Genomic DNA, 144179 nt, shown 5'->3' with positions numbered 1-144179 from the left:
CAATGCGGAAAGTTGAATTGTGCATTTATCCACAAGAGGGTAGCAAACAACAGATTTTCAAAGCACCTCTGTGCCTGCTACTGTTCTTTTTGTGTTTAGAAGAAAGGTCATGCAGGGTGTTGTCAGTTTTGTCAGCTATGGAAATGTTTGTGTCTAGTTTAGATACAGATTGTACAGCAGAGGTGTATGGAGCTTTTGTGTTGTGCTTGATGGAGGAGCATGTATTATTCTCTGGACTTTCCGGCTAGCCTAGTATATTTATCACGTACAGCCCTCAGTCTCATGTGCTAATATTTGTACAGGTGCTTGGGAGCCTAGCTATAGCTACGCATTTTTGAAAATCTTAGCCGGAATCATTTGTCTTCAGACACCCAATACCACCCCTACGGCTAATGATAGGATGAGCAATGTGGCAGTGGCAAAAATCTTATTCCTCAAAAGGGAAGAAAAGAAGGAGTGTGTAAGTTGGGCCCCCTCGCTCTCAGTCTATCTAACAGCAAATAAAATGATCAAGACTGGTCCCTTCATCACCCTGACATTCAGGTTTCCAAAACAATCTCTCACATCAATATGTCCTTATTTTGAAAACTTCACTATATAATTATTGTTAAGAAGCCAAATAAACCTTCACTTTGAAATCCACAGGGTTCTAAAATAATATGAAGGATGTAGCTTTAACACCTTAAAAGCAACAAAGTTAAGATTTGAGGTAAACTTCATCCTTAAAACACTTGTTTATGCCTAGGCCACTTTCAGAGTTATTTTATTCAAATAATACTTTACAGGTAAGATTTTGGAGGCAGAGGAAAAATGCATGGAATCTAAATGGGAATGGCAAGTTGTTAGCATTTGACTTGGCACTTTGCTTCTCGGATCGAAGTGAAATACCGTTACTTTACTATCAGTTGCTATGATCCCATGAAATTAAAACTAAGACTGCCACTTCCAAGATGTTTGCTCTCTCCACTCATGTCCACTCGCTTCTTGATAGCAAACCCTGACAGAGATGAATCTCCTCCAATAGGGAGCGGTGCAATATGTTTTGGCTTTGCATTTGAATGTAGGCCTGGCTGGTAGTGCAGGAAATCTAGCCATCATGTTCTCAGCCGACTATAAACAAAGTAGCATTGTATTACTATTGCCTTACTTTTAAAATAACTTAAGGCAGTATTTTTTTTAAAGAACCATGAAGCCTATGCTGTGATTTGTCGGAAGCATCTAACTGCAGCTGGGGCTCTTCTGGATGTTTTTATGACAAATTATTCTCAGATTACCCTTTAATGAAGTAAGGTTTGCCTGTTGTCTAAGCTTTCTGTGTCATATGGAAAGTCTTCAAACTTGATGTAAAACATCTGGTTAACAAGTCAGCTGCACAAAGTTGCGCTGTGAGGTAGATCAGCCGGAGAAACCTTTTTGTAGCTGGTGGAAATGCAAACATTAACTTCAGTGTTTTTCTCTTTCTTAGTTCAATTTTCTCATATGAATTGAGCTAAAGCCAGCTCTGCCTCATCCAGCCAAAAATGTCTGCCAGGCAGAGTATATTTGCCATACTGGTTACTCAGCACATACTGCCTCAATCATAACACAACTTCATATACCCACTGAGTAAGAAAAAGTAAAAATACTGAGAAAGGCCCCAGTCCTGCCAAGACTTACAAACTTGCTTAACTTTACGCACTGTGAATAGTCGTCTTGTTGTAAGTGTTGATGTCAATGGGACTGCTCACCTTGCGTGATGTTAAGCACACACAGGATCCAGGTCTAATTCTTTATAACTGGTGCCAACTTGACAACCCCAAATGCTAATCCTGTATTTGTTATACACAGATCAGGTAGAGCAGATAGTGGCAGTACAAGCTTCCACACACTGCTGCACCAATCCTTACCTGGTGGGGACTGCATCTGGGGGTATGTCTTCACTGACAATTAACCTGGGCTTTTCCCCAGCTTTTAGCCCAATTCTCTCTTGCTCACGCCCACCTGCCCTTCTGTCCTTACAGAAAAACCTCTGACCTGGGTTTGGAGGTGCTTTAACTCTGGGCTAGCTTACCCAGCTGGGGATGTGGGCTAGAGCCCAGGCTCCATTTAAAATTAGACTGGAACCCAACTGCTTTGCAATAAGGATACAGACTAAATCACTCAAGTGCTGATAGTCCTCCAATGCCTTCCCACAGTTCCCCCCAAGGATAGACAAGTTCTCCTGCAACTGACTGGGAAATAACCCTAGGGTGTCTCAGCCTAAGGAACCATTGGCTATGCCCCCAACACACACGGGCCAAGACAGAAATGGTGAGGACACAGTAACACCAGTTGAGCTTTGTAGTGGAGATGTTCACACCCCCTCTAGGCTAACCTCAGTGCTCAGACCTGAGAGCCAGTCACCAGGGTTAACTGTGAAGTGAAAGCATAGCCTAGGAGTGAGGGGGGAATTCAGGCTTTCATGCCACTTTAATAATCATCATAATAATAAATCATACTTTGCCTTTATATCTTAAAGCATTTTTCAAAGGTGCACAGATAGCGGATAGGTTTTAAAATGGTTTTGTTAATGGGGAGTCACCATCAAGTGAGGATGTTTAAAGTGGGTCCCACAGGCATTGGTTATTGGTGACCTCGTAGAAAATACACATGCATTGGTGATGAACTTTGCAGCCCTGCAGGTCACAAAGATTGAATACAATGGTAAATAATGATGAGAACAGGCCTGTTTTGTGCCTATGATGCAAAGTTAGGGTGACCAGATGTCCTGATTTTATAGGGACAGTCCCGATTTTGGGGGCTTTTTCTTATATAGGCACCTATTACCCCTCAGCCCCATCCTGATTTTTTACACTTGCTGTCTGGTCACCATATGCAAAGTTCATTGGAAAAATTGTGCAATTTTATATGCTACAATATTTGGGCAAAATGGCATGTTAAAGTCAGCCCATCTTTGAGGTGTAACTTCTTGTTTTGAGCACTAGTGTTTTATGAGCAACTGTGCTTGTCTTGTTTGTTTCCAAGGAGAATCCAAGGTGATGTTTCGAATCCCTGACGGCTTGATCCAAAGCCTAATCATATCAATGGAAAAACTCTCATTGACTTCAGTTGGCTTTGGATCAGGCCCTAAAAGGACTGGGTCTAGGTCAGTTGAGAGATTGACCCACATCTCATTCCTTACTCCTAGGTTTAAAGTGAGCAGAGAAGCCCAAGCTTGAGCTCTGGTGAGTTGTGCAGGCAGGGCCTTATCCATGAGGCCCTGACCATGGGATGGGCCAGAGCCTGGAGAGGTTAACCTTCCACACACATCGAGAGGCTAACACTTTCCTCAGGCATGGGTGCAGGGATGGGAGATAGTTGGATGGGACAGTTCTTAATGGCTATATAATGGAGTGAAAGGGTAGAAGAAAATTCTAATTGGTGGTCAGCAGTGAATTGTAGCAGTTTAGAGTAACTGTGCATTATTGTGGCCTATTATTCACTGTGGAGGCAGGAGGCAATTTTAGCATCTATGTTTTAAAACTCTGGCCCAGTGTGTGGATTATGTATTTGCTAATTATCTGGTTTGCCTCGAGTGGAGTTAAATTTAACTAATTGGTTTTGTGTATTTGGCTGTAACATAATGTTGCGGGGGGGAGGGTGTGTGTTTGTGTGTGTGTGTGTGTGATGACTGCACTGAAGGGCCCAATCAGGGGTCAGGGCCCTGTTGTGCTAAGCCCCGTACAAATACAGAACACAAAGACAGCCCCTGCCCCAGATACAGTCTAGGTATGAAGGAGGGACAACAGGTGGGTTGGGGGAGCGCACAGTAATAGTCAGGTGATTGTGAACAGTTAAGTGGTAAGCAGAGGTCATGTGAGTTTGTTGTTCTTTAAAAACAATAAATATGGTTCTTGGGGAAGCAAGAGTGACTTGTGGGTAAAATCAAATGCATATTGCATGTCCCAGTATGTGTGGGGCTAGATAGAATTGCTACTTTTTGGGAACAGAACAACAGAGAGACCATTCTTTTTGTCTCGTATTTATTTCTTTTTGTAAAATCATTTCAAAATAAATTGGCAGAGAATAAAATTTCCATCTCTCTATGTGAGCTGAATCCACATTGGTGAAGATATCTAGGTATCCCCAGAGTCGCCCTTTAGAGATAACTTATCTTGGGGCCTCCACCACCTACACAGTGAGGAGAGATTTCCTGGTGCGTAGGTGTCTCTTTTTTCACAAAGCCAAAGTTTACACATTTTTTAGTAGTTTGCTGTAACACTGTGTCTGTATAGTGGTATACTGTGATAAGTAAGGTATAGTTGTACTCATTTGTATTATCATGTATAACTCATTTGTAGCTTTGCCACTTGTGAAAAATTTACACACCCCAAAGTCTTTGCTTGCCAATCAGCTCTTTCTTCCACACCCTAATGGATTCCATATGTATTAATTATTTAGAGATAAGCAATAATACAAAATGCCCATTCTAAAAGCTGTATGCACCCTAACAATTTATTAGACTCACAACAACATAGCAATGAGCACTTATCAGCACTGAATTCTTCTATACAGGTAACACATTAACATAGACAACAGCAACGTTAAATAATCATATAGAGATAACAAATAAATTCACCCAGCCTGCAGCCTGAAACAGTCAGAAACCAGTGACAAATTAATTGAACCCCTCAATAAATCAAAGCAACAGAAAAGCTCCTATCACCCTCCTCCCTATGTGGAACATATAGTCCCTTCCCCTAAAACCATATCAAATAGATAGTGCCATGCCTGGAAATTCATCAAATTCAGGCTATTGCAGACCAAAGGTGGCAGCAAGCCCCAGAGTCCTGGAGCCCTCACAGAGACCATCTATCCTTTCTCTTTGATAAGAAAGGGGATCTAGCCCACATCCCTCTGCTGACCATAGCTGTGGCCCAGAGAAACAGGTGATCCTGCAGGTACGCCCATCCCAGGCCATTTAGGGCTTTCTAGGTCATAACCAACACCGTAAACGCCACCTGGAGACCAATAAGCCAGCGCAGATCCTAGAGTCTAACAGTGGCTCTGTGTGTGTGTGTGTGTGTGTGTGTGTGTGTGTGTTTTAAAATCACCCCTAAGTTGTGGCACGCTGATACCAAAGGCAGACATCCACCTCAATCAGAGAGGCTGGGGGCATGGATCAGCGTTCATATCACACTCCCCATCAGTACCGGCCTGGGCGGGGAAGCAAATGATCCAACCAGCGGACTAAATTCAGTGAAGAATCCTGGTGCTGTGCCACCTGAGGCACATTGTGTATATGCTAAAAAGAATCAGAAAGGCAGATACTACCTCCATCTTTACCTCTGCTGTATACCTATGGGTCTGGTTCCCATTTACACAGTTCTGGCAATGTAAAGGGGGCCTCAGAATGGGTGTAAATGGAATTTATTTCCAGAGCAGTGGGTAAGACTCAGGCCCACCTGTGTACATACATGTACATATAAATTTGCACACACATTTTACATAGAAATAAACCGCAGAGGGCTCAGTAAGGAGATTTTCTAAATTTTTTGCTAATCTAATAGTGACAGTTAAAATTCTGTCAAGGAGACAGTGGCCTGCAGAATCAATATCAACTGTATAATTCATTTTATTAAGGAGAGGTAGCATACGCTTTCTAAGAGTTTTGGGGTTTGTGACACCTGTTCCAGCATGTTAATCAACCTCTGGTGTCAGCTAGATAATGGGTGATGTCATCTGCAGGTGTCTGTGCTTTGTGGTGGAGGCCTGCAGCTGAACATTTATTTCACAAGGTACTGTTAGCCACATCTGTACTCAACTGTGAAGAGGATATTAACCAGAAAGCTTAGGTGGAGGGTGTTTTTAACAAGAACATCCAAAAGCAGCAAGTAGACGTTTTAAACATGTGTGCTTTTCCTATGATTTCAGCTGACTTCATTTGGTTATGGAGTATAGTAAAAGCACTGTTGCATCAGACTGCTGCTGTGGGAAGTGTGTACACACACACACACACACACACACACACACCGTGTTTAGTTTTCTCAGTTTCTAGAGCACTCCCATCTTTAAACTTGTCAGAAAAATGCCCTCCTTTCAGATAACAATCTCCTTTATTTTTTGTACACTCGTATTTGCTCCTGCGATATCCTTAAGGCATTTCAGATGATTCATGAAGATTTGTATATTTCTTTATACCCTTGCATGTTAAAAGGTACAGTATTTGTCTTAAGCTGTGTTGCTCTGCTGCACTACAATAAAGGTCAAGTTTCAAAAGTGAATCAGTTAAAACCTCCTGTTTAAGGCGTGTGGCTTAAACTGATTTTTATCTGCGTAGTTAGATTCAAGTGAAATGTTGGTGTTGTCACAATGGGTTTGAGAAGCAGAACCCTTTTTCCAGACCTTAATTTAGGTAGCTAAGAATGAGATCTACATAAAAGTGATTTTAAGGGGGGTGTTTTTCAAGTGTTGTGAGTTTATAAAACTTTGTGTCTGGGGCTGGATCTGTGCCAGCACTCTGACAGGCAGGATGAGGACCAGTCACCATCCAGGATTTTCCCACTTTGCAGTGCTTCTCTAGTTCAATACTGCCTGGTCAGAGTAACACACAAGGTCCCTGGCCACAACAGGCTAATGGGGGGCAATTGCTCAGCAGTGCTTCTCTAAGGGGCTGTAAGTGTTGCTGATTCCCCAAGAGACGGCTTCACGGCTTCAGTGGAGCAAGACAGTGGCTGAGGCGATTTCTAGAGCCATGGCCAACAAAGCCAGCCGGTCTCTTCAGCTCCCCTGCTGGGGAGAGCAGCTCACCCTCAGTGGCAGAGGCTCTTCCCAAAGCAGCAGCAGTAGAGCAAGGCAGGATCTGTAGCGGCCTCTGGGGTTGAGAGGCAAAACCAGCCAGCCCAGCTGGTGTGAAGGGGAGAGAAGCACATGTATGGGGATCAGGTTCTTTCCAAGTCTGGCTGTGAGGAATAGGTCCCTCCATGCTCCCAGGAGGCAAGGCATTGAATGAGCCCCTCCGTGGCTTAAGAAGGGGATCACTGGGTCTGTCCCAACTGCTAAAGCTAAGCAGGAGTCGCCTCCCAGAAGTCATCTAAACAGCCTTGCAGGGGCTTCTGTGCTTTTTCTGCTGGTTGGGGTGAATGCAAATGCTTTTCTTCACACAGAGCATTGTTCTTCTGTGCAGTCCCACTGTGAGTCTGGAACGTTCTGTTGGGATGGTCATGCCCAGCTGGGCTCACAGACGTGAAGAGTTTTGGGAGACCCTACCTCTCCCTAGCTAAGTCCAGTGACAGCATCCTCTGCCTGTGTGCCTAGCTTGCGTTGTACTGTCAGAGCCTCTGGGAGGAATCTGGCGGGCAGATGGTTTTTATGTCTTGTTTCTCTAGCTGCAGCCCCACTGCATGCCAGTCTCCTTTGACAGTTAAGGACTGTGGTCAGCAGTGCCAGAGAGGGTGCCGTATACTAGCAAGTGGACTGGGTGGGCCAGCTCCTCTGCAGAGGCTGTGCCTTGGCTGAGCGGAGGAGAGGTATCCATGGTCACCAAAGAAAAACAGGACAGCACTGGAGCCATGGATCAAGCTAAGGAATGCTCCTTGCACCCGCAAGCTGGCCGATGCAGTTAAGCATCCCTGACTGTTCTGCTAGTCTGCCAGATGGGGGGTGAAGGGGGATGTGTACATCTCAAACACCTATTTGTCCACAACCCTAGGATTCTAGAGGGAAGCACTGTGCCTTCAGCTCCATCCACTTTCTTGGCAGCACTGTGATGAGGCTTGCTGGAGAGAGCATCCCTTGGCATCACATTGAAAGTCTATGACTGCTGTGTGCTCTCCATCAAGGGAATCCAATGGCCACTCTGTGATGAGCTAGAACTTGCGAGAGGGATAAGATGCCCACAGACACTCATCATGTTCTGCACCTTTCCCAGTTCCTAGTCTTCTCCCAAGGGCTCCGGCCCATCAGCATTGTTTGGAGTGGACAGAACTGTAACCTTGGTGAATGCCTCAGGATATTGACCCCGCCTCCAACCTCAGGAAAGGTCCTACGCAACAGTAAGTGGATGTGTCTATGCCAGTTTCTCTGCAGAGGCTGGCTGTGTGCTATCTGAGACAAGACCACAGGGATTCAGTGTGGAATAAATCCTGGCCCCTGAGGACACTGCTTCCTTGAAATCAGTGAACCTTTGGACATTTAGTTTTCCTCCCCAGGTTCCTCTGTAAGGAAGGTAGAATTTCCAGCAGAACAGAAACAGAACCCTCTGCCCCAAATTCTGAGAGCGGTGTGGACTGGTGAATAAGAGTCAGGCAAAATCAGGGGCATTTGTGGAGGTTGCAGAGCACCACCTTGCCCCAGGAAAGGTGGCACGGGATGAAAAAGACACTAACGTTCAATGAGCCTAAGCCATTGTAGCAGAGAAGGGACTTACTGTGACAGGGAATCCATTCCTTCCATACTCAAGGGGAAGGAACCCAGGGAAGGGGCTCAGAACTTGGAAGATCGTTAAATGGTCTGTGTCTTCTTCTCTTTCTGCAAAGAAACCCCCCGTTGCTACACTAAGAGGTTCTTTCTGGTGTGGAATAGTTTCTCCAGCTTTACTCCTGTCCTGTAGGACTCTGCAGACCTAGCAATGACCTGTGAAAGAGACTTGGACAAAGCAGTAGCCTCCTTCTACTGGTCACTGAGCTCCTTGGCCATAAACGCCTATTTGTCCACAACCCTAGGATTCTAGAGGGCAGCACTGTGCCTTCAGCTCCATCCGCTTTCTTGGCAGCACTGTGATGAGGCTTGCTGGAGAGAGCATCCCTTGGCATTACACTGAAAGTCTATGACTGCTGTGTGCTCTCCATCAAGGGAATCCAATGGCCACTCTGTGATGAGATAGAACTTTCAACTCCAGAGTCATCAGCTCGAATCATCCAGGCAGCATCTCTTGGCACTCCAATAGCAGAGACTGGGGTCCTGTAAAATCTGGAAGGGTCAAGCGGTTGAACCTTTTGGCAAAATGGATAAATCGTGCAGCCAGTTTCACAGAGGCACAATTGCATTATATGGTAGCTCCTGTGTATTGTATGGGACTTGGGTTTGATTTTCAAGTTTATGTATTTCCAAACTGAGTGCATTCCAAAAAACAAAGCAAAAGATTCCAGTATTTAAAAGCAGAATCTGGGCCAGACAGATAGACATACATTAATTTCCTGACACACCCTTGATTTCTGGTAAAAAATTTAACTGGCTGTCAGACTTTTCAGTTGTTATCTTTAATGTAAAAAGTCACATATATATTTCCCCTAATATTCTATTGCAATGATAACATTATATTTCATTTGGTGAGAATTATTGGCAATAGACGTTGAGCCTGGAGTTTTTGAAATGCCTTATGTATGCATGTTGGTAGAAATCTTGCCAAATTTGAAGGCAGACACACACTTTAGAACATTTGCAATGTCTTTGATATTTATCAAATGTTATATCTTATGACAGATTACAGAGCTGAAGCCAAGACTTTGAGGTTTTAAAAGGAGGGAAACACTTGCTTTTTGTTAGTCAAAGTACAGATAGTATGGCTTTTTGTGGGTTGATTTAGCATAAAGGAAGTGTTGGTTGTGAGAATGTGTAGGTTGGTGCAATGAAATGTATATTACAATTAATTTTTAATAGTTTAATGGAACGTCAGTTTTGGGGCTACATGGGGGAAATCCTGGCCCCGTTGATTTAAATGGCAAAACTGCTATTCACTATAATGGGATCAAGATTTCTCCCTGCATGTTTAGAATGGAGTGAGAGCTTGAGGGGAAGAATCACAAACACATTGTCTGAGTTAGCCATGTAGAAGTTATTCTTTCCTGTAAAGGAAATGAACTTCTGTGGAGGCTCCTGCATATAGGTCCCTTCCATAACCAGGTGCTTTGTCTATGGAAATGAAGGAGATAGCATGCCAGATGATCCCACTCGAAGGGAAACTTGCAGATATGCAGAACTGGCATATGCCCTGGTGGAGAAGGTACTGCTTCAGGGGCTATTTGTGCCATACAGGCAAACCACCCAGTTGTTTAGGGCAATCGAATATTTAGTGGCTGTCAATGAGATTCAGTGGGCACAGTCTGAGATACAATAGTATGTTGTCACAGGGTTTATTCGGGAGGGGGGGGAATAGGTTGTGGAAGGTAATGGTTAAGTAGCTTTGTAAACTATATTCATCTGTTTCTTATCTAACTACTGATTGGATAATGATATAGATGGTTGAAATGAAATTTCCTCATATTGTACTCCCTTGGCAGACAGCTGACTTCTTGCCTGAAAAGTTTTGGCAAAGGAAGATAAATTTTGCCTGCATGCTATCCAGGTCATCTGACTTTAGTAACAGGCATAGTTATGCTAGACCAAGTTGCCAGTAGAAACTCAGCTGAAACAATGAACCATGCCTCAGTGAGGATGGGAAGAGATGACAAAAGGTTAGTGCTTCTACCACTGAGCTGCTTACTTCATCCTCAGAAGCTAACTTAATATTCTGGGGGGTTTAGTGGGTCATAAACGAAATATGAGTCAACGGTGTAACACTGTTGCAAAAAAAAGCAAACATCATTCTGGGGTGTATTAGCCAGAACTTTGTAAACAAAACACGAGGAGTAATTCTTCCAGTTTACTCAGCACTAATAAGACCTCAACTGGAGTATTGTGTCCAGTTTCTGGGCACCATGCTTTGGGAAAGATGTGGACAAATTGGAGAAAGTCCAAAGGAGAGCAACAAAAATTATTAAAGGTCTAGAAAACCTGACATGTTGGGAAAAAATGGTTTTGTTCAGTCTGGAGAAGAGAAGAGTGAGGGGGAACATGACAACAGTCTTCAAGTATGTAAGAGGTTGTTATAAAGATGAGGGTGATAAAGGGTTCTCCTTGACCATTGAGGACAGAACAAGAAGCAATAGGCTTAAATTGCAGCAAGGGCAGCTTAGGTTGGACATTAAGAAAAATTTCCTAACTGTGAGTGTGGTTAAGCACTGGAATAAATTACCTCAGGAGGTTGTAGAATCTCCATCATTGGAGATTTTTTAAGAGCAGGTTAGACAAACACCTGTCAAGGATGGTCTAGATAATAGTCCTGCCTCAGGGCAGGGGACTGGACTAGGTGACCTCTCGAGGTCCCTTCCAGTCCTATCCGTCTGACTCTATGATTCCTCCAAGGTAGACTGATACAGTCATGTCCTCGGACAGGAAGCATGCTATGTGCTCATCTTTTCAGGAGTTTATCTCCTTTGGGAGAGAAACCCAGAAGGGGGGTGGAGTGAGGGGAGAGACGCATTCCGTGTTGTGCATACATATGAGCTGTATTAGTGACTGGAGTTGGAGGCCTTGTCACAGTCAGTGAATGTGACTTGTAGGTGGGGATTTTTGTTTTGAGCAGCAGTGCTCAGAATTGTTTTCTGTCCTGTGGCAGGAGTTCTCAAACATTTTCACAGCATGGAAACTGACGAGGGAAATCACAGAACATCGCTGCGGCAACAACAGGGTAGAGGAGTGGCTGCCTAATGGGCACCCTGATATGCAGCCCCTCGCCTCTGTTTCTCACCTAAACTCCACACAGGGTTTTTCCAGTCCAATCACAACAGCTTTCATTGGTTAACTTAAAGTTCAGAACTAAACCCAAACATCTTCTCTCCAGCCTTCCACTGGGTACAGCCTCCAGTCCCCAAATCTGGTCAGGCTACTCCCAGCCCTTCCTAGCTGGAACACCTACCCTGCTCGCAGGGTCTTCCCTGCAGGACCCTCTCTCACTCTCTGCAGTCTCACTACAGCCCCCTGCCTTTTCCCTTTCCTGCAGCCATCTTCTGCTCTTTATAGGATATTGCCTGATTCCCCACAGGTGGGGCTCATTCTCTCATCAGGGTTGTAAACAGGAATTGCTTATACAGAAAGTAATATTGAGAAAGTAGTTAATGAATCTTCAGCTTCTTCTAGGTCTTGTCTACAGTAAACTACATAGAGCCTGAAAACAAAATATGGACCAGGCTGTGAATGCATACCAGGCCCTGCGCTCTTCTTCCAGAGAGAGGCTCAGGACACCTGCAGAGACCCAGTGCTTCCCTGGCCAGAAGAACTCCAGGACCTTCCTCTGGAGGTTGGCCAGAGTGCCTGGGGGTGAGTTAAGGGTGTTGAACAGGGGCCTGAATATGGACAGAACCAGCTGGTCAACAACCAACACCCTCCCCTGAAGGGAAAGGCACTGTGAAAGCCCCATCCTTCCCTTTTTTGGCAGCAGAGCAAGCCTAGCCTGCCTGCATGGCAAGGGAGCATGCTGCTCCCGGGGACTCAGCCCAGAGAAATGGCGACATCTGGGCCAAGGATGCCCCAGGACTTGCAGTAGAACTCCATGGTCAGCCTGTCGATGCTTGGAGATTTGTGAGTGGGCATCAGATGGAAGGCTTCCAAGCACTCAGCCAGAGGGAGAGGAACTCCAGCTGATCCTGGTTGCTAGCACTGACCATCAGGAGTTCATCCCACAGGGCCTCACAAGCATTGGCATCAGTGGGATCTGGAGAGAAAAGGTCAGTGTAGAAAGCCCTCACCCTTTCTCACATCTGCTCTGGATCCGCAAGGGGGGTGCCATCCTCCACCAGGAGGTAGGTGATATTTCTTTTGGCATTCCTCCTCTTCTCCACAGCCTAGGAGAAGCAGGAGCCAGAATCCATCTCCTGAAGGAGTTGGATATGTGACCTAAGAAATGTGCCCCAGGCCTGATGGTTGTAAAGGGCCCAGAGCTCATCCCGCTTTTCCCGACACTTTCTGCAGAGGGATGGATTCTTGACACCTCTCCACCTCCATAACCTCCCACTCCAGCTGCTCCATAGAGGTGTCTTTCTGTCACAATCAGGACATGGGCGATTGGACCTAGTGATTGGAGCAGGAGTTGGGTGTCAGGCCCAGGGAGGTACCAGGAGAACAGAGTCCAAGACAGGATAGGGCAAACTGAGAGCCGGGTGGCAGGAGGCAGGCAGGGTCAGGTTACAAGGAGATTGGGATTGAATGCCAGATTGCAGACAGCAATCGAATAGTGAAGGTAAGGACAAACCAGCTGGGTCTGGAGCAGAGACAAGCAGGCAGTCCGTGGTATGGCTCAGTTCCTCATCATGGCTTTCTGGTTTATATACTGGTACTGACAGTGGGTCTGGGGATAACAGGGTCACACCCCACCCAGTGACGTCATGAGATGGTTGAAATACACTGTCACCCCACGCTAGTTGCCAGCTGGTTTTGGCGTCAAGTCCATGTGAGTATCCTGCAGGAAAATCACAGAACAATTCCCCATCCAAAGGTAGGAGAGGATCTGGCACCTGCAGAGACTCATTTTACAGCTGTGGATGTTCAATGAGGCAAAGACAGTTCCCTTCATTAGAGAGGAGGTTGAGGATCCTCACAGACGGTGGCATCCCCCGCATCAGCAATGCCATGCAACCGCCCCCGCTCCACCCTGTATTTGAGTAGAGCACTATGGAAGGTGCAAGCCCGCTGGCACTGCTTACGTTGCCCCTTGTCCCTCCCCAAGAAAGGCTGTCACAGAGTTGAGGATAAGATCATAATCCCACCACTGATCGGCAGCAAGCTGCACTTTTCTCCCAGAGCTGCATACAGCCTCCAGGAACAAGCACAGCTCAGCCCGTGACAAAGTGGGGGCCAAAAAGTTGGCAAGCTCAATAGAGTCCATGGCCTCCCGGTCATTCTCATTCTCCCCCCATATACACAAAATGAATAAATATATGGGATATATTTAGTGATTTTTGAGGAAAATAATCCTCTTCTACATCTTAGGGAGAGTCATTGATTAAGGTGGTGATGGGCCAACTCCAGCAACACAGGGTTTGATAAAGTTCTTTAATCCTTATCAACATAGGTTGTTACATTGAGTGTGGAACTGTGACTTTGTTATATAGGCAGGGCTGGTAGCAATGCCTCTGGTTATGGTTGCCTGACACTTTTTCTATGATTAAGAGCCTGTTTTCAGTTGCATATAGAAGGTTTTACAAGATCTGGCTGAGGAGGTCACTGGATCATTGATGTTGATTTTCAGTAAATCTTGGAACACTGGGCATGTTCCAGAAGACTGGAAGTAAACTGATGTGTCAATATTTAAAAAGGGTAAATGAGATGACCCAAGTAATCATTGATTTCAGGCAGGATCATGGAGCAGCTGAGATGATATGGGACTCCATAAAGAATTAAAGGCATGTAACACAATTAATGCCAATCAACACGGGATTATGGAAAATAGATCCTGTCCGACTAACTTGATATCTTTTTTTGATGAGATTACAAATTTGGTTGATGAAGTTGATAGTGTTGATGAAATATATTTAGACTTCTATAAGGCATTTTACTTGGTAGCATATGACATTTTAATTAAAAAACTAGAACAATTCAAAACTAACATGGCACACATAAATGGATTAAAAACCTGGTAATTGACAGGTCTCAAAATGTAATTGTAAACAGGGAGTCATCATTGAGCTGGCGTGTTTCCAGTGGGGCCCTGCAGGGATCAGTTCTTGACTCTACACTATTTAAACATTTTGTTATCAATGACCTGGAAGAAAATATGAAATCATTATAGATAAAGTTTGCAGATGACACACAAACTGGAGTGGTAAATAATGAAGAGAACAGGTCACTGATATCAAGCGATCCAGATTGCTCTGTAAGCTGGGCGCAAGCAAACAATATGCGTTCTAATATAGCTAAATGTAAACATGTACATCTAGGAACAAAGGGTGTAGGTTGTGGCACTTTCATGAGGTGCCCAGGATGGTGAGTCACCTTGTTACCCTCTGCCTCCAGCTAGAGGAGGATTTGCTTGTGCTTACCTGGATGTCAGTTTCCTGACACCACCAGTCTCTCAGTCACCCAAACTATCTCTTCTGGGCTCTAGCCCTTATTTGCCTTGCAGGTTAAGAGTCGGTGAAAGCCAGCCCCTCTGAAAGCATCCCCTGTCGTATCCAGCCCCTGTCCCTGAACACTCACAGAATATACTAGGTTTGCTGTCCCCAAGGGAACAGCATACACACCTCTTGACTCAGGATCAGGTCCTTTATAACATCTCATCGCTGAAATATGGTGAAAATAATCCTATGTTTATTATCAAAGGCTGAGGTTTAAGAAAGAGTGAATTCAGCTAATGGAAACTGAACTGGTTACATATGAAACAAAACTGTAACACATTTCTTAGGCCTTGTCTACACTACAGGGGGAGATCAATCTAAGTTATGCAACTTCAGCTACGTGAATAACATAGCTGAAGTCGACATACTTAGATCTACTTATCGCTCTGTCCACACTACACTATGTCGACGAGAGATGCTCTCGCGTTGACACCCCTTGTGCTCCTCGTTCAGGTGGAGTACAGGAGTCGAGGGGAGAGTGATCGGCGGTCAATTTAGAGGGTCTTCACTAGACCCACCTAACTGATCACCGATGCATCGATCACCACACATTGAACCCACGGTAAGTGTAGACAAGGCTTTAGAGTCTAAACCAGCAATTCTCAAATGTTTGTACTGGTGACTCCTTTCACATAGCAATCCTCTGAATGCAACCCCCCTTATAAATTAAAAACACTTTTTTATTTATTTAACACCATTATAAATGCTGGAGGCAAAGCGGGGTTTGGGGTGGAGTCTGACAGCTCACGACCCCCCCAAGTAATAAGCTTGTGACTCACTGAGGGGTCCCAACCCCCAGTTTGAGAACCCCTGCTGTAAAATTAGCTTTAACTGGCTAACCTCCTGGTCTGAAGTAGTCGCAAAAAGAAAAGGAGTACTTGTGGCACCTTAGAGACTAACAAATTTATTTGAGCATAAGCTTTCGTGAGCTACAGCTCACTTCATCGGATGCGATAAAGTAAGCTGTAGCTCACGAAAGCTTATGCTCAAATAAATTTGTATAGTCTCTAAGGTGCCACAAGTACTCCTTTTCTTTTTGCGAATACAGACTAACACGGCTGCTACTCTGAAACCTGTCTGAAGTAGTGTTTCACCTAAAGCAAATGCCCAGCGTCCCTGGGATCCACCTTCCATGAATGCAAAATGTGTTTTCCTTTTTGCTCCCTTGGTGAAGGATAACAAAATGTCTCCTTGCTTCTCCTTATATTCCCCAAACTCACTGTTTGTGTTCCCAGAGTCAAGGTGACCTCCATGGGTCCCTTCCTGGTGTGCTGGCTCCAGGTTGCTACACATCCTTGTGCTGACTCCATGTTCAAAATGGGTCTTCTATAGTGTTGGTTTGCAATGCCTAATTTACATATAACCCAAGGTAGACAGGTGAATCGACATCCCTTTGTCTAGCAGAACCTGTTCACCCTGCCCGGGGCACAGATTTTAAAACATCTTTTCAGTACGTATACACAACTTCTTAAATATCTGCATATACATCTCACAATGACTGAGGACCAGTATGATATAAGCTTTTATTAGATACCTCACTTGACCCTCTTTGGATAAATACAATGAAAGCATTGTGTTGAGTATAATGAGTTTGCTAGGCCTGTCAGAAAGGAGTTTGTGTTACAGAATAGTGAGCCCTTTACCAGTTGGCACTGAGGGGCTGTTAAGGTCACATAGGGTGTTTTTATAGGACAGAGGACATGAGCCTGGGAAGCTTGGCTTGTGAAAACGATTTAGGGGTTGTGAACATGAGTTCCCAGAGTGATACTGTGGCCAAAAGGTCTAATGCAGTCCTAGGTTTCAGAAGCAGGGGAATCTCAAGTAGGAACAGAAGTTATTTTACCTATTTGGCACCTGTGCAACCGTTGCTGGAATACTGTGTCCAGTTCTGGTGTCCACATATTCAAGAAGAATGTTGAAATACTGGAGAGGATTCAGAGAAGAACCACAAGAACGACTAAAGGATTAGAAAACATGCCTTATAGCAATAGACACAAGGAGCTCAATTTAGCTTAACAAAGAGAAGGTTAAGGGGTGACTTGATCACAGTCTATAAGTACCTTCAGGGGAACATATATTTAACGATGGTCTCTCCAGTCTACCAGACAATGATATAAAAAGATCCAATGGTTGGAAGTTGAAGCTAGACAAATTCAGACTGGAAATAAGGTGTAATTTTAAACAGTGAATGTAATTAACCGTTGGAACCCTTTACCAAGAGTTGTGGTAGGTTCTCCGTATTTGGCAATTTTAAAATCAAGATTGGATATTTTTTTAAAAGATTTGCTGTAGTTCAAACAGGAATTGTTCTGGGGCAGTTCTCTGGCCTGTGCTATACAGAAGGTCAGACTAGAATCATAGAATCATAGAATATCAGGGTTGGAAGGGACCCCAGAAGGTCATCTAGTCCAACCCCCTGCTCAAAGCAGGACCAAGTCCCAGTTAAATCATCCCAGCCAGGGCTTTGTCAAGCCTGACCTTAAAAACCTCTAAGGAAGGAGATTCTACCACCTCCCTAGGTAACGCATTCCAGTGCTTCACCACCCTCTTAGTGAAAAAGTTTTTCCTAATATCCAATCTAAACCTCCCCCATTGCAACTTGAGACCATTACTCCTCGTTCTGTCATCTGCTACCATTGAGAACAGTCTAGAGCCATCCTCTTTGAAACCCCCTTTCAGGTAGTTGAAAGCAGCTATCAAATCCCCCCTCATTCTTCTCTTCTGCAGACTAAACAATCCCAGCTCCCTCAGCCTCTCCTCATAAGTCATGTGCTCTAGACCCCTAATCATTTTTGTTGCCCTTCGCTGTACTCTTTCCAATTTATCCACATCCTTCTTGTAGTGTGGGGCCCAAAACTGGACACAGTACTCCAGATGAGGCCTCACCAGTGTCGAATAGAGGGGAACGATCACGTCCCTCGATCTGCTCGCTATGCCCCTACTTATACATCCCAAAATGCCATTTGCCTTCTTGGCAACAAGGGCACACTGCTGACTCATATCCAGCTTCTCGTCCACTGTCACCCCTAGGTCCTTTTCCGCAGAACTGCTGCCGAGCCATTCGGTCCCTAGTCTGTAGCGGTGCATTGGATTCTTCCATCCTAAGTGCAGGACCCTGCACTTATCCTTATTGAACCTCATTAGATTTCTTTTGGCCCAATCTTCCAATTTGTCTAGGTCCTTCTGTATCCTATCCCTCCCCTCCAGCGTATCTACCACTCCTCCCAGTTTAGTATCATCCGCAAATTTGCTGAGAGTGCAATCCACACCATCCTCCAGATCATTTATGAAGATATTGAACAAAACGGGCCCCAGGACCGACCCCTGGGGCACTCCACTTGACACCGGCTGCCAACTAGACATGGAGCCATTGATCACTACCCGTTGAGCCCGACAATCTAGCCAGCTTTCTACCCACCTTATAGTGCATTCATCCAGCCCATACTTCCTTAACTTGCTGACAAGAATGCTGTGGGAGACCGTGTCAAAAGCTTTGCTAAAGTCAAGAAACAATACATCCACTGCTTTCCCTTCATCCACAGAACCAGTAATCTCATCATAAAAGGCGATTAGATTAGTCAGGCATGACCTTCCCTTGGTGAATCCATGCTGACTGTTCCTGATCACTTTCCTCTCCTCTAAGTGCTTCAGGATTGATTCTTTGAGGACCTGCTCCATGATTTTTCCAAAAAGAAAAGGAGTACTTGTGGCACCTTAGAGACTAACAAATTTATTAGAGCATAAGCTTTCGTGAGCTACAGCTCACTTCATCGGATGCATTTGGTGGAAAAAACAGAGGAGAGATTTATATACACACACACAGAGAACATGAAACAATGGGTTTATCATACACACTGTAAGGAGAGTGATCACTTAAGATAAGCCATCACCAGCAGCAGGGGGGGGAAAGGAGGAAAACCTTCCATGGTGACAAGCAGGTAGGCTAATTCCAGCAGTTAACAAGAATATCAGAGGAACAGTGGGGGGTGGGGTGGGAGGGAGAAATACCATGGGGAAATAGTTTTACTTTGTGTAATGACTCATCCATTCCCAGTCTCTATTCAAGCCTAAGTTAATTGTATCCAGTTTGCAAATTAATTCCAATTCAGCAGTCTCTCGTTGGAGTCTGTTTTTGAAGCTTTTTTGTTGAAGTATAGCCACTCTTAGGTCTGTGATCGAGTGACCAGAGAGATTGAAGTGTTCTCCAACTGGTTTTTGAATGTTATAATTCTTGACGTCTGATTTGTGTCCATTCATTCTTTTACGTAGAGACTGTCCAGTTTGGCCAATGTACATGGCAGAGGGGCATTGCTGGCACATGATGGCATATATCACATTGGTAGATGCGCAGGTGAACGAGCCTCTGATAGTGTGGCTGATGTGATTAGGCCCTATGATGGTATCCCCTGAATAGATATGTGGACAGAGTTGGCAACGGGCTTTGTTGCAAGGATAGGTTCCTGGGTTAGTGGTTCTGTTGTGTGGTGTGTGGTTGCTGGTGAGTATTTGCTTCAGATTGGGGGGCTGTCTGTAAGCAAGGACTGGTCTGTCTCCCAAGATCTGAGAGAGTGATGGCTCGTCCTTCAGGATAGGTTGTAGATCCTTGATGATGCGTTGGAGGGGTTTTAGTTGGGGGCTGAAGGTGATGGCTAGTGGCGTTCTGTTGTTTTCTTTGTTGGGCCTGTCCTGTAGTAGGTGACTTCTGGGTACTCTTCTGGCTCTGTCAATCTGTTTCTTCACTTCAGCAGGTGGGTACTGTAGTTGTAGGAATGCATGATAGAGATCTTGTAGGTGTTTGTCTCTGTCTGAGGGGTTGGAGCAAATGCGGTTATATCGTAGCGCTTGGCTGTAGACAATGGATCGAGTGGTATGATCTGGATGAAAGCTAGAGGCATGTAGGTAGGAATAGCGGTCAGTAGGTTTCCGATATAGGGTGGTGTTTATGTGACCATCGCTTATTAGCACCGTAGTGTCCAGGAAGTGGATCTCTTGTGTGGACTGGTCCAGGCTGAGGTTGATGGTGGGATGGAAATTGTTGAAATCATGGTGGAATTCCTCAAGAGCTTCTTTTCCATGGGTCCAGATGATGAAGATGTCATCAATGTAGCGCAAGTAGAGTAGGGGCATTAGGGAACGAGAGCTGAGGAAGCGTTGTTCTAAGTCAGCCATAAAAATGTTGGCATACTGTGGGGCCATGCGGGTACCCATCGCAGTGCCGCTGATTTGAAGGTATACATTGTCACCAAATGTGAAATAGTTATGGGTCAGGACAAAGTCACAAAGTTCTGCCACCAGGTTAGCCGTGACAGTATCGGGGATACTGTTCCTGACGGCTTGTAGTCCATCTTTGTGTGGAATGTTGGTGTAGAGGGCTTCTACATCCATAGTGGCTAGGATGGTGTTTTTAGGAAGATCACCAATGGACTGTAGTTTCCTCAGGAAATCGGTGGTGTCTCGAAGATAGCTGGGAGTGCTGGTAACGAAGGGCCTGAGGAGGGAGTCTACATAGCCAGACAATCCTGCTGTCAGGGTGCCAATGCCTGAGATGATGGGGCGTCCAGGATTTCCAGGTTTATGGATCTTGGGTAGCAGATAGAATACCCCAGGTCCTGGCTCCAGGGGTGTGTCTGTGCGGATATGTTCTTGTGCTTTTTCAGGGAGTTTCTTGAGCAAATGCTGTAGTTTCTTTTGGTAACTCTCAGTGGGATCAGAGGGTAATGGCTTGTAGAAAGTGGTGTTGGAGAGCTGCCTAGTAGCCTCTTGTTCATACTCTGACCTATTCATGATGACGACAGCACCTCCTTTGTCAGCCTTTTTGATTATGATGTCAGAGTTGTTTCTGAGGCTGTGGATGGCACTGTGTTCTGCATGGCTGAGGTTATGGGGTAAGCGATGCTGCTTTTCCACAATTTCAGCTCGTGCACGTCGGCGGAAGCAGTCTATGTAGAAATCCAGGCTGCTGTTTCGACCTTCAGGAGGAGTCCACCTAGAATCCTTCTTTTTGTAGTGTTGGCAGGAAGGTCTCTGTGGGTTAATATGTTGGTCAGAGGTGTGTTGGAAATATTCCTTGAGTCTGAGACGTCGAAAATAGGATTCTAGGTCACCACAGAACTGTATCATGTTCGTGGGGGTGGAGGGGCAAAAGGAGAGGCCCCGAGATAGGACAGATTCTTCCGCTGGGCTAAGAGTATAGTTGGATAGATTAACAATATTGCTGGGTGGGTTACGGGAACCATTGTTGTGGCCCCTTGTGGCATATAGTAGTTTAGATAGCTTAGTGTCCTTTTTCTTTTGTAGAGAATCAAAGTGTGTTTTGTAAATGGCTTGTCTAGTTTTTGTAAAGTCCAGCCACGAGGAAGTTTGTGTGGAAGGTTGGTTCTTTATGAGAGTATCCAGTTTTGAGAGCTCATTCTTAATCTTTCCCTGTTTGCTGTAGAGGATGTTGATCAGGTGGTTCCGCAGTTTCCTTGAGAGTGTGTGGCACAAGCTGTCAGCATAGTCTGTGTGGTATGTAGATTGTAATGGATTTTTTACCTTCAGTCCTTTCGGTATGATGTCCATCTGTTTGCATTTGGAGAGGAAGATGATGTCTGTCTGTATCTGTGCGAGTTTTTTCATGAAGTTGACAGATTTCCACTCTATACGGCTAAATTCAGTGCCTTGCATAATCACAGGTTTCAGAGTAGCAGCCGTGTTAGTCTGTATTCGCAAAAAGAAAAGGAGTACTTGTGGCACCTTAGAGACTAACAAATTTATTAGAGCATAAGCTTTCGTGAGCTACAGCTCACTTCATCGGATGCATTTGGTGGAAAAAACAGAGGAGAGATTTATATACACACACACAGAGAACATGAAACAATGGGTTTATCATACACACTGTAAGGAGAGTGATCACTTAAGATAAGCCATCACCAGCAGCAGGGGGGGGAAAGGAGGAAAACCTTCCATGGTGACAAGCAGGTAGGCTAATTCCAGCAGTTAACAAGAATATCAGAGGAACAGTGGGGGGTGGGGTGGGAGGGAGAAATACCATGGGGAAATAGTTTTACTTTGTGTAATGACTCATCCATTCCCAGTCTCTATTCAAGCCTAAGTTAATTGTATCCAGTTTGCAAATTAATTCCAATTCAGCAGTCTCTCGTTGGAGTCTGTTTTTGAAGCTTTTTTGTTGAAGTATAGCCACTCTTAGGTCTGTGATCGAGTGACCAGAGAGATTGAAGTGTTCTCCAACTGGTTTTTGAATGTTATAATTCTTGACGTCTGATTTGTGTCCATTCATTCTTTTACGTAGAGACTGTCCAGTTTGGCCAATGTACATGGCAGAGGGGCATTGCTGGCACATGATGGCATATATCACATTGGTAGATGCGCAGGTGAACGAGCCTCTGATAGTGTGGCTGATGTGATTAGGCCCTATGATGGTATCCCCTGAATAGATATGTGGACAGAGTTGGCAACGGGCTTTGTTGCAAGGATAGGTTCCTGGGTTAGTGGTTCTGTTGTGTGGTGTGTGGTTGCTGGTGAGTATTTGCTTCAGATTGGGGGCTGTCTGTAAGCAAGGACTGGTCTGTCTCCCAAGATCTGAGAGAGCGATGGCTCGTCCTTCAGGATAGGTTGTAGATCCTTGATGATGCGTTGGAGGGGTTTTAGTTGGGGGCTGAAGGTGATGGCTAGTGGCGTTCTGTTGTTTTCTTTGTTGGGCCTGTCCTGTAGTAGGTGACTTCTGGGTACTCTTCTGGCTCTGTCAATCTGTTTCTTCACTTCAGCAGGTGGGTACTGTAGTTGTAGGAATGCATGATAGAGATCTTGTAGGTGTTTGTCTCTGTCTGAGGGGTTGGAGCAAATGCGGTTATATCGTAGCGCTTGGCTGTAGACAATGGATCGAGTGGTATGATCTGGATGAAAGCTAGAGGCATGTAGGTAGGAATAGCGGTCAGTAGGTTTCCGATATAGGGTGGTGTTTATGTGACCATCGCTTATTAGCACCGTAGTGTCCAGGAAGTGGATCTCTTGTGTGGACTGGTCCAGGCTGAGGTTGATGGTGGGATGGAAATTGTTGAAATCATGGTGGAATTCCTCAAGAGCTTCTTTTCCATGGGTCCAGATGATGAAGATGTCATCAATGTAGCGCAAGTAGAGTAGGGGCATTAGGGAACGAGAGCTGAGGAAGCGTTGTTCTAAGTCAGCCATAAAAATGTTGGCATACTGTGGGGCCATGCGGGTACCCATCGCAGTGCCGCTGATTTGAAGGTATACATTGTCACCAAATGTGAAATAGTTATGGGTCAGGACAAAGTCACAAAGTTCTGCCACCAGGTTAGCCGTGACAGTATCGGGGATACTGTTCCTGACGGCTTGCAGCAGCAAGGCCTGCCAGCCATGCCCCTCTGCCATGTACATTGGCCAAACTGGACAGTCTCTACGTAAAAGAATGAATGGACACAAATCAGACGTCAAGAATTATAACATTCAAAAACCAGTTGGAGAACACTTCAATCTCTCTGGTCACTCGATCACAGACCTAAGAGTGGCTATACTTCAACAAAAAAGCTTCAAAAACAGACTCCAACGAGAGACTGCTGAATTGGAATTAATTTGCAAACTGGATACAATTAACTTAGGCTTGAATAGAGACTGGGAATGGATGAGTCATTACACAAAGTAAAACTATTTCCCCATGGTATTTCTCCCTCCCACCCCACCCCCCACTGTTCCTCTGATATTCTTGTTAACTGCTGGAATTAGCCTACCTGCTTGTCACCATGGAAGGTTTTCCTCCTTTCCCCCCCCTGCTGCTGGTGATGGCTTATCTTAAGTGATCACTCTCCTTACAGTGTGTATGATAAACCCATTGTTTCATGTTCTCTGTGTGTGTGTATATAAATCTCTCCTCTGTTTTTTCCACCAAATGCATCCGATGAAGTGAGCTGTAGCTCACGAAAGCTTATGCTCTAATAAATTTGTTAGTCTCTAAGGTGCCACAAGTACTCCTTTTCTTTTTGCGAATACAGACTAACACGGCTGCTACTCTGAAACCTGTGATTATGCAAGGCACTGAATTTAGCCGTATAGAGTGGAAATCTGTCAACTTCATGAAAAAACTCGCACAGATACAGACAGACATCATCTTCCTCTCCAAATGCAAACAGATGGACATCATACCGAAAGGACTGAAGGTAAAAAATCCATTACAATCTACATACCACACAGACTATGCTGACAGCTTGTGCCACACACTCTCAAGGAAACTGCGGAACCACCTGATCAACATCCTCTACAGCAAACAGGGAAAGATTAAGAATGAGCTCTCAAAACTGGATACTCTCATAAAGAACCAACCTTCCACACAAACTTCCTCGTGGCTGGACTTTACAAAAACTAGACAAGCCATTTACAAAACACACTTTGATTCTCTACAAAAGAAAAAGGACACTAAGCTATCTAAACTACTATATGCCACAAGGGGCCACAACAATGGTTCCCGTAACCCATCCAGCAATATTGTTAATCTATCCAACTATACTCTTAGCCCAGCGGAAGAATCTGTCCTATCTCGGGGCCTCTCCTTTTGCCCCTCCACCCCCACGAACATGATACAGTTCTGTGGTGACCTAGAATCCTATTTTCGACGTCTCAGACTCAAGGAATATTTCCAACACACCTCTGACCAACATATTAACCCACAGAGACCTTCCTGCCAACACTACAAAAAGAAGGATTCTAGGTGGACTCCTCCTGAAGGTCGAAACAGCAGCCTGGATTTCTACATAGACTGCTTCCGCCGACGTGCACGAGCTGAAATTGTGGAAAAGCAGCATCGCTTACCCCATAACCTCAGCCATGCAGAACACAGTGCCATCCACAGCCTCAGAAACAACTCTGACATCATAATCAAAAAGGCTGACAAAGGAGGTGCTGTCGTCATCATGAATAGGTCAGAGTATGAACAAGAGGCTACTAGGCAGCTCTCCAACACCACTTTCTACAAGCCATTACCCTCTGATCCCACTGAGAGTTACCAAAAGAAACTACAGCATTTGCTCAAGAAACTCCCTGAAAAAGCACAAGAACATATCCGCACAGACACACCCCTGGAGCCAGGACCTGGGGTATTCTATCTGCTACCCAAGATCCATAAACCTGGAAATCCTGGACGCCCCATCATCTCAGGCATTGGCACCCTGACAGCAGGATTGTCTGGCTATGTAGACTCCCTCCTCAGGCCCTTCGTTACCAGCACTCCCAGCTATCTTCGAGACACCACCGATTTCCTGAGGAAACTACAGTCCATTGGTGATCTTCCTAAAAACACCATCCTAGCCACTATGGATGTAGAAGCCCTCTACACCAACATTCCACACAAAGATGGACTACAAGCCGTCAGGAACAGTATCCCCGATACTGTCACGGCTAACCTGGTGGCAGAACTTTGTGACTTTGTCCTGACCCATAACTATTTCACATTTGGTGACAATGTATACCTTCAAATCAGCGGCACTGCGATGGGTACCCGCATGGCCCCACAGTATGCCAACATTTTTATGGCTGACTTAGAACAACGCTTCCTCAGCTCTCGTTCCCTAATGCCCCTACTCTACTTGCGCTACATTGATGACATCTTCATCATCTGGACCCATGGAAAAGAAGCTCTTGAGGAATTCCACCATGATTTCAACAATTTCCATCCCACCATCAACCTCAGCCTGGACCAGTCCACACAAGAGATCCACTTCCTGGACACTACGGTGCTAATAAGCGATGGTCACATAAACACCACCCTATATCGGAAACCTACTGACCGCTATTCCTACCTACATGCCTCTAGCTTTCATCCAGATCATACCACTCGATCCATTGTCTACAGCCAAGCGCTACGATATAACCGCATTTGCTCCAACCCCTCAGACAGAGACAAACACCTACAAGATCTCTATCATGCATTCCTACAACTACAGTACCCACCTGCTGAAGTGAAGAAACAGATTGACAGAGCCAGAAGAGTACCCAGAAGTCACCTACTACAGGACAGGCCCAACAAAGAAAACAACAGAACGCCACTAGCCATCACCTTCAGCCCCCAACTAAAACCTCTCCAACGCATCATCAAGGATCTACAACCTATCCTGAAGGACGAGCCATCGCTCTCTCAGATCTTGGGAGACAGACCAGTCCTTGCTTACAGACAGCCCCCCAATCTGAAGCAAATACTCACCAGCAACCACACACCACACAACAGAACCACTAACCCAGGAACCTATCCTTGCAACAAAGCCCGTTGCCAACTCTGTCCACATATCTATTCAGGGGATACCATCATAGGGCCTAATCACATCAGCCACACTATCAGAGGCTCGTTCACCTGCGCATCTACCAATGTGATATATGCCATCATGTGCCAGCAATGCCCCTCTGCCATGTACATTGGCCAAACTGGACAGTCTCTACGTAAAAGAATGAATGGACACAAATCAGACGTCAAGAATTATAACATTCAAAAACCAGTTGGAGAACACTTCAATCTCTCTGGTCACTCGATCACAGACCTAAGAGTGGCTATACTTCAACAAAAAAGCTTCAAAAACAGACTCCAACGAGAGACTGCTGAATTGGAATTAATTTGCAAACTGGATACAATTAACTTAGGCTTGAATAGAGACTGGGAATGGATGAGTCATTACACAAAGTAAAACTATTTCCCCATGGTATTTCTCCCTCCCACCCCACCCCCCACTGTTCCTCTGATATTCTTGTTAACTGCTGGAATTAGCCTACCTGCTTGTCACCATGGAAGGTTTTCCTCCTTTCCCCCCCCTGCTGCTGGTGATGGCTTATCTTAAGTGATCACTCTCCTTACAGTGTGTATGATAAACCCATTGTTTCATGTTCTCTGTGTGTGTGTATATAAATCTCTCCTCTGTTTTTTCCACCAAATGCATCCGATGAAGTGAGCTGTAGCTCACGAAAGCTTATGCTCTAATAAATTTGTTAGTCTCTAAGGTGCCACAAGTACTCCTTTTCTTTTTGCGAATACAGACTAACACGGCTGCTACTCTGAAACCTATGATTTTTCCAGGGACTGAGGTGAGGCTGACCGGCCTGTAGTTCCCAGGATCCTCCTTCTTCCCTTTTTTAAAGATGGGCACTACATTAGCCTTTTTCCAGTCATCCGGGACTTCCCCCGTTCGCCATGAGTTTTCAAAGATAATGGCCAAGGGCTCTGCAATCACAGCCGCCAATTCCCTCAGCACTCTCGGATGCAATTCGTCCGGCCCCATGGACTTGTGCACGTCCAGCTTTTCTAAATAGTCCCTAACCACCTCTATCTCTACAGAGGGCTGGCCATCTCTTCCCCATTTTGTGATGCCCAGCACAGCAGTCTGGGAGCTGACCTTGTTAGTGAAAACAGAGGCAAAAAAAGCATTGAGCATAGAAGATGACAGTGGTCCCTTCTGGCCTGGGAATCTATGAACCTGTGCCAAACTTGAACTGTTTAGGCTGAAATTTCCCATTTTGGGTGTCTGACGCAGGGTGAATTTTACTGAAAGTTTCAGCAAAAAAATGGTTCAGTCGTTTCTGAGAATGAGGTTAAGGAAAATCCATTTTTTTGCCCACCTTAAAAAATCCTGACAACAGTTGCACTGAGAAGCTCAAGCGCCTCCATACTTTGGAGCAAGAACTTGAAATTTGAGGCTGGAGTCATTCTGGTGCCAGGGAGATACTTTTTGGCATCTCATTGAAAATCTGCCCAAACTGAGCCAAATCATAAGCCTCTGAAAAATCTCAGTTGGCACATACTCAGTAGAGACATTTTAGTTTGGCAGCTAAATTCTCCAAAGATTCCATCTGCAGGGAGCATGCTCCAGCCCCTCACAGTTCCTGCGTGTGACCAGACTGTGTGCATGCCATCCTGACCAAGCAACTGAGCGTACTGCAGCCCAGGACTGCAGGGCATTAGCGGGACTTTCTCAGCTATTGCTGCTCCTGGCTGCCAGTGACTGCAGCAGAGCTGGGCATGGGAACTGAGAATGGTCTCTGTGTTTTCCTGCTAGCACCAAGGTTGCATGGAGGAGAGGGAGTGGCCTGACTGCAAAGCAGAGTGATGAGGAGTGGGGGTGCATGAGAGAGACAGACTGTGGGGAAACGGGAGGGGACTAGGGACAGAGAGAAGCTGGGGGGGGGGGGATGGGGCAGAAGTGTGCTAGCCAAAGACTGCTGGGGAGGGGATTCAGAGACAGGCTATGGAGATGGAATGAGGCTTGGGGGGTTGGGGGGGGGATAGGGACAGAACGGAGACCACCAGGCCACTTGTGCCTGGGTTTTTGTTACCCAGCAAAAGGACTTTGCAACTAGGGTATGAGGCATCATCTCCAAAGGTGAAAGAATCACAGGAGTTGCACCAATCTAGGAACTGCAACTATGAGAATTAGATACAGTCTTCAAGAACTTAGCTTAATTGCAATTCTCTCCCCCCCCCCCCCCATGTAGCTCGTCCAATAGTTTTCTAGCAGTTTTAACTCCAAGGCAGAGTCTGAAGGGTTAAGAACATGCCATTCCTTTGCTGGGGCGGGGCGGGGCGGGGCAGGGCGGGGGGAAGAACAGTGAGGCAGGAAAGGGCCTGTTGCTGTTTTTAGACTCCTAAACTAACAGGTTGATTACTTAGAATGTACTCCTGTGGTGGTACAATGTGTCTGGAGGCTCCACTGTATTATTCATGTACGAGAGACTTTTAATCATAGACTCGTCGGACTGGAAGGGCCCTCGAGAGGTCGTCTAATCCAGTCCCCTGCTCTCAAGGCAGGACTAAGTATTATCTTGACCATCCCTGACAGGTGTTTCTCTAATAATCCTCGCTTTAAGTGTGTAACTCAGCTCCGTCAGTGCCTTCAGAATGAACAAGCCTGACTTGTGTGTACATCGGCATGGGTCGTCTTGAGGCTTGCAGGATTTCTCCACCACAACACCCATATCTAACTGAGGAGCCGAACGGGATTATCTGTCTTTGGCCCTATGATGGGGTTAAAGTGGCAGGAGAGGCCGATTAGCCATAGGCTGCACTTGCTGGGCAGTTAAGGGGCGATGATACTAATTGAGAATGACACTCACCCGCGCAGGAGCGTCTGTAAAACCAAGGAGTGTGGCTAGAAGAGGTGGCAGTGAGATACTCCCTGATCCAAGGGAGAGAGCAGGAGACTGAAAAACGGCAGGTTCGGAAAAGTAAAGTCTGAGGAAGCGTAGACCTGAACTGCTGGTGTGAGGGACCCTGGACTGGAACCTGCAGAAGAGGGTGGGCCCAGGTTCCCCGGCCAGCCACTGTGGGAGTGGCGCAGTCAGTGCAGTGGAATGGAGATTGCCTAAGACTCTATGGAAAGAGACCCTAATGGGACCCCAGCAGGGGAGGATAAATGTGTCTTGGCTGGAGGGCTAAGCCATGAAGAAGAGGCACTGCAGCTCCTGACAAGCGAAAGAGGGGCTGCAGAGCGTGTGACTGAGGCAACAGACAGTGATGAGCTAACTCCCCAGATGTGCCATGAGGAGGTGCTGCCGAGTAGCAAGTAGCAGACCCTGTTACAAGCCCCAATCTAAGACTTCAGCATCACATAATGACACCATCTGTGCCCACACAGTATGTGAGCAATGGCCCACAAATCCTGAGGAAGTTAGATTGATTCGGCATGGCTATCTAGAACAGTTTTCCTTAGTGGAGGTACGCTAGTAAATACACACACATATACCACAACAGTGCTGGTTGGGACAACTGCCTGCTAGCATGATGGCTGGGACACTGATCAGTCAATGCCTGTATGTCCTCTGGCACTGCTGATATCATGATGACACACACACAAAACCCTTTCCTTAGAGCGCTAGGCATCCGCTTCCTTACCCCTGCAACATGGCCTCAAGGCTCCCCACTAATTGACAGTTTCTTATTCTCTCCTGCCACAAAACTTTCAGGAAGGCATATTCCCTGCAGGCCCTCTCCTGCCTCCTACCTGGTTCTGAGATTCTAATGAGAGCCATGTGGACACAGAGCTGCCTGCCCTTAATGACACCTCCCTTACTGACTTAGACCACAGATCCCTATGCTCAATGTCATGTGCAGTCCCCTGTGACAGACTCAAGCCAGCATTCTTACCCCGGAAGAGAATTCACCCTTGTCAGAGAAACCAAGCTCACAGCTTCAATGGGACAACAGAAGGAAAAACATTAGAAGTTGCAAGTGTGATGTAACAGTTGATCTAGGTGATATGCAGTAGGCATGTGGTAAACCAAATAATGGCTGAGTTACATACATAAAACGGGTGTGTGTACAGGAGACGCTCATAAATTCATATTGACCACAGATTTTAGCAGGCCGTCGCCTTTAATGTGTACGTGTTTGTGTGTGTGAGATCAAGGACTTCTAGCGATAGCGCCTTCCTTTGCTAGTGTTACAGTGGTATCCTTTATGCACTTCTCTGAAAAGTTCTAAAAGCTGGAGTTCTGTCCTCCCCATTCAGTCAGCTCAGCCGTAATTTCCTTCCAGCCTCCCAGCCAAACCTGACTCAGCAAACTGAACATGAAAAGGTCCATAAGTCTCTGTTCAGAGAGAAGAAAACCCTTAGAGAATAACCCGAGCTTGTTATATTTCATTTGACAAGAACTCAGGTAAGTCTGTGGCCAAAGGCAACACTTCTAATTGGCTGTTAGCACAAGAAATAGAGACGTAGGCCTCAGAGTGTGATGGCCATGTCAAGGCTCACTCAGGCAAAGCTCTGGAGCATCTGTGGCGGCCAGGCTCAGGTCAGTCCCATCAGATGATGTGCAGAAAGCTGCAGAATGGAGTTCTTGACAAACTACTGCCTGTGCGTATTTCAGGGCTATTCCCCGAGTGCCCAGCTCTTCCCTTCTTCCCTAGTCATTTTTAATTGATGACATGGTAGGTCCCAGAACTTCAGCTAACAATGACAGAAATGATCCGCTCCCCCTTCTGCTATCACCAGGGTCATGCTGATGTTATGGCTAACAGGAGAAGGCTGATGTCCTAGAAGAGCTGTCTATGGACAGTTTGTGGTCAGTTTTCAGCACTAGGTTTTATTTTTTAGTTGGGTTGGGAACATAAAAATTGCCAAACTGGAACAGACCCAAGATCCATCTAGCCCCGTATCCTGTCTCTGATAATGACCAGAGCCAGGTGCTTCAGAGGAAGGTGTAAGAACCCTGCAGTAGCAGATGTAGATCATTTGCCCCTAATAAGGTCTCATCCTGATCTCTAATAGCTAGAGATTGGCTTAACCCTGAAGCATGAGGTTTACTATCCCTTCCAGAATTTGTCATCATTCATTATAACTCTAGATATTCTTGTTTTCCATATAATCATCCAATCTCTTTGTATCTTTTTAAGTTCTTGGCCCCAGTGACTTCCTGTGGCAGTAAGTTCCACAGTCTAATTACATGTTGTGTGGAAAAAGTGTTTCTTTTTATTGGGTTTGAATTTCTCACCTTTCAACACCATTGAATGTCCCCTTGTTCTTGTGTAATGAGAAAGGGAAAACAGAAGTTTCTCATCTACCTTTTCTAGAGAATTCATTATGTTATACAGTTTTATCACATCCCCTCTTATTCATCTCTTTTCACAGGTAACAATCTTTTCAATCTCTCTCCATCTGAGAGTTTACTGGACCCCTAATCATTCTTGTCGTTCTTCTCTGAGCTCCCTCTGGTTCTGCAATATCCTTTTTGAGATGAGGTGATCAGTGCTGCACACATTATCCCAGTGAGGCTGTCGCATTGATTTATATAAGGTATTAGAATAATCTCTGTATTATTCACCATCTTATTTCTTATGCATCCCAACATCGTTTGCTTTTTTGATTGTAGCTATACATTGAACAGAACCCTTAATGGAGCTGTCCATAATGACATGCAGGTCCCTTTCTGGAGTTGATACAGTTAACTTAGAACACTGTATGGTGTATGAGAGATTTACATTTTCCCATGCAGTGCGCATTACTTCGCATTTATCAACGTTGGATTTCATTTGCCACTATGTTGCCCATTCTCCAAGCTTCTTTAGGTCTTTTTGAAATTCCTCACAGTTCTCTCTGGTCCTGACTAACCTAAATAACTTTGTCTCATCTGCAAATTTTGGTACCTCACTGCTCCCTCCCCTTCCCAGATCATTAATAAAAAAACATATCAAACAACATGGGACCTAGTGTGGTTCCTTGAGGCCCTGCTGTTCACCTTTTGCCATGATGTCAATTGACCATTTAATCCTACTCTTTGCTTACTGTCTCCGAGCCAGGTTTGGACCCAGGACAATACTTTGCCTCCCATCCTATGTCTGCTTTGAATGTAGATGTGCTACGAATGTAGATGTGGCCTACGTCAAGAACAGCTTCTCCTCCTGCGTGTTCTAGAACTAGCGTACCAAGAACCACGCACTGAAAGTGTTGAGCAATTGTTTCTCTCACCTTTGCCCCGTTGGGCCATTAGTCCGTTTTCTAGGTGGGTAGCTAAAGTTCCCTCATTATTACCCTTTTGTTGACTTTTGCTGCTGCTTTGACCCTTCTCAGCATTTTGCACTCAATTTTCTTTTCTTGATCCAGAGGCTGGGAGTGCAGTCCTACAGTGATAGGTTTATAGATTCCAAGGCCAGAAAGAACCACTGTGATCATCCAGAGCGACCTCCTGTACAGCCTCTTGTGCAGGACCTTGTCAAAGGCCTTTAGGAAGTCTAAACAAACCACAACATCCCATTCTCTCTTATCCATTACTTCACTGACACATTCAAAGAACTTGGTGATTAGTGAGATGCAGTTTTCCTTTGCAGAATCCATGCTGGTTAGACCCTATCATATCACAATCTTCCAGGTGTGTTGTTCTAATTTTAATGATAATTTCAACCACTTGCTAGGTATAGATGTAAGACTCACAGATCTATAATTCCCTGGATAACCCTTGGAGCCTTTTAAAAACATAGGTGCAACATTTGTACCATGCAATTGTCTGAAACAGTGGCTGTTTTCAATGAGTGTGCATGTGTTTACTAACAAGTGAGCTCCTTCATACTTGAGTTCCTTCAGAACACTTGGATGCGCCGTCTGGATCTGGTGACTTACTGCATTTTAGATAATCAGTTTCTTCCAGCATCTCTTCGTCTGTCACTTCAATCTCTCAGAGCACCTTGTCTGTGTTACCAGGAAAGAACAGGTCTGGGTTAGGAAACTCAAAACATCCTCTGCAGTGAAGACTGATGCAAAGAAATCACTTAGCTTCTCAGCAAAGTCCTTCGCTCCCTTTAACCCCTGGTGATCCAGTGGACACAAGAATTATTTTTCAGCTGTCCTGCTTCTGACATACCAAAGAATCTATTGTTTGTTTTTATACCCTTTAGCTAGCTGCATTTCAAACTCCATTTTGGCCCTTCTAAATTCCCACTTACTTGCTGCCTGCTGTTTATTTATTGGTTTCATTCGGGTCATATTTCCAAATATTGAAGGATTTCTGTTTGGCTCAATAGACTCTTGAACTTTGTCATTTAGCTCTATTGGTTTACTCATTGCCTTCCTGGTTCCCTTTTTGTTAAGTGGTACACATATCTTCTGAGAGTCTATTGTTTTATTAAGAAGCATCCAAGTCACCTCTAATAATACCTAGCTCTGACATAACAGTTTTTATCCGTCGATCTCAAAACATCTTACAAAGGACATCAGTATCATTATCCCCATTTCACAGATGGGAGCACTGAAGCACAGGGAGAGTGACTTTCTTACTCTAGGTGTTTAGCTTCCTTTACTTTAACTTTGGGTCTTTTTTATTAAATCTCTTATTTTATTTAACTCTTCTTTTCTAATGTTTTTAGTGTCACTGTGTCACTTTTTGGTACCCTACCTGATTTTTGGATGTTGAATCTAATTATACTGAGGTCACTATTACTTATTGGCTCAGCTACTGTCACTTCTTGAATTAGCGCCTGTGCACTTCCAAAGACTCAAACCTTGTCGACAGTAGAACTTACTTACATCACCCAGGGGTGTGAATAACCTACCCCCCAGAGCGAAGTAAGTTACACTGACCTAAGCGCCGGTGTACACAACGCTATGTTGGCAGGAGCGCTTCTCTCCCTGACATACCTACCACCTCTCATGGGAGGTGGAGTAATTAAGCAGACAGGAAAACACTCTCCCATCGGCTTCGAGTGACTTCAAGAGAAGCACTACAGTGCTTCGAATGTAGATGTGGCCTACGTCAAGAACAGCTTCTCCTCCTGCGTGTTCTAGAACTAGTGTACCAAGAACCACTCATTTAAAGTGTTGAGCAATTGTTTCTCTCAGCTCTGCCCCGTTGGGCCATTAGTCCATTTTCTAGGTGAGTAGCTAAAGTCTGATAATGATAATAGAGGTTATAATTCCTCAGTCTGCCACATGCTTGACAGTTAAATTTAGAACCTAACTCAGTGCCACTCCCATGCAGACCAACCTACCCTGTGCTATCTCTATCTGCTGCCTTCTCACTTGGTTTGAGGCATCACATTGCTTGGGTTGGTTGGTTAAGGTTGGGTAAGAGTCACATGGTATTGTTCTAGTTCCTTCATTGGCTGAGCCCACCCCACGTGGCAAGGAGGATTAGCAGAAATCCTTGTGACTCACGTTGTCCAAGGGAGCGGCTGGATCCAAAGGCTATTGAAGTCAGTGGGAGTCCTTCATTTACTTCAATGGGCTTTGGATAAGGCACAACCTGTCAGGGGCTGCACCACTCACCACTGGTCTAGTGCCTCCTCCTGATCATTCTGGGGATTAGCTCTTGAGGCCAATGCCCCCATCTGCAGTTCACACACCATCACTCTGATTCTGGTTTGCAGCGCCTCTCACTCTGGGATCCACCATGTCCTCTTCATGACATAGCCCTCCAGCATTCCCCCTTCTGGGGTACAGTCTATCAGCTGTCCTAGGCAGCCTGCCCATTCACTGCCCTAGTGCCACTCCCTCAGTCGCTGGTGTGGGAATCCAGGCCCACCCTCTACTCCAGGGACATTCAGCTCAGCAGTTCTGGGCTTCCTCTTTCTGCTCGCCCTGCTCCTTCCTTGGACTGCTTTCTACTCCCTGGTCCCCCTTCTCTCTCTGGGTATATCAGTTCCCAGAACCCTTCTCCCTCTTCCCAGAGAGTGACTGCTGCTTGCCTTCCTGCAGCCCAGTCTGTAGCCCGCTACTTGGTTTTATAGACCCCGCCTGTTCCTGCACAGATGAGCCTATTCCTAATCAATCTCCTGCTCCCTGTCTCCTGCTCCCGGTGCAGCGTGTAGAGTTAATTGGCCTATCCAGCCACCTTAAACTTGCTCAGTTCTGTGTGGGGTGGACAGCCAGTCACAATACCCCAAAACATTCTAATCAAAATATGAGCACTATACAAAGTCAATATAGCGCCATTTAAATGGATTAAAAGCTGGCTACCTGTTAGATCTCAAAATGTGCTTGCTAATGTTGAATTAGCACCTAGTTGGGGTGTTTCTAATGGGTTCTTATACAGGTTGGTTTCTGGTTCATCACTATTTAATAATATATCAAATACCTTAAAGAAAATATAAAATCATTGCTGATAAAGTTTGCAGATGACAGAAAGGTTGGTGAGCTGGCAAATAATGATGCAGACAGGTCACTGAGAGATCTGGATCACTTGGTAAAATGGACACAACTATACAACATACATTTAGGATAGCCAAATACAAGGTTATCCATCTAGGATCAAAGAATGTAGCCCATGCTTTCCAGATGGGATTATGCCCTGGAGCACAGTGACTGAAAAGGACTTGGGATCATGGTTGATAACTAGCTAAACATAAGCTCCCAATGCCATGTTGTAATAAAAGAGCTGATGCATCCTTTGACTTATAAACAGGGGAATACCAAGTTCAGAATTATATTGCTGCTAGTGATAAAGACGTGCTGTCATGTGGGATGTGTTCAGCCTTCGATGCACATGAAAGATTAATGTCAATGGAAGTTAAATACACACTGTCTCTGGCCTAATGGGACTGTTCCTTTCACTCAGCCCGCAGAGACTCCTGCTTTCAGATCCACCGCAGAGTCAGTGCGGGCTTCTTTTTTTTTTTTTTTGCTTCTTGACAAGCAGTGTGCTGGATTGGTCCAAACTCAATGGTGTAAGTCATATGACCTTTGAAATGCAGCTTCAAAATAAATATAACTTAATAGCTGAAATAGTTTACAACAATGGAGATGAGGACAAAGTCGAAACAGATTTGTTCCAAGAGAACAGTTACTGTGATTCACCAAGGAAGAATGTGATTTGAGAATGGGAAGTTTAAACAGATGATTATCTGAACTCATTACAAACAGGCTGCAGATGTGAGAAAAATGTCACTGAAACTGTCTGACGGTTTGTGCTTTTTAAACTCCAGTTGGAGTGAAATTCTCCCCTTTGAAGGGGGACTGCACAAACCCTACGTCCTGCTCAGCGCTTAGTGGGACATAGTCATTGTGCTGGCCCTCTGCAAAGGGGAGAATTTAACTCACCCTCCAGGCTCCTCTCCACTACTGCAAAGGGCTGGGAGAGGAGGGAAGTGGGAAGATTTGGCTCAGTTACATTTTCCCCTATGTCCCCAAGTCCTGGCGCCACAGAAGCCCTTCCACCAGAGCAATGCAAGAAACCAGATTTGTTGGGTGGGGGAAGGGTTGGGGCCTGGACGTGTTCCTTAATATTCTTCCCCACCAAAATCCAAGGGGCCAGTAGGAGCAAACTGCTGTAGGCAGAGTTTTCAGCAATTTGCAGGTGTCCCCTCCACTCTTCCCTTGAGAATACTCCAGGGGCAGCCACGGCTGGGGGGAGCATGATGAGTCTGAATGGGGCCAGTGACTGCAGGGAGCTGGGGGCCGGGAGGCACTGAAGAGGCAGTGGGGGTCTTTCCTCCAGCAGATCCCCCTGAGATGTGCAAATCTTGGGAGGCCCTAATAAGGGAGGGTGTTTGGCATTCACTGTGGGAGAGGGCGGGGCACAGCAAACCAACTGCCCAGGAGAACTTCAGATTGCAGAGTTTTCATTCCCTTGCATGGGAATAACCTCTTTAGTTAAGAACGGGGCCTTAAATATCTCCTCACTGCTATTTCAAGGCAAAACGTGGTCAGGTACTGTCTAGCAATCATAAGAAACAGACAAGTTTTACCCTTGACAATACATGTAAGATGTAGCCTTAAATTTAGGTTTTTAAAGGACAACCTGCTTTAGTCTCAAAACATTTACCCAATAACCTTTCGGTTCACATGAGCCACCCACACAGAAACCAAAATGAGCTACAAGAAGAAAATAGAAAAAGCATCTGGCTGTTGACAACCAGATCTTATTTCAGTCTTTTTTTTAATAATTCCTTTCTCACAGTTCTGCAAAGATTTGAATATTTAAAAATGTTTAATTGCATGTTTTTATATATATTGCAATATTTCAAAGTGAACATTAAAACAGTTGCAAAAAGTTCAAGAAGTTTAGGCAGCTTTTGAGTGTATTGCTCTTGGAATGAAATCATTATAAAAGTGAAATAGTAAAGTGTATGATTTCTATAGAGCATTTTTATATATTTAAACTTCATGCTTGGAAAAGGATGTGAAAGTATAATTTTCAGCACCATCTTTAAGTTCAGTTTTATTCACTTGAATTGTCCCTTTGTGACCACTCCTGTATGTAAAGTTAACAGTATCGCCACCTCAGCTGTACAAAAATCTCAAGTCAAGGCCACCAAAATCATGAGATTGCCTTAAAATCATGAGATTTTTTTAAAAATAATACATTTGGAGTGCTTTATAATTTGCCTCCTGGATTCTCAGCCTTTAGGCTCCACTTGAGAGCCGGACCAGACCCACATGGTAATGTAAATGTAATTATGACCTTTCCATTATGTTCCTTTGTAGGCCTTTTTTAGGCCTTTGCAGCTCAGATGTACATACTTTCTTCAGACAAAAATCTGGCCTTCAAACAACCCCTTATTAAGCTCATCATCAGAAGCAAGCTCCCCAAAGACCAGGACACAGCAACTTAAAGCAGCACCAGACCCTGCCAGAAAAACAGATGTAAACCCTGCAGACATATTTCCACTGCTATAATGATCAACACCGCACACAACACACCTTTCAAAATCCATGGGTCCCACACAAGCCTATTGCAACATGCAGTGTACCTCATCCAGTGTACTAAATGCTCCCAATAACAATGGTGTGAGTGAAACCAGACAATCACTGCGCTCTCCAATGAACTCACACAGGAAAGTGATAAAAGACAAAAACACCCTGTCACTCGTGGACAAACACTTTTCACAAATCGATCACCCTCTATCTGACCTCTCAGGCCTTGTCCTCAAAGGAAACCTGCTCAACACCTTCAGAAGACAAGCCTGGACCTTAAATTCATAACTTTGCTAGACACTAAAAATCATGGTTTTAATAAAGACACTGGATTTATGTCTTATTACAGCAATTTGTAACCCACTGACTCCCCTTTTTTGCCCTATAACAGGCCACTTCACCTAGAATGGTCCCTTAGAATATGTGCAAACGACTTATGCTAAACAATCTGTTCCATCTTGCATTTAACTGTGACACTCAGAGTCTATTTCCCAGCCCTGAAGAAGAGCACTGTGTAGCTCTAAAGCTGGTTTCTCTCACCAACAGAAGTTGGTCCGATAAAAGATCTTACCTTCCTCTGCCTTGACTCTCTAGAAATCTGGCACACAATTCTAAGCTAAGCTGTGTTGAGGTTTCTTTGGTTTTGCCCAAATATCATTAAAATCACTGTGTGCACCCTAGAATGAGCGGCTTAGAGCATGTGAAATATCACTCAGGAATGCTGTGGCCACTTCATGGATCAGGCGTTCCCCTCTGTGGTTGTGTGCTGCAGAGAGCACCATGTTCAGCTCTGGGGGGTCAAGAACCATTTCTCTGAGTAATAACAAACCCTGCTGTGGAAAAGCCCCTGAAGATATGGCTGTTCCAGCCATTTCTCTCCCATCCCTGGGGAGGGTGTAGAAAAGCAAGCAGGGAAGAAGGAAAGGGGAAATCACTCTGGAGATGATTTTGCTAGAATTCGGCAAAATATATCTAGGAATTCGATGGGGTTGTGTTTTTGTCTAGTCAGTTCTGTCTAGTCAGAAATTGTTTGAATACCAGCGCTTGCACTGATATGCATAGTAATATTAAATATTGTCCAATGGGGGTGATGCCATACTAACAAGAGAACTGCATAATGAGAATTCAGATGATGTAACTGTGTCAAAGAGCCTCTTGTTGACTCTGAATCCCAGTGCCACAGGAAGTTGTCCTAATGTCAAATAACCTGGTTACAGTTCTCTGCTCCTATTTTGTATTATTAAAAGGACACTCACAAGGACAACTAGGCCTTTCTTTAAAAGAACACTTTTTTTTTAACGGCCCTTATAGTCTGGGCATGTCTACTGGTTCAACTCAAGGACTGCAACATTGGAGGGGGGAAATCATCATTCGCATCTTCTACCGCTTTCAGTAACCAGCGTAGGTGCTATATTTCTTCACAAACAAAGGCACATTTCCCCACCCTCCACCCCCACCGCCTGCTTGCTGCACTCATGAACAAACAGGATATTGAAATTGACAGTGGTAGTAGTACTGTCTGAGCAGGAATCTCATACGTTTAAGTACCCTACCTGTTATACAGATGAGTACCCCGGCAAAGCAGAAGGATGGCGAAAAGTAGGTACTGTAATTGACACTGATTATTATTTAAAGTTCTAGGGCACCTGATGCTGTACAAGACACATTGCAGATAGTTCCATCCCTAAATTGCTTACAAGCCAAGAGAGACAGAGAATAGACAGGTTTCAGAGTAGCAGCCGTGTTAGTCTGTATTCGCAAAAAGAAAAGGAGTACTTGTGGCACCTTAGAGACTTGTTAGTCTCTAAGGTGCCACAAGTACTCCTTTTCTTTTAGAGAATAGACAGGAGACATGGGGAAGGCCAGGGTGTGGAGTCGTTGGGTTTTTGTTAATGCCAGCAAGTTGAAATATGTTGTTGATAGAAGCAGGGGTGGGGTTATCCTGGTTATCAGTGGTACACCATCCACTACTTTGCTGGCCCCTGGGAAATGTAAATACCCATTTACAAAAACAAGTGAAGTTTCTCGCCCTGACAGATGCATAGATAACCTTTTGTAAGTGTAACCTGATGCAATGCTCCCTAGTATGCAGATACAAAGAAACCAGAGGGATAAGGCCTAAATCCAGTAAAACACCAAAGCATATGCCTAATGTTAGGCACATGTGCAGTCTCATTGTGCTTAAGCACTTAGTTAGACCAGGCCTAATACAGGTGTAAAATACCACCATCCATCTCAACGGGGTCTTACTTCTGATCCCGAATAATATAGAAGCCAGCGTAACTATTTCACTGCTGATCATTTGATCAGAAAGGCCTTCAAAACTGTGAGCACAGTCTGACACTGTGGGTGGAGACTCAAAAGTCTCAAGCCAAAGCCACACTTTTTCCATTCTGACCACATCAGGGATGTTAAATAGTCAACTAAAACTTGACACAGACTGACAAATGTTCTTAGATGTTAGGGGCAGATGGGGCCATGATAAAGCTCCTGTGTAACACAGGTTAGAGAATTTTCACCCGGTGAGGCTTGTATAAAACCCATAACTTATGGTTGGCTAAAATATCTTTCAGACTTAAATCTTGATTTAAAGTCTCCCAATGACAAAGAATTTACCAAGTCCCTAGGTAAGTAGTTCCAATGATTAATTACCTCAGTATTAAAAATGGGACAGCTTGAATTTTTCTAGTCCAAACCTCCCGCCATTGCATCTTTTTCTCCTTTGTCTACTAGACTAAAGAGCCATCTGTTACTAACTGTCTTCTCCCCATGTAGGAACCTGTAGACCATGTTCAAGTTCTTAAATGTCCCTTCAGTTAGCTATGTAGCTTGAGCTACTTAATCCTCTCACTATAAAAGGTGCTTTCTAGAGCTTGAATCACTTCTGTAGCTCTTTTCTGAACCTCTCCCAATTCCAACATCCTTTTGAAAGTGTGGACACCGGAAGTGGGCACAGTTCTCCAGCCGTGGTCTCAGCGCCAGTGATGCATTGTGGCACAGCATGAACTGAAAGAAAGCAGAGGGTGGAATTTCCAAAAGTAATCGGCGCTAGACTAACTGACCCCAGTTGAAATGAATGGTGATTGTACTGTTGATGTCAATGGAAGCAGAGTTGGGCCAATGCTGAGTGCTTTTGCAAATTCCATCCAGACAGGGTAGAGCTGCTTTTGCCAGGTACAAGAAAAGGCAAAAATCATCAAAAGTGGCTCCTTTCTGTCAACCTAATGGACATGGAGATCAATATATCCTTTTGCCCATGGGAAGGAGCAGCATAGGGAAGGTTGCATGGCTGCTTTTGGGCTGCCTCTCTTCCTGGAGAGAGGATTCCAGTCCCTGGACGGGTCATGGACATTAAAACTCTCACATCATTTAAATAAAAGCTTTGATTGCCTGGAGCCAATCAAGAGTTTATCCATGGACCAACTTTTCTTGCTTAGTGACCTGATCATTGCTGTTTTAGTACAGGGGAGGCTGGAAATCATTCTCAGGGCATTGCATTTTCAGTGGAGAGCCTCGCAGGGTGAGGAGCCACTCTGTATGAGTAAGGGCAGCAGAATCTGGCCCCATGTGACCCCACAGCGTGCTAACGCTTACACAGGTGATAAACCTTGTTAAATGAGAGCACTGGGTTTTAGATTGTAAAGCAAACAAAACATGTTTGGTCTGTTGCACAACATTCAGTTTGGGTTTCCCCATGAGTGGATTTGAAGAACAAAACTGAAATTATTGTTAGAAGCCAATTGCTTGTCTTCATTGTGTTGGGGCAGAGTGGGTGGGTGGGGGACTTCACAGACCAGGAGAGGCAGACACTGCTACAACAGAACAAGAGGGCTGCTAGCTGTCAGGATTATTGGATGCAGCTGTTCACAGACACCAGGTGCAAGAGAACACCTGGAGTGACCACTCACAAAGCAGAAGGGCAGAAGCTCTCAGTGACTGTGAGGTGGAGCGATAGGAGGGGGAGTAAGGGGAGGTATTGAGACTCAGGGTGGGGAGCCAGCTTCAGGCTGGAAGGAGGGTCCTAGGGTTCTACTGGCTCTCAGGCCTGTTTGGGGCCCAGTCCCTGGCTGCTCCCTGCAATACAGACTGCTTGAGAGTCAGGGGCCCAAGGCTGTGGGGCAGCCCAGCCATGCTGGGGCTTCCAGGCTCCCTTCCACATAGCCAGGAGTCACAAAAGCCAGAGAGAGCCAGCTTTAGCTGGCAACCTACAAACCTGGGAAATTTTGGAAAAAAATCAGTTCAGTTCCGAATCAGACTGAAGCCAAATTTTGAAAGGGTAGAAATTTCCCAAAAACTGAACATTCTGAGTTTCAGTCAACTCTGTTCTCTACAGCAGGCTCTCTCCTCTGTTCTCCACAGAGTAAACACTACCAGCCAGGAGGAAAGAGTTGATGCTGACATAGAGTTGACAAAGTTTATAGCAGAGCGTGGGGTACACAGGATAGCTGCAATCCCATGTGCAGATCATGCAGAGAAGACAGCACAAGGTAAGCAGCAAACACCCACGGTAAGTTTATGCAGACAAGGTAGTTTGGACTGAAAACTCCTTGGGGAAGGGTCTGTCTTTTTGTTCTGTGTTTGTACAGCACCTAGCTCAAAGCAGGCCTGGTCCATGATGGGCTGCTAGATGTTATTGCAATTATAAATATCAGGGTAGGCAGAACACACCTGGTGAGGGAGGTAGGTTATCTTCCCTTTTTATTTTTAAAGGGAAAATTTAAATATATTTAAATGTACAGGTACCACATTTTGTCGTATTTGAGAAAATGTTGCACACCACATTATGTAATCTCACCATTTCTAAATCAATTTAAATGAACATTTCCAGTTACCACACACATACAACCCCTCCCCCCCACCCCCCAAACAAAGACAAAACTGGTAGCAGGAAATAGGAAGTTGTTCCCTGCATGGAAGCAAATACATCATAAGGAAATTTAAAATAATCTAATGTATAATTTACTGAGGCACGTTGAAGGAATATTCCATAATTTAAAGAAAAGATTGGTAGTTATAAACTGCAGGAAGCTTCAAAATGAAATTGTTTTGTGTACTTGAATGACTTCCCTTAACACTCATTTGTTGCAAGATTTCAGTGTGTTGTGCTGCTTATTTTAAAGTCATTACAACATTGTTTGCCAGGGCTGGGGGAAAGCAACTAAAGAATGGTGCAAATTTTGTAAAGAAACCGATCTGATTCAGCCCCCTGTGAACTGGGAGCATTTCCCTTTCACATAAGAACAGCCATACTAGGTCAGACTAAAGGTCCATCAAGCCCAGTATCCTGTCCTCTGGCAGTGGCCAATGGCAGGTGCTAAAAAAGGGAATGAACAGAACAGGTGATCCTCAAGTGATCCATGCCCTGTCACTCAATCCCAGCTTCTGGCAAACAGAGGCTAGGGACACTATTCCTGCCCATCCTGGCTAATAGCCACTGATGGACCTATCTTCCACAAATCCACGTTCCTGGGATTTCCAGGACGTAGCAATATAGGCCCTGAGCCTGCACACGGTTCGGTGTGGATGGATAGATCCCTGTGGCGATGTGGAGGGGAGACAGGGACGGACGAAGAGCTGGACTAGCACTGATTTGTTGGTGCCTCCTGTGCACCCCTCCATTCCCGACATGTGGGCGGCACCCTGCAGCCTGAGAAATACCCAAGTAGTGTAACTGCTGCTGCTTTAAATTTTGGGGCTGTTTCTTCCTCTGGATGTGCACGGCATCTAGCACAATGGGGTTCTGATGTTGGCTGGGACACAAATAAATAATCATCAGAACTTTAAATTCCTCTATAGACTTTGCTGAAATACTTTTAACTCCTTTATGACAATGCTGCCCTGCAGTGTCTGCAAATATCCCCCCTGCATCCCACAGCGCCACGGAGAGAACTCTCTCTCTCTTTTTTTTTTTTTTTTTTTTTTTTTTTTTCCTTTTCTGCCAGCAGTCCATTCTCATGCAGCAGTCAGAGAGCCTCTTCCGCACTGATACCCTCGGTTCTAACCTCAGCATGACTCTCTGAAACAAATGCACCTCAGCCCTGGCCCAGCTGACCTTCACACAGTTATTTGAAAACGCTGCCCACAACATACTGAGATTGCAGTTTAGTTACATGGCCCCAATCCTGCTAGCTGTTCTAGTGCAATGGGCAGGGCCCCAGGGACTTCCGTGGGCTCCACGAAGCCACAGAAAACCTTTTAGTCCATTCATCCGAGCACTTACCATTTCCACCGGAAGGAAGGTAAAAGTGAATACACGGGAAGGAAATGTAGGACCTTCTCCTGCAGTGCTTACTCTGGCTAAATTCCTACTTGCTTTGATGGGAGTAAAGACAGCATGATGAGGTCGTGGGCTTTTAATCTGCATCCAGAACATTTTAAATGCACAGGGAAATCTCAGTAGAGATTTGGTGATGTTTGCCAGGGGTTTTGAGTGTCTGTCTTACTGTAATAGAGTGGCTAAACCCCATATTGGAGAGCTAGGGGTCCAGGTACAACTCTCACCCATTTGGTTCCATGTGCCGGTCACCTGGGGAGGGAAACCCCCCCAACGAGACTTACCTGCTGGTTCTGTTGGCCAGGCAGCTATGCAGAGGTAAGGGATTACTGCATCTTCTGCCCAGAGTGTCAGTTGGCTGGACCCAAGAGCACTCCAAGGGCTCCCCTGATACTGAAGCCAGCAGCAGACACGCCTTTGAGAGCATTGGCATGGATTTGATTGGACTGCTTGAAAAGAGCCCGAATGGACACCAACCCATACTGGTGTGAGCTTTGGGTTCAGTCCAGACCAATAAGGGATTATGTCACTGCCTGCCCTGCTAGGTGCCTTCAACGCTATGCTTCTGGGTCTCCCGGCCCTGACTCCAACAGCCAGCAGACATGCATGCAGGTCACACCCAGGCTTCCACCACACTTACTTTTTGCAAGGTGACCCCAACATCTTCCCGGTCCTGAATTTCCCCCAAACTGTCTTGCGGCAGTATCCAACCCTCTCACTGAACACTGACAGAAATTATTACGTTCACTGCTCCTTTAAAGAGACAGTACACTGTAGTTCATTCATTTCACTGGGATTGGACAAACACTCTGATTTCAATAATAGCACTGAACAGATCTGTAGTAAAAGTAAAACAAGTTTATTTAACAAAAGGACAGGATTAAGTGATACCATATGTAAGGAATAAAGATAGAAAGGGTGACAAGCAAAGAAAAGTAAAAATATGCTTCTAAAACTGAAACTTAATTTCTGCACATTATAATCTTTGCTTAGGCAGGTTTCTGACCTAAACTCAGTTCTCAGAGACTTCAACCCTCCATGGTTGAAGGATCCAACATTCTGCAGTTTCAAGAACTCTGGAGCCTTTAATCCCCCAAGTAATGGATACCAAAATCGCTTCTGTATCTGTTTCTACCTCCAAAAGTTCACTGACCCTGTTACAAGAGGCAGAAAGGCTTTTTGCTGTTCTTGCCTTGCTGTTGACTTCCCATCTCCCTGCTGACTATCTATGTAAATAGGGATTCCTTCCCTCATGTCCAGGAGAAAGACGGTTTCTTCAATTTGGAGGCATTATAGAAAGTAGCAAAATCATATGAAGCTCCACACAAAATAATTGCAATTATAAAAATTGAGTATGGCGATTCCTATAGCGCTGTAAGAATTGGTGGAATATTAAGCAATTGGTTCCAGTCAATGTTTGGTGCAAGACAAGGGGACATGGAATAACCATCATTTTTCATCGTGTTCTTAAATGAGACATTAAGAATGCTAGATGAGCCTCGGGTTGTGACACTGGACAATCTTGAGTTAAGCTCTTTAGCTTATGCAGATGACATCTTACCATTGGCAGGCACATTTAAATTAATGATCATGCTCTTTGCTACTTTTGAAAATTGGAGTCGTTGACTTGGATTTACAGTAACTGCCAGGAAGATGAAGTGGTTGCATCTTGGAAAAGGGACAATAGATAAAGTGTTGAAATGCCAAGCAGTGAAGTCATGGAACAAGTAGGATCTCATTTGTACCTAGGAAGCTTGATCAGTGCTGACAGTTCCATCAAGCATGAGCTTAAAAGGAGATGTGCCTTAACCCCAAATGTTGCACAGAAATTGACAAAATGATAAAAACATTGTTTGGTACCAGAAAATGTATCAAACACGTGTACTAACTGTATTACTCTATGGTCTGGAAGCGGGTACATTGCATGAAACAGATGTTAGATGACTGGAGGCTGCTGAGATAAGAGTTCTTCAGAAGGTGTGAAGTGGGATGATTTTAAGACAAATGAGGAAGTTAGAAAGAGAGGAGGAAGTGAAATCGGGGTATGCAACTGGCTACAATCAAAAAGATTAGTGGTGGGGACACTGCAGAAGACAAGCAGATGATAGGATGCCAAAGAAAATCAAGGTCAGCCCAACCAAGGGGCCAACCATCTAAGTGATGGGACATCATAGGCAGACACATGACAAGGCTGGGCTTAATGGAGGAACAAGTTGAATGGGAATGCTGTACTGCTCCCCATGTCTGCAAAGATGAAGGAGAAGAATAAGAATTATTTTTAAGTACAATATCTTATAGCTAGATTGTAAATTCTTTTGAGGCAGGAACTGTCTTTGTTCCGTGTCTGTTCAGTGCCAAGCACCTAGGGGTCTTGATCTGCGACATGGGCTCCCAGGAACTATTGCAATCATCAAAAATAATAATAATAATTCTCTATTTGTTACTTTTGAAGAGTTCTTGTTGGCAGTCAGGCTGCCCCGCTTCAGAGAACCAAATGTTGTTTAATCAAGGTATGTAACCACATTAAATTACTCCTTTAGGGCCTATATCACTGACATTGCTGTTAGGGTAGAATTACATTTGCAGCAAGAGAGCACATTTATCAGCTGTGAATTTGTACACTCTGCAACGATAAGCCTGTCATCGATGAGTAGGAGGGTTTTTGGTTAATGAGTACAACTGCTGCCTCTAGAACTTGAGTATGACAGGAAAGTGGGTGTCAAGTACTAGCAGGGAATTTATTGAATTCTCAAGAGATCACAGTGAGTTTTATTTAAACTTCTCTGAGTGTCTTGGTTTTCTAGCAGATGTATGGGCTGGCCAAGGTTCCTGGCCCCCAACGTGTATATTGAAAGCTTCATCTGAATTATAAATCAGTATATATCATTTACATATCTGCTTAAGTGGAAATTAAGCATATTACCAGTGAAGCTATGTGAAACACTTTTGTGATCAATGAAAAATTAATGTTCTTACAATCCAGGACTCTTTTCCATTAGCCTCTCATTCCAGCTAAATCATCAGACATAGAATGTAAGCTGTTTGGGGGCAGAGACTGTCTCTCTGTTATGTGTTATACAGCACCTAGCACAATGGGGCAAAGGCCTAGAGACACGACCACAAACCAAACCATAATAATAATAATAATAGTAAGAATCCGAGCATAGTCCAAACATAAAATATACCCTCATGGACACATCTTTGTCTGCAAAATGTGCACAGTTTATTGCTAATTCTCACAGTGCAAGTTAGTGGCAAGCCCCTTTCTCACACATACTTTTCCTTAAAGGGTTGGAGTCAAAAGTTTGTCATTTAGCTGCATGCAACATTTTACCTTGCGAGTTAAAAAATCTTTCTTCTGCACCACTTCATGACTGTTCTACTATATTGCAAAGAAGTCATACTAGCCAAGATTGCACTGCTAAAACCACACAGCACGGTAACTGCCTACCCATGAGGCCAGACGTGGTGTTTGATGACGTATTTTAGAATTTGTCATGTGTCCTTGCCCTTTGCAATATGACATGTAATGCTGCAAAGGTTTTATTTCCAGATGTGCCAACAGCAGATCCATATCTTCCCTCTGCTCACCATGATTTAGCTGCTAATGCCCAGCAATGCTTATGGGTTTTTTCCAAGGGGAGCTTTGAGACTTCTTGGAATTGCGAATTGTCCCCTTCTTTCCCTGCACGATAATGGCACTCCAATCCTGAATGGGGGTCTGTGACACCCTGACACCCCAATATTCACCACTGTCATGTAATTAGGATATGTTTTGTACAAAGTATGTCTTGTGAGGTATCATTCTAAAAGTCTTGATCTGATAGACATTAATAACTCATTGGATTGTATGTGTTGTTGGCATATGTGAAGTTATGAAGTTTGGCTATGTATGTGTTACTGAAACATGTGAGGTTGAAAGCACCCACAAGCAGCCTTTCAGGTACAACAGTAAAAAGGCCAAACAATGTTAATGGCTTATTGAGGAAATGCACACAAGCACAAGGATTACCCTAGGAACTGTGTACAAGAGAAACCTTTCCGAGATAGCACTGCACAATGGGAACTGTTTGACCCAGGTCACAGCAAAAGAGCTTTCCAGCAAGTGGGAAGAAGATATAAAAGAGGGGAAATGACATCATGGGGGGGACCTCACTCTTCCTGCAACAACACAACTGGAAACACCTGAGGGGCAAGGGCTGAACTGTGGGAAGTGATGGTCGCAGGCTAGAAGAATCTTTAGCCTGTGTATGAAAACCTGGGAAAGCCAAGGCAACTTGTGCCTTAAGAATCTGCCAGCCTGTTTATCACTCAGGGTGAGAAATTGCTAATTTATATCCATCCTACCTACCTACCTAATGTATTAAGTTCAGTTTGTAGTTTTTGTTTATTTACTAAGATAATCTGCTTTGATCTATCACTTATAGTCACTTAAAATCTGTACTTTATAGTTAATAAAGTTGTCTTTGTTTTCTATAAACCAGTTTGTGCAATTCATAACTGGGGGGTGAAAAGCTGTGCATATCTTCCTGCACATTGAGGGAGGGGGCGATTTTCATGAGCTTACGCTGTACAGATTTCTCTGCAGCACAAGACAATTTGGGGTTTACACTCCAGAGGGGGTGTGCACTTGAGTGCTGGGCAATCCCCGAACTGAATCTTCCCACACAGAGCTGATCTCAGTGTCTGTGTCATTTTGTAGCTGGGTGTAGCCCTACCCGTGTGTGTGTGTGTGAGAGAGGAGGCTTGAGGGACTGCCACAGCAGGACAGGGTGAGGGAGCCCAGGCTGGTGAAACGCGTGGGCCCTGTGAGACCCTGGCATATCAGGTGGCACCCCAGAAGGGGGAGCAACCCTTCACAGGATCTTTGGGCTCAAGATAGATAACAAGGAAGAGCAGTGTCTTCCTGAAGCATAAAAGGTTTGACAGGACCCAGGCATGGATTTCAGAGGTGTCACAAAGCCAAGTGCTGTCGATCCACCTTTACCCAAGGATTGTAAGCTTCCTACATAGTAGGGCTGGTCAGAAAATGGGCTTTTTTTAAACATGCTAAATTTCAATGAAAATGGGGGAAAATAGTGTTTAAACAAAGTTTTCCATGGGAAAAGTTTGACTTTTGAGCAAAAAAAATAAAATAAACCTAAAGATTTCAGTTAAAACCAAATGTAGAAATGCTGCTGCAATGCCTCATGGGAATTCTAGTGTGAAAGCCTCACGCTCCTACTCTCCTTTGTAGACTGGGGTCCCCAGCCGGACAATATCTACCATTAGGCAAAGCGGCCTTCTCTTACAGTAGGGAAGGCAGTTGGCTCATGGGATAGATAGTCTGGTCTGGGAGCCTAGCACCTATAGAAGACTGAGGATGATGAAACTGAACTACAAATCACATGTGGCACTGCAGTGGATATCTGAATAGAAATATTTCAGATTTTGGACATTATTTGATGGAAAAAAAATCAAAATTTTGCTCTGACACAAACCCAAAAAACAGATTTGTGGAACATTTCTGAGCAGCCCTAATGCATAGTTATAAATTGGGCAAAAGTTCCCCTAAGGGAATGCCAAAAATTCCTCTGAAGGACCTGGAACCATTCCCAACAAGAGATGCAGAGGAAAGTGAGGATACTATCCGCAGTGATGGACATTCTGACCAAATGGTCGAAGCCCAGACTAGAGTTGGGGTCATGGTCAGGACTTGCGCCAAAGGTCACAGCTGGAGTAGGAGGCAGAAGCCACACCCAGGGTCAAACTGAGTCAGAGTCATGCTGGGTCAAAAGCAGACTTTGGAATAGAAATCACACCATGCATCAAGGAAGAATTTATCAGAAAAATGTGAATGATAATTGGGGAATCATTTAAGAATACCTCACTAGATGCCCAAATAGAAGCTATTTTACCTCTATATTTGGCACTGGTGTGACCACTTCTGGAATACTGTATCCAGTTCTGATGTCCACAATTCAGGAAGGATGTTGATAAAGTGGAGAGGGAGCAGAGAAGAGCCACGAGAACTATCAGAGGATTAGAAAACCTGCCTTATAGTGATAGACCCAAGGAGCTCAATCTATTTAGCTTAATAAAGAGAAGATTAAGGGATGACTTGATTAGTCTGTAAGTACCTACTTGAGGAATAAATATTTAATAAGGGTCTCTTTAATCCAACAGAGAGAGGTCTAACATGATCCAATAGCTGGAAGTTGAAGCTAGACAAATTCAGAGTGGAAATAAGGCATACATTTAACAGTGAGGTTCATTAACCATTGGAATAATTTGCCAATGGTGATGGTGGATTCTCCATCCCTGACCATTTTTAAACCAAGATTGGATGCTTTTTATAAATGCTGTGCTCTAGGCGTTATTTGGGGGCAGATCTCTGGCCTGTGTTCTACAGGAGATCAGGCTGGATGGTCACAAGGGTTCATTCTGGGCTTAGAATTTATGAATCTATGAGTGAGATTCACCATCATGGCTGCCACCTCCACCATCTCCTGGGATCCTGGACCACCTTCGTCCTAATCCTGAGAGATTCCCTGGCCAGGCCAGGCCAGAGAGAGGGAGCCAGATGACACCACCACCTCCCCTGGCTCTGGCGAAATCTCGAATACTTCTGGTCACTCAGAAAACATTTTATAGTTGGAAAATCCACTGTGGGGGCCATTGTCATGCAAGTCTGCAGGGTCATTAATTGCCTCTTGCTACACAGGACTGTGGCTCTTGGCAATGCGCTGCACATTCTGGAGTGATTTACTGCTATGGGATTCCCAAACTGTGGTAAAGCAATAGATGGCATGCACATCCTTATTTTGGTTCCAGCCCAACTTGCCACAGGGTACATCAACAGAAAAGGCTGCTGTTTATGGTGATAAAAGCATTGGTGGATCACCAGAAACACTTCACTGACATCAGTGTGGGCTGGTCAGGGAAGTTGCATGATGCTTGCGTCTTTAGGAACATAGGGCTGTTCAGAAAACTGCTAACGGGGACTTTCTTTCCCCACTGGCAGGTTATCATTGGTGATGTTGTATTGCCTAGAGTGATCTTCAGGGACCAAGCCTTCCCCTGGCTTATGAAGCTATACATCAGTCACCTCCACAGCACCAAGAAAAGATTCAGCTACTGGCTAAGCAGGTGCAGAATGACAATTGGATGTGCTTTTGGTAGGTTGAAGGGACACTGGCATCATTTACTCACCTGATTGGATCTCAATGAGAAAAATATCCCAATGGTTATAGCTGCCTGTTGTGTCCTGCATAATATCTGTGAAGCAAAGGGGGAAAGTTGCTGCTGGGGCAGAGCACTGTCTGCTGAGTTTGAACAGCCATACATAAGGGCTTGGAAGAGCTCAGCACAGAGCTATATGGCTCAGAGAGTGCCCTTTAACAGTGAGCCACAGAAATGTGTTGTGGTAGACTGTGCTCTACCTGGCCCTGCTGTTTGGGGGATGTATGTGCCTATTAATATTGCAGTGCTTTCTGTACCTTTATGGTTATTACACTGTGTGTGTCACTGGTCCTAGGAGTTGTCACACTGAACAGTAACAAGTAGGTGGGTATTTTAGTAACACTAGGTCTCTGCAGCATATGCTGTGAACTAATAATGATGAATTATGTTCCAAATAATGACAGTTTTCAGAGTAGCAGCCGTGTTAGTCTGTGTCCGCAAGAACAACAGGAGGACTTGTGGCACCTTAGAGACTAACACATTTATTTAAGCATAAGCTTTCGTGAGCTACAGCTACATGCATCCAATGAAGTGGGCTGTAGCTCATGAAAGCTTATGCTCAAATAAATTTGTTAGTCTCTAAGGTGCCACAAGCCCTCCTGTTCTTTTTGTTCCAAATAATAGAATTTTGTTCTGTAACAAAATCGGTGAAAAGAAAATGCTGTGCAATTTAAAAGCAAATACATTAAAAACTTAATACATTAATAGAACAGAACTTATCAAGGGGAAAGAACATTCATGTCCATTTTAGGTTCAAGACTCCAGTGCAAGCCCAAACCCACCTTCTGTTTGACTCGGGTCAGTAAGCCCTCTGGACGCATTCCCTAGGACCCACTGGGGTGTATGTCCAAGCTACACATACACTGACCTGTGAAAATCACGGTTGGTGTATGTGAAGCTATGATTGTCTTTAATGTCCCCTGGGGTCGAGGGGCAGGGATAGTGCAGTGACCCCTGATGCTACGTGGAACGTTGAAAGAGGTACAGGAAGGTCCAGACACTGAGCTCTCAGTGGGCTGCAGAGGGAGGCGAGCCCAGGACGGTTGAACCTGCAATTCCACCAGAATCTGCAGCACCTGTGTTTTCTGCCTGACAAGATCCATTACAACCTAGTGCATCTCCCTCTCCTTTTCCTGCTGGGACTCCTAGGCCTTTCTCCTCTCCACTCTTTCCTTCTCCAGTCTGCCCTCAGCGTTCATCCTCCAGGCTCTGTGCTCGCTGTCCGATGCAACATTGGCTTGCTGGATCTCACTGAACACGTCATCCCGAATCCTCTCTTTCTCCTTCTCATCTGGCTCAGGTGTTCTGTGGATGTGGAAGGGGAACCCCTCAAAGCCACAATGACAGCTGCTGCAGATAAAACATGCATAGGTACCATTGTTAGAATAGTCACAACAGAAAGCAAAACTTAAGATTCAGAACTCCCCTCGTTCCCCTAAAGAGTTAAACAAGACATGCTTATTGATACTTCAGCTCTGGAGTGCTTGTGTGTGGCACCAGCCACAGCACCAACCCTGGTAAGCATGGCCTAGCAGAGGTGACAGAAATGGGGAGGATATTGGTTGGTTGGTTGTATGAAACTATGAGTATAGGGCAACAGCACTGAATTCTGGCACCATTTTCCACAGGTGGTGGTGAGCGTAGCTGATATCTCACTTCTGCAGGTAACAAAGGCAGAGAGAGCACAGCTGCTGCTGGCGTCCCAAAGCCACCTGGACCACTAGCCTATTTACTGCAGTGGTGCCTGCTGAAGCTATTACTGAGTGGAGTAGGAAAACGTCCTATCATGGAGGAACAAATAAGGCAGCCATCCTTAGGAAGACCTTTGGGAGAGGATTGCAGAGTGCCTCCAGGAAAGTTTCATTGAGATCTCTCAGGAAACATTCCTGTGCACGTAAATAACCTTCTCTGCATGGCCCCCTGCCTAGCTACTGGAGAATGAAAATCAGATGACAACGCTACTTCTCTTTGTTGTACAGCTACCTCTTCTCAGACGAGTGAATTAAGGAAAATTCGATAGCTGTGTCCTGTTAGGTTGTGGAAGCCATTAGTACATCCCTATAATGGGAAATACATTTACGCATTTACCCGAGGTTCCTTCTCCTGCAGTGGGCTTGCCTGTGCTTGACTGAGTGGACTGCGGCGGAGTCTCAAACAAATCTCACACTATAGCTAGATTCCCCCGTTCACATCTCCCCTATATTCCTCCTCCTTCGGCTCCTCGTCCTCACTGTTCGTGCCAGGAGCCTGTGACTCAGGCTCCTCAGTGGTGTGGGGGGAGCTGGTGGGGTCTCCACCAAGTATGGCATACAGCTCATGGTAAAAGCGGCAGGTCTGTGGCTCGGCACTGGATCACCTGTTGGCCTCCCTGGACTTCTAAGATGCCTGTCACAGCTCCTTGGCTTTCACACGGCACTGCTGCTGGTCCCTGTCATACTCCTTCTCCTGCATCCCCTGGGCAATCTGCTTGTAGAGGTCAACATCTCAGAGCAGTCAGTTCTGGGCATTGTGAAACAGCTGCTGGAGGACGGTTAGGGTCACATTAGGTAACGCAGTGTCTGCACTCATCCTGCATCAACCTCCGTACATTAACCATGGCTCAATGCTGTGTGGGGAGGTGGTGTTACAATGTTGGCATAATGGGTGGGAGACAAAATTAAGTGTAGACACATGCACAATGAGGTCGATGCAAGGTGGCTTACGTTGACCTAGCTTTGTAGTGTAGACAAGGCCTAAGTTACCAGCAATTGTATATAACTGTTATGATTATATAAGCAAGGCCAGGTCAGCAGCCCAGGTCATTCTTAACGGGGGCCATTGTCACCATTCTAGAGCCGTCAAAGATACCTCAACCGATGATCATCCTTCCTGTACAGCTAATTTGCATGCTGCAATTCTATTGGTTGTAATGGGTCTGGGGCATAATAGTTGTCACTGGTAGGCTGCTTGCTCCAACCATCATTCTCTGTAAAGGCTCTGAGCCCCTGAGCTGGCTTGGGCCCCGGTGTGTGAAAGGCCCCGCACTGGGTTTTGGAGTGCCAGAAAGATAAGCATATACTTAAGTGCTTTGCTAAATCAGGGACTAGAATGATGATTTTCCGACTTCACTATAAGTGAGCCACTTTTACCATCTTTTTTTACTTTTCTAAGCAGCAAATGCAAGTAATCCACACAGGAACTAGCATCCAGCAAAATCACCCTCCAAAAGCAAAGCCTTTGTTGTAGGAGTCACCTTGTATTATTTCGTGGTTTTGTTACACGTATAAAATTCCTCAGCTTAGCGAGACCTGTAAGTTAGTGTTTTGACTTTCTAGCTAGGCAGGCCTTACTGATATGCCATATTAGGCTACTGGTACGGACAAAAGTGTTTAACATCTGTGTTTTTATAAGAATGTTTATTTACTTATGTAAGAATTTGATATAATGGCAGACCAAGAAATGGGGAACAGGCCAATGCTGTCCTCAAGTTTCATGCACAAGTCAACATTTGCACAGTAGACCACAGTTAGGTGTTGAAACGCAAGTAGTTAACTGGTGATAAGAATTCAGCATTTGTAGTTTGTTAAACATTGGACATCTTTCTTTGCATTCCATTTTGTTCTAGTGAAAACTTTCATCTTGATTGTGACTGAGGGGAACAAAAGCTTCAAAGCATACTGATTTATTTCCATTTTTAAGAAAGGCAATAGATAAAAAGAGTGGATGAGATTACAACTTGATTTTTACCAAGATATTAACCTTTCTTGTTCTTAATAGTGAATACCAATGCAGTACTTCCACACTGTACATCTTTTCTTCCTATTTACATTACTGTGTTTCACTACTACCTATAATCTATTCAATGTGCTGCTGAGATTGCTTGCAACATAGGGTTGCATCATATTTTAAAGTCTGACTCAAAATTAAAAAAAGCTAAAGGCAGTATATTATTTAAGTGGAAATTCATACAAATCAGTTGTAGAAATAAACACCGTGCCGAGCGTTGTAAATTCTAAAGATTTACTGTTCACTAAATCCATGTAATGTATAACTCCAAACAAGTGTGATTAATCACTTATATATTCTGGGACTACTTTTCTTTTCAATTGCTCCTCAAATTCACTTCCTTTTTATAGTAGCTCCTTTGGTACTTTCGCTCTACCAGGGTGACTGGCTATAGCGGACTGATTCTCCATTACCCTGTCCATGTGCAGTCGTTCACATCAGTGCAAAGTGGGTGTAGCACAATACTAAATCAGCATGAGAGCATCTGACACCCATGTTGCAGTGGAGTAAATAACTGCACAAGATACTGGGTAACAGAGGGTCAGGCCCAGGGTCTCGTAAGGTCTGTCTACATTACAGTGTAAGCCCAGCCTCAGACTCGGGTTCAAGCCCAAACCACCTTCTGTTTGGCTCGAGTCAGTAAGCCCTCTGGATCCCACCCACCAGGGGTGTCGGTCCAAGCCTGAGTCCACTGGGACTTGGCTCCAAACTCTATCATTTTGCAGTGTGGACCCAGCTCAGGCTCAGGTCCCAGACTCGGGTCCTGAGAGTCCACCAATGCTATCCCACAATTCCCTGGACCATTGTAGCTTGGCCTTTCTATCCCAAGACTAGCCAATCGACTCCAAGGAAACGGAAGTAACCTTCCTGCTTCCAGAACAGCTGTTTGGCATTTAACCCTTCCGTTTTCTTCTGACCACTGAACTGGAAACAAAGTGAACCGTCTCCTCCTTGGTGGTCATAGCTAATGCAGAAGTCCTTCACCGAGCACTGCAACCTGGACACAGGACCACAGTTAGATTCTGGCAGATCTGTGTTGAGGTGAGCAAGAAATGACCATGTCTACCAAGAAATAGGGGAGAAGTTGGCAGCCCTGGGGTTTCAACAGACAGTGCAGGGAGCCGCTCAAGAGGGACTATCAGAAAGCCAGGGATGAGAACCACACCTCTGGAGCCCCCCATCATCCCGAGCTTTTTACGAGGACTTTGACCAAGTGCTGGGAATTATGCCAACCACTGAGCCCCCAGTGGTTCATGACTGCCTGGTCAGCTGGGATGGCAACCTTCTCATAGGCACTGACTCCGTGTGGGTTCCAGCCCTGGAGACCTATGGAAAAAAATGGTGAGTGCTTAGCACCCACCGGCAGCCCCCACGATCAGCGCCTCCTCCTCCCCTCAGTGCCTCCTGCCCACCGCGGATCAGCTGTTCCACAGCATGCAGGAGGCGCTGTGGGGCAGGGGGAGGGGCAGGAGCGAGGCTGGAGCATGCTCGGGGGAGAGGGTGGAATGGGGTGGGACGAGGCAGGGCAGGAGTGGGGCCTTGGGGGAAGGGGTGGAGTGGGGGCAGGGTCTGGGGCGGAGCCTGGGGGAGCACCCCACCCCGGCACGTTAGAAAGTCGGCTCCTCTGGACCTTCTGACCCCCAAATCGAAGATAGCGCTGAAGGGGAGCTAGCAGGCGCCAGGCCAGGCTCGTGAAGTGACTCTGGTGCCGGAACCGCTAGAACATGTCCTAGTCCATACTGGGAGGAGCTGTGTGAGGGCATCCCCCTACCCGCGGAGGAGTAGCCTGCCAGACAACTGCAGTAGAAGCAGAATTAGCCCCATAGCCTGGTAAGTTTCTGCCTCCATGTATGTTGTTGTTAATATAGGAATGGGAGGGAATTCCCGCTCATGACCCAGTGCGATTATTATTACAAGCTGCAGGCAGGGGCATGTATCTGCTAATAGTGGAAATCATGCCAATGCCTCGGCGTCTCCCACCCTCATGTGAAATTCAAAAGGGAGAGTGGGGAGCGCAAATAGCAGGTAAACAAGAAGTTATCATTAATTTTTTACTAGATACTAACACACTGTTACATTTAACACCCCTCAACATCTTTGTAAGAGTGTGGCATTGCTTTCCCTGACAGTATGCTGCACCATACAACTCGGCCCTGCCAGGGCACACTGAACCACCTTTAAAGTGTACACTGTACCAGGACAGGGCAGGAAATGTAGTGTGTGCGTGATGCATTTATTGTCCACAATACACCAGTAAGTTATATGCAGTCCAGAAACGTGCCATGGGTGTGGGGGGTGCTTGGCCGTTGTTTGTTACAGCAGTATGCCTTGGCAGGGGAGGGGGACACGAGGGTATTGTTGTGTGCAATCCACATGAGCCATAGTAAGAATCCATGTTGTCTGGTGGTTGCCTGTGTAGAGTCCATAGACAGATGTAGTCTGTGCAGGCTGGATCGTAAGCCAGAGCTGCATCTGGGTAACTGAATGAATGCAGACAGCTTTCAGCAGCTTACAAGGAGGCAGTAATCCATGTGGAAGCTAGCGCAGCATCCTGTTGATTTCCCCATGATTTTTCACCCAGTCTCAGGTGCTGATAGCTACAAACTTTTCCCCTAGTAGGAACTCCAGATGGGTACTCACCTTTCGGGGCAGGGGGTACTTTCTGCGTCCTCCTCTGTAGGTCACCAGCTCACTGCATTTGTACATCAGCTGCTCAGTCATTGAAAACCTTGTTAGCATACCTGGCTGGCTTGCCTCCGGTAGCTTGGAATGGAATATCTCATTGCCATTCAGGAACCTCCAGAATGCTGAATGCCCACAATAGTTGCGAACCTATAGGTAGTGAACCCCAACAAGAGGAACCAGTTTCCTCTCCCCTCCTCCTCCTCCCTCACAAGGCTAAAATGGTCTGCAATTTTTAAAGATGCATCATTAAATAAATTTTGTGAATTTCACCTTACCATCATGTGTGAAGGGTTTATGCACTGCTTAACTCTCAGTGGTGGCCAAGCAACATCTGGGAACTAAAATGTTGGTCTCTGAATATCCAGAAGTACACTTACATAAAATATCAAAAAAAATAATTTTTTTTTGGCTTTAAGATTCCAAAGGCACTTCTGCTGTTGATGTTGTGAAGATTTTCTGAATTACTGAGACAATATTGTCCTGTTTCATTTCTTTTTTCAGACCCATCTACCTCTGCAGACCAGCCACGGGCCAGCAGAAGTCTGGGGAGTCGGGGGTCGCACTGTCACGATGTGGTCAAAAAGGAAGCATGTCCACGGTGACTGTATGATGAACATCATAGACAGGGCCAGCCAGCAGCTACAGTACCAGAAGGGGAAGGATGAACATCAAGCTGAAAGGCAGAAGGAGGCTGCAAATCCTGAGGAAATCCTGGCAGTGCAGTTCCTGGAGCAGGAATATCACTCCAGGGGAAGGCAGAGTGAATAGAAGGACCTGTTTGAGAGGCTGCTTGCACCTATGGCTGTGAGAGTGGAGCTCCTGCTCCGACCCATGTCCTGCAGACCAGGAGCCTGTTGGACAATTCCTTGGTTTGCTGCAGCTTCAAAAAAGCCAAATATCATTCTGGATGTATTAACAGGAGTGTCATATGTAAGCTGCAGGAGATAACTGTACCACTCAGCACTGGTGAGACTCGGAGTACTGAGCACCAGACTTTAGGAAAGATGTTGACAAATTGGAGAGAGTCTTGAGAAAAAAGTCTGAGGAGTGGACGGGGAGCGATAACCGTCTTAAATGTGGTAAAGTGCTGTCGGATACGGATCAGTTGTTTGCATGTGCACTGGAGGGGGACGAGAAGCAAGGGGCGCAATACGCAGCAAAAAAGAGTTAGGTTGGATATTAGGAAAACTTTCAAACTCTGTTTTGGATAGATCTCCAAGGGAGGCTGTGGAATCCCCATCATTGGAAGTTTTTAAAAAACGGGTTGGACAAACACCTGGCATGGAGGGTCTAGGTTTACATGGTCCGAGGACTGGACTTAATGACGTCTCAAGATCCCTTCTTGCCCTGCATTTCTACAATTCTACTCATTAACATTTTAAAACACCTTTTTTTGAATGTCAATGTTGTATATTATTGTACTTTCCTCAAACATTCTTAAATCCAAAACCAGAAAAACACATACTGTATATTCTACATGACTCTCTTTTAAATGCCTATTGATCTAACTGACCTAGAAGTCAGCTATTTCCAGGGAGCTTTCATTTTTTCCCTCTCCTTCTTTTGTATAAGAAGCATCAGTTCCTTTATTCTTACGTTAAATAGTTTGTCTGCTATTGTTGCCTCATTGACAATACCTGACTTTATCTATCGGCTCACTCTCCAAACTTGCTGACCTGAGGGCTGTTTGCTTGAACATAGTGGTACTGTCCCAGGAGACGTGAAGAGGAATCTGCAAATTGAACAGAGCTTATGTAGCTGATACCTTGGAGGCTTGTTCTCAGAAATACCCAGCTCTCTTGGGGCTCATGAAAACAAAGCAGCATGCAGAATAGGCATCTGGGCGTGAATTTTCTCAGTGTACCTAGAGTCCATTGCTGTCACATTTCCATTGTTCAATGCCCATTTCTCTTTTCAGTTGTCAATATTAGCACCGGAAAGGACTTCTGACTTCATGGGAACCAAGAAGGGAGGGGATGAGTCACCGGTTAAGCCCAAAAGCACTGTCATGGCAGTGCTTTTAGGGGCAACACAGTGGCTCTGATCTTTAAGGGTTCAATCTTGCAAAGTACCAATCACCCTGGATTTCTGTTGAGAGAATTCAGCCTCATTTCTCTGGAGATGCTCAGTACCTTCTAGGATCAGGGCTGGTGGAAAATGTTGCTCAATTTGCAGATGAAAGAAATGTAAATCAGGAGTGAATTTATCCTAATGGCTTTGAGTCTCTTGGAAACTGGCTTGTTTTGATACGTACTTTTTAATTTCAAGAATACATAATATCATTATTAATATGAATAGAAGGCCAAAATACACTTGTGAAGTCTGAGAATGTGTTGGAGCCTTTGGAGTCAATATAAAGCCAATGTGGGGGCCAGGCTGTCTATTGTTTGTTTCTTCTCCCTCTCACATTCTCGTGCACTCGGAGTGTTAACGTGCATCTTTCCTCAAGAAAATTAAGACAAAAAATAAATTGTTTGAACGTTACATGTTCTTTTCATACTGCCTTCTGTGAATTTATTTTTTGATTTTTTTCAACAACTACTGCTGGTTTTTTTTTTTTTAAATATTCTTTGGTATGAAATAAATGTAATCTTCAGATTGATTTGATTTGGTATTCATAACATTATTTGTTGAAGTAATTTTTAATTCCAGAGGTACTCCATTTTAATAATTACTAGTGTCAAATATTTTAATGAAAAATCATTATGTACCTATTTGTGGTATAATTATCACTGCCGGGTGTATGCTTCTCTTGGTAATAAAATGAAACTTGGAGAAGAACTTTGTTCAAAAAAGAAAGGGATATTAAACAATTGGAGAGGATATGGAGAAAAGCCTCAAAAATGACTCAAGGGCTGGAAAAATGCCCTACTGTGAGATTTATGGAGCTCAGTCTAATTAATTTAAAAAAGGATCAAGAGATGACTTGGTTATGGTGTAAAATACCTTCACTGAAAGGAAGTACCAGGTATTGAAGGGCTCTCTAATCTATCGGAGTGTTATGCTCTGATGCACCCTAAAGTAGCAATCCAAAACCACACAAAAAACAAAATAAAACAAAAATGAAGCAAGACATACTGGTCGGTTATCAATCCAAACATATAAATAGCCCTGAACCATCATCACACAGAGACAGGCAGAACGAGAACCAAGGGCTGGAAGCTGACGCCCGACAAATTCCAATTTCACATGAGGCTTAATTTTTTTAGGAGTGAAGGTGATTAGCCACTGGCACAAACTACCCAGGGAAGTGGTGGATTCTCCATCTCTTGAATTCTTCAGATCGAGACTGGCTGCCTTTCTGGAAGATCTGCGTGAGGGTCTGTTTACGCTGCAGCTGAGAGCATTTCCCAGCGTGGACAGACAGGCGTGCGGCTAGCTCCTGCGTGAGCTTGCACGCTACAAATAGCAGTGTGGCTGTGGTGGCATAGGCGGTGGCTCGTTCTGGCTACCTGAGTATGTGCCCAGGGGGTCAGGTGGGATTAGACTCTGGTGACTAGCCTGAGCTGCGATGGCCACGCTGCTACATTTGTCACACTAGCTAAATCAGAGCTAGCACGTGCTGTCTCCCCGCACTGGGAAACACACTTCCAGCTGCTGGGTGGATGTGCCTTCGTCAAACACGCATTATTCGCTCACTACAGAGGAACTGGATGAAATTCTCTGACCTGTGATATACAGGGGTCAGGCTAGATGAACCTGATGTCCCCTCTGGCTTTTAAATCTATGGAAAAAATCATGCTGCCCAAGGATTTCTCACCCATGGCTGAAATGCAACCACCTTGCGGATGGGACAGCTGATTAACAGCCACATGGCAGCATTGCACAGGGATTGCTCATCCAGCCTTGAAACACAGCTGCCTCTGTGTTGCATTAGTCCTCCTTGCTCAAGGCAATTCCTCATTTACTTCAGTGGAAGAGTTTCTTGGCCAAGGAAATTGGGCCTTATGAGTCAAATTTTGCACTTTGTGACAGTGTTGTAAATCCAGATTAACAAAAACATATTTTCAGCAGTGTAACTGGGAGCAGGATTTGGTCCTGGATGCCTACACATTGCAATCAGTCATGAGACAAGAATGTTTGCAGAGATTGGCACGGTGGGCATGTGGCACAGTAGCAGCATCTGTGTGGTGGTAAATGGTCTCCAGCACTGAGGGAGAACCAGTGAAGTGGTGGTTCCCAGCCTGCGATGGGGTTATGGGTGTGGTGTGGCACTTTCTAATAATGGCACACAGCCTGTAGGACAATACAGGCCGCAGCAATTCTAGGCCAGGGATAGTGGGGATGGGCAAACTGCCAGCCTCCTGCCCCCACTCATGACACGCTCCCTTGGGCTGATGCCAGAGGGCAGAAAGTGGCATGGCCCCAGGCTCCTTTTAAACTGCCAGTTTCTCTTCCTGCAGAGGGCCTGCCCTTTGCACACATGCAGCACAGCGGATCCAGTGAGGTGTCCCCACCAAATGTGAGTCTGCCTAGGGGACAGAGAAGGGAAACCACCCAGGAGGGATGGAAGGGAAAATGAGAGAGGAAAAGTGGAGGAACGGGAAGGAAGGAGCAAGACAGAAGGGACAGCCCCTTGGGGTAAGGGAGAACAAGAAGGTGGAAGAAATTGGGGAGGGAATCGAAGAGGGATGATGTGGGACACACAACAGGAGAGGAGGAGAGGACGGGGTAGCATAGATTAAAAAACAGGATTAAGAACAAAACCAATTAAAAACGTCTATCAAAGCTCTACCGAAACGACACAGGAAATAAGGAAAAGAGAAGAGAGGGAACAAATCTGTAACTCCCAGGGAAAAGGGGCAAGTAAAGGAAGAAGCAAATCACCAGACATCATCTCTTCAGAGATGCAGGTGTTCAGGCCAGGGATTTCCCCTCCCCTGAAGAACCCTCCCGTGCTGGCTGCCCCCTCCGGGAGGGCAAGTAGTTAGAGAGAAGTCCCAGCTAGAAGCAGCAGTCAGTGCTGAGAAGACCAGAATGATCACACGGACAGGGCTCTGTACCACCAAGCCATGCTGCAAACCTGGGACATCCCAAAGCAAAACAACACTCACCTGGTGGAGGAAGCATTTGGCTTCCCGATCGTTGCCCTGTGAAAAACTAGAGCAGGCTTGTTCAGCAAAGCCCAACCAGAGGTGGACATGCTAAGCAGATACCATGTACTGCACATATGATGTGGGCCCTTCACTCTGTTTGCAGGGTAACAGTGGAACAGACTGTAATCACATATGCTGATGCTCTAGGGGCAACATTGGCAGAGGTGCCAGTGTCATATGGGCCCCCAGGGCTAGGAGTACAGCTGAAGAGCAGCTCAGCTCAGAAACTTTCCAAAGGCTCACATTATTCAGCACGTGCTAAGGGAGTTTCAATACAGCAATGTGTGAGGGAGAAACCCTAGAGTCGTGGATGTAAGGGGAACATTTGTGTTTGAGAGCACAGGTATAGCAAATATTGAAGAGTATTAATTAGGATACTGCATTATAGCTGTGTTGTTACTAAAATGTGAAGCTGCTCATAAACGCTCAATAGTCAATAACACAATACTTTTGTGAAGAAACACATAGGAACTTTCAGACTGGATCTGACCCAGGATCCATCTAGTCCACTACCCTGTCTCTGACAGTGGCCAGCACCAGATATTTTTCCAGGAAGGTGCAAGAAACCCAGGGGTAGGAAGAAGTTGGGTAGTCTGCCTCCCATGAAGATCTCATCCCTTAAAAATATTAGCATTAACTAGAACTCTGGATAGTCTTTTGATCCATATAAAGTTGCTTTGAATCTTGCTAAATTATTGGCCTCAACAATATCCTGTGACAGTGAGTTCTGCAGTCCAATTACATGTTATGTAAAAAAGTAATTTCCTTTTATCAATTAGATACCTTTTAATGTCATTAAATGTCTCCTAGTTCCTGTATTACAACACAGGGAGAACAGAAGCTCCTGATCTGCCTTCTCTAGACCAACCACTATTTTATTTACTTTTATCAAGTCCCCTCTTATGTTTTGCCTTTCTCAGATAAAAATTGTGTTTTTCTGAACTTCTTTAATTCTGCAACATCCTATTTGTTATGGGGTGATCACTATTGCACATAATATTCCAGATGAGGGCATACCATTGATTTATATAAGGACATTATAAAAATGTCCATATTATTCTTCATCCTGTTCCTTACACATCCTAACATCATGTTTTCATTATCAATATTGAACATACTCTGCTATCATGTTGTCCCTTCATCTAGGTTGGCTAGGTCTTTCTGAACTCCCTCATTGACTCCTTTGGACTTGACTAACCTAAATAACTTGTTTCAGAGTAGCAGCCGTGTTAGTCTGTATTCACAAAAAGAAAAGGAGTACTTGTGGCCTCTTAGAGACTAACAAATTTATTTGAGCATAAGCTTTCGTGAACTACAGCTCACTTCATCAGATGTGTCACATGCAAATTTTGCTGCTTCACTGATCCCCCTCCCCTTCCAAATTGTTAATAAAAGTACAAATCAACACTGTATCTAATACAAAGCCTTGAGACCCCCTCTTTTAACCTTTGGTTATGATGAACATTGGAGATTTGTTCCTACTCTTTGTTTCCTGTCTCTTAGCTACCACTAACTTTGAGAGTGATGGTCCTTGCACTGGTTTCAGAGTAGCAGCCGTGTTAGTCTGTATTCGCAAAAAGAAAAGGAGTACTTGTGGCACCTTAGAGACTAACACATTTATTTGAGCATAAGCTTTCGTGAGCTACAGCTCACTTCATCGGATGCATTTGGTGGAAAATACAGGGGGGAGATTCTGTATTTTCCACCAAATGCATCCGATGAAGTGAGCTGTAGCTCACAAAAGCTTATGCTCAAATAAATGTGTTAGTCTCTAAGGTCCCACAAGTCCTCCTTTTCTTAATACCAAGTTTGTGTAAGACAGGAGTAAATTAGGGTCTAAAATGAGGCACCGCTCAGGCAGGCAGGGAAGATGAAGAGAGATGTATATAAGTGAGAGGGAAGGGGTTATACTCTTGCAGCTGAGAACAAGGCTCAGCATCCAATGTGTGCTTGGAAGGCTCAATTGCTCTCTTTACCCCCTTGTAGCCCCACTCAAGTGGCACTAAGTGCAGATGAGCTATGTGATCTCAAGTATACAATTGGTTTGATGGTTTCTTGGTTTCACTCAAGCAAAAGTTCTCCTTACTTGAAGTAAGTGGTTGATTGCATAAGGAATATTGAATATGTCACAGTATTCTTGAAAGCTGGGAGAAAAAGTTTCAGTTTAGCATTTTCTAACAAGGAGATGACGAATATTAATAAATTAAGCTTCACAGCCCCTAAAAAAAGTGTAACTCTTTATTAACAGGGACGTAGTATGTATCATTTCTGTTCTGCACACTGCGCTATGGAGATATGATGACTTACTAAAGGTCATACAGGAAGTATGTGGCAGAGCCTAGAACAAAATTTGGGGGTTAAATACTTGGAAGTCAATGAGAATTTTGCCATTGACTTTTATGGGGCAGGATTTCATCCAATTGTCCTGACCGTCATTCTTGTGGCTTTAACCAAAATACCATCCTTCCCTTCTTTTTCTCCCCTCTTCCCCAACAATTTATTGTGATTATGAATAGCATAATCATGGGAAAATGGACAAAGCAATGAATTTTTTTTTCTAAAATGTACATAATCACATGTAGGAGTCAACATCTGTAACTCCTACATATTGTATTCCTCTGCCTAGCTGATTAATGTTAGCAATAATACTGGACACTTAATACATATGATTTATTAAGTGATTGGCATTTTAAAAGTTGAATGCAATAAATCTAGAGATAATAAGCAAAGATATTTTAATAATGATTTGAGCATTCACCACTCTGAATGCCTTAGCTTTACAATGAGCAATATATACAGCATCAAAATAAGACATTAATATTATTTTTGATTTGACATGTATTTTTCTCCAGTTAAATGTTTTGATTTGTCTTTACCTGCATGCTAGTAGTGCATGAAAGAAGTTTGGCTGGACTATGTTGTAAAGGAAGCTGTGGTCTTCAGTCCTCAACTGCAAAAGTGCACTTCTGAGATGCTTACCACAAAATAACATTATGATTGTACATGCAAATCATATCGTAAATTAAGATTTTCCTGGTTAAATAAAAACTGGGTCAATATGAACCTTTTTTCAGCTTATTAATATTAGAGCTGTTACATAGAACACTAACTCCAAAATTAAATCTCATTCAAGTCCACAGTGAGAACATTATTGTGGGAAAATAACTACAAAAAAGATGCATACCTATTTCATTGTTTTCAAATATGTAATATGCATTTGTTAAGGTTTGTATAGGGGAAGTTAGGAATCCCTGGGAAGCGAAATGGGGAATTTCTGCAGAAATTGTCAAGGTAGAAAGCAGCGTTAATAGGAGTCCCTGGATTCCCGACCACAAGGACCTTCAAACTAGTACTGAAATGTATGTTCTGACCCGTTCTCTCTATTCTCTCTGACTAGTTAGAAAGTGAAGCGTTTGAGTGAATTGTGACTTACTCCAAACTTAACTCACAAAGGGATTGTGGTAACGACTGAAAGCCGATAGAAGTCGGTATTCAAGCTTTCGATTTGATCTTCCTTTGCCTTTAAACTGAAATATCTTTGGAGCTTGTTTATAGAAGTGTTTGAAGTTTTTTTTAATGTATATTTTTAGAGCTGCGTTATGCAAAATATTCAAGGAAGTTAAAATTAGGCAGTTTACCATCCTTTCCCCCGTCCCGGATAAGTTTCCTCAAATAAATATAGATTGCTGAATGGTTTAGTTTAAAATAGTGACGTTATTTAAGAAGAGAATTTCACGGGCAAAGCGAAAATGTTCAGGAATACACGTCTCCGCCGCATCTCGGGCCGGCTTGGGAGCCTCCAGAACTTCGTGTCCGGTTTCGGAAGGCACCAGATCGGCGGGAGGACGGGTACTGACGGAGCGGTAGCTCGGCGTGTAGAAAGGAGCCGCACCGCGCAGGCAATGGCTGGGCTCCCTGGACTCGGAGCAGGGAGCGCTTTGAGCGCGGGTTCAGCTGTTCACGGGTCGCGCCGCTTTCCCCCGGCTGCCGGGGCCGGGAGGCACGGGGGCATTTCAGCCGCGGCGCAGAAGGAGCGGGCAGAGGACAGCCCGTAATCGCCCGACCCTCTGCTCTTGTCTGGCCCATGAAGAGTCACCGTCGACTGAAGTGCACGTGAGGCTTCCGCACGGGGATCCTGCGCCGGCAGAGGAGGATCGGCGCTCGGGCGGTTGCATCTGAGGGGTGCCTGAAATGAGCCAGCCCCGCGGGCTCAGCTCCTAGCCCTCTTCGGGAAGCGCCGTGAAGACGGAAGGCAGCTGGCGTTTAACTCGAGAGCGGACACGAAGTCCGCTCCGGAAAGCGAGACAGATCACGCGAGCCAATAACTAGGAGTGGCTGCAGCGCGGCTGTGCTACAAAAATCACACGCGCGTCTCCGGTGGCAGGCGGGTTGATACAGAAATACGCTGTCGGACTCCCTTCTCCCGGCTCCCGCTTGGCCCCCTGCCTCTTGCCAGCCCGTGCGGGAGCAGGCAGGAGAACCGCGGGTTCCGCGGAGGTGAGAAAACTTGCTTTCAGAGCCTGCCGGATACCCACGTTACAAGCCCGGGTGCGATCGCGACGGGGCAGGGCCCTTTGTTGTGCCTGTCGAAAACCCAGAGCCTAGTGGCCGAACGAGACGCGTTGCGAGGGCTTGGCCAGGGGCGGGAGCTCGGTTTGGTTGCTGCGTCGGGCCGCTTCTCTCCACAGTGCCCGGACCAAGAGCCCGGCGCTCCGGCTGCGGCGAGACTCTCCCCTCGCCGGGGGGATTTCAGAGGCATGCGGCGCTGGTCGGCGAGCCGGTGAGTGGCACATTGCTCCGGCGGACCGGCAGCCGCGCTCGGGAGGAGGCGGACGGAGGAGCCCAGCGGGGTCAGGCTAGTTCGCCGAGTTGGTTGCGTGCAGCCAGCAGGGGAGGCGACGCGACGCGGCCAGTCCGGCTGCACCCTCCGGAGCGAACGGCGGGGATGGCCGCGGCGCTCGGCGATTCGCATTAGCGGGGCCCCTCCGTTTGTTCTATGGCAGACTTCGGGGAGCGGGTGGAGGATCCCTTCCCACGCCCCCTCTCCCGGCTCCGGTGTCTCGCACCCGCTGGGCGCACAGCGATTTCTGGCGGCTTGTCTGACACCCACTCCTGAGGTCACGGAAGGCGCGCAGCCTTCATGGCCCAGCTTGGCGCAGTCTGGGTTTCCCCGTGTCAAAAGCTCGTCCGCGGGGCTCGCTGCTCCCCGGCGGCTTCGTGCAGCCTTCGCACCGCGATGGTTCCCTGCGGGAAACTCCAGCGCAGGCGAGCTCGGTGCAGGGTGGAGGGCGGGCAGGGCACGGCTGCCTCGGGGCTGGAGCGGGCTCATGCCGGTACGTTCGTTTCGAGCTCGCCACCAGCGCCTGCCTGGCCCCGCGCCCCGCACCGGAGCGGAGATGCACCGCCGCCGGCCGAGTCTCAGCGCCGAGCTCTCTGTCCCGCCCAGGGTTTCTCTCCCCTGCTCAGACCGGTTTGAGCCCGGTGCGTCCCCGGCTGCCGCTGGTCTTTGCATTCTCCGCGCCGTGTGCGCGGGCCCTGTAGCGGCTAGAGGGCGAAGGGATTGTCTCGGCGCAAGGAACCCGAGAGCCCGCAGGGAGCGAGGGGTGCATGGCCCTCTCCGGGCGCTGCGGCGAGCTGTCTGTGATCACTGCGTCCCCCCGCCACTGCTCTGGTCCTGCCAGGCGCGCAGTCTGGACAGTCTGACCTGTCCACACAGCCGGCACAGAGCCCTCCCAGGTACCGATCTGACCGTCCACACGGCCGGGTCCGGATTGCCCACACAGCCGGCACAGAGCCCTCCCCAGGTACCGATCTGACCCGTCCACACAGCCGGGTCTGACCTGTCCACACAGCCGGCACAGAGCCCTCCCAGGTACCGATCTGACCCGTCCACACAGCCGGGTCTGACCTGTCCACACAGCCGGCACAGAGCCCTCCCCAGGTACCGATCTGACCGTCCACACGGCCGGGTCCGGATTGCCCACACAGCCGGCACAGAGCCCTCCCCAGGTACCGATCTGACCCGTCCACACAGCCGGGTCTGACCTGTCCACACAGCCGGCACAGAGCCCTCCCAGGTACCGATCTGACCCGTCCACACAGCCGGGTCTGACCTGTCCACACAGCCGGCACAGAGCCCTCCCAGGTACCGATCTGACCCGTCCACACAGCCGGGTCTGACCTGTCCACACAGCCGGCACAGAGCCCTCCCCAGGTACCGATCTGACCCATCCACAACGCCGGCACCAAGGGGTCTAATGCCTCCACAGGGCCGGTCTGGCTGTGGCCTGTCCACACAGCAGGCACAGACCCGTCCAGGCAGCGGGGTCTGGCCTGTCCACAGGGCCGGCACAGACTCCTGCACAGGGACCGGTCTAACCCGCCCACGCCGGGTCTGGGCTCTCCACAGAGAGGCCTTGGACCTGTCTACAGGGCCGGGGCTGGCCCCTGGCCCGGGCAGTCCAGCGCCCAGGCCTCCCTGCGCCAGCGGCTCCCAGCCGGCGGGTCCCGCTGGCCTGTAGGGGGCTCGCCGCCCAGGAGCCGGGCTCCGCCGTGCGGGCTGAGCGGGGCTCCTGGCTGCGGGGCGAGCGGGCGGCCGGGCTCGCGGGGCTCGCCTCCCCGGGAGCAACGAGCGAGCCCCGCCTCGTGTGGACACGGTCATCTCCCAGCCGCCGGCGGGGGCGCTGGGCGGGGCGGGCAGGGAGGTCTGTGTGTGGCGGGGCGCTGGACCTGGGGGGCACTTTGCACATAGCGGGTTTGCGGGGGTGTCTCTGGGCGGGGAGGCTGCTCACAAGGGCTCTGGGGGGGCTGCACACGGCGGGTTAGCCCGGGGGGGGGATTCTGGGGGGGGGCTGCACACGGCGGAGTAGCCCCGGGGGGCCTCTGGGGGGGGGCTTCAGACGGCGGGTTAGCCTCGGGGGGGCTGCACACGGCGGGCTAGCCCGGGTGGTCTCTGGGGGGGCTGCACATGGCGGAGTAGCCCCGGGGGGGTCTCTGGGGGGGGACTGCACACGGCGGAGTAGCCCCGGGGGGGTCTCTGGGGGGGGCTGCACACGGCGGAGTAGTCTCGGGGGGGCTGCAGACGGCGGGCTAGCCCCGGGGGGGTCTCTGGGGGGGCTGCAGACGGCGGGCTAGCCCCGGGGGGGTCTCTAGGGGGGGCTGCAGACGGCGGGCTAGCCCCGGGGGGGTTTCGGGGGGGGCTGCACAGGGCGGAGTAGCCCTGGGGGGGTCTCGGGGGGGGCTGCACAGGGCGGAGTAGCCCCGGGGGGGGTGCACAGGGCGGAGTAGCCCCGGGGGGTCTCTGGGGGGAGCTGCACAGGGCGGAGTAGTCTCGGGGGGGCTGCAGACGGCGGGCTAGCCCCGGGGGGTCTCTGGGGGGGCTGCAGACGGCGGGCTAGCCCTGGGGGGGGTCTCGGAGGGGGCTGCACAGGGCGGAGTAGCCCCGGGGGGGTCTCGGGGGGGGTGCACAGGGCGGAGTAGCCCCGGGGGGGTCTCGGGGGGGGGTGCACACGGCGGGCTAGCCTCGGGGGGGTGCACACGGCGGGCTAGCCCCGGGGGGGTCTCGGGGGGGGTGCACAGGGCGGAGTAGCCCCGGGGGGGTCTCGGGGGGGGGTGCACACGGCGGGCTAGCCTCGGGGGGGTGCACACGGCGGGCTAGCCCGGGGGGGTCTCGGGGGGCTGCACACGGCGGGCTAGCCCGGGGGGGTCTCTGGGGGGGCTGCAGACGGCGGGCTAGCCCTGGGGGGGGTCTCGGAGGGGGCTGCACAGGGCGGAGTAGCCCCGGGGGGGGTCTCGGGGGGGGTGCACAGGGCGGAGTAGCCCCGGGGGGGTCTCGGGGGGGGTGCACAGGGCGGAGTAGCCCCGGGGGGTCTCGGGGGGGTGCACACGGCGGGCTAGCCCCGGGGGGGTCTCGGGGGGCTGCACACGGCGGGCTAGCCCGGGGGGGTCTCGGGGGGCTGCACACGGCGGGCTAGCCCGGGGGGTCTCGGGGGGGGGCGCGGCGGGGCCCACCCCTGAGGCGGGAGGCGCGCGGGCAGCAGGGCCCGGCGGGCCCGTGCGCGGCTGGCGGCCGTGTGTAAACAGTGGCCTCGCGCGGGGCGGAGCGGGGCCGCCCCCGGCGCGCGGGGATTGGCGGCCGGGCGCGCGGGGCCCTGCGTGCGGGGCGGGGGCGCCCTGCCGGGCGGGCGGCAGAGGCAGTTCTGCGAGCGCAGCCGAGCGGGCGCACGGCCGGGGTCCCGCGGGGCAGGGCGCGTGCGGCGGCGGCGGCGGGCGGCCCCCCGGTGGGGGGGGGTCGGGTCGGGTCGGGTTTTGTTTCTCGGGCGAGGAGGCGGGCGCCGAAACGGTGAGGGGGCCGGGGCCGGGGCCGGGGTCTCGGGGCCGGGGCGGGGCGGCCGCCGCGGCTCCTTTGTGTGGCCGCGGTCCGCCGCCGCCGCCGGCTCGCTCGCCTCCCTTTGTTGGGCTGGGCGGGGGGGGCCCTGCCGGGACCGGCGGGGGGAGGTCAGAGCTGGGGGGGGGCTGCGGCTGCTCTGCCCGCCCCGGTTCGGGTCGGGTCGGGTCGGGTCGGGTCGGCACCGGCGCGGCAGCAGGAAGTGGTGCGGGGCCGGAGCCTTTTCCCCGGGCGAGTCTGCAGCCCTATCTACCCCCCCGGCAACAACAACAAAACCGCCAGCTGAGTTGGGAGTGTGGGGGTGTAGGAAGTGCGGCGCTGGAGTCCCGCAGACGTTGTGTCCTGGGGCTGTCGTTGCGGGTGGGGGGCTGGGGGGGCGGGAGGGGAGCTGTCGTTGCGGGTTTGGGGCGGGGGGGGGGCTGTCGTTGCGGGTTTGGGGCGGTCGGTGCGGGTGGGGGGCTGTCGTTGCGGGTTTGGTGCGGGTGGGGGGCTGTCGTTGCGGGTTTGGGGCTGGGGGGCGGGGGGGGCTGTCGTTGCGGGTGGGGGGCTGTCGTTGCGGGTTTGGGGGGGGGTTGTCGTTGCGGGTTTGGGGCGGTCGGTGCGGGTGGGGGGCTGTCGTTGCGGGTTTGGGGCGGGGGGGCTGTCGTTGCGGGTTTGGGGCAGGGGGGGCTGTCGGTGCGGGTGGGGGGTTGTCGTTGCGGGTTTGGGGCTGGGGGGCGGGGGGGGGCTGTCGGTGCGGGTGGGGGGTTGTCGGTGCGGGTTTGGGGCTGGGGGGCGGGGGGGCTGTCTCTCTGGGGGTATTTGTCACAGCGCGCTATGGCTTTGTTTGGCTGGGGAAGTGGCCGTGTTGTTCGAGCTGACGTTTTACTACTCCCCTCTCCCTCGAAGTTGGGAGTGGGAAGGCGGATTTGTTGAGTTAGCATTAAAAGGGTGAGGCGGGGGGTGAAGGAGAGCCAGCCCTGTGCAAGCTACAAACTCTATTGTGACGCACTTACTACAACTGATTGCTGCTGCCAAACCTCCTCCAGACTTGCTGTGATCAGCACATTAGATAGAACAATGGGGCTGGAACAGGGAACATGGCCAGGAGGCTCTGCACAATCACTGCAAATACTCCTCACTCTTGCATTTCAGCACAGTATCCGATTCTTTTATTTAATCACTTGGGGAAATCAGAGCTTATTGCTCTTTTTTTAAAATTAACAGAATCAAAGCTTCATATAGATTTGGAGCATAACTGGAGAATAATGGCCTGGCTGATAAATTTCACTTTAAAACCCAATTCCTTTTGTTTGAACAAAGGCTTCTCACAAGTTATACTTTTGATGCAGGTATCCTAGGAGGGGCAGAAACAGTGGACAGGAAACTACCCATAGATCCGATAGCAGTTGATTGTATGGGGGGGGGGGGGAAGTGAGTACTTAAAAAGCTAGAAGAATGTATGCCGAAAGGCATATGCCATACTACTAGAATTCTAACAATATAAATAAGGACATTGAGAATTTATTGCAAAACTTATTAGATATTACAGTATTATAATAAAGCCTAGAGAGATTTCTTAAAATGTCTTCCTCTTTCTTTGCAGGAAAAAAAGACCAAATGGCAAAGCAACCTTCTGATCTAAATTCAGAGTGCAACAGAGAAGGTGGACAGTTTCAGTCAACTGAAAGGCCAAGTCAGCCTCAGCACCTTAGACCTGGGGCCCCTACCTCTATACAAACACAGTATCAAGGTAATCATTCAGGTGAGGGGGACTTCGCCCAGCAGCCCTCAGGGAGCTCTTCGCCCAGCAGCCCTCAGGGACCATTTGCACCACCCAGTAGCCCCAGTCCATTTGCTACCAGATCCCCACTTTTCATCTTTGTAAGAAGATCCTCACTGCTGTCTAGATCCTCCAGTGGGTATTTCTCTTTCGACACAGACAGGAGTCCTGCGCCTATGAGTTGCGACAAGTCCACGCAGACTCCAAGTCCCCCTTGTCAAGCCTTTAATCATTATCTAAGTGCAATGGGTAAGCAAGATCATGGTAAGAAACCTTTTAGCTCATGGTTTGTTTTTCAATAGGTTCTGAATACCCCTGTGGACATTGTATTGCTTTCAACAACTCAATGTTAATACTGAGGCAGCCAGCAAATTTTTCAATAAGAACAAAATACTGTATATTATACAGTGACATCGGGCTGAGCTATTAAACAACAAAAGTAAAACTGAAAACTGCCTTATTTTACAAACTGATTGGGTCAGATTTAAATCCAGTGAACATTTCCTAACAAATTGGAAAGTGGTCCAAGTATCCCTCCTGCCTTTGATTTTTCACAGCGCATGGAATGTGTTATGGTAAATTAAATATTCTGGATTGTTTATGTCTAATACAAAGTCTATAAGGGGCTAGTTCTTTTTATTTGAAATAACTTGTGACCTTAACATGGAGATTTGTCTGTCCAACTAAGCAAGTTGCAATGGAGAGAGGGGATAAAATATAGAGGCCATATTGCTTAGTATAATAATCATAATCTTGGTAGCAAACACTGGAATATAGCACTAAGATTGGAGAGATGTTTCCATTACTACAAATTCTTAGCTGTTTCCTGAAGATCTGGCTAATCAGAATACTGGGAGGAAAAGATGTTTACAAACCAATTCTCTTCGGTTTCTGTTGTTTTCTGGAGTTTTAAAGTTGTCTGTAGAAATCCATCTTGGGCTGAAATTTGCTGGACTGTACAGATTTAAAAAATAATAGGAAGAAAATATATTTTAAATTTTCTGATTTCAAACATGTTTATGAAATGTTATTATGATATACTCTGCAGCTTCATGCTTAGGTAATACTGTACTACATCAACTCTTTCCAAAAACACATGTAAGGTGAACCACAGTATTTGACTAACGTAGTTAGTATACTTGCATAGTAATTATGAAATACTTGACTAAAATTTAAGATTTTTAGTTGTAACGTACATGGATGAGATGGGAGGCTTAAAGGGTCTTTGTATGCCTGTCTGGAAAGTGCCCATCAATATGATGTCTGAACATGGTGTCCCATTTGGCTGAGTCTTCTGAGACATTCTGCAGCATTTCCCTGGCAGATAGTGAATTTGATGTTTGCCACAGGAGTCTGTAAAAGGCAGGTGGGTAGTATGTGAGACTCTGAGTTATCTATGTTAGGAGTGGAGAGAAGGCTGCTAGATGTGTATTTTCCCAAGTGAGGAGCTTTCCATGCCTTTGTAGGAGTGCAGAGGACCATCTCTCTTCCCCCTCATCTTTCAAAGTTTCTTTCTAGAGTCCACCTTCTGGTTAGGAAAGAGTGGCTAGGACTACTTTCGGAGTGGTGGCTGTTTCGTGTGCGTGTGTGTCTGTATTTTCCACTCCATGCATCTGATGAAGTGGTTTTAGCCCACGAAAGCTTATGCCCAAATAAATTTGTTAGTCTCTGAGGTGTCTCAAGGACTCCTCATTGTTAGGATTACTTTGGATCCTGTGGTGGTACTCCTTAATCCACTGTAGGGGTTGATCTTGACTGCCTGTTACTTATGACAAGGCATGTGGCGGTGAGACTTTTTCCCCAAAGCAACTAGAGGACTCAGCTGCTTGCTTTCCATCAAAATTAATGGGGGGTTTGTAACTAAGTGTCTTGGACAGCTTTGAAAATCTTACCTGTAGAGTGTTGGGTATTTGTTTTGGTTTTTTTTAAATGTGTTTTAAGGACCATCTTGAGATTATGAAACAATTCTTGTGACTTTAGGTAACGTTTGAATCCACACCTCCCGAGGTGAAAAAAAGACAATTGTAGTAAGCAACTTGCAACATCTGTCCCATTTTCCTTATATTACAGATGAAGGTAGAGAGGTTAAAGTAAGCTAAAAAGAGTCAATTTTCTAAGGAACCAATCCTAAAGTCTGTATGTTCAAATCTCAGTGGAAATGGGGAACATCTAATTCTGAGAACGGTTTAATTATTCCTATTGATAATGGTTTTTGGTGAATAACAAACACCAACTTAAGCTTTCCATGATCAAAACATTTTGGTAGTTGTGGTTACAGCTGCAAAGTACTTATTATACTATTCCCTTAGGAAAGATTTTCTGGCATTGTTGCAGTGATTGCAGCTTAATGCAAGTTTCACAATCTTACTGAGAGAGCATACATGGTATTACTAGACAAAAGGAACTAGAGTTCTTGAAATAAACATTGCTTATAGCACATGTAAAGCTATAGTTTAGAAGTAAACAACATTCTTTTTGTGTTCAAGAAAGAAACTCAAGTCTTGTCTTTAATTTCAGAAGAGTAATTTTTTTCACCCATGTAAAATGTGCTTTAAAAACTTTGTAAATAATTATTGTACTGAAATCTTTCTCATGCTATTGTTACTGTGGGCACCATCCTAAACATTAAATTGTCAGAAATTGAGTAGAAACTGCTGAAGGAATTTAAATAGGAATCCTGGACATTTTCAACACGACTAGAATAAAAATGTGAAGTCGTAAAGACATTTCATTCTACCCCAGGGACTGTGCTTTCCATGGAAGGACTTACTGATTGGTTTTACAATTTGTATTGAGACTTCTTGTAGAGAGAAGAGATCATAATCTCTGAAATGTGGCCACGAGGGCTTGAACCTGCAGTCCTTGTAAAGACAAAAATCCCACTGGACTCCATAGGAATTTTACTCCTATAGGGACTGTAGAATTGAGCCCTTAACGTTTTGAATGCCTGACTTTTATGAAACTTTGAAAATGAGATGAACTTAATACAGTGGAATCCAGGTGAAAGCGGGGTGGATTGATTTAAATCAGAGCAATTTCAGTCTGATATTGAAATCATGATTTAAATAGTCAAGTAGAAAGCCTCACTTTAATTCATCAATTTAATCAACTTTTCCATTTGTACTTCAGTTATCTTTTAAAGAAAGGTGCACTTTCATGGTTGATACAGCCATTAAAACATGTTGATTTACAACTAAATAGTCTTTACGCTAGATTTGGTACATTGTTTTGTTTCCTAGGAGCATGCTCTATAACTATATATATTTAAGCAATTACATAGCTTAATATTTTCAGATTCTTATTAATTGTAAATTTTTAGTATGTAGAAAAATGGTGAATGATATATTGCTTATTTACTATTACTTTCTGCCATATTTATAAAGCTTGACCTCAAAAGTTGGAAGTTATTGACATGATTTTTTTTTTTTATATAGAAAAGCAGCCTTAACGTTTTTGGAAGAGACTCATGTTCAGTATATTTTTTATTTAATTTTTAAAGACATTATAATCAGTTTAGGTCTTAACGCATTTTGTATTAAGTTCAGATTTCATTTTAAACAAGCTTGCATTTAAAAAGAAATGCTCAATGTAATTTATATAAATTTTTTTTAAAAAACCTGTTTTTTTTTATTCACCCCCAAAATCATTGATTTTTATCCACCCTGGGGAAAATAGTTTCATAGATTCCAAAGCCAGAAGGGACCGTTTTGATTATCTGTCATGTGTAATACAGGCCATTGAATTTCCCCAAAATAATTCCTGGAGCAAATCTTTTAGAAACCCATCCAGTCTTGATTTTAAAAAAAAAAACAAAAACAAAAAAAAAACAGTTGTGGAGAATCCACCATGACCCTCACTAAATTGTTCTAATGGTTAATTACTCAGTGTTAAAAATCGAACACCTTATTTCTAGTCTAAATTTGTGTAACTTGAACGTCCAACCATTGGATCATGTTGTTTCTTTCTCTGCTAGACTGAAGAGCCCACTATTAAATATTTTTGTTCCCTATGTAGATACTTATAGACTGTGATTAAGTCACCTCTTAACCTTCTCTTTGTTAAGCTACATAGATTGAGCTCCTTGAGTCTATAGCCTATAAGGCACATTTTCTAATTCTTTAATCATTCTGATTGCTCTTCTCGGAACTCTTTCCAAATTGTCAACATCCTTCTTGAATTTAATTGAATATATTCTTGACCATCAGGCCAGTGGCCAGAATCAGGTATACTTTATAAATGTAAAATTTTATGAACTGTTTCTTTTATAAAGTAACTTCATATTTCTGTAATATTTATAAAATTGATTTTATGATAGAGGAAATGAAATACAGGTTAAGGGTCCAATGAATGGCCATAACAGTATGGGTCACCCCTTGGGTAGTTTGGATAGGTATATATTCACAAGCAAAAAAAAAATTAAGGTTGAAAGTGGAGTCCCTGCTAGCGCCTGAAAATACTACTACTTTCTTTATAGCACTTGCACTCCTTTTAAAAACAAACTCAAGCCCCCCACAATGTTCGAATGACTGAGCAGTAAAAGGAAGATAATCCTTCATTGCTTACCATCCCCGAGTACCATCTACCTACCTAACTTTAGCTCTGCTCTGTTGCTTTGGCAGTATGCTGTTGGATGTATGTTGTTGGTTTTATATATTGTATGTAGTAATGGTTTTGAAAGGCGTACCCAGGGTCCTTTAGGGTACACTAAATTGTATCTGCATTCTTGGTGAAAAATATTTGTGTGAATTATCTTTTTTGATGTTATAAAATGTCCTGATTGTATAGTGCAGGTTTATGTAAGGATTCGTAGACTTAGTAAGGCACCAGTCCTGCAAAGACATAAGCATATGTTTTTAATGTTGAATACACAAATAGTCCCGTTAAAGTCAGTGGGATTACTCACTGTGAGTAAAATTAAGCATGTGCATAACTCTTGGAGGACTGTGACCCCAAATTATATTTTTCACTGCAACGTACAGCACCAACATTATTGTCCTTAAGTGAGTTATAGTGTATGTGTTGGTGTCAGTGGCATGTTGGAAGTTGATCCCTGGAATAGGAAAGAGAAGGTTATAATTCCTAGCAGTTTATTTGGAAGTTTCTGTATATTTTTCAGGGGCACTTCTAAGGGTAGGTGTGCCTTTTTTCCTGTGTATTTCAATATGGGGTTTATATTATAAAGCTGTTTGTCATGTAATTCTTCCACCAAGACAAAAGTACTTAGAACAACAACAACAGAAATCACACTAGAACGTACTACTCAGCAAGGCCAATAAAACAAATTAGGAATTTTTAGGCCAACCCAGTTTGTAGATGAGTTGAAGGAAAGTAAGCTTTTTCCTGTTATTGGCTTACTTCAAATATTTTTAAGGGTGAGGTTCTGTCGTGTGTCTCTTAGAGCCACCATGATGCAGAACTTGCAACTCAAGCAGAGTGTGAGGCTAAGGTGGGTTTAAGGCCAACTTTACACTTCCTAGGCTCTGGGCTGCTGCAGAGGCTGGAATGACTTTCAGGGGAACAGAACGGAGAGTCGCTCTAATTTTCAGTGTACCCACCACAGGCTACTAATGTTCTGCTCCACAGTGTGTGCCACCTGAAAATCCCCATACTTGGTGCAGGCTCTTCTCCCACTCCTAATATGTCCCCTCCTGTCCCCAGCACCCCTCCTACGCCAGAGCTTGCTGGTGGTCCTCAGAAAGCAATTTACTATCTTCCTCAGTTCATGCACCTGGGAAATTCTCCACCAGCCAGTTCTGGAGCGCCTGTAGAGTCCCTTTACCTGGTGTACAGGGACCAGAGCAGGGGTGAGGTTCACATCCTATTGTTTCAATTTTTTTTTTCTGTTTTCTTCCCCTCCTCACCTCTCCCCCCCGCGATGTTCTTACAGGTAGCTAACAGAGCATCATATAAGTGAGTGACACACAGTGAATGGTTATGCTAGATACCTACATTTCCCAGGTGGTTTTAGGCACTTCATTTTAAGCCCAGTGTGTCAATAATTTTATAAGAAAGAGACATGTCTGACAGTAATAGATACCGTCTCATACTTTTTATATTTTCTGTTCATATCTTTGTTGGGGGTTAATAAACTTACAAGCAAGGGTGTGATGTATAAAGCAAACTAATTCAGAAGATAACTCAATAAGTAATATTGCTTTACGTTTTCTTCATTGTTGAACATTCTGTGTATTGGCAAACACTGAGTACGATTCTAATACAGACTGATGGTGTTCCAGTGATAGACTGAGTCTGCTCTATCAGTTACAGCCTGAACAGGCTCAACATTTTGAGAGTCCAACACCTAAGCCAACTGCCCAAGCAATGAAACAAAATTTTGTGATGCACGGTCGAAAATTGCAGTTACATCTAATAGCAGCAAGGTCAGGCCCCTTAGTTTGTGTTAAACAGATTTTTTTTTTCATAACTGCCAAGAGTGCAGTTTGGTATAACACATGCTTGTATCCAGGCTGAAGTTTATTAATACAGCAGTCATCCCTATTTTCTGCCACATTACTCTATTGTTATGATTGAAGAAATGTTTGGAAGTATTGTAGGGCAATCTAAAATGTTCCACACCTTGATTTGCTGTGAATGGTGAAAGAAGATTAGACAGCCTGTTATCCCAAATGGACAGACCTTCAAGTTCTTTAACTGGTGGTCTCAGTATGGCTTTATTCATTTTTAGTGACTCACATACAACTGAGATTATGGGACCTAAAGGGTCTGTGTGTAATGGAGAAGCTTGGCAAGGAATGCAAAGGGGACCTCAAACTCCCCACCCCTCACAGGGAAGAAATTATTATGAGGGTTATGTCTGCAACCTTAAATTTAAGCTGATTAGCATTGCCATTATGTCCTGTGTGAAGCAGAATATGAACCCTTAAAATTGTAAGACAAAGACCAAGTCACGATTTTTCATTTAAAACTTTCAAAAAGTATTCCTGAAACGAGAGACCTATAATGGTCTTTAGGCAGCAAAAGACTCTGAGGTTACAAGTTTTAACCAAGTCATGGCACAGGGACAGTTAATAAGGTTTTTATGCAAAAAGGTTGTGTATTCCAGAGAGTGAATAATGAAGATACAGCCATGACTTTATCTAGCTGTGTCAGGACAATGAAAGAATTCTGTGACGATGATAAAAGATGGGAGTGGATGGGGAAAGGAATACTTGGATTATATAATTTAATAAAGTGTTTAGGTAATAGGGGAACAGGAGGGAAATCAGGTTTTATTTCGACTTCACAGGTATGAAATTAAATATTTTTTTTGTAAATGACACGTTCAGATGAAAGGAGTCACCAACTGTTCAGTTCATTCCCTCTGAAGCATCTGGCACTAGCCACTGTCGGCAGATAGGCTAGTGGGCTAGATGGACCATTGGTCTGACCCAATATGGTCGTTCTCATGTTCACTGTTTTGGGGCTATATTATCTATGGTTCCATGCACTTTCTCTGAAGAAATGGCATTCCTTAAGGATACTACGGTCTTGACATGCTAACAGAGACCAGACTACTCTCAACAGGGCTGTGGTACAGGTAATCCTGTCTGTCTGTACTTTAAATCTTAGAGCCAGCTTTTGCTGTCTGACTTTTCATGTCCTGTTAAAGCATATGCTTTAAGATACTTGTTTTTCCTCTTATTGTGAATGCAGCTTCCTCTTTGCTGCTTGGGTACCAGCAAGGGGAGCATTACGAGCACTTCAAAGAGGGTGTATTTGCTCTTAGTTCTAGTGCCACTGTGGCTCCCAGCAGCCAGGAAAGTCCTGGTCAGCCCTTGCATCCTTGGCATGGAGCACGCTTTGTGAGGATGGCACTTGGGCTGTCCATTTTGGCATGTAGGAGCTGAGAGGGGTTGGAGCATACTCAGTGCAGGTGGAATCTTTGGAGAATTTAGCTGCCAACTAACAAGTCTCTCTCTACTGGGCAGGTGCACATGAGATTTTTCAGAGGCTTATAACTTTGGCCAAATTTGGATTGTATTTCCTGGGGATGGCCCAAGGCATGTCCCTGACACCAGGCAGCCTCTCCCCATACCAAATTTAAATTCCTTCCTACAGAGTGTGAAAGTGCTAGAGCTTCTCAGCAAAACAGTTGTAAGAATTATTTTAACATGAGCAAAACAACAGATATTTCCCTAATCTCATTCTGGGAAACAGCAGATCCATTTAGCTGAAACTTTATTTTAAAAAAAAGAAATCTGCCTGAGCACATGCAGGATGAAATACTTCAACCTGAGCAGTTAAAGATGGGCAAAACTGTAAGCAACTGAAAACAGGGTCCCATAATAGAAAGTGTGAAGCAACCTTACCTAACAGCACTGTTACCTGTGCTGCCAATAATATATTATGGATGTGCTGTTTACAGATCTGTTATTGTTCCCTTTATAGTTTTGCTGCATAGAACCTAATGTTTTGTAGGAATGAGTTACTGCTGTGCAACTTTTTCTGTCTGTAGATATATTTAGATTTTTCAGAAGTATAGGATAAAACTTCTTGCCTGGCAAGCCTTTCAAAATGCCCTACTAAAAATTAGAAAAATTTAAATTTTTTATTCATTGCAAATTTCAAAGTGGAATACTCTGTAAACTCAAAATTCAGGCATACAGTAGGTTGCTTTTCGCATTTAAAATTCATATTTTGGTTTTGAAATAAAAATTAAGTCTTTATCTGATTAGATTGGATTTCCTCCATCTTCATAGCAATTAAATGTTAAATTATTAAGCAGTTAGCACTTTAAATTTAAAGTGCAGAGTGCTTAACTGAGTTCCAGAACTATAGGATCTGTGGGGTAGATTTGTGTATCTGTCCACTTATATGGTCTTCATTACCATATCTGCTCCTGGACTGATCAGAGGTATACAGAGCAATGCAAGGTGTTCCCTAGTACCACAGGCGCCAACTTTTGTCGGTGGTCTGAGCACCTCCCAACTACTTGAAATTAGGAACAGGATTTTTCTTTCTTCCCAGTTATAGGAGCAGAAGCTTGATTAGTTTTATTGGGTGTCTGTGAGTGGGTGTGTTTGGGTGTCTGAAGAACTTACTGAGGGAAAGTAAGTTAGAAGTGAATTTTTCTCATATGTGGTCAGTTCACTTGTCAAGAACTGGAATGGGCTATTGGGCTGACTGGCAGTTGGTCATAATCCTTGGTGCCAGATGAAGCTCTCCATATACAAGTCTGGTGACTGATTCACAGCTCCACCAAGCTGATCTGTTTCCATAGTAGCAGCCTCTTGTGAGCTCCATATTCTTCAGCAGATCCTTGGACAGCTCCTCACCCTTAGAGTCTTCATGGAAGGTCTCTCCAAAGACTCAGCAGCAGTCCTTAGAACTGAACCTGCAGTACTCTCCTGTGAGTTCCAGAAGTAGAATTGTCATGGGCTATTCTGTAGTATAGTTTAAAATTTGACAGCTCTTGGAGTGTCAGATTTTCATGTAATTCATGGTATTTACTTTAATATCTGTACATATAGAGCCACAGTGATCATCCGTTCACTTTAAAGGGCAATTGTTTCAATATGTGCGAGTTTTTTAAACCAAGAAAATAGTGCCCGGTACCCTGGGAAATGTTGCAGGTATGAATTATTAAATATGTAATACTTAGATCAGCGCCTTCTTGTTGCAGTAGTTGTTTGTCACATTTCTTTCCCAGTGAACTCCTTCTCCAGAGTGGATGGTGTCACATGCCATCCCTTTGAGAGAACAGCCTGTGTTTTTGCTCATTCTTCCAGCTGCAATTCAGTGTATCCCGTGGTTTAATGCATTCACAGAGACCCGAGAGAGAAAAATCCAAGAGATACCTAGGCATTCCAGTGGGGCATTCTTGGCTGTCTCGGGTTCATAGCCAAAGACCTAGCAAGGTCTTTCTCATTTTGGAGACATTCCTGTTTGTAAAAAGAAAAGGAGTACCCGTGGCACCCGTGGTATTCTTTTTGTGAATACAGACTAACACGGCTGCTACTCTGATTCCTGTTTGTGTAACTCTGGTCTCTCATTGGGAGATAGAACCATGGACCTGCCCTTTGAGATGAGGGTTTCCAAGTTGCAGACAGTAATGGTTAACTCATCTTACACCACCTTTTCCACCCTTCTGAAGACAAGGTGCTTTTTGGCAACATCGCATTTTTTTGACCAGTATTAATTTGGCCTTTCATCTCAAATGGCCCCCTACTCTGTTTCTTTGTCCATAGCTTCCCTGGGAAACTCAAGTTGTATGCCTTGTATGTGAAAAGAGCTCTTAGTTACTAGTTATGCTAAAGCAGACCATTTTGCTTACTGTTTATTTAGCAGGGTTCTTCACCAAGGACCTCGTTGTTAACCAGTCTTCTACAGTGGAGACTTCAGGAATCAGATTATGGGGTTACTTATCCCTCAGCCACACTGCCACTTTCGACTCCCTACTACTTTGGAGCCTAGTTGTATATTGGGCTTCTGAAGATAATGATCTGAAGGATAGTTAAATGCAGGGTGAATTATTTATACCTTCAGTCTGTGAAATGTACGTCTCTGAGCACACTTGGGTGAGCCCAAACTGCCAACTGTTGCTTCAAAAAAATTTCTAATGCTGCATGGCTAAGAACGCAACTCCAACACTGCTGTTGTGTGGAGGGAATGTGTTTGGGAAGCAGGACTTACTTAGGATAGGTAACTCCTTATTAGCAGATTAAAAAGCCTTTTAGATTCTGCTTACATGAGCCACAGGCCAGGCTAACTCTGAATTCACTGCATATGCAAAAGTGGGGGGGGACTGATAGGAGGATGGGAAGAGTTTTTTATATAGGTGTTTTTGAATGCCTTTAATAGGGATGTGGTTCCTATTTTTGTTTTATGTATTTGTACATGCACCTCGCTCTTCAGATTGACTCATTTATTAAATTTGAAATAAATACACTTTGGTTAAAAAGTAAGGGCACATATCTTTACAGGTTCAACAGAACTTCCTCATCTGTACATTGCATGTATAACACAGGCTAGTTTCATATTGATATTCATTATTTGCAAACACAGCTACAAGACCAAAAACAAACAAACAACAAAAGATAAGAGCAGGAACACAGATGTTACCAAGACTGAAGATGTGTTTTTAAAGTATTCGTGTATCTGGCTGAGAGATTTCAAAGAGTTAAGTTAGCAAGTTGATGGAAGTACTTTTATAGCTTTTGTTGTCTGGGATCTGATAAATGCGAATGGACAATAAACTCTGAGAGCTTAAGCATTCAGGCACTGGCTGTGTTTCCTAAGATTTATTGTGTAGTGTTACGTTCTAACAGTTGTTTTTAAACACTGTCCTAAATTAAGGTGACTGCTTGGGATTGTAATGCACATATTGCATCAAGCAAAGGGAATCTTAATGGATTTTCCAAAATGTTAATGGCAAAACTTCTCTCCTTTCCTCAGTAACTTCCATTTAATTTCCCAGACACTAGAGCAGTGGTGTCAAACCTCTTCAGCCTGAGGGCCAAACGCATTATTTCAGAAAGGTCAGGGAGCCATAGTCAATACTTTGTGGCATGTTTTCTTCCCTGTTCTGCTCCGACTTCACTATTCATGCCCCTCCAAGTTCCCCTGCTGGGATTATCTCCATATGTGGAAAGTCTCCAGTGAATGTAAAGCTGGCATAGTCAGTTGCTACATCTTCCTTGGTTGGAGCACATTACACGCTAGCTACCTGTACATAGGTGGTATACATCCCTTAGTAGACCACTGAGTTGGCATTACTTAAAGCAGCCCTACTTTGGGCTGGAGAAGAGAATTGGGAACCGGTAACTGGCTATTGGGTCTTAGTTTCTCCTCTTCTGGGCTGCCCTGGGTGGCTGTGTGGGGTAAGGGAGCCATCCTTTGCTAGGCACACTCCCTTAGGCTGGGACTCAGGCAGAGACAGCCGAGCTGTTAGCAGGATTCTCAGAGCTTAATGGAGGGAAAAGAGCAGCCAGAGCTACTTTCTTCTTCTCCTTGTGATGTAGCAGACAGCCAGCAGGTGAGCTGTTGAGTAGCTGTGGCAAAGAAGGGAAACCAGCTGCTCAGTGTGCTCCTGGTGAAGTGGTGGGAGGCATTTGGGGTGATACCCTTAATTGCATCTCCATAGTGTTTTAAATCAGCGCTCTTGCTCAGACTTACAAATGGCATGACTTGGGACACGTTTCCAATTATAGTCGAATGGAAACTTTCTTTTTAACACAGTCCCCCTCCAAGAGCACAGCTGTCCCAGATCCACAAGATCTTGGTTGTGCCTTTATTGTGCTGGACCCCAAGGAACCACACAATTCCGCAAGGGCAGGCCCGTGGCCTCCCTGACTCCAAAACTGGGCGTTTGGGCAAAAGCTGTCCCTGTTTCTCTCCTTGCAGCCTGTCCAGCCAATCCAGACTCCTGCATGGGACTTGTTCTGCCCCTTCAGGGCACAGTGCTCACAGTAAGTGTTTGCAGCAGCATCACAGCCTTCTCAAAACAAGATAATTTATTAGTCACCTGGCATACAGAACCTGACCATGCTGAGGCTAGCATAGAGAAGCAAAGGCGAAGCCAAAGGTCAGACTAGCTATGAGCCATGCTGCTGTAGCAACCATCTTTGATTCCTCTCTGTCTCCCTTTCCTTGTTTTAATCCCATGTGAGAGCTCCCCTGTTCCTCTGAGAGTTCCATTCTTAACACAGCCACAGCACATGACACCTTTCCCCTTTGTTCTCCAGCTCAGGACTTGCTCTGGCTCTCCGCAGAGAGGTGGAGGGAAATCTTCCTTTTGGCTGTTGTTTGCTAAGTGTGAATGTCATGGTCATTGGGGTTTCTGTTGTCTCTTCCGGATCCTCCAATCAGATATGTCAACTTTATTCAGCTTGGTTGGAAACAAGTTATCAGTCTGCTATGTGAGTCAAACACCTTATCTCTTCCTGATACACACCAGGGATGTCTACACGCTGCTATAATGTGTTAAGAGTAGACGCTACCTGCGCTGACAGGGAGTTCTCCCATAGAATACCAGGGTTGGAAGGGACCTCAGGAGATCATCTAGCCCAACCCCCTGCTCAAAGCAGGACCAATCCCCAATTTTTGCCCCAGATCCCTAAATGGCCCCCTCAAGGATTGAACTCGCAACCCTGGGTTTAGCAGGCCAATGCTCAAACCACTGAGCTATCCCTCCCCTCTATCAGTGTAGATAATCCATCGCCCTGAGAGGCAATTGCTAGGTCAGTGGAAGAATTCTTCTGTTGACCTAGCACCATCTACGCTGCGGTTAGGTCAGTAGTGTAGCTACGTCTCTCGGGAGTGTTAATTTTTCAAGCTATACGGATGTAATTTCCTTGGGGAGAGCAGGCCTCAGTACATAGTAATGCAAAGCCCCGAGGGAAACAGAGGCATGCATAGGAATCCTAAACATACCAACATTCCCACATTCATCACGACAACTTAAAGCTGTGAGGGCCATATGTTGGACATCACTGGACGAATGGCCTGTATTAATGGGGGTGAAGAAGGGGCTGTTAGAAGAAAACCCTACTATGTGGTTTCTTCACTCAGCTAAGGTTCCTTCTTAACCTCAGCGCTTATTTAAAAACAGCAAAAATAAATATCTATAAAATGTTAGTTTGTTACCTAATAGATCCCCCTGAGTTGAAAATAGCCTGTATCTGTTGCAGTGAAACTGAGTGTTGCGTAAAAACAAAACAAAGACCAAGATTGAGGAAGAAGAGCCTGAAAATGGCATGTGTAGATTGTGGGGAGAACGTAAGGTAAACTGTAAACAGATGTGATGTTGATATTTGTTCTGTGCTTTCTAACAGAAGCTGATGCCTTATGGAAAACTGAGACATACTGTGTATTTTTTGTCTCCTATTGCATAAGAACACTTTGTAATAAACAATATTTCTGCTTCTCTAAGTGGTGTGCTGCTGTTGCTTATTCCTCACCTGAAGTGGTAGGCATTTTTTGGTCTGATCCTTTCTTATCACAGCAATGATTTTTCATGTCGGGGATCAATTATATGCAGAATAAGCAGGAGCATATGAGTTCTTAAATGATTGTCTTGTTTGCATTTGTGTACATGAAGTTTGATTGGTTGTTTTTTTTTTTTAAAAGGGGGCACTAAAAAGATTAGACATAGAAGTGTGAACAATGTTCCTCCAACTGTCTCCATAAGTTGTCTGTTGGCCTTAGATCTGTTGGAAAACAAGAATTGTTATCCAAATCCTGGGCCAGTGCTTACATGGCAGTAAGGGACCCAATAGCTTTGCAGCTATGGGCCCTAGGGCTTATCTAAGCAGGGAAGCTAAGCGGCATGAGTTAGGGTGTGAATTAAAATGATGTAAATTTACACTGGCAATTAAAATTACACTGGTTAATTCCCCTGCGGGCACTGTTATTCCAGTATGATGATGTCTGCCTTTGGGGTTTTTTTATGCTGCTTTGGAAGCGGTTTCTGCTAAGTCAAAAAGCCACTCTTATCCTGGAGTAAAAGTGCCCACACGATTGAGTTATCAGTATAACTGGAAAAATCCCCTGTGTAGATGAGCACTTAGAGTAGAAGTGCTCAATACCAGCTTCAGAAAGTTGCATAGGTAAACATTTATTTGGCAGAAAACAGAATATCTTGTTACCTGTTGGTGGATGATCAGATGAATGTCCAATTTCTGAATATTGTAAGTGGGGACAATACTTTCATGAGTCTGGGTTTTTTGGGGGGTTTGTTTTTTGATGCTGGGATGCCAGTTTCTTGGGGAATAGATTACTTTTTCTCCCCTCCCCCCCCAACAATGGATGCACTCTGTGATTTAGAGTACTGAAGTGTGTCATGATATGACTAGTACAGCTCCTGTGTGATGATGGTGAAAGTTATTCGGTGGCTAGCAAGTGTTAAATTAATGTTGAGAGTTTATTTCTGCCTGCTTGCGTGGCTAATTATGACTTGACACTTCTGATTTTATGATTTGGCAGCACCACAGAAAGTCCTTTCTGAAAACCTCAGATTGATTTCACTCTCAGCCACCTAACCATGATACTAATTTCTTGAATTGCTGAGCTTTTATCATTTGAAGCCTAAATAAAGGCTCATAACACATCCTCTTAGGGGAGAAAATTGGAACAGAGGGATGCATGTCTTTCTCCCATTAACTTTTTACTATTCCATTAATGCCCCTTTTTAAAGTGGTTCTAGACTAAAACAGTGTTTTTGGTTTTTGTTTCCCTTACCTCCCAACCCCCTTTCTCCCACTCCAGTTTCTTTTAATGTGGTTGTTATGTAGTTGGTTAAAAACTTAGTAACATGAGGGTATCTGAACTACATGTTTTTAACGCTGGGCTGAAAAGTTGATTTTCTATAGCATTGAGAAACTACATTAGTTTAGTTGTAACTTTTTCTGGGGAAGACAATTGCCTAGGTCAGTTGGGCTCACATAGGTTGGTTTCTATTCTCCTCCACATCCTCCTTTGAGTTGTTTTCCCAGTTCCAAAATGTTCCCATCAAATATCATGAGGACTTTACTGAACGAAATTCAGCAGCTAACAAAATGAATAAAACTGTGCCTGATAAAACCTTTGCAATGAAGGTTGATTGGTACTAGTCTGTCACTACTGCAACTTGAAAACAAAATAAATATCTGAGCAAGCAAATAATAGTTTTGGCTCAAAAATCAATTTTCCAGCAAGACCGGAGCCAGACACTTACTTAGATGATTGTCCCTCCTCCCCCGTTTTTTACTGCCTTACTAATCCTTTGAATATTTTGAGATTGAAAGCTATGTGTATTCCCTTGTGATTCCTTTTAGGTTTTTTGAGCCAAGTTTGTGAAGTACTCGGTTAAAGAAGTGTTGTCATGCTTCTTAGAGTCTGAGTGTATATTTCCAGTTAATATATGTTATGTCAGTGTGATGCTCTATCGAGGCACTCGGAACTCTCTCTGCCTCAGCACGGGAGAGCTGTACTGGAGGTTAGGCAGTGTCAGGGCCCTGCTACACCAGTCTGTCTGCCTCACCAGCAACCTCCAGTTCCAGAGTTCCCCAGAGACTTCTCTGTGCAGCATCCAGTCCCTCTCACTGGACACTCTCAGAAATTAAGTTTGCTGCCTGCAAAGAGGCAGTGTACACACTATCCTGGCTCCATGAGGCTACACACTCTACATTAAAACACAGCACTGAGATTATTTATAGTAAAACTAAGAGTAAGTTTATTAATAAAGAACATAGATTAAAGTTATACTAAGCAGAGATAACAGAAAATAGTTGAAAGCAAAACAAAACATGCTTTCTAAAACTTAATTCTAGCAAGTTATCTTTGCGTAAAATAGTTTCTTACTTACATCAAGCTACCAGCATCTCCAGCCCTCTAGGAGGCAAGAGGATCCAATGTTCACAGGCTCAAAGGTTGCTGTTCCCTTTGTCCCCTATGTGATGGATAACCAGAATGTTTTTTTTGCTCCCCTTATATTTCCCAGAGTCCATTTTTCAGGAGCCAAGAAAACCACCTGGGAGTTCAGACTCTGGTGAGCTCACCAAGCTGTTTCTTCCAATGCTTGATTGCTTTGCTTACCTCATATGTAAATGTACTTTCATTGTGTATGGCTTACAAAGCTTGCCCCAGATATGTAAATTCAGTCCTTTGTCTAAGGCAGGCTTGTCTAGCCTCTGCCTCCAAAACATATTTTAAGAACATATTTCCAGCACACACAACTCTTTACCCACATCCCGTACTGCATCACTCAGTGATATTCATCACCAGTGTCTCACCAGTTTTATACTGTCTTACTCAATGCACTTTTATAGTACAATAATTGTATACAATGAGTTAATTCAGTTGCTTATTCTTTGGGTTCAGATCACTTGTTCTCTGTCCCAGGGTGTCTGGACCCAGATTGTGACAATCAGCATAGATCTGCTTTCCAACGTGGCATGCACCAAATTGTCTGTCAAAAGATCTCTACGTAAAAGAATGAATGGACACAAATCAGACGTCAAGAATTATAACATTCAAAAACCAGTTGGAGAACACTTCAATCTCTCTGGTCACTCGATCACAGACCTAAGAGTGGCTATACTTCAACAAAAAAGCTTCAAAAACAGACTCCAACGAGAGTCTGCTGAATTGGAATTAATTTGCAAACTGGATACAATTAACTTAGGCTTGAATAGAGACTGGGAATGGATGAGTCATTACACAAAGTAAAACTATTTCCCCATGGTATTTCTCCCTCCCCCCCCCCCCCCCACTGTTCCTCTGATATTCTTGTTAACTGCTGGAATTAGCCTACCTTGCTTGTCACCATGAAAGGTTTTCCTCCTTTCCCCCCCTGCTGCTGGTGATGGCTTATCTTAAGTGATCACTCTCCTTACAGTGTGTATGATAAACCCATTGTTTCATGTTCTCTGTGTGTGTATATAAATCTCTCCTCTGCTTTTTCCACCAAATGCATCCGATGAAGTGAGCTGTAGCTCACGAAAGCTTATGCTATAATAAATTTGTTAGTCTCTAAGGTGCCACGGGTACTCCTTTTCTTTTTGCGAATACAGACTAACACGGCTGCTACTCTGAAACCTGTCAAAAGATGATCATTTCTCTCACTGTGTTTCAGAATTATGATTTTATGTTCACTTTAAATTCTGTTTCTTAAAATGAGTAATGAAGCTATCAACTATATATTTTTTTAGAATGTAAAAGTTATGTATTAGCACACTTTTAGCAGCCAATGCTTCCCCCATCTAGTTTTTCTGTTAAAATGCTTGATAAAAGGAAGAAGTTAAAATTCTGTAACTAAGAGGAATCGTTCTTTAGTTTGAGCAATAATAATAATATATTCCCAGATGTAAATAAACATCCCTCCGCCAAAACCTCACAATGTACTTTAACTGCTAGATTGACAAAAATGAGATTTTTTTCTTCATTTTTTGACATTTCGGTTCTATTTGACCTAGAAACCTAAAAGCCTAAAACTGTTGTCTTGATGGATTAAAAGAGAAAGTTGTAGAGATGTCCTCCAACAGGTAGAGAAACTAATTAAATGTGGTTCTACTCAGCAAAGTGACTGGGGAAAATGGCACCGTAATCAGTAGATCTTCACTCTGTATGCATTGAGTTCCTTGTGATCGCTTCAGTGATGCTATATGTTTTTGCTGCTTCATACTACCGCTAGGCTTGTAGAAACAACACAGCTATGGGAAAGCGAGTTAGTTTTTGTTCTGTCTCGCACACCACTCAGAGAACAGCTAACAAACTGCAGAGCCAATTCTGCCCTGATGCACCTTGATTCTGCTCCCAGAAAACAGGGTTGCACAGGTGTCACAAAACAAAATTTGGCCTGTGCCATCTTTTACTGGTCTCTAATGGCTGAGCCAGAAAGAAGCCAGCTTGATTTCGAGATTCCATTTCAATTTGCAGGACTCATCAGTAAGTAAAATGTTTGTTTTTCCTTGTAAGCAAAGCACATTTGAATCAGGAATCATTAAAATACTAAAAATTACAATCCCGGGATGCTGTTTTCACAGTATCTTTGTCAGATTTCAACCACACTTTTAGAGTTTAGGAGGAGAGTGCACTTTGAGCACTTGAAGATTTTTCTTCATTGCTTACACATTTGGGCTGTTCAAAATAATAGGATTTTTTTAATATATTTTGAGTTTTAAAACAAAAGGCTGCTGCTAACCATGTTTTTAGGAAACCAGTTTCTCTTTTAAAACAGTGCCATTGTCATCTGGTGTAATGCATGATTTACAGGAAGGGAGAACCTCTATCGCTCACAACTAGGGGCACCTCTCTCCCAAACTGGCAGCTGTCAGGGTAGAGCTCTGTAGGCATTGATATCTAGGCAAGTGGCTCAGGTCCTTCTGGTGTCTTGGAAGCCATCTGTCAGAAGGCCCTGAAATTTGAAATGCAGGAAGTTTGTGGTGCATTCAGGCCCAAGTCATCTCCTGTTTTTTATTCTTCCCCTTCCACGCACATGGAGAGACTGCTTACCTATCTCCTGATGTAAAGGCCAGCTCCATCCCCGTACATTTGGCAGCTATTTTAGCCTGTCATGAACTGATTCAAAGGAGACCAGTGCCCGGTGATGTGGGAGATGACTCTCCAAATAAGCCAATTAGAGACTTAGGAGATCCTTGTTGTCAGGTTGAGGCAGAGTTTGACATTTGAAACCTCATGTTAAACAGCCCCCAGTGTTAGGAGAGAATGACATCACCCTGACAAAGCTGATGAAAGTTTCTTTCGAGCCATTCAGGTCCTGTGAGCACAATTATCTTGCATGGAAGGTTGCTTTCTTGCTGGGAGTCCTTTCCGCTCACAGGCAGAAGTGAACTTCAGGTTGTCGTGACTGATCTAGTTTACACCAGGTTTAAGGTGGTGCTGTGGAATCATTGAAGAATCCTCCCCACGGTGGTCTGAGAGTTCCACTCCATTAAGTTTGTCGTCCTGCCAACATTTCTGTCATACCTTCTGTTCCCTTCCCCATGAGGCCCTTCTCCATGTGCTCAGTGTCAAAAGGTCTGTGGGGCGCAGAGTTTCATTTGGGGCAGACTAAAGCCCTTAGGAAGTCCACTCAACTTCTTGCTGTTTTTCACACCAATCAGTGTGGGCAGTGCTGTAATAGTGTCTGACTTCTTGTTATAGCTTGGCTGGCCAGAAGCTAGAAGACTATAAGAACGTAAAAATGGCCATACTGGGTCAAATCAATGGCCTTTGTAGCCTAATAGCCTGTTTTCTGACAGTGTTCGGTGCCAGATGCTTCGGAGGGAACAAACAGAACATGCCAATTATTCAGTGAGCCATCCCCTGTCGTCCAGTCCCAGCTTCTGGCAGTCCGAAGTTTAAGGAGCCTCAGAACATCGAGTTGATCCCTGATCATCTTGGCTACTAGCCATTGATGGACCTATCATCCATGAAGTTACCTAATTTTGTTGAAATCAGTTATACTTTTGGCCTTCACAACATCCCCTGGCAGTGAGTTCCACTGGTAACTGCATTTCTTTAAGAAGTGCTTCCTTATGTTTGTTTTAAACCTGCTGCTTGTTTCATTGGGTGACTCCTGGTTCTTGTGTTCTGGGAAGGGGTAAATATACTTCCTTATTCACTTTCTCTAAACCAGTCATGATTTTATAGACCTTTATCGTTTTCCCCCCTTAGTCGTCTCTTTTCCAAACTCATCAGTCCCAGCCTTTTTAATCTCTCCTTGGATGGTAGCTGTTTCTTAACCCTAAACATTTTTATTGATCTTCTCTGTACTTTTCTCATTTCTAATGCATCTTTTTTGAGATGGGTTGACCAGAACTGCATGCAGTATTCAAGGTGTGGGGGCACCATGGATTTATACCAGTGATACTCAGACCCTCAGTGGTTCAGAAGCCATAGTTGTGATCAGCATTGCCCAAAAGAGCCACAGCACTGTGACTTCATTGTTTCATTTACTATAGTACTATATAGTTGTATTTAAACAGTATGAGGGGAAATATTTAGTGTGTGTATATATTTTTTTTTCTCACAGCAAAATGACTGACCAAGTATTTTACCAACTACAGTTGGTTAAAAACATAGTAAAAGCATCCTGATTAGTTAATAACTTAGGTTAATAATTAAATCACAGTATTTTATCTATTGTGCTGCAAAGAACCACAGGAGACGCATTAAAGAACATCTTGTGGCTTATGAGCCTCAGTCTCAATATCACCTATATATACAGTGGTATTATGATATCTTCCGTCTTAGTATCTATCCCTTTCCTAATGGTTCCTCACATTCTGTTAGCATTTTTGACTGCCACTGCATACAGAGCAGATGTTTTCAAAGAACTATCCATAATGACCCCCATCATTTGTATGTATAATTGGAATTATGCAGTACTCTGCCTTTATCAACATTGAATTTCATCTGCCATTTTGTTGCCCAATCACCCAGTTTTGTGAGATCCCTTGTAACTCTTATTTTGTGAACTTCACCTTCTGTTCAAGGAAAGGAACTGACTTAAATGTTTAGAGGGCAGTAGTTATGCCTCTGTGGGTGGCATGCAAAGGTTAGTATGAGTCTGGCTCATGCTTTACCTTACTCCCACTGCCCTCAGATCAAAATTAAAGAGCTGTGGCAGACCCACCTGTGTCATACTAGAAAGCTAAGACCCAAGAGTGAGAACTCTGATTGCCTGGTATCTTCAGAGAAGCAGAATTGCAGGTAAATAATTTTCTCTTGCTGTCTTATGCAGCTTCCAGTGATTGTACTCTTAGGTTTTTCATTGGTAAAAAAAAACTGCATTCACAAAAATTGAGTCCACAAATTTTGGACAGAATAAGTTTAATAGATTTTTTTTCCTATTGTACATTAATTTCAACAAGTAACTTTTGGAAATTTCAAAGTACTCTTCATTTTTGTTCTGATGCAGCTTCCAGGTGGGAGTCTCCCTTAATACGTGAAGACATGCAGCCAGAAATATGGATTGCACAGGAACTGCGGCGTATTGGAGATGAGTTTAATGCTTCCTATTGCCCAAGAAGGGTAACTTTTATTTTATTTTAATTTTCTGTTTCCTTACATGCATACTTTGAAAGGGAAGGGTTTATAACTTCTGGAAATGTCTTGTTGCAAATGTTTCGTGTTCCCAAATGTACAGAGATGTGCATAATACAAATGTTTGTGTATATGCGGGTAATACTTACCTTATGGTAAGTCATGACTCCATAGTGAAGATTATTTTGAATTTTTCACTTAAAACTAGGATTCAGCCTGTTCTCTGTGAAGTATACAGTGTATCTTTCCCTAATTTAAAGTACCCAGAGCCATCAAAATGCTTTCAAACATATAAGTGCTTTGCTGGATCAAGACTATAATCTGTGAGTTAAAATTGTGTGTGGGGAAGGGGGCGTTTAGGCTTTTCAGGTGAACCTGCAAATTTAGTTTGAGTTAAAACTCGTTAAAACTGGGCATTTTAAGAAACTTGCTCTGGTGACTCTTGCTTTTCTTTTACTCATTTATCTAAAACACCACTGCTCCCACAAACCCCAAACTATGCACATACCCATAGGCTGAGAATCTCTCAGACAGAGGTTGCTTATCATATTTTTAAAATAATGCCACAGTTCTTGTTTTTTGTTGTGATGTGGCTGGAGAAATATTTTAGATGCTGAATGGATGATCCAGCACCATCCTGTTTAGTTTAAAAATATCTCTTGTACTTCTCCTGCATGTCCCCCCCTCACAGCCAGTTGCCCCCAAAGTCACCCCAGATGCTGCTGCTCATTCCCCAGGCACATTCTTGCTCCTCCTCTGCTCTTATGAGGAGTGGGCAGCCATATGTGGGATGCCTGTGGGGCAGACAGCCAGGGTGTGGGGACATGGGCGGTGAGTGGAGATGTAGGGACTGGGATGGAACAGTTCTGGGTCAGTCGGTTACCTCAGTGCTGAGGTGGCAGTCCTTGGAATTTCGTCACTGCTCCCTTGGCACTCCTGCACAGCCCTGCTCTGACCTAGGCACCCTCTACAGACGTGCTTCCCTGCACACAACTCTGCTCCCCTTCTGCAGTGTGTTTTGAAACTTTTCTTATTTTTCAGTCTTAAAATATACTGGTACTGTTTTTAAAATAGCATATAAAATTGTAATGCTGTAAAATTCTGCCTTTATGACTATGAGGCAAAGTGGATAGAATTGAAATTACAAATTTATCCTAAAACTAAGCTAACAATTGTTTTTAGAAGGAATTAAGTCAAAAAGTGATCGACTCGGCTTTACAGTATTTATTCTACACTGCTTGCATGTTTATACATGCAGTTTCTAGCTATTAACTTGTCCTTCCTCTCTTTTGAGAGGAGAACGACACTAAGCACAAGTTTCACTAGGTCACAATCATAAAGTTTAGGGCCAGCAGGGACCACCAGATCATTTAGCTGACTGTATATCACAGGTCACTAACACTGCCCAGTAACCCCCATGCTAAACCCAACAAGCATAATTAGACCAAAGTGTTACAGCTCTCAGCAGACTAACCTGCTGTGTGCCACAGGCTGAGAACAGCGGAGACAGGTGCACCAGTACCCAAGGTCCCTATCGATTAAGTGAGAGATGAGACGTTAACTGCTTGGATTTTTAACTGACTTCCATGAATGGTAAGTCAGTGACACGAGATTATTCTTTTTTTTTATATATATATATATATATATATAAAGAGAATCCATACAGTACTTGTCCTTGACTTTATTTTGGGGGCTTTCAGCTGTCTCAATCTCAGTGCAACCTGTTCTTCTCCCAGGCTGCTTCTTGACCCCATCAGTCCTGTTCACTGTTATCTCTTCTGTGTCATATAGTTCTCTGTACACTCTTATTTCTCTACTGATGTTGCTAATACTTTGTGTGAGGTACTGAGTTTAGCAGCATATATTACAGCTGCATTAACATAGTCTGAAGAAAAATCTTTTCCTAAGTATTTTAATTTGTTTTTCTTTTATTTTTGTTAATGGAACAAGCTGACAGAAAAGACTTGCTTGCTTTCTTGTTTCCTGGATGATCCTATCCCTGTTGGGGGAGGGAGATTCCCTTTCCCTAAGTCAATTTTACATAAAAGAGCTAATGGAGTCCAAGATCCACCCACTGGAGAATTCTGCCTGGCACAAGGGATGTCACGTGATATTCTGTGACGTGTTGTCTGGTGCTCTTTTTTTTTTCCTTTGGGAGATTTATGCACTGATGGAATGTGTTTTGAAGTCATTGCTGTTGATTTCTTTTCACTATAGGTTTCCTACATCTCACTAGATATAGTGCTACATTATATAATATCTCTCCTTTGATTGTTGTTAGAATCAGATATTGAACAAGAACATTCACAGGATGCATTCATGCTACATTGTTTGTCATCCTATCTTCTGGCTTCTCATAAAACTTATTCTGTGGTCTCCACAGTATGAATTCAACACTGTTTTGAAAATTTAGCCAAAACAATTAAATAGAAATATTGTTCAAAGGTAGCTGACTCAAGGCTGATGTCCTAATTGTGCGTGGTAAATACATTATATTCATTTTTATGGTATGACCTAAGCTGTACTGTACAATGAGCTAGAATCGGACTTCCAAGTTTAACTCATGATTAAAAACACATAGTAAAGGGTTTTTAACTTGCAAACTAGAAAAGCTGTATTTCCTGTACATGCCAAACTTTTCACAGACAGTGAAGGCATTTAATATAAATGAACATAAAAATAATTCTTCTAGTGGTCCAGCTGTATGGATTCAAATGAAACTGGTTCTTAGTGCTGGAGCTAAAAGTTCATATTTGGGAAAACAAAATCTGAAATAGATATTTTGACATTGAAGGATTCATGGGTAATGATTGAATGCCATGAAAATGTAAAACTCCTTTTTATGTGCAATCTTGTTTTAGCTGTGTTGGTCCTGGGATATTAGAGAGGCCAAATGGGTGAGGGAATATTGTTTATTGGACCAACTTTTGTTGATGAAAGACAAGCTTTTGAGCTTACAGAGGACCTGAAGAAGAGCTCTCTGTAAGCTTGAAAGTCTGTCTCTCTCACCCACAGAAGTTGGTCCAATAAAATATATTACCTCACCCACCTGGTCTCTCAAAAACTCCATTTTGACAGTTGTGACCATTAAGAAACTGGTTTATGTATATCATTCACTAAGATATTGAAATTAAAAATAATGCTGACATGCTGTGTAAATGTCTGTCTCAGGGCAGGTCTACACTACGGGGCTCAGTCGACCTAAGTTACACAACTCCAGCTATGTCAAATTGGAGTCAACATACCTTAGGCCGACTTATTGCGGTGTCTACACTGTGCTGGTTCGACAGGAGGAACTCTCCTGTCGACTTACCTTATGCTTCTTCCTGTGGTGGAGGAACAGAGTCGACAGGAGAGCGATCGGTGGTCAATTTAGCGGAATCGACCCCCTGGTGGATTGATTGCCGGGCGTCTATCCCCCAGTAAGTGGAGACAAGCCGTTAGTCTAAGCAAACTTCCTGGGGCAGTGTGATCTAGTGGATTGGTCCCAATACTAGGAAGCAGGACGCATGGGTTTCATTCTCTGCTACTGCTCTTGAAAACACTTCATGACTGTTCCTGTTTCCCCATCAGTAGAATGGGGACTATAACGCTTAGCTTCGTTTGTAAACCACTTTGAGAAATATGTATGAAAAAGGTTATATTAAACTCTTGCTCTGAATAATCCAGATGGATTGATTTTAAATCACCAGTTTTAATCAGGATTTCAGTTGTCAAACAGGAAACATTAAAATTAATCTTATTTTTCATTTGTGCTTTTTATTAGTTTTCCTGTAGAAAGGCTGATTCATGCTCATTGGTAACCATTAAAACGTTGATTTGCAACTAAATATATCCTTTACACTAAATCTGGTACTTGTTTTTGCTAACCAGGAGATATACTATAGCTATATGCATTTATTTAAGCAATTGTATAGTTTAACTATATTTGAGGTTATTAATTTTTATATTTATGTTCAAAAATTTACTAGATTTTTACACCTAATCTGTTTCAAATTGCAGTTGGATGGAAATTGGAATTAAATTAACACTGGGCAGACCCCTGCATTCTAAAATTGCTAACGTAGTTAAAACTAATACAAATGTGCCGCATAGATAAGCGGGGGAAGTGAGTTCATCAAACCCTGTTTTGCATTTGAAACGAGCTGATTAAACTACGTATTATCTGTGGGGAGTGAATGGAACTGATAGTTTCTGGTTACTGTGCCCTTCGAGGTTTCAGAACTAGTAGATCTTATCCTCATGAATCTTGGTTTTTATTCAGAGATTTGAGGAGGAAAATAAGCTTTCTTGCTTTTTCAACTCCCAGTTGGTTTCTCAACTTTGAACTAGTCCTTGAACTGAACTAGGAGAGTAGAATGAAATGACGAAAATAGTCTGACAAACATTGGTTTAGCACCAACAAGCTCTGCTTAGCCAGTGATTTCTTCCCGCTCACTGGTTTCTTTAAAACGTGGGTGGCAAATATGTAGTGTTTGAATGTTGTTCTAATTTATTGTTAATTATTTTAAGATATAGATTGTCATAATTGCTAATTTGATTTGAAATAGGTTTGCAAACAAAGAAAAATATATTAAAATTTGATTTTAAAAATGGGGTTTTTATTTAATTTTTTTTAATCCACCTTGGTTGAATCTTTTTGTGTAATAAGTTGAACATGGTAACAGTTTGACAAGTCACCTGACACCAAAGATAAAACACTACTTAATCCATAGGGCTTCTAGAGGGTAATGGATAATGTTACTGGTCTGTGTAAAGATAGTATAATTATTCCATGGTATTTCAGCTAGACCCATTCTCCACCATGTGGTGATTGTATTTTGAAGGAACAGAGTAGTACATTGTGTGGGTTATTGCAAAAGCTTTTCTTCTATAGGGGTTTGTGTTCAAATCTGTGTAAAGTCACAAGATTTTAATAGACTTGAGCACATTTTAATACCCATTGGCAGTCTGTTCAAGAGAAAATCAGAATTGAAATTAAAAGGTTGTGGCAGGTACTGGAAATTTATATAATTTAATTTATATAATTTTCATTTTCAATCCCACTTCTTATACATCCGAACAGTCAGTTTGCTCTTTTGACTGTTGCTGTACCATGGGCATGTGTCTTTTTCTTAAGCTGACCACAGTAATGCTCTGGCCTATTTCCTGAATGGTTAGTTAAATTGGTTAGTTAAATTCTAAATTAACAGTTAATACTTGTAGTTCAAATTATTCCTTCTATTTGTTAACACCGAAATTAATCTGCTGCTGTTTTCCTCATTCACTGCAAGTGATGGCTGTGATGACTCTGCTTTTAGAGATTGAGATGCTTGGTCATTATATCACAAGTTTTAAGAGGGGTTTTTATCCAAGGTTTGAAAAAATTACCAATTCTAAGGTAAAGGAGTGAAAAATTGATAAAGCATTCCCTCCCAAAATCTATGAAATGGCAGTATTCAGGATGTGAGCGTACCATGGATTTATAGACGGGCAATATGATATTTTCTGTCGTCTTATCTATCCCTTTTTTAATGATTGCCAACATTCTGTTTGCTTTTTTGACTGCTGCTGCACATTGAGTGGATGTTTTCAGAGCACTATCCACAATGACTCCAGCATCTTTCTTGAGTGGTAACAGCTAATTTAGACCCCATCATTTTATATGTATAGTTGAGATTGTTTTCCACTGTGCATTACTTTGCATTTATCAACATTGAATTTCATCAGCCATTTTGTTGCCCAGTCACCCAGTTTTGAGAGACCCTTTTGTAGTTCTTCAGTCTGCCTGGAACTTAACTATCTTGAGTAGTTTTGTATCATCAGCAAATTTTGCTGCTTCACTGTTTACTCCTTTTTCCAGATTATTTATGAATACGTTGAATAGGACTGGTCCCAGAAGAGACCCCTGGGGGACACCACTATTCACCTCTCTACATTCTTAAAACTGACCATTTATTCCAAGAGCAAGTAATAAATTTCCTGCCTCTTCTCTTCTCTTCTCTTCTCTTCTCTTCTCTTCTCTTCTCTTCTCTTCTCTTCTCTTCTCTTCTCTTCTCTTCTCTTCTCTTCTCTTCTCTTCTCTTTTTTATTTTATTTTATTTTATGTGGGACCTTTACTACAGAGGATAAAATACGTGTTGCCAGTCATCTGCAAGGTACTCTGTGGAGTTCTCTTCCTTCCCCATTGATTAGTAAATTTGTACTTTCTCTTTCCAACAGGATGAAAGCCATGACCAGGGCTTTGCAGCACTTGCTGGAGATCCAAACAATCCAGCTCATTCCAAAATGCCAGCTACAATTTTAGGAATTTACTCCTTTCTATTGTATACAGGCTCTACATGGTCAGTAGGGGCACAATTAGTGTTAGATTGCAAGTGGCACAATTCTTCTGTCATCTACGTTCACTCAAAACAGAAGGCACTTAGTCCATCACAGCTGCTGTTTGACCGTAGGAGACTTCCTCAGTGCTCATCAAGGATTTCTGTAATTTGCAACAGATCCTCAGCGTTTTCAGTGTTCTATTTTTCTCTTTGGCCTAACACTAGCACTAAGAGGTTGTTCAAAGATCATGACGGTGGTGCCTGCAGCTATCCATTACACCATCTCCCCATTCTTCTTTACCTGGATAATTGGCAGCTTGGGGCTTTTAATGAGTGAGTCAGCTTTGTTAGCAGTTCTAGCATTAGTGTGTCCTCTGTCTCAACAAGACAGATTTGATAAACCAAAACAAAAGCAGGCTCATGTGGGGGCTCTTTTGGATATCATCATCAGGCTCAGGGCGATGCAGACCCAGTTAACAGAAGTCATGACCTGGCTCACAGAACTGTTGCCATAAGCCAGGAGCTCCTGTCCTCTCCTGTGAACTTCCCTGACTCAGTTCTCCCCCACTCAGCAGAACTTCATGTGTCTGTTCTTCTCAGAAGTCCTCCTGGTGGTGGCAGCTCTCCAGGGAATTTATTGGAAGGTATGCCCTTGCAAGAGTCACATCACCACTGACGTCAGTCTCAAGCTGGGGAGCAGGTCTCCTATACAGAAATGCCCAGGAAATGTGGTCCAGACAGGACCACATCGAGGTCCTTGACTTCTGAGCAGCAAGCTTAGCCTTGTTCCAGTTCAAGGACATGGTCTCTGACTGACTCTGCTGTGGTGGCTTCTGATCTGTAACTAAAGGGGAGAACTTCAGCCAGAGAGGAGAGGGTTCTCTTAGAAGGGGCGGAGAAGGATGTTAGAACTTGGCAGCCATGCAGGTAGCAGGCTGTATAGGAGATGTACGGGTGGACTGGTGAGTCTCCAAGGCATCTGTTATAGTGAGCAGTCCCTGAACAGGACAGCCATCCTCTCACGTGGCTCAATCTGGGGGAGGATTGACGTGCATCTCCTTTCCCTGTCAACAGAATCGCAAGCTGAAAAGTCTCGGCATGCAGAGAAGGCATATTTCAGCAATCTGTGATACTAAGGCTCATGTTGCAGGATTCTGCCCCTTAGGGTATCTCTACACTGCAGTTAAACACCCGTAGCTGGCCTTTCTCAGCTAACTTGGGCTTGGGCTGCAAAACTGCAGTTCAGATGTCTGGGCTCCCAGAGCCCAGGCTACAGCCCAGCACTGGTCGTCTACACTGCAGTTTTATAGCCCAAGCCCAAGTCAGCTGACATGGGCCAGCCACGGGTATTTTACTGCAGTGTAGAGAGACCCTTAGTGACCAGAATTTTCAGGTTAGCAGAACTGATTTGCTAAAGTCTGCATAGGTTGTCCCTCCTTGGAACCTCAGTGCTGTATTTTTCATTAGGAACCTCTGGCCTCTGTGTTTTCATTTTGGTTCTCAGCCAAGTGGCTTTTCTAGGGGCCATTACCTATGCATGGAGAGCAGGTGAGCTGGCAGCCCTCTCCTACCACTACCTCTTTCTGGTTTCCACAGTGATAAAGTATCTGACGGGTTCTCAGTTTTTGATTCCCCATTATTAATCAGTCTCCTTTCCTTTAGTCCTTAGCTGGCATCAGATAAGGAAAGGGTTTGATGTTCCCCTAGTGATTTAAGCTATACCTACATAGAATCAAGGAGTTTGGGGTCAAAGAAAAAGGCAGTTTGCCACCATCCTAGATAGATGTATATTAAGGAATCATATGCAGGGGAGTCTCCCATGCCCCATAGGCATTAGAGTTCACTCCTTGTATTGAGAACACCAACTGAGCACAGAGAAAATCTGCCTCATAGAGAATGATCTTTTGGTAATGCATACACATCTTCATACACCATTCTTGTGTGGATGTCAGAACTTCCTCACATCCAACTTTCAAGCACAGGGTCTTGAGTGCTGTCGTTCAGAGATCCTCTGTCCAGGCCTCCAGTTAGCCAGGCCTTAGCATTGGGTATTGCTAGATGGTGTCTAGTTTGAGGCTTCCAGTTATAAAGGACAATCTGATTTTATCTGTAAGCAGCCTGAAATCCTATTTTCTGCATTGTTCTCATTTTAGATTGTGATTAGAAGATTGCCCCCTGCAAGGGAAGTTGACTGTTTAGCAAAGATGGGTTGCTAACTGAAGAGATATAGACATCTGCTATAGCGATGGAGGAGGAGCAACCCAGAATCCAAAGTGTTGTAGCCCTTTTTAGAAGGAAAATTTATAGGCAAGGCCAAAATTCCCATTTTAACAACCCTTGCCACTGAACAGGAGTCTTCAGAGCATAGAAGAGACTAGTCTAGTTATTTGAACTCTGCAGCTGTTGATTCTCATGCACTTTTTTGTTTCAAGGCCTAGATACTGCTTCTATCTTAAGATACTTCTTTTAAAACTTCCGTTTTGTTTTCCTCCTTTTCAGTTCCTTACAGTAGCCAACTTTAATGCTTTATACAAATTAAAGAAAATTTAAGACACTTGTTGTAAACTTTTATGTGATGTGTGGGTGTATGCAGCATTATATCCATGCTCGTCCTCGGATTTTAGAGACCAGGTGGGTGAGGTAATATCTCTTATTAGACCAGCTTCTGTTGATGAAAGAGACAAGCTTGCAAACTACACAGAGCTCTTCAAGTTTGTGAGAGTGTAGTCACTAGTAATTTTTCTTGGTTCATTTTAAAATGGAGACAAGTAAAATTGGTTCATGTTTTCATTTCTATAATGCTTTATTTAAAGTGTGGTCTGTAGGAGCCTTGGAGGTGGTGTGTGGGGCATTCTGCATAAGATTAGTGCTGTCTCATCAAATTGAGGGCTTTAGGAGCACATGAATGTGTCTGCTCATGGTTCTCTAAACTTATTGGCACTGACATCAGTGGATTATCTCCTCCTAAATATTGCCACAGTTGTTGTTGTTTTTGCATGTTGCAGCCTTTTTTGTTACTGTAGGAAGAAATGTAATTGTTTTTCAGTGGTTGAGTCATTAAGCCCTTTGTTCGCTTTAAGGAGGAGTGTCTGGGAAATTACAATTTAAACATGCAATTTTATGCATATAGTGCTCAACTCAGTCTCTGTTGCCATCTGAAAGCCAGCGTAGTATGTTTTATAGATTTAAAAGTTTTATATATGTTCTAATAAGCTAACAAATGGGTCTGAAATTGACAATAGCCATTGAACAGGGCTGATTGCAATATTGCTCTCAAATAAAAAAAAAATGTATGTTTGTTTGTTTGTTTGTTTTTGTTGTTTTTGCTTCTGGGGGGAGGGGGGAATAAAACGCCACCACCAGACATGGCAATACCACAGATTTTGACTGCAGTTTAATTTGTCATTGAATGGTTTTGGAGGGATGATCGAATGTTTTTATTTTGTATAAAATTGAGAAGGAAATTGAGGGATATTAAACATTCTTAAGGGTGAAAAAACTATGAAGCTATGTAGTGAGGTTAGAAAGAGGGGACTGAGTGAACTATTAGTGCAAAAATAGCACTCGGACAAGTGTAAATGGTCAGACAGGTGAGTGCAACAATGCACAGTGGCTCAGCACTTTATTCCTTGCATTTTCTGTTAGGCAAAATGCTGTTCACATTGCCTGTTCGTGTATAGTGGACAAAAGGGACTGACTCTGATTCCATCTGCCAGTATGCTGCAGAGCATGGAGAAGCAAAGTGCAGGAAGGACACACACGCGCGCGCGCACGCGCGCGCGCACACGCGCGCGCGCACACACGCGCACACGCGCGCGCGCACTGTTGGGTGCTGGGTGGGTGGGTGAGATCACTGTCTTGCCTTGCTTGGTTGGGGAACGGCAGTAAGAGTGAATGCCCCTTTCTGCGAGGAGAGAGAGTTGAGGGGAGGAAGAGAAGCGAGGAGTTCCCCTTCTAAGTAGATAGGCATGTAGGGGAGAGGAAAGAGCAGCTCTTCATGCCATGCCAGTTATCCTTGGCTGGAGCTGGAGCATCTGATGTACCATATAATCCATTTGTTTCCTCCTTACCCTCTCTCCATAGCTTCATTTCAAGCTATTCTTTTATACTTCGTGGCTGGTGGGGTGGGGGGACAACCAGAGAACCGCTACCCAAGATCATATGGAAGACTGAACCCTGCTGGGAAACCATGGACTTCTCTGGGTGGGGTCAAGTGGGATGTGTTTGGCATTTTGCTCCTAGCTAATAGTTTTAGTCCTCTGGTGAGTGTTCAGAGTCCTAGTCCATGGTTCTTTGAGTTTGATGTGCTGCAGTAAATAGCAAGCAGTTTTTGTGTTCTCATTGGAACTTGCTCTCCCCAAACCTCATCCCCCATCCCTGTCTGAGAACAGTCTGGATGTGCTGACCTTCAGGGCATGTCAGCAATTGCCATTTAAAGTGCAAAAAATCCTTTTTTTGCACAAAAACCATGGGAGCATCTACACTTGCCAATGACTTTTTGCGGTGAAATTCAGAAGTTTCACCGCAAACAGAAAACCACCTCCACAAGAGGCGTACAATTTTAACGCTAATCCTTTTGCGGTGATGTGCAAGTGAAGACACGTTCTTCCTGTTTACAGAGCTTTTAGCCTCTGGAGTATATCCCACAGTGCCTCTGTGACCACTTTGGCCAGCAGCTCTGCTGCTCTGACGCCAGGTAAACAGACATCCGCCCCTTCCCTGTAAAGCCCCAGGAACTTTGAAACTCCCCTTCCTGTTTTCTTGGCAAGTGCTCACGTCGTATCGGGCTAGGTGATGATGCCTGCTCCATGGAGCAAATGATCTGCTGCTTGGAGCAAAGCTGAGCTCCTTGAGCTGATCAATGTTTGGGGAGAGGGGGCTGTGCAGGGACCCAGGATGCCCCGCGATCACCGCCCCCCCACCTGCCTTCCCACAAGACCTATCCTCAAAAGGGAGAGAGCTGCACTGTGATATAGCTGCCCCCAGTGCTCAGCGATGGAAGTGCTGCGAATGTGAGCGCAATCTGAGGCCTGTGGAAGTGCGTGAGCACACAAACCAGCACTTTTCTTTTACCGGTTCCCTATCACTGGTGAAACTGACGGCACAAAAACTCTGCAAGTGAAGACATAGCCTCATTGTGCTATGGGAAGCTTCTCCATCGACTTGGGGCCTGAATGGGACTGAGGTGCAGAGTGGGGATAGGGAGTTCTCTCATAAGTTTTGTGGGGAGAGGGCTGTTGGTTAGGTTCTGTTAGTTTCAGCTGAAGAGTGTGTGTGTGTTTGCTGTCAGGCACTCTGTGCGAAAGAGGCACCTTCTTTTATACTGCTGTAAATTAATACAAATTGTTGTTCTTTTACTCTATTGCCTGGGGCCCTAGGCACAGACTGGAGCCCCACTCTGTTAAGTGGTGTACAAACACAGAACAAAAAGCTGGTCCCTGCCCCAAGGGGCAAAAATATATGAAGGGGCCTCGTGTGATATTTTTTTCTTGTGTACTGATTCCAGGAGAGAGAGAGAGAGAGAGAGAGAGAGAATGCATGTTCTATAAGGCAATGGTTCTCAACCAGGGGTACGCATACCTCTGAGGTTAGTCATGTGTCTTCCAGGGGGTATATCAACTCATCTAGAGATTTGCCTGTTTTACAACAAGCTACATAAAAAGCATTATCTAAGTCAGTACAAACTAAAATTCCATACAGACACTGCTTTGTTTATACTGCTTGGTAGACTGTACACTGAAATGTAAGTACAATATTTATATTCCAATTGATTTATTTTATAATTACATGGTAAAATATGAGAGAGACAACAAGTTTTCAGTAATAGTGTGCAGTGACACTTGTATTTTTATGTCTGATTCTATAAGCAAGTAGATCTTAAGTGAGGTGTAACTTCGGGATTGGGAAGACAAATCAGATTCCTGAAGGGGGGACAATAATCTGGAAAGGTTGAGAGCCACTAGTATAAGGCAACTTGGGAGTTGCACCCAGGGCTGCCCCTAGAAGGGTGCAGGTTCTGGGACAAACCCCCCTGCCCCGCCTCTTCCCCCAAGCCCCTGCCCTGCTTCCTTCACATTACTATAGCTGAGATAAGATCTGGCGAATACAGTCATTTATGTTGCTCGCTCTTTTCTATATCATGGCTTGCGATTGAAGCAATTCAGAATTCCATGGAAAGAGGATAGTACTAAACCCTAGTTGCTTCAAAAGAAATAGTTATGACTCACATTTTTTTGTTCATCTTTGTTAGGTCCTGTACAGCTCATGATATAAAGACATAAGGGTTCCCACAATCTGAGTCACATGAGCTTAGGGTGCCACTGGAAAGTCAGTGACAGTTAAAAGGAGATGAGAGCATCCAGTGTAGAATAGGATCAAAATAGAGCATAGCTACGTCAAGTCTATGCATTTCCTACAAATCTCTTAACAATGTCCTGGACTGGACTTTTTAAAAATAGTCTTATGCCCCCTCTCCCTGCCCTTTCTTACTGTATGTAGCCTGATTATTTTAACCTTAGAAATATGCTAATAGTTTGACAGTGATGTCAACAGGTTCTGTAAAAGATCAACCCAACAGACTCAAGCCGTAAGGGTAGTCCAACAGAAGGATATAAAAGGTAATTGGGCCCTCAGGCCTAAATACCATTCCTCAGCCAGAGTTCTGTCCTCCTGTCCATATCTCATTGGGGCCCAGCCATGCTGTCCACTCTACATGAGCATTTGTCCCATGCCTCAACTTGCTGCTCTCTGTCCTCAGTCAGCAACGTGCTGCTTCCCTGTCTGTGTCTCAGCTTTTCATTCCCAGCTCTCGGGCTGTCTGGTCTTGCCACTGCTTCCAGTTTGCTGTTCCTGCTCTAGCGTAAGTTGGGGCTTCCCACCCAAGTCTGATTGCTTCTAACATCAGGATTGTACTTCCTTTTTCCTCGTCTGTAGGGATTTTGGAGCTCTGCAGTAGCTGATGTTGGACTGGATAACACAGTGGCCTCTGCTGGTTAGTTCCATTTCCACCATCTCATTTGGGGTGGGAGGAAGTATCCAGTGATGAGCCATCAGGTTCACTTCAGTATGACGTGTTCATTGCTGTTAATATTGCTCGACCCAGTAGGAAGGAAACCCCTCCCAATGCCTCCTCTTGGCTACAGGCCTGTGCTTAAATTTCTGACTATCCATTCTCCTGATGTTTTTTCTTCTATATCGTTAACTTTTCTCCCCCAATAGGTGGATATCTGCCACCTAAACGTTCTATTGCATGAGTTTAATCCTTGAGGGGGCCATTTAGGGATCTGGTGCAAAAAATTGGGGATTGGTCCTGCTTTGAGCAGGGGGTTGGACTAGATGATCTCCTGAGGTCCCTTCCAGCCCTGATAGACTATGATTCTAAGCTCATGAACAAAAGTTGGGAATCCTGCAATGATGTCAGCTTCAGCGTGATGTCCTGTTTGCCAGCATGTTACTTTGCTTAGCCTAGGAGAGCAATAGGGTGTGATTTGACCAGCTGTAAATGACTGCATGTTAAAGAACAGAACAAGGAATGAAAGGCATTGGCATAATAACTTTAAAAAAATGACAGGTCACTTCGCTCTTTAGGAATCCTCTTACAGCAGCCTAGGTATTGCTGCTCATGTGGTCTGTAAGGTCAGACATTGCTTATAGACCATCTGAGAGAGCGCCATAGCTTAGCAGTGTCTGCAAATGCCATTACCAGTGGTGGATGTGGAGATGGTTCACTTCATCATTCATACCTGGAAACTGAGCAGAATGCATAGCTAAACATTGTAACAATGGGCACTCACAACAAGTCTTTGAAGGAGCAGCTTGCTGTCAAGGTCTGTGTGTGTTTCCTACACCCCTGCTTCCCTGGATTGAACTCCTGTGGATTGTTTTCATTTGGGTATTTTGGCATAAGTGGAATGAAATTCCTAGACTCTTGCCTGGATAATTATTTCATGTTAGATTAAGGTAGATTGAATCCTTGGAAAACTGCATTTTCTAAGGATTATTATTATTCTGGTTAGTTATGCTGACAGGGTGTATACGCATGTAAGTGGGATTGAACCCTTTCACTGCTGGGTTACTGCCTCTGACCTCCTCTCACCCCATCCATCACAGTCCCTTTGCTACCAGTCTCTCTTCTCCATCATCCTTGTTCCCTTGAACATGCCAACCCCCTATAGGTCCCTTCCTTCTCCAGCCCCCGCTACCTTCTTTGGGATTAAGATGCAGAAACATCCCTCCCCCCTTCCTTTGCACCCAACTAACTTTTAAGTCTGTGGAACACCCTCCCCCAATGTCATTTCAAGTTAGAACTGCATTAGGTGATCTCCCTACCCTGATAAAGGTTTTCGGTAAAATGTCTGCATTTTGGCCATTCCTACTTGGGTTTAATGTTAGAAAACTTACCCTATAGCAGCATCAGCCAACTGAGAGAGCCACTGGAGCGAGTTCTGTCCTAAAACAGTTCACTGGTAGTGGCATCCGTAGTTGACATCTGTCCAAAGTAAACTGGTTAAAGAGAAGAGGGTCACCTGTTTCTCCTCTCTGTGGGATGTGGTTATAGCTAGCAGGTGTTTCTTCTTTGCTTACACACATTTCCCTTGACTGAATTATAACTTTCTTTACTCACAATAGTTTTGTCTTACTCAGCCTTATTACTTGATACACTTCAATTATTTTGCAGTCCACTACAATTTACTTATATTCTGGGTGTGTCTCATGTTTCTGCTGTTGGTGTTGGAACTTACTTTCTAACATTGGGATTGGCAGAAGAGGCCAACAGCATAGTTATCCCCGGTGACAAAAACCTGTAGTAAAGAGCAAGTTGTCTGTCGGACACCTGGTCCTATTTCCTCCTGTGTGCCTGCTTCCTCACTTCCTGATGCTTTTATTTTCCTTCTTAAATCTTCCCACAGTCTCGCTTTTAAAACCAGTAATTCCTGTGGCAGGGAGTGTTGGGTGATCCCTACATCTAAAACTTTCCCTCCACCACTAACCAGATTAATCTGAATGTATTACCTCAACCTGTCTACAGAGAGGCCTATGGTCTCTCCCATAGCTGAGACACCGCTGTTGCAGCAGAACTGGGGCTGAATGATCCTGATGGCTTTATGTAATATTGTCCTTACGGGTGGCCTGAAGAGAAGGAAATAAAATAGGTTTGTGCCTGTTTAAAAATTTTATTTCATGCAAATGTTTTATTTTGCCTTTGAAATACTTCAAAAATTGGGTTTTGTCTTCTGTCTTGCTCATGTCTTGAGGACGCAGAAATAGATTGAAAGCTTATTCAGCCCTTATTTTAAGAGGCATGGTATTGGGGTGGGATAGTTAGATTAAACTATAGGTTAAGTTTTGATACCTGTTTCACTCAAATAAAGAACAAAACTGGACAGTTTGAACAAAACTAATTTCCTCTCAAAATTAAGCAGGTTTCACCAACAGCCTTCTTTATAAATCATAAGAAAGAAGGACACAGATCTAAGAATTTTTCCTTTACAGATAAACTTCAAACACATCCTCTGTTAATAACAGACAAACACAAGCCCTGTTTGGCATTTGCCAGTTCTAGTTAACGGTCCAGATATTCAGCTTCCTGTTCCATGGGGGTCAATTCACTAGGCTGTAGTCTAGGAAACTTACTCTTTCTTTTGAGCAGATGTTAAGAAACTGACTTGTATTTATTGTCCCAATTGAAAATAAAACCTTAAGTTCATTTCAGTAAACTTTTGACAAGTCGGTATTAAAACTGGAGCAAAATCAATTCTATGTGTAAAAGATAAAAAAAAACACATGCTGTGGTTAAGTGTCTCTGCAGGCATTGCATACAGAAAACTGCTTTCCTCCCATCTTGTTACTGAGATACAGAGAAGAAATGCCCTGGCCTTATCGCAATTCCATTATGTCAAGCAAGTTCTCGAGAGCCAGGGTAACAGCTTGGAGAAAACTGCACCAGCTGCTGCAGAGTTTCTTCTCTGTCTGGGAGATGCTGACTGCCTTGTGTGAATAATTACTGTTAACCTGTCTCAAACCAGTGCTGATTGTAACTGGCCAGAGGCTTCCAGCCAAACAGTTACCTACCCTGCCTGTCAGGCAGAGAGAGGGCGAAGTTTTCATTTTAAAAGGCCATGCCTGTGTCCTTTCACAGCATTTTTGACTTTGTGTGCAGATATTATGATTATTATTGTTATTAATAAGGAAATGAGTAGCACAGTTTTCAGTTCCTAACAATGAAGCAATTAATCTGATTTTATTGAGAGAGTTGGTTTGTGTGTTGTATTTTTTATATACGTTTAGTAACCCTGGAACAATGTCTTCCAAATTGTGGTCATATGTAACAGAAGTGAGAAAACAAATCTGGCAGTGTGTGTGTTTTTGTGTTCGTGTTCCATGCCAGCTATTTCATTCGTATCACATCAGCTGCTTACTTTCCCGATTTGCCACATGTAAAATTTGCCAATAGTTCAATGTAGTCAAAACGTAACACAGTAGAACCTCAGAATTACAAATTGGCCAGTCAACCACGCACCTCATTTGGAACCAGAAGTACGCAGTCAGGCGGCAGCAGCAGAGATGCCAAAAAATCAGCACAGTACTGTGTTAAACATAAACTACTAAAACAAAGGGAAAGTTTAAAAAAAAAATTGACAAGGTAAAACAGTTTCTGTGCTTGTTTTGTTTAAACTGAGATGGTGAAAAGGAACATTTTTCTTCTGCATAGTTGTTTCAAAGCTGCCTTAAGTCAATGTTCAGCTGTATTAAGTCAATGTGAACTTTTGAAAGAACCACCAGAATGTTTTGTTCAGAATTAGACATTTCAGAGTTACAAACAACCTCCATTCCCACGGTGTTCCTCATAACTCTGAGGTTCTACTGTATAACAAATGTGCAGTTTATAATTTTTACCCCCTATTTTTACATTTTCCCCTTTCAGCTGAAAAGAGCAAAGTTGTTTTTAGATGTCTACATGTTATAGAGACTTAAATGTTGACCAAACAGTGTTTACACAGGTGGAGTCACTTGAGAACAATTGGAGGTTCACTAGTTCATTAGTTCTGGCACAGATTGCCTCTAGCTTTATTTAGCTTCTTAGCGTGAATTACACCAAATCACTGGTTTTCTTAAATAAATTACAGCTACCAGATTTTACCCGTTGGGAATCTGAAACATTTTTCAGAGTCAACTATTTGGACTATGGCACAATTATACTCTGAGAATACCTTGTTGGCTTTTCCCAATATTTTTGTTTCATCTGTACCAAATTGCATAAATTACATGTTATTTTTTTAATACGTAGCCAATCTTAGAATCAACTCGGTGTCAGTGTATTAAACATGTAACAAGTATAAATATAATGATCGTTGCTGTGGTTCTAAAATCAGTGGTCCCCAAACTTTTTATGTCGCTTTCCCCTTACCCTTAATGAAATCTGTCTGCGCCCCACCAGGAGCAGGGCCGGGGGCTGAGAGCCAAGGCTGGGTTGCTCTCCCTCTGGGGGCTGACCCAGAACCTGCTGCACCCCACCCTCCCAAATGTTCCTCTGGGCTCCCCAGTTTGGGGACCACTGTTCTAAATTAATGTATGCATTCTTACTGTGTATCTGAAATAGTGAGGAGGAGGAGGAGTCTCTTTCATCTGGTGTAGGTACTGCAGGTGCAAAGTTAACATTCCACTATACCCCACTTAGCAAAATGGAAGCTATATCTGACCACAGTTTTAAAACAAAAATACCCAGTTACCTTGTTAACGCCTCAATATCCTGTTTGAGTTCTCTATTAAACCATGATTAACTCGCTTTTGAAATCCATACAGTGGTTTGGGAAAAATTTATTGAATTACCAAAGGAAACAATGACCTATCAAATGACTAGCTTGCTCCTCTTTTAAAAAAAAAAAAAAAAATTCTATTCTATTTGCCGTTGGCATTATCCAGCATCAGTCTGTTAATTTCAAAATGTTCCATCACAATTGGTTAGTGTGTAAGCTGGGTCATAGGTACTTCTGGAAAGGAGACTTCAGGAATGAAAAAATAAACGTCTTTTCTGTTCCAGGGTTTCTTGGATAATCCAGCAGTAAACCACCAGATTGTTTTGCGCCTGTTACGTTATATCATCCGCCTCATTTGGAGACTGCAGTGATGGGTACATACAGAGAGAGACAGTCTGAGATTGTCCAGTTGTCACCAGAATCCAGCAAAACCAAGCAGCAATAGTACCCTTTCCATACCTTGTATATGCAACTACCAAATCCTCCTTTTCCTAAAGGACATCAGATACATTGGGAGGAGCAGTAGGACTCTGTGTTTGTGAAAAATATGCACATAGACTGTCCATTTTGTCTGCTATCAGAAGACAGAGGGTTTTTAAATGGGAATTCACTGTGAACACGTCATGATGGATTTTGGAAATGGATATATAAAAGCTTTGTGAAGCAGGACTTTATGTGAGAGTGGTGTTTACGCTGGTTTTTCTTGAACTTTTAAAAGACTGTTTTGGAAAGAAGATGATCAAACATTATTGAATGATTTTCATACTCCGTTTTCTGGAAACCTGTAGACTAATCTCGGATATATTCTGCAATGGAGTTAACTGAGCCAGCTAACTTGCAGAGCTGCCTTAGTTTGTTATAACTGTGTACAGATGTCCCCCCCCCACCTCCCACCCCGCAAGGAGGGGTCAGATTCATGCTCTCCCTCCATTCTTAGCCCCTTTCATGGAAAAACAGCAAAGTCATGAATTGAAGCTGGTTGAAGAAGGGTGGAAGGATTTGCATCAGACCTTCAATTACCCTGCAAATCTCTGCTATCACCCTAAATTCAACTGTGTATGTGTCACACAAACAGCATACTTCCTGCTGACTGATTTTAAACTGCAGCTAAGTGCAACTGACGCACTCCCCCTGAAACTTCCACCCTACCAGCAGGAATCTCAAAGTTGACATGAAATTTGCAGCTTAACTGTGAAAGTGTTATGCTTCAAAAACCATACCAAGTTGCCTTTCTAAAAGTTTATATCTAATGAGTCTGGATACATTTGTGTATTATATGATATAGAATGTTGAAAGTTGGGGATAATAGAACAATAAAATTTGTGGGGTAAAACAATTCCAGAGACACTGCAATCTTACCCAAAGTTGGAGGGTTGCATAACTTCAAAACTACTTTAAACTTCACTTAATATTTTACTGTGACTGTTGATAAACCCAATTGGTATTGCTGGTTTTTTATTGTTTTGGATTTTTGCTAGAGCCGGCTTTGTACTTAAGACGTATTCTGAGAGATGCAAGGAACTAACAAATGTTAACAGTTGAATACGTGGACTGCTGACTGAGTTGCATCCATCTTGAGAGCAATAGTACAGTATTTGAATTGGTTGTGGTGGTTCAAAAAATCCCACAAGTGAATAAATATCCATTGGAAGCAAAAGTTGGGCCATTTTGAAAGTTCTAGCAAAACTTCCATAAATCTTTTAAAATAATAAAATTGTAAGGGCACTAACTGTATTCATACATCAGACATTCTGTAACTTGTTTAAAGATTAACCAAAAACAGAACGAAGTTAAATCAAGATTTCTATACAGAAGTGACTCACTAACTCGGTTGTGGGAGACATCCAAAGTTTTAACTTACCTTTTCTTTAATTAGATCTTCCTTCTACAGAACTCCCTTTACCACTTCTTGGGTTGCTGAAGTTATTCCAGAAGGCATCATTCTGTGAAACCACAAATACCATGGATTGCATGACTTCTAAACTTCTGGTATTTAGAACATAAAGTGATGCATTCTGTAACAACTTCATTGACCCAAGAAGTGCCAAGAGGACTTCCCAGAAAGAAAAATTTTATTTTTAATTTTTGTGTGTATATTGAATGCCGCCCTGAGCCTGTTGCATGGGCACTGTAAGCACAGATCTAGGTTTAAACTGAATTTTAATATTGGTTTTATAGTTCACCTTTACACCATGGGAAAGTGCATGACAGGTGCTTTGGGGAGCGCACAGTTCCTTTAGATGGTGTGGTGTATTAATGCAGAATTTACCCCAGTCTGGCTTAAGAATTGTCTTCAGAATCTGGCTTCCTTTTGTATGTGATGCAGAGAGCTTGCATGATTCAGTTTGTTTCTGTTTGCTACACTCTACTTCAAAATGCCGCATTTTATTTCTGGTTTCACCAGCACCATAGAAAAATATGGTAGCTTTACTTTCAAAACATTGCAATATGTTCATCAGCATATACTGATTTGCCATTGTATTTTTTTTTTTTAGTTTTGACAAGTAAATTTGTATAATATGTACTCTATGCACTGACCACTGGTGCCTCTGGGGCAGGTGGAAGGGCTCCTCTAAACATGGCTCTATTCCCCAGTTGCATTAATCCACCCCTGTGAGCAGTGAATCCGGAGGATAAAAGCATATGTTGGCTCTGTAGGCTAAACCTTTGTCCTAGGAGTTGGCCTCAATTATCAAAGCAGTGGTTTTTTTTTTTTTAACTTTTTAAGAGAAATATTGGTGACTTAAATTGTATCTGGAGTTTCAAGCAGAAATTTAGTGCTGATGGCAGATAATCGCTTCCATAACAGCATGGCTTTGGCTCATACCAAAGTACTAGGTGTAAAGGGGAGTGGGGAATTCATAAGGTCCTACATGTAATGAATGGAGCAGGTATAAATGTATGTTCAATAATGACTTCTCACTGCTACCAGGTGCTAGAAGTGAGAATAAGATGGAAGGGGGCTATGAGACAATTACTTTTGTTCCATTTTGAACATTCCTCATCCATCAGAGTTATACAGCCATTAAATAGATTAGACAAAAATCAGATTTTTCCAACACTAGAGGTTGCAGTCCTCTTTTGCACAGAATTGGACCCTAGCCACTTATTGGAACAACATTAGAGTTGATCAGATGCTTTCAGGTATAAGAGACTTGAAACCTCCTCATAAGGCCACATTGTCCACTAGTTGTCATGATGAACAGCGTAGAGCTAGTTCTGAAATTTGGAATTATATGTACCTTTCTGAACACACCAAAGACATTTCTGTTTACAGTACCCCTCACACACGCTTCTACAATTGGCGTCCGTGTGCACACACACATGCGCGCTTCTACAAGTGGAGCACTTTATTTCAGTTCTTTTCAGTAGTGCCCTTGGGAGAGTTGGCATCAGTACTATATATTTTCTCCCTCTCCATCCCACCTCTTAATAAGGGTCTGCTGGCCCAGTGCCTGGAGACTTGGGTGCTTTCTTTGTACATTTACCTCTAGCATGGTAGTGCAACAGGTTTGCCACCACGGCTTCAGACTAGCTTACTATAAGCGTAATAAATGATTTAAAAAACAATTCTGTGAATTATATGAACATTAAAGAACAAGATATTGGCACCATGTGACTTGGAATTCTCTGCACTCTTGTTTATCAAGAAGTTTCCTGCAGATGTTTTTACAGTATGTATTTTAAAAAAATAACTAAAACTAATCCCATTGTTTTTGACAATTTAAAACTGGTTTTGTGCCTTGGCAACCTCTCTGCCTAGGTTAGATTTGTGGGTGGTTATTGAGTTTTTCTTAAATCTCAACATGACATTAAAAACAGTTATAATACTTTTGCTACATTGTTAGTGGAGGAATTTTTTAATTCTATATAATCCATACTCTACCCTGCCAAAACTACTTTATGAAGAATTTTCTTTGGTTGTGGAGAAACCAGATTCAAATTTTTCTTACAAAACTTGTATGATACGGTATTATGCTTTTTCTCCTTCAATAATTGTAAATATTTGAGTATTTATTAGATTAGGGCATCATATTATTCTTATAATCTGAGCCAAATGTCTGTGTGCAATGTTTTCTTTTCTTACTATGTCATGTAAAGTTTTGTACAGCATATAAAGTAAATTACTGTTTTTCTAAGTCTTTTTTAGAATTGAACTTGGTAAATACTGTAGATTCTTTTTTCTGTGTAATTAATGCACTCTACTGTTCCATAATGCTGTAACTTGTAGAAATGTTGTATATTTATTTTCTGCTTATTTAAGTTCCTGTAAAGTTTTTAATGAATTTTTACTGGTATATATGGAATTAGTGATTGATCAGTTTAGAGCACTGTCTTCTAATTCAGTGCAATCAATAACATTTAGTTACTGAGTAAAATGTTCAAAAGTGCCTAAGTGACTTAGGCTCCTAATTCCCAGTTTCAAAAGAGGGTGTGAAGTACCTAAGTCAGAGTGTCACAAAGTCCAGGGGACTTGGGTTTCTGCGTGCCTAAAGTCTCTTTTGAAAATTATATCCACAATTTAAACCCCCCATTTTGGCCACTTTTCTTAACTTTCTGGACTCAGTGATTCAGCACAGTACATAGAGGCAGAGATTTGAAGTAAAATGTGACATGGAGGTGCAAAGTAGGCCAAACACCAAAGCCACATCCAGAATCTCTGTGTAGTTCAAAGCATTAATTTGTTACAAATAACTTCATCAGTCTAAGCAAAACATTATTATCCCAAGGGCAGTTTATTCAAACATATTATTAAACTGAAGTGCAGTAGTCTGTTGATCACTTTTTCAAGACCTCTACAATGTGCCAATTCCCCACCACCTCATTCTCCACTGCCTTCAGATTTCACCATCCCTGTGCTCCTGCTGAATCTGGCTGAATTGCTTCATCCAGCTGCCAGAATTAAAAATTATGCTGTAGATTTCAGTTCGATAACTTGATCGTGCTTCCTGGTAACTCAATAATAACCCTAGTTTGGGATATTAAACACCTTATCCTCAGTTTACATAGTGCAGGACATGGCTGTTACCTCGTAAACAAGAAGCCTCTGCAAGTTATTTATAGAACTACTTTCTACTTTGATTTTTAGAGTAAACTTTTGCATCCTGGTTTCAAGACCACTCATTACTGTAGTAAAGCTCCTGATCAGGTACAAACAAACATAGCACTGATCATGTACTGATTAATCACTAACTTGTTTCATAGGACCCAGCATATGTAGCATTTTTATTGCAATTTCCCTGGCTTACTTGTGGTTTGCACTGATGAATTTTTGACAGGGTAATTGCCACTTTACTTGTGCAATACTGCTGTACATAGCTACAGATCTTTTTTTAAGATGCAATCTTTTATGTTCTTAATGAATTTTATATTAATAAAACTTCCATCTATTTGTGATGAGTATTATTTTTCTCAAATTCAAAATTTTATGCTCTTCTGAAATAAGATGTAGGGAATTGTAGATCAGCTTTAATTATCTGTCTCTGATACCTGCATGTACATGGACCTGTGCAAGTACCACTTGCTTTTCCAGGCATTTTAACCTTGTTTAATTTAAGCATTTTCCATGTCCTTATTCAGGATGGAGTTTGGAAGAGCACACTTTTTTCATACCATTTCAACCATAACCTTGGAATGTCTTTGTTAAATGTTTCCGTGGGGTGCATTGAATTCCCCCATGCTTCTCTGTACACAGACTGCTGCTGTCACAGTGGATGAGAACCTCACCTGAGGAATGAGTGGCACTGTCTCTCTCAAAGTCACGTTCGTGTTTGCATTCCACTGTTGCTTTTCCACCCATGCACACAGAGTATCAAACACCCTCATTGTCACGTGGGCTGGCCTGGAATTAAAGAGCTGGTTGGGAGGGGAATAGTTCAGTGGGGTTTGGATCGGGCCCATAATGAGCTAGTGGAGGGACTAGAGTGCATCCAAAACATTTTTTACACAACACTCATTTTACAGGCATTGTAAATGACCTAGAGGACAAAATTAAAACAAATGGGCTCTTGTGAGGAGCAAGATGGGCAGAAAATGAGACTAATATTCAACTTGGAAATCTGTAAGTTAATACACTGGGGGAAATAATCAAATGCAGCCTAGATAAGCATGGCCTGTACAGCAAAGCTAGACACAGCCCAAATCCCCACTGAGAACTGTGACGGCTCAGAGCTCCACCCAGGGGCGTATCCTGACCAAGCCAAAGCCTGAATTTAGCTCCAGGAGTAATACTAGATCCTAACTGCTGGATGAAGGTGAATAAAGGATGGGGATGCAACACTGTGGGCCCCAGCATGCTGCAGAGGGGCAGTACTAGATTCTGTTGAATTTTTTATCCTGCAAGTGACCATAACAAGGATTTATATAACCCAGGAAGAGTCAGTGTTCTGCTTTCAACAGGGGACTGTAGGGAGGAATAGGAGGGTCAGAAGGTGCCCTGAGGGGTTTCAGGTGTGAAAGTGAAAAGCCAAAAGCAGGAGAGGGAAACAGTGGTTATGTGGGAGCCTTTGAAGGGCATGAGGGTCCTGTGAGTCCCCCAGCCATCCGTGCAAGGGAAGATCTTGACAGGATGATGCTGAGCTTGGCCTTGCTGGGACATGTGAAGTGGTCAGTGACAGCAGCAGTGTCAGACAGTGGCAGACAGTGGCAGGCTGGAGGTAGGTTACATGCAGGAGAGGAGTAAAGTGAGGAAGCCCTGGTGCAGAGAGGATGCAGGCATGGCAAAGGGTTCCAGCACCAGGACTCATGGGGTATGGGGTAGATGGAGGTGCACAGGAAGAACTGAGGATTTGGCAACAGCCAGCATGTGAGGTGTCAGGAAGGGCTGGGGTGGAATATGGCAGAATAAATGAGAATTTAGTAGGGGTCATCCAGGCTGGGAGGACAGAGCAGCAAGCCCTGAAGGGCTGAGGGCAGGAGTGAGCTGCTAGGTTTGGAAGTCATTTGTACAGAGGCAATCAGCCAGTGCTAATGTGTCAAGGAGGTACAGGAGGGTGGGCCTAAGCATAGACTGTGCAAAGGGAGACCCATGAGGGGAGGAGATGGACAGTGAAGTCATGGGAGAATCAGCTGAACAAGGAGAGCAAAAAACCATGAAAAGGGAACTTTGATCTGAACTAAATTGGTTCTGTGAGGGGCTCTGGTTTTTGGCTAGCAGTGACCAGCCAGTGGGTGGGTCAGAACCGAGAGCACCAGGTGGGTGATTTTTGGATTGCAGTACTCAAACCCCACCTAGCCAGCTTTCAGGTACAGGAAGCTCCACCTTCCATCTGCCAATGGTGCATGAGGCCTCAGAGGATCTGGGCCTTAGTGTTTAACTATGGAGGAACAAAGAATGTCAGCTACACCCCCAGGGTGGGGGGACACACTAGCCTGGGAAGCAGGGATTCGGAACAGGACTTCGGGGTCTTGGTGGAAAATCAGCTGAACGTGAGCTCCCAGTGCAAGACTGGGGCCAAACAAGGTAATGAGATCCTGGGAGGCATAAACAGGGGACTCTTGAGTAGGAGGTGAGAGGTGATTTTACCTCTGTGTTTGGCCCAGATGCAACTGCTGCTGCAATTCTGTGCCCAGGGCTGGTGTCCGCAATTTAAGAGGGATTTTGATAAATTGGAGGGGAGCCACAAGGATGACTGAAGGGTTAGAAAACCTGCCTTATCACAATTATTCAGTTCATCAAAGAGAAGGTTCAGGGGTGACTTGACCGGTCTCTAAGTGTCTACGCGAGGATAATAGATGGCTTTTCAGTCTAGCAGACAAAGGTACAACAAGATCCCCAGGCTGGAAGTGGAAGCTAGTCAAATTCAACCTGGAAACAAAGCACACGCTTTTAACCCCTGGGTAAATTCTTCCACTGGTGGTGGTGAATTCTCAATCACTAGGAATTTTAAAACCAAACTGGGAGGTTTTTCTAAAAGATCAATTAGGTTGAAGCACAGTAGTTGGCACTAAAGCAGAAATTAATCCAGGGATGGTCTATGACCTGTGTTATGCAGTCAAGCTGGGTTATTACAATGGTCCCTTCTGGACTCAAAATCTATTAATCTGTGAAGAAATCCCACCGGCAGCTGAGCCACATTACTGCAGGGGTAGCTTTGACACTGGAGACTCCTGTGCTAACCGAGGGCATGGCAAAGAGAAACACACCACGCGAGACTGTGGACTGCTACGTCTCAGATCAGAACACTCTGCTGTGTGACCTCCTGCAGTGTCCAGTATGAAACGCACCCTCTTGCCAGCGCCAGCCCACAAGAAAGGAACCACAAGGCTTACATCAAAGGAAGGACAGGCTGCCAGAAAGCAAAGAGCAGAGACCAGTGCTGTTTGTCACAGATCTAATGAGGTGCTCCCTGGAGCGCTGGGAGGAGAAGCCAAGCCTCTGGAGTCTGAGCAGCATCCAGCCACTGTCCCCATCTTGGGGTGCAGACCTGCAGTCAAACGCTCCCTCCTGAGAGCGGATCCTGCTGCTCAGCCCCTGAGCCTAGTTCTGGCCGTTCAGACCGTCCTGTCCTCTCACACACCCTCCCCTAGAACTCCATCTCAGGGTGAGAGCCTTCTGGGTGACCAGAGGAACACAGCAGTTGGGGAGCATTTAAATAGAGACACTTGGCCCAGAAGCTAACAATTCTTCTCTCACCTCATCATACAAAACACAAGAGGACAGATCGTTTAAAAACCAAACCTCCCACCTGTACTGCACTTCTCTAGATCTCCCTTCCCTTGGGATTCCTTGCCACACGCAGGCTGTTACATCGCTGGATGTCTTCTTCCTCCCTTCTTCTCTCCTGCCCCACAGTTCCTCTCCCTGTGGGGCTCTCTTTATATGTTCCCCTTGCAACACTTGGCTTCCTTTGTTGTCTCTCTTTGGTAACTTTCCACTGCGCCAAAAAAACCCCTCCCCTCAACGAGGATGGATAAAACTGCTTTCCCCCTAGAATTCTGTCACTTTTTCACATAACTTTTGTATGGTCAAAGTGCTGTCATTACCATTAAGCCTTCCCTGGTGTATGCCTGCTGCAGTCCTGTCAGTCAGCAATGGGGCATCTATTATACATATATCGATAGGCTTTCCAAGGCCTGGTAATTTCACGATACATTTGTCACCCTTTGAGGCTAAGTGCACCCCTATTTCCCCTCCATGGTCCCTTGAGGGCACCCACTTAAGGTTTCTGGCACCCAGCCATCACCTCCCTTGGGCAGGGACCCACATCTGTCCCCCTTCTGACCGGGGGTTTTCATGCCACCCAGCAAGTCAGGCTGCCTGAAGGCTAGTGCCTGCGTGTTGCTTTTGCTCCGAGGATGAGGGTCCGTGTATTGCCAGAAGTTACCACCCAGCTTTTTCTAAACAAGCACATTTCTTCTTCAGGGGAAAACATTACAGAGAAAACAAACACCAGTAAGAGTTCCCATACACATGCTAAAAGCTCACCTTACCTTATGGGGCCCTAGTTGGTCAAAGTCTTTCCAATCCTTCTACAAGGGTTGGATCTCCAGCCGCGGGCAGACAGTCCTGTCCATTTGCTGGATCAGAAGGCTCTGTGTCAATTCAAGTTCATCCTTTCATACCAAAAGTCCTTTCTTCTCCTAGTCTCAGGGAAACCCAGCTTGGGAGCAGGATCTGCAAACCATGCCAGGAGGTGGTGCCTTGCTAGTATATCACCCCTCACCCCGTGTTTAGTTCCTGGAGGAGCTGTGGTAATTCTCCCCCATGAACTTGCAACAATCCCTGTCCCATAGTGATACATAAACGTAATACAATATAGTCCCCCGTGCTATTGCACGCAGTTGCAGGATCTGTCACAACAAATTTCATATCACCCAGAATTCCTAAGCTGCACTGACAGGGCCCCATCTCGTCCCCTTATTTCACCATGCTCAGAACCTAGCTACTACAGCAACTGGTTCCCTCGACGTACCACAGAGAGAGAAAATACATTGGACTGAATTAATGTTCTAGGATGGCAGCATGGTGCTTATCTAGCTACCTGTCCTAGTTAGTGGGCCCCATCACTGCAGAATTTGAGCACCTCATGGTCTTAAATATATTTATCCTCACAACATCCCTGTGAGGCAGGGCAGGGCTGGTATCCTCACGTCACACATGGGGAGCAGAGGCACCAAGAAAGTAAGTAACTTGACCAGGGTCACATGGAAAGTCTGTGGCAGAGCAGGAATTGAACCCAGGTAACATGTACACTTAAAAGTAGTTGTGCTGCTGTAGTGCTTTGGGGTAGCTGCTTGCTACAGCGATGGGAGGGGTGCTCTCGTCACCATAGGGAATCCACCTCCTGAGAGGCATAACTAGATAAATGGAAAAAGAACAGGAGGACTTGTGGCACCTTAGAGACTAACAAATGTATTAGAGCATAAGCTTTTGTGAGCTACAGCTCACTTCATCGGATGCAGACTAACACGGCTGCTACTCTGAAACCTGTCATTAGGTAAATGGAAGAATTCTTCCATCAACCTAGCGCTGTCTACAGTGGGGGTGAGGCCGGCTTACCTCTGTCACGTGGGGGGGTGGGATTTTCACAGCAATGTAGCTAGGTCAACCTAAGATTGTGAGTGTAGACCTGGCTCAGGCCAGTGCCTGAACCTCAGGAACCTCTTCCTCCCTCTGTTGTCCCCAGGCTGCCCCAAAAAATGATTCTGTGATTTTTTTTCCCACTTTGTGGGAATGGCTAGTCTCAGAACTGCTACAAAATTGTACCATTGTACCCACAGTAGAATTTAACTCACAAGGGGGAAAAAGCCATTTTATCCCATTCTGCTTGAGATTTAAGCTCCAGTTACAAGCTGCTTCAGGCATGTGTCATCGGTTTAGTTCTGGTCAGAGCTGCTTTGAAGTTCCTTGACTGTTAAAATATGTCTATTAAATGGAGCTAGTTGACAAGATGTTTTCCAGCACTTCCTGGAGCATTCTAAAATAAAAACTGCCCCTCCTAGCAGGGAGAATCCAACAGCCAACTCAAATCCAGCAGTCGTAGGCTCCTTTCTTATAATTATGAAATAAAATCCAGCGGTTCCTCGTATTCATAACACACAATTACCTTGTCCATACCCCAGGCTCCCAAGTGCACTTGCAGGGGAAGTTAACCAATGCTCAAGCTGCAGGCCACAGATTCTGAAGTTGGGAGTCCATAAAAACTAAGGGCCCGTGTTACACAACCGGGTGGAAGGCTTCCAAAGTTCTGCAGCCTGGGGAAGACATTAACCTTTCAGTTTATTTTATTATTGCCCTGTTCAAAACCATCCTGAGCCGCAGCCTCTCCTGACCACACCAACATCCAAGTGAACATGTGATATATGCCATCATGTGCCAGCAATGCCCCTCTGCCATGTACATTGGTCAAACTGGACAGTCTCTACGTAAAAGAATAAATGGACAAATCAGACGTCAAGAATTATAAACATTCAAAAACCAGTTAGAGAACACTTCAATCTCTCTGGTCACTCGATTACAGACCTAAAAATGGCAATACTTCAACAAAAAAACTTCAAAAACAGACTCCAACGAGAGACTGCTGAATTGGAATTAATTTGCAAACTGGATACAATTAACTTAGGCTTGAATAGAGACTGAGAGTGGATGGGTCATTACACAAAGTAAAACTATTTCCCCATGTTATTTTCCCACCTCCCCCCCCCCACTGTTCCTCACACGTTCTTGTCAACTGCTGGAAATGGCCCACCTTGATTATCACTACAAAAGGTTTTCTTCCTCCCCCCCAACCCCCCACCCCCACTCTCCTGCTGGTAATAGCTCATCTTAAGTGATCACTCTGGTTACAGTGTGAATGGTAACACCCATTGTTTCATGTTCTCTGTGTATATAAATCTCCTCACTGTATTTTCCACTGAATGCATCCGATGAAGTGAGCTGTAGCTCACGAAAGCTTATGCTCAAATAAATTTGTTAGTCTCTAAGGTTCCACAAGTCCTCCTGTTCTTCAAGTGAACAGGAACGTTCCTGGCCAAAGGATGCGCAGCTCTAACCGGAGTGCTGAGCGCTAGCGAACGTGCCGTGGGCACACTGGCGGAAAGCCGAGGAGTGGGCCAGGCCTGCGGTGCAGTGAGAAACGTGCAGTGATCTGTACGCGGGGCAATCCCTTGAGGAGCTTTGCTGTTCTAAGAAGCCATGCCTGGGCGTGGGCACCGTTCAGTCGCTGACTGGGGTCTGCACAGCACAGACACCGTTGTAGTTCCTTTAGTCACCACGATGGTGTTTATGGAACTGACACTTCACTTTTCAAGGCAGGTCATCCCATTGCAGGACCTGCCCAGGCGTGTGCTGTGGTGCTGAGAGGGAACAGCCCCTGGGGGCAGGTGAGGTCGTCACACCTGGCTCTGGGTGTCTCTCTCAGAGAGGGCTCAGCTCCAGGAGACCTCAAAGCAAACACCGGTGTCAGTGCATGTTTGCACTCCCCTTCCTGACCCCCTCTCCCTGCTTGCAGCGTTAGGGACAACGCTGATCGGCACGTCCTGATGCTGCTGGGGCTGCATGGCGGTAATCTGAACCATGCGGCTGCATTCAGCACATGGGTACGACCACCCGGGACCAGGACAGAGGAGTAACAATGCTGGCGAAGTCCCGCTGCCTTCCCTACACTCCTCACCTTCTCCTTCTAGCTGCTGTCTGATGGCTCCCTGCTCGGAGATCCCACGGCCCCCACCGGGCTCCTCTCCAGCCTGCTGCTGTGGGCCCCCTCTTCCAGCCGGCCCCTCCAGTGGCATGGGCTCCTCTCGTACTTGTATGACAGTCACGCTGCCCTACTGCACCACCCTTTGCCTCTCTGTCCCCGTGAGCGTTGCCAACTCTGCCCACTGCTCCCCCAATGCCTCATCCCGGGAGGGCCACCCTAGCTGCAGCCCAATGTGCTGAAACCTGCCTGCTGTTGGCTTCCCACGTGCTACGCTGTCTCCAGCCCGCATTTCTTCATCGCCTTGTCCCCCACTCTCGCCAGAGCCCGGGTCGATGTTGGATCCTCCCCCGTCTCCTAAGAGTTGCTGTCCTCCTCGGCCCAAATCCCTCTCCATTCTCCCAACTACTGCAGCTGCCTGGCACTAACCTCGCCCCTTTCAATCGGTTCAAAATGCTGCCACCAAAAATACCTGCCTTGTTCCTGGCTCTGAGCACCTGCAGTCTGTGCTCCCACCCCCAGGTCCTCCTTGCCTTTGAATCCTTTACAGCCCTTCTGCCTACCCATGTGTTTCTGTAACCGTCATTAACTGGAGTCTTCTCTCAAGGGAAATTCCAGGCTCAGATCAAAAAGATTCTGCTCCACCGTGGGAGGGACTTGGACCTCCTCTGCAAGTGAGCTTTCCGATGCGTCTGACCTGAGCCTCCCTTTACATTTGGTTGCCAGTAGAAGTGCCGATGCTTCTCTGACCTCAGGGACTTTCCTTTGCCTGCCTCAATGAGCAAAAGATTCTGTTTGCTTATACAGACCATCAACACAGTATAAAGAAGACAGCCATTTATGAACATAAGAATGGCCATCCTGGGTCAGGCCAATGGTCCATCTACCCAGTGTCCTGTCTTCCCACAGTGGCCAGTGCCAGCTGCCCCAGAGGGAATGAACAGAACAAGGCAATTATCTAGTGATCCGTCCCCTGTTGTCCAGTCCCAGCATCTGTCAGTTAGAGACTTAGGACACCCGGAGCATGGGGTTGAATCCCTGGCCATCCTGGCAAATAGCCATTGTTGGATTTATCCTCCATGAACTTACCTAGCTCTTTTTTGAACCCAGTTACAGTTTTGGCCCTGACAATGAGTGCCCAGGTTGACTGTGCGTTGTGTGAAGAAATACTTCTTTATATTTGTTTTAAACCTGCTGCCTGTTAATTTCATTGGGTGATCCCTGGTTCTTGTATTATGTGAAGGGGTAAATAACACTTCCCTATTCGCTTTCTCCAGCCTAGTCATGATTTTATAGACCTCGATCATATCCCCCCATAGTCGTCTCTTCTCCAAGCTGAACAGTCCCCGTTATCATAATCTGTCCTCATACGGAAGCTGTTCCATCCTCTAATCATTTTCGTTGTCCTTCTCTATACCCTTTCCAGTTCTAATATATATTTTCTGAGATGGGGTGAGCAGTTCTGCACACAAAGGGATGAATGTACCATGGATTTATAAAGTGGTATTAGGATATTTTCTGTTTTATCTGTCCCTGTCCTAATGGTTCCTAACATTGTTTGCTTTTTTGACTGCTGCTGCACATTGAGCTGATGTTTTCAGAGAACTATCCACAATGATGCCAAGATCTCTTTCTTGAGCAGTAACAGCTAATTTAGATCCATCATTTTGTTTGTATAGTTGGGATTACATTTTCCAGTGTGAATTACTTTGCATCTATCAACACTGGGCAACAAAATGACAGCTGCTAGTCAACCACCCAGTTTAGTGAGATCCCTTTGTAACTCTGCGCAGTCAGCTTTGGACTTAACTATCTGGAATAATTTTATAACATCTGCAAATTTTGCCACCTCACTGTTTACCCCTTTCCCCAAATCATTTATGAATACGTTGAGTAGGACTGGTCCCAGAACAGACCCCTGAGGGACACACCACTGTTCACCTCTCTCCATTCTGAAAACTGACCATTTATTCCTGCCCTTTGTTTCCTGTCTTTTAACCACTCACTGTTCCATGAGGGGACCTTCCCTCTTATTTTGAGGAAAAAAGGCTGCTTCCCATCTGGAATTTCCCCTCTCTCTGTTTGCACAGTTTTGAGGGTAAATCACGTCTTTCCCTTGGCTAAACTGAGGCTGTGTCCGAGAGAGAGAGAGATTTGAGCCCCACACACAATCTACAATGCCCTCCGTTCAGTGCCCACTAAAGTCAATAGGAAGACACTCTGGGGTGCTTTGGATTGGACTCCAGTGATGGGATTTCCGGACATGCTTCGCACTGACTGTTTGTGCTCCCCTCATGTTACCTGCAGCACTGTATCTTCTGTCAAATGCACATTTCTGTACAAGAATTGGTATGGTGCTCACCCTAGCCTACAGAACTATCTTGTAAAGTCCACGCCACTTTTTCAATAACTCTGTTCCTTATTTTCATGTATTAAAATACTGGTATAGATCAGGTAACGTCTTCAAAAGTGCCCGAGTGTCTTGGGAGCCTCAGTATCATTACAGTGATTTAGCCTCCCAAGGGCAGGTTTTCAATGGTATTTAGGCACCTAAAGCTGTGGATAGACACCTAGCGGGAGCAACAGAAGCACCCTAAGCAGGGCGGGTTGTTTAATTCAGTGGGACCCAGGTGCCTCTCCTGCTTAGGTTCTTTTGAAAGCTCCACTAGGTGCCTAAATACCTTTGAAGATCTGCCCCAAAGTGCCTAAGCCACTTTAGAAAATAGAACTTAGGTGCTCTTGAAAATGTTACTCCAAAACAATACTCTCCCAGTAAAGTTTTAAACAATGGTTCTGTGGTACATACCGGAGCTACCCTCAATTTAGTAACAAGGATGTTGATGATTTGATAATTAAATTTGTTAATACGACTAACATTCACCTGATCTGTTGGCAAGAATGATTGTGTAGGATGCTGTATCCCTGAGACAGTAAAATGTTAATGACCAGCTATTTTCTCAACACTGGCATGATGGGACCTATCAGGATTGGATTGTCAGAGGCTCCCAGCTTTGCCTTGACTCTGCCCCCACTGAAATCAATGGCAGTTTTACAATCGATTTTGCGGGGAGCACAGTCAGTGCGAAGCATGTCCGGAAATCCCATCGCTAGAGTCCAATCCAAAGCACCCCAGAGTGTCTTCCTATTGACTTTAGTGGGCTCTGAACAGAGGAGCATTGTACAATGGGGCTCAAATCTCTCTCTCTCTCGGACACAGCCTCAGTTTAGCCATGTTGTTATTTCCATGGGCTGGACCAAACGCCCGAGACGCTGTAAAGAAAAGCAGCCTTGCATCCACATTTAAAATGTTTTCTGTGCAAACTGGTACAAAATGCTCTCCAGTTCCAAGACTATTTACTTTGCCTCTGTGTTTGGCCTCTACCTGATGAAAATTAGTGAGTGAGGCTGGGTTCAAATGACCAGATAAATGGGCTGTTTTCGAGATTAACATTTTCAATGTGTAAAAGAACTTGCCCACTCCTTGGAAACATACGCACCCTTACTGGAAGGGACCGGCAGCCCCACAAACCTGGGCATAGCCCTTGCCAGGTGTGGGGTACTGCTGGGACACCAGGCAGTTATGGAAAGAAGTACTTTGCTAATATTTCCCACCCTGCCCCGCTGTGTTTTCTCCTGTCTCCTCAGAGTTTACTGCCCAGTTCCCTAGCTTTAGAGCACAGGGAATGGGCCACTGTTCCTGAAGACAGCCTGGCCCAATTTCCACCGCAACAAATGGAAGACGGCCATCATTTATGGGCCATCTTACTTCCACTGGCAAAAACTGTAACAAAAGGGCAGCCATCTTAAGTGAGGGCAGCCTGTGGCTTCAATTCCTTTGGAAATATTAGGAAACAGTGGAGGTCTTTGTTAGCAGCCATCACATTTCCACAGGAAATGGCTCATGAGAGATGGTCTCTCTGAGGTAAATGGGATGACCTCTCACTATGACACATCAGCTAATCTTATGATACAACACATTCATTTGAAATGTGCCTTCCTCAAACATTCCGGTCTGAGTTTTCTTCATACACTAAAAAAAGAGGAAACTCGAACACTAAAATCCCACTTCTTTGTGAAAACCAGTTACTGTCAGATGATGCTGCCAAACTCAAAACTATGTGTAAAGTCACCTAACTACGCACACATCATCTTCTCACATGTCCACCACCACAGAAACCCACAAGCAGCTCCCCTCCATTCCTCTAGCAAATCAACTCTACTCCAGCATGGGCACTGAAGTCCCAGACAGACCACCTCAAATCCTCCCTCTGCAGAATGCCGTAAAAAATGTACACAGCTTCAGTAAGAAACAAGACAGAGGGATCTGTGTAACAGAAATACATTCACACTGCTAGCGACGCGCAGCCAATGACGCCTCAATGCTGGAAAAAGCTGCAAACAACAAGATATTGTAGTTCAACAAAAAGAAAAAGAGGACTTGAGGCACCTTAGAGACTAACACATTTATTTGAGCATAAGCTTTCATGAGCTACAGCTCACTTCATCAGATGCGTCCGATGAAGTGAGCTGTAGCTCACGAAAGCTTATGCTCAAATAAATGTTTTAGTCTCTAAGGTGCCACAAGTACTCCTTTTCTTTTTGCGAATACAGACTAACACGGCTGCTACTCTGAAACCTGTAGTTCAACAAACACACACATTAGTCATAGCTGGTTACTGGTTGGAAGGGGAAGTAACACCACACTCAACATCACAAACAGTAGGAATTAAAATTAACCCCACAAGAACATTGATGTCCCTGGCCCACTTCTAGAGGCAGAACAAGACTCCAGACACCTCCGGCTGCTTTTGACCTGGTGAGCGTCTGTTTATATACAATATTATAAATGCCCAGAACTGTTTTGTCGATCTCCACGCTCACCTGTCTTCTCTCAACAAGGCTATGTTGCCAAACCCATGGCGACCACCATGCTCCTACAGGAAACGGCACACATGAGAAAGGTTAAGCTAGAAATAGATTGATGTGTGAAGTGAACTGGTGCATAATTTCAAATGAATTTGTGAACATTTTCTTACTAATTTCATCCAGACCCAACCGTGATGGCATAAGAAGAAAAGTAAGAGAGTTTCCTTACAGCCATATTTAGCATCAATAGAAAAATGAACCAAGCTCCAAAGTTAGGAGCCACCCTGCTACTGTGCTGTTTAAAGGGACTGGAAGAATGCAGGGCAGAGAACAATAGCTGTGCACCTCCACAATACCCGAACGGAGTGTCTCGGTTCTGGTAAGTCAGAGACACTGAGGAGTCATTTTAGGACCACAAAGGCACTGAGAATTGCAGGGCTCTGAATGGCTTGGAATTAGTATTGTAATTAACAGAGTGAACTGAAAGTGTTAACCAGATCAGGCGAAACCCATTATTCTTGGTATATATAAAAATGAAAAGACAAATATCTTACTTCCCTTGGCAAAACCCACAAAACAAACCAAGCACACATTACGGCCCGGACCTGAAACTATCAGCGTGACCTCATCAATTCTGCAGTGACTTGACAGTTCTGCTCACTTGACTCCTGCCCAGCAGATAGCAACTAGAAAGAGTTACCACCACCAGGCCAACTTTCTTCCTCCACAGCGCCACTGCACTGGTCCCCAACCCACTCATTAATTTCTGTTAGGAATGCTGTATGTGAGGAAATTGCTAGGGATTATGACTCAGGACATCAACAACAGGTGAATCTAAGTGTATGTGGCTTTCATAATTTGACTGTTATGTCTTCTCACAGTTAATGCTTTTCCAGAGTCACTTAGGGTTCCCAGCTGAGGGGTGAGGTAGATGTATTGGAAAAAATAAGAAGAAAAAAATAAAATAAATAATCTACAGGTAAATTATACCAGTCCTATCAGTAATCAAAACAGTTTCCATTGAACATCTGAGAGTGGGATTAGACTCTGTTCACACTGAAGAGTAAAAACCCCTCCATGTGCGGCCATGGAGTTTCCAGATGTGGACGGGCTGATAAATGGTTTGCTCTTCTGAGCAGCTGCGTATTGGTGGAGAAAACAGGGCGATAGAATTTCACTTGCCCTCCTTGGGCTTTGCTGAATCAGCACCTCCCAGCTCTGGCAGCATTCTCCCCCGAGAAGCCTGAAGCAGCTGCATTATCATCACATCCGTAACTAAGCCAGCTGCGATTATAAAAATGTGTGCGCACGCATTTAGAGGCGCAGCAAACCGCTCAGCTGGTTGGGGTTAAACCGAGGCTTCTGTAAAGAATGACTCCCTCCAAAATGGGACAAAACCATGGCCCAGTTTTGTCCTTTTTCCCTGGAAGAACACCATCCAGTTCTGAGGACCGATTCCAGCCCCGCTTTGCTCGCCATTTGGGGTGGTCATTCGGCGTATTACAGAGCATGTGACTGGGTCCGTATCCACGCCCAGAGCCAAGTTAAACTACACAGAGAGGGCCTGTCATATATTGTACTTTATTAGCTACTATGTTGTCTCACAGTAACATGTACCTGATCTTAAAAAAATCTCTCCCCCGATGGCTTGGCTATGAAATGTGGGAGCCCTGCCTGTCTCATGCCCTGATCCTGAAGCCACTTGCTCAGAGACTTCACTATAAGGATGCATGGACTTCCCTTGACCTAAATGAGATGAAACATGTGCGTCAAATTAAGCAGGCATGTGGCAGGATCAGAGCCTTTGGGAATGTCTGCCCCACAATGTAATCCCAGTGTCAGTGGGACTTGAGCCCACCAGCATAGTGTTTGTAAACCCGGGCTTGTGTGTCCACACTGAAGAGTGACCCTAGTTTAGAATTTCTGGGTGTTTTCATAGAATCATAGAATATCAGGGTTGGAAGGGACCTCAGGAGGTATCTAGTCCCACCCCCTGCTCAAAGCAGGACCAATCCCAACTAAATCATCCCAGCTAGAGCTTTGTCAAGCCTGACCTTAAAACTTCTAAGGAAGGAGATTCCACCACGTCCCTAGGTAACCCATTCCAGTGCTTCACCACCCTCCTAGCAAAAAAGTTTTTGAGTCCAAGGCCGGCAGTACTGCCTACTGATGATACTCCAGGCTATGTCGCCCAATAGTGAGAGTCAGTGGCCACGTTGCCTAGTGGCTACAGTCCATGGTAATGTCACCCAATATGAAGCACCATCAGGCAGGCCAGCTGCCATCCCAACAGCAAAACACCAGTAATCAGCCAACACCCAAACCAGTAATGACAGAAATTGCATAACACAAACGATGAACAGTGCAAACAGATAAATTGCCTACCTTTGCATGTCCCCGAGCTTCCTTTCTCCTCCTTTCTACCACCTACGTGGAGCTGCTGAAGGCATGTGGAGGGCTGCGAGGGGGTGAGGACTGCTAGGAGCACATTTGCCCTGTCCAAGCTGCATGGGCTACCCGACCATGGTATTGTCCAATGCATTCCTGGCCCGCAAGACATGGCACCACGGAGGGCACTCAGGGCGTGGGGCAGAAGCCCTTTGGCCATTGGTGCAAGCAGCCCCTCAAACAGGTCTTTTTGCTGCTCGCTCTCTCTGTCTCTGAAGTGACGATCCTGCTCCAGAAATCGTGCTGCAAAGTCTCTCCTCCCCGCTGCAGCCCTGCCCCCTTTCCACAGGCTGAGACCCTTTCTGCTGCTGGTTGGCCTTCTCCAGAATGTCCACCCTCAGTTCCTCACAGAAACGCTTCCTCTTTGACCAGTCCACGATGGTTCGAAATCCCAGGCTCCTGCTGGAGTGCAGAAGGGCCTGAAAGCAGACATGAACCAGTGCATTATTGTCTTAGTACTTCACAAAGTGCAAAGTGATACTTTGTTCAGCTCAGCTCCAGTAGAGTCTTCAGGGAGAGGAACGCTTCAGTTCCCAGCAACTCCGTGGACACAGCTGACTGATGCAGAGTGAAAAGAGTGCACTCCCAAGGGGAAGCTGCAATTTACAAGTACTATCTGCTTACAAATGGCAGACCATTTAAATGTGTGTACGTGTGGGGAGGGTGCGTGCCGTGCTTTGCTGCCTAAGATTTATCGGTCCGTCCCGGCAGTGCACGTTCTGGAGGAGACAACAATCCTGGAGATTGCTGAACGGTGAACGGACATTCTAGTCCAAGCTACTGTTGGCAGGCCGGGCGTATAAGCCACAGAGGTTTCCAAGCTGACAAACACACCTACGAGTGGAGAGAGCTGGTGTCCTGTACAGGAGGGCTCAGAAAATACACCCTTCCCAGAGATGTGACTACCTCTCTGGAGTTCCTATTGTGGGGAAAGTTTGCAGCTAGCAGCACCCGGGATTGGGTCAGGATGCACGGCGGGACCAGTAGGATGCTGCATGAGCATCCACACAGATTATGGTCTCCGTACAGTTTACGATACAACCTGCTTTGACTACATCTACCCACGGGCTACATGCAAATGCACACGGCAATACGGCCTCTCAAAGAACTGCACGGCCAGCCCCCTTTGCCCCCAGCACATTTCTGCTCTAGGAATTATTGTGGGGCAGGTCTCTGGCCTGGGCTATGCAAGAGGCCGGACTAGATGATCACAATGAGCCGTTCTGGCCTTGGGATCAATAAAAAAAAATAAGCAAACCAAGTTGTCTCCTCCCTCCTGACCTGCTTGGAGGGCCACAGAACTGTTCTGGGAGCACCTCCCTCCACTGTGACCGGATAGGCTCGGGGTGTCAAATCCTTAGCAAAGAGAATTTCACACCAAGAGGGGAGTCATGTTTCACAATGGAGCCTGGGCTTTGCAATCATTTCAGGTCTTGGTGAGGTCAGGCCAGCTGGCCGCTGGCCCACAGGGGTTTCTGGAGCAATGTCGGACAGGGAGGGGGGAGCCCGTGACATTTAGAAACGGGGAGAGCGTGGCCTAGACTGCACAGCTGCCTACAGAAGTTGTCCAGAGAGCTGCTCCCCAAAGAACAGGCCCTGCCGACATACTGCTGAGAGGGTCCCCTCGTTCAGGTCTCCGCAAAGTGCTCACCGATTTTCGGTGCTTTGTCTCTCAAGTTGGGGCCCTGAAAATTGAGGCCACTTTTGTATGTTTTGGCCTGAGAATGAATAAGCTGTTGGTTGTCGAAATCTCAATCACCAAGTGCAGCTAGTGAAAGAGGAACTCAGGGAAAATATCAGTATTGATCAAATTACTATCCGGAAGGCTGCCTTGTCTCATAAGGCATCTCTGCCATGGAGACGTAGGGAAGTCTGGTACAAGCTGTTTGGAGCAGCAGTGTTGCCATCCCAAATGCTCAGTCAGCATGGGTCAGGCTTCAGAAATCACGAGACTGGCTTAAAAATCATGAGATTTTAAAAAGAAACATTTCTTTGACTGCCGGTTCTGAGTCTTTCGGGTGCACGTTTTCCAGCCTCTCTCTGAACCCAGGAGGGCCAGAAAGGTCATTATTTTTTTTAAAAGAAAGCTGAGATTCTCACGTATTCACACGAGTCCAGAGGCTGGAGACCTAAGAAAAACACCAACCGTTGGAGGCTCACGATGCAACTGAAAGACGTGGCCAGACTGGGCCAAGAAAAGTGTCTCCCCTTGTGTCTGTGGCGTATCCAACCATAGGCACCGACTCTGTGGGTCAGCTCCTCCCTTCCCCTCAGCACCTCCCACCCACTGGTGGCCCCCCCAATCAGCGCCCCTCCCTTCCTCCCAGCACCTCCCGCCTGCCACGATCAGCTGTTCCGTGGCATGCAGGAGGCCCTGGGGGGATGGGGAGGAGCAAGGGCGAGATGCGCTTGGGGGAGGTGGTGGAACAGGGCAGGAAGAGGTGAGTTGGGCAGGAAGAGGTGGGGCCTGGGGCAGAGCAGGGGGATTGAGCATCCCCCGGCACACTGGAAAGTTGGCACCTTTGTATCCTACACAATGGGGCCCCAATCTTGATCAGGGCTTCTGGGCACAACTGTAATGGCACAGCGAAATAACTGAATAACTAATGGGGGAATTAATTATACTGGACCTCTCTCTGCTGCTGTCAGTCAGCATCTCCCACATGTCCAATTCATATGGGCAGTATCACTCTCCTAGCATTTCCAGGAGTCAGGCCCTACAGATAATGAGATAAGCTTTAGAATGAGGAGCAGATTTAAAATAGAAAACATTCGGGCTTCTATGTATTTGCCTTCTGATTTTTAAGTCTCTAGGGGGTCATGTTTTCCAGCTTTTCTCCCCAACCGTAAGGGCTGGAAGCTTTTTTAAAGACCATGAAAGCTGAGATTCAGATGCAATACTCTGATTCCAGGAGCTGGGTCTTGAAAAAACACACCAAACATTGTGACTCTCATGCTAACATGACAAGAGTTGGCAACACGGTGTTGACCTGACCTTTGAGATCTTCAGCTTTTGTCAGTTAAAGGCCGGGCTCATTTCATGACTCTGAATGGCAACAGGGCAGCATGGTTAGCAATTACAGCACCTATCGTCCAGGTCACATGCTGCAGAGCAAAATAGACATTTAGGGCTAGATTCTGCCCATCCAGACTCCAGCTGGGGAGTGAAGTTCAGTGGAACTAGTTGTGGCACGAGGCAGATACTGTTCAACATGGGTAAGGGCCCTTCCTGAGAAGACACTGAGCAACATCTTCAGATCATAGGAAGACCTGAAGAGCTCATCTCATCTCCAGCGCTGCGGCAGGACCAAGTAAACCCAGACCAGCCCTGCCCCGGGTTTGTCCAGCCAGTTCTTAAAACCTTTCAGTGATGGGGATGCCACAGGCTCCCTCAGTAACCTGTTCCAGAGCTTAGCTGCCCTGAGTTAGAAAGTTTCTCCTAACAGCTAACTTAAATCTCCCATGCTGCAGATTAAACAGACCTTTGTTAGATGTAAACTCTGTCAGCTGATGTAACCCTTCTCCTGTCTTCTACTATGACAAATGCATTACATACAGGACATGGGCAAGCAACTAAACAAGGTAGTCTAGAACTGTGCAGTCCATCAAGAATCGTTGCAGCTACTCCCTCCCCTGCTACTCCCTCCCCTGCTCTGGTGTCTGTTTTTAATATCAGTGGCATTTTCCAAAAGAAAATCATGTGAACAACAGAGGAGTGTGAGCTCTCTGAAAGGACAGCACTGTTGCCTGCTGCCATTTGATTACAAAACTGTTCATGTGAAATATTTAAATGACGATTAAAACCAAAAAACCAAAACAAACCCTCCTCTGACCGTGGATTTCTCTAATCCAGCACTGAGTGTTGAGATGTGACCTACCCAAGGGGTCCCCAGAGGATGGCAAACTGGAGGGCTTCCCCGTGCAGTGTCATTCAGCCACACAGGTGAGACCACAGAGGTGTACATTTCCAGAATCCTGCGTGAGTTGCATGGAAGAAAAAAGGGGAAATTATTTACTATACCCTTGGTTCTTAATTAACCCCTTAGCACATGTCAGCGTTGTCAACCCCATGCATTCACTGGGCCCTCAAAAGCGGAGTTTGGCTTCAAACTTAGAGAGTTTAAAAGCTCAGATCCAGAAGGCAAAGAAAAAAATACCCCAAAATATGTGTGTGTGTGTGTGTGTGTGTGTGTGTGTGTGTGTGTGTGTGTGTGTGTTATTTAAAGTGCCCCTGGGCCACGTGTTCAGGCTTTTCTCCATAACCACTGGCTAGGATCGTCCTCTTTTAAATAAAAGCCTAGATCCTTACATCATCACCTGACTCCAGGAGTTGGGGCTTTAAGAAAAATATCAAATATTGCAAAAATTAAGGCTCAGATACTGAGAATTGCTGAGCAACAACACGTCCCTGACATCAGTAAGCTCCTTCAACTGCGGGGGAAGCACAGCTCCCACAGGCAAAAGCCAATTCAGGACGATCAACACAAGATTAACGCACACCCTGGAGACAGGCACAAAGGAAAAACCGTCACAAAAAGGAACTCTTCAGATTCTGAGCAGAGGCATGATGGGCAAAAATCCTGCAAGATGATGGATGAAGCCCTGTCCCCAGCCAAGGCAATGAGGATTTTGTGGTTGATTTCAATGCGGCGAGGATTTCACCTGTTATCTCCAGGGAAGCAGAATTCCAGGGTAAGTCATTTCCTCTTCGCTAAGGATTCTCTTTCTGCAGGACTCTCCTTCTTGAACAGCAAGAATCTTGAAGGAGGTCTCTTGAAAGCAGAATGGGAGGGAAACGGCATTGAGTAGCTATGCCAAGGCCAGTGAAAACAGCGTGAACAGGGAGAAAACACTGTTACATAGAGCACAACAGGTCAGTCGGCAGCCAGACGCGGCCTGGGGCTCACTCTCCGACTGCTAAAATGGGCCAGTTGAAAATCAGGGCATCCCACAATGAAACCAAACTTCTCTGGGGCGAGGGGACGTGGAACAAAGTTCTGGAGTGCGAGTCCCAAACCAGACAGAACCCAACAAGAGCCCTTTGTGAACGTGGGGAGACCAGACAGAGCATGCAGATGCTGTGCAGATGTGGGTAATGGACACGTCCCTGAGGCAGGCAGTGGTGGCACCCTTGCCTCGAATCCGTCAGCTGTCAAAAACTGAAAAGATTTAATCTTTCCGTTGCCAAAAGCTGTGAAAAAAAAGGCAGCAAAATGTTGGCAAAAATGAATTATTTTTGTTTTTGTCAAAAATTTTCACAGGGAAAAAAAATCCCCACATTTCCCAACCAGCTCTGAGGCAGGGCCTGGGCCGTCTGCTACTCATTGCCAGGCTGTCGGCGCACTGCCGCTGCTGTCCCCAGGCACACCCAGTCCCTGGGCTGCTCTTTCACGGCCTTGGCCATGGAGAGGATGGACTGCCCAGCGGGTAGAACCTGTTCACCACACGCATCCTCGGAGCCCTTGGGCCCATCACTCCCAGTCTCCCGGCGCCTCAGTTCCCCGTCGGTACAATTGGGAGGTGCTCGGTATCATGGTAACCGGGAGGGGAGAAGTACAATGGATAGCTAGCACCTGCCCTTTTCTTGTCCTTCATTGTACTTCTCTCTTCCAGCTCCCCTGGTCTTCGCTCACCCCATCTCAGTCCTTGCAGCCTCCACTCCAGGTCTCAGTCCGCTGGGATTTTAACCTGCCTCAAATCCTCCCTGGCTCCTGGACATAGAGGGAGGTTTCGAACCTGCCTCTCGCATTCCCCCTCCCTGGAGATCCGAGTCCCACACGCTGCCTGGCGGGAGACAGCAGAGACAGCCAGTCACCTCCCCCAGGAAATGCCCAGAAGGGAGTAACGCACAATGTGGGGGAGCCCGGGCACATGGGTTGCAGTGTCTGCCGAGAACCAGCCCAGCTTGGATCATGCTCCCAGAAACCTCCTTGTACTCTGACGGACTTTCCTCATCGTCCGTCCTCCTCCTCACATGCTCCCTCCTCCTCACACATTCCTTCATGGTCCCTTTGCTCTTCCCTTTTGTCCCTGGAGTTCATTGCTCCTTCTCCCTTGCCTTCCCCTCTCCCTATACCGGTCCCTGCGCACTCCAGCTGGGCTCCTGAGCCAACGTATCCTGCTTCCAAAGCCTCGACTGGCATTGTCGTCTCTGCTCTTTTGATGAAGTATGTCAGGGACAGGAGGCCGGCCTGCTCGCCCACCTCCCACTGGAAGCCCCTGCTGATTTCGGAACAGAACATCATGGGAGACGTGGCTGACTGGCTGAGCAGGGCCCTGGAAGCCAGGACTCCTGGGTTCTGTTCCTGGCTCTGTTATGAGACTTCAGGCTTTGAAGCTACTAACAGTGCCCCCCCCCCACCTCCATTTGTAAAGGGCTCCGAGCTCCTGTGAGGGGAGGTGATGCTGGAGCATGACTGAGCCTCGCTAATGTGACTCCTGGTGCTGCGCTTCCCCTGACCCGGCAGCCTCTCATTGGGCCCATGGCGGATGTTAGACCCTCACGTGGTGCTGCCTCCCTTACATACGCCAGGCTGGCCCATCCATGGTCCCTACGCCTCAGATAGGAGGCGTCTGGAAGCCCATTCCCAACTGGCCATCAGACCCTGGCTGTGATGAGCGTCCCCATGTTGCTTGCTCCCCGAGGGCCCATGAACTGGTCTTGGGGGACGTGGCTGAGGGTCAGTGCAGATGCAGACGCAGCCATCAGACCCAGTGTTTGCAGGAAGAGCCTTGCTGCCTACTGCTGGCTCTCACCCGCCTGACCCTGGACCCTTTGCCAGCTGGGCTCCTGTGTGCCCAAGGCAAGATGGGACTTGGGGCAGCTTATCACCAATACCCCTCACGGGTCTCTGCCACCCTGCAGCGTGGTGATGCTGAGCAGCCCACCAGGGAAGCTGTGGACCCCCAGCCTGTGCTCTGGGGCCACAACCACCACCAAGCGATTTGTGGCAACATTGGCAAGGGGTGGCGAGGCTGGGGAGAGGGAACGACCAGGATGCTAACGCCTATGAGCAGCACAAGTTCCCTCTCTCGTATGGCGAGAGCCCCACGGGGAAGATGGGGAAGGAGGAAGAGTATCTTCACACCTGCAAAACAAACAAGATCTTTCTACCACAGTCCTCTTCCCAGACCCCAGGGCCCAACGGTTGAGGCCCGGTGGAATTAGAGTGGCTAAGAGAACAGTGAATAGCTCCTCCAAACCCAGGAGTATGGCGGATGCAGGGGAGGGGTCTCCGAGTCACAGCAATTCCCAGAGCTACACTGGGGGCAGGCCACTCTCATGTACACTTCTTGTAGCCTCACAGACTAGCCCCTCAGGCATGCAAAGCAGGTGGCTAGAAATGCAGCTGACAATAACAAAAAAGACTGTGCCTGTATCCGATCAATTGCTGAGCTGTCCCAAAGCAGATGGGTGAATGGGATAAACTGATTTAAAGTCACTGATGTCCCTCTCACATTAACACGTATCCTTCCGGGAACTCAGAAGCTAAGCTGCCCATGCTGCGCCGGTGTCCCTGGTATTGTGTCCGTCGTGCTCTCGTTTAATACTTATGCCAGGAGATAATTGGGACGCTTAACATTTCTGTGCCTTTAGTTGTATGTTAACAATGACCAGCCAGTTCGAGAATGGCAGGAATTTGTTGCAAACGTGCAAAAGAATGAGGTTGCCTTGTTAATTTCACCACAGAAACCTAGAAGCCAAACGGTGTCCTTATCTGCAGCTGGGACTATAGGAAGCAAACAAACAAAACAAAAAAATAGACAAAAAAAAATCTGGGTTTTGTTTTCCACAAAAACAAAGGGGGAAAACCCCTCCTCTTCCTGCTTCTTAACTCCCAAGGGTGCGCGGATAAACAGCCGTGAGCTGATGACCTGTGTCACATTTCTGCCTGCCCATTGTGTCTGCCGTAGAGTGCCTGAGTTACCATTGTGTTGCATTTCCCTCCCTGCAGGTTCGCTGCCTTCTGGAGAAACCCTTCCAAATCACTGGAGAAGAGTGAAAACAACCCGGCCTTTCAAAACAACAGAAGGCGAATATTATCGTTTGAAAAGACGCGAGGGATCCTCCTGTTGTCAGTCAGGAAGCCCTATAGCATAGAGACAAGTCAGTCCTGGCACAAGGGACTCACAACTTGCCCACTTCCTTCCTGGTACAGTACAAACACCCCCCCCTCCCCCAGGAAAAGAGCAGCAAAGACAAGGAGGAAAAATTAATGTTCATTTTTCAAAGGCACTTATGAGTTCTTCAGTCATTCTAGCCTCCACTCACATAGCAACACCTCCAGACGGGTCAGACGTAGTGGGGCCTGACCTTAGGACCTGTCCAGCTCAAAGCAGAAGTCTGTACTAGCGGAACAAAAGGAACCCCTCTGTGAGCTTGAAGGCAATAGCAGACTCATACACCGCCATATGTGCTCTAACCACTAGAGGGGGACAACGATTCAAATGGCAATAGCATGGGTGCACCGGCCCGGGGACTGTATTGAAGACGTTAGTCTCGTCTCTCGCCACAGTGGACTGGACTGGACCGCGCGAGGAAGGCTGGGATACAACATGCAGCTTGTATTTTTCAGGGGATAAACCGAAAGCAGCTAATGACTAGGAATGTGCAGGGATCGGGCTGTTGGTATATTCCTCTGTCGGCAGGGCCGTGTCAGCCAATGAGCCCAGAATGCAGGGCCGAGGGGCAGCCGCGTCAGTGAGCAAAGCAGGGGGGTGCAGCCGACTGGGTTGGAGTGCACTTCCTGCTGCAGCGATGCTGGCTGGCTTCAGGGAGAGGCTGGCTCAGTACTGCTAACTGAACTGACAGGACCACAGCTCCCAGGCCTTGTGGTCTCTGGGCACCAAGGGGATGTCTACATTGCCATAAAACCCCACAGCACCAAGTCTCAGGGCCTGAATATCTGCACTACGGTGTTACAGCCTGAGCTGTACAGACTGGTACGGGTGTTGGATAGGGTGCAGTGAGCGCTCATCTTGAGCTTCCTTGTCTGGCTGGGCACGAAGAGTTTTTCTTTTAAGGCTGGTTCCCCAGTAGAGTTGGAGCAGGATCTGCGTTGTACACGGAGAGAGAGTTAGACATCCCTTCATGGGCGTGGGGAGCCAGCTGCCTGGAAAGTCTGGTGTGGCAAATTGAAGGATTATTAGCAGCAAGATAATTTATGCATTTCTTTGCTCTTCTCCCTACAGCCTTAGCTAGTGTTCTGGAGTAACGTTCAGGTCTGAGAGGTCATTGTGTTATTTTGCACTAAGCTAATAAACAGAAAGCCAGCACAGAAAAAAGGGATTTGTGAAAAATGGATCCTAGGACTGTTAAATCATTGGGGTCACTGTTTTGTTTGGAATGTGAAGGATTTATTGCTACGAATATTTCCATTTCAGCTTTTCTGGCACTTTCATTTTCCTGATCAGCTTTAACCCCAATAATCTATTCTCCTCTCAGCACAGAAATTCATTGTGATCAACTTGTCTGACCTCCTGCATATCCTAGCAATAGAAACTCAGCTGGTGATTCCTGCATCCAGTCCCTAAATTCTGGTTTATCATGGCATAGTGGGGCCTTATGGCTCCATATTAGGTCCTGTGTTGTTTAATATGATTATTAATGATCTGGAAAGTGGAGGGGTAGGGGAAATGAGCAGTCAGGTAGCAAAATTTGCAGATGATACAAAGTTATTTAGAGATGGAGTGAAGGTTTTCACTGCAGTGGGAAAAGGGCCTGGTGATTTTTCTACAGAGGGTGAAGGACAGTGGTTGCTGAGGGACTTTCCAAAGATATTTACCAACATGCTCTCTCTTGGCTGTGAGCTACAGGTTCCTCTCTGCAGCAGCTGAGTTTGAGCCCTGGCTCTGAAACCCAGACTTTGATATAATACTCAAAGCAAGGGATTCAGAACAAATCTGGAGGGGTGGGGGTATGCCTTTGTGAGACAGGCTTTATTAAACACGGCCAGAACATTACAACATAACCTGACAGCTTAGCACCATCGCAAGCAATAGGCCAAGACAATTCTGCAAACCCCATGACTGCGAAGGAAAAGCTCTGGCATTTGATCGCATTACGACCGTCCTTGGAGAAAACCCAGGAGGATTCAGCACTTGTCTATACAGGGAAATTGACTGGTTTTATGTCAATAACAAAACCACTTTCATCCAGAATCGAGTGCCCCGTGGGGTGTTATTCCAGAACAGGTGGAGGGGGACAATTATTCTGCTATAGTTATGCCGGTCAATTTCCCCATGTGGACAAAGCCTGCAGAGAACATGGTCACCAAGCATGTGTGAGAGACAGGGACTTTACACAGAGTTCATACAGCACAGTGAGAGCCACATAACGAAGACAAGATTTCCAGAAGAGTCACGTAAAAATATATTCTCAGAACTCGTTCAGTGCTGGCATTGTGAGCTTGTTCTGAACTGAAGAGGTCTTGTCACAATTGAAACAAGCGTCCGAACAGGTGAGGGTGAGCTGGAGATGTACAGAAAAAATGACCTGCTTCAAACCTGACCCACAAATAACTACCCACAACACTTCACTTCTCAGTGAAAATGGATTATGCTGGGGCTTGAGAATGAAACAAGATGGAAAAGGGGTACAGAACTTTCTCCTAAAATCCACCGGTACAGCCATTTTAATGACCTCCGTCTATCCAGGCCCAGGAGATGATTTGCTGAGCTCACCCCCAGCAGCTAGTTGTGGGCTCTCTCCCTTGGAGCAAGGCGATGGGCGCTCAGTGATGTTTCCAAACAGGCTCTTTCGGGAAAGGGCTCTGAGTAAGAGTTTCCCGTTTCTGTTGCAGAACTCAGCATGGGCTCAGGGCTGCGATGGCTTCAACATTTTCCATCTAGACTTTATTGGGACAGAAAATTGGAATTTTCAACTAAAGAAAAGTGTTAGTGGAAAATGTTTCTTGAAAATTTGCAGCATTTCACTGGAAAACCAGAAAACCCAGAAGCCAATTTTTCTTTTTTCCCCAGTTTTCTGAAGTTTTTGGCCTTCTTAAAATTTTTCAACGAAAAGTCAAAATTTCCACTGAAAATGTCCATGAAAATCCAACAGTTGTTTGTTTGTTTTCAGAAACATTTCCCATTAAAGGAATGTGCACCCCCCCCCTTCCAGCCACCTGCAGTCAGCATAAATCCTGTCCAGTGATGAGCAGTGCTCAATACCCTGAAAAGCCAGCGAATAGAATTACCCCTCACTTGACACCTGCCTTGATTGAGCCAGGCTGGCCCAGGACCGTGCACAGGTGGCTGCTTGCACGGATTAACGGGGCAGTGAAAGGGGAGGAGAAGAACACATGCCTCCATCCCATTGTATTGATCCTTCGCCCCCAGCCCCATCTCTTAGTGGCATGCAAAGGCTCTGCAGCAAAACCAGACAGCCCACGGAGACTCAGCTCTAATGCCAACAGAGCAATGGCTCTGTGTGTGCTTGGGGAGCACTGAGGCACGCAATGGGGAATGACACTGGCCAAAGTTAGTAAGCAAGGCTGATAACATCAGGCCCAGCAGAG

General features: G+C 45.2%; 1 protein-coding gene and 2 long non-coding RNA genes across 17 annotated transcripts; 2 read left to right on the top strand and 1 right to left on the bottom strand.

Moving 5' to 3' along the window:
- Positions 1 to 41942: 41942 nt before the first annotated feature.
- On the top strand, positions 41943 to 55604 carry LOC119853243. Its single transcript, XR_005291990.2, has 3 exons — positions 41943 to 42483; positions 51274 to 51427; positions 53120 to 55604. It is a non-coding gene; the product is annotated as an uncharacterized LOC119853243 (long non-coding RNA).
- A 12121-nt stretch (positions 55605 to 67725) lies between these two features.
- On the top strand, positions 67726 to 118100 carry BCL2L11 (BCL2 like 11). 15 transcript variants are annotated; one of them, XM_043512404.1, is made up of 5 exons: positions 67726 to 67817; positions 73009 to 73155; positions 73345 to 73434; positions 94526 to 94638; positions 112993 to 118100. In XM_043512404.1, the coding sequence occupies exons 2-5, from the start codon at positions 73023 to 73025 to the stop codon at positions 113077 to 113079; spliced, it is 423 nt and encodes a 140-aa protein (XP_043368339.1). In that variant the 5' UTR covers positions 67726 to 67817; positions 73009 to 73022; the 3' UTR covers positions 113080 to 118100. The 15 variants fall into 15 exon arrangements, with proteins under 15 accessions (XP_043368339.1, XP_043368336.1, XP_043368337.1 ...); XM_043512401.1 differs by having other exon boundaries at positions 73345 to 73449; XM_043512402.1 differs by having other exon boundaries at positions 73009 to 73167.
- Positions 72911 to 77033, bottom strand: LOC122459687. The gene is made up of 2 exons (XR_006280530.1): positions 74382 to 77033; positions 72911 to 74139 (listed from the first exon to the last, which is right to left on the bottom strand). It is a non-coding gene; the product is annotated as an uncharacterized LOC122459687 (long non-coding RNA).
- Positions 118101 to 144179: the final 26079 nt, after the last annotated feature.

Source organism: Dermochelys coriacea, chromosome 3 (genome assembly GCF_009764565.3).
Source record: "Dermochelys coriacea isolate rDerCor1 chromosome 3, rDerCor1.pri.v4, whole genome shotgun sequence".
Lineage (NCBI taxonomy): Eukaryota > Metazoa > Chordata > Testudines > Dermochelyidae > Dermochelys > Dermochelys coriacea.
Note: the sequence above shows the minus strand (reverse complement) of the source record. Positions and strands in the feature narration are given on the sequence as shown.

Bases quoted from the DNA above. Each gene is read 5' to 3' on its own strand.
- BCL2L11 (XM_043512395.1), top strand. From the start codon at position 73,023: ATGGCAAAGCAACCTTCTGATCTAAATTCAGAGTGCAACAGAGAAGGT. The intron at 73,450-94,525 runs GTAAGAAACCTT...GTTCTGATGCAG, and splicing joins AATGGGTAAGCAAGATCATG to CTTCCAGGTGGGAGTCTCCC. The intron at 94,639-112,992 runs GTAACTTTTATT...TTTCTGTTCCAG, and splicing joins CTTCCTATTGCCCAAGAAGG to GGTTTCTTGGATAATCCAGC.